This window comes from Eptesicus fuscus, chromosome 10 (assembly GCF_027574615.1).
Source record: "Eptesicus fuscus isolate TK198812 chromosome 10, DD_ASM_mEF_20220401, whole genome shotgun sequence".
In the NCBI taxonomy this organism is placed as follows: Eukaryota; Metazoa; Chordata; class Mammalia; order Chiroptera; family Vespertilionidae; genus Eptesicus; species Eptesicus fuscus.
The window spans coordinates 21,745,161-21,884,406 of record NC_072482.1 but is presented as its reverse complement, the minus strand read 5'-3'; the positions used below and the strand labels follow the sequence as shown (position 1 = coordinate 21,884,406).

Sequence of the window (139,246 nt, the reverse complement as noted above, 5' to 3'; positions counted from 1 at the left end):
CTTAAAATTATTAGATAAAACTTATACATAAATAAAATTAACTTTAAAAGTTAACCAATAGTATACAAGTAAATGTATCCAACAGGCAATTATAAGTTACTTCTAGGGCTAGCTCATATTTTGTTATTTATTGAGTGTCCACTAAATGCCACACACTGGGTCAGCCTTATTGGATGACAGGCAGTTATTAAGGAAAATATTACAACCATAGTACTATTTTTTTTTAATACAGAGAGAGGCTGATTTTTTCATCCTATAAAGGGTCACTTGAGTAACCCTCTGAGGTATTTATATGCAAGTCAAACAAGCAAATGAAATTCTATTATATGCAATGATGAATACTAGGAAGAAATTTCCTTAAGCACCCCAAAGTTCTCTGGGAGAAGAAGCACTCTGACCCAAATCTCTACTTTTCCAAACTTGAATTTAAGGATATGTTCCAGAGATTATGTTTACCTGCTGTAAAGCAAGGACACTCAAACCATTCAAGAAACCTGAGAGCCAATATCTTGGGTAAATTAGTTTAAAATTCAACAAACTTTATAATAAGAACCAAAGTCACCATCCTAAAATCTCTTTGGTTTATTGTTACTTTAAAATTAAAATTCTATCCTCCATTCCTTATTTTTTATCTGGAATGTTTAGCCTATTTACATTTTAAAAGATTTTCTTAAATTGATTTATAGAGAAAGGAAGGGGGAGTGAGAGACAGAAACATCTATAAGTATTTAATATAATCAATGATATGTTTGGGTTGAGTCTATTTTATAATTTGGTTTCTGTTTGTACCGTCTGATTTTTGTTCCTCTGTTCTACTTTTCACACCATATTTATCTGTTGGCTAGTTGTAGACATTGCTCTAGGGATTTAATGCTTCATCAAATTTTCAGTTAATTTAGAGTGAATACACCAATTCATTAAATTATCTATCTTCTTTGGTCCAAACTGTTATAGTTTTTACATATATTACATTTACATGTTTTATAAACTCCTCAACACAATTTTATAATTTTTAAAGTTATATATTTTTTACAGAAATAAGAGAAAAATAGTCTCATATTTACACAAATGTTTACTATTTGCAGTGTTCTTCATTCCTTCCTATCTGTAGTGTCTTTATTTCAACTTAATTCTGTAAGGACCTTTTCAGTGGATACAGAATTCTAGATTGACAATCTTTTATTTCAGTAATCTAAAAGTGATCCATTTTCTCCTAATACTCATTATTTCTTATGTAAAGTTAGCAATATTTCAAATTGGTGCTAATTCGTATATGTGTTATTTATTTTCCTTTGCTTTCAATATTTTCTCTTTATCTTTGGCTTTTAGCAACTTGATTAGTATATATCTTTTTATCTTGATTGGGGTTTACTAAATCTCGACCCTAAAAACATAACTTTCACCAAATTTAGAATATTTTATCCTTGATTTCTCAAATTTTTTTGCCCCATTATCTATCTCTCTCTCTCTCTTTTCCTACTCCAATTTTACAGATGTTAGAGTTTTTGATATTGTCTCATCTCTACTTGAGGCTCTGCTTTCCACCCCCCAGCATTGTTTTCTTCTCTGTTCTTCAGATTGGATAATATATTGATCTAGATTCAAGTTTACTAGTTCTTCTATCATCTGAGGCTACTATTAAGCTCATATAAAATACAATTTTAGAAAGTGTATTTTTTTAGTTATAGAATTTCCATTTGGTTCTTTTTTTATTGTTTCTATTTCTCTGTTGAGATTTCTTTGTTTATTCCTTGAGTATTACTTTACATACCTAACAGCTGCTTTAAACTCCTTATATGCTAATTCCAACACCAGGTCATTTCAGATTTAGTCCTCTTGAGTGCCTTTTCTTTTAACTGTGAGTCATATTTTCCTGTCTCTTCATAGTCCCAGTAATTTTGAATTGTATCCTGGATATCATGAATGATAGAATCTCTGGATTCTATTGCATTACTCCAAAGAGTATTAATTTTTTTGTTGTTTTGTTTTAGCACACAGTCAGCTTGGATAAAATCAAACTCTTATATCTTAATTCATTCAATCTGCTATAACAAAAATAGCATATACTGGGTGACTTAGAAATAACAGAAGTTTATTTCTTATAGATCTGAAGGTTGGGAAGTCCAAGATCAAGGAACCAGTAGATTTGGTGTCCGGTGAGGACCCTCTCCTGGTTGGTAGATGATCTGTTTTTCACTGTGACCTCACACATTAGAGGGGAGTGAGGAGCTCTCTGGGGTCTCTTTTATGAGGACACTAATCCCATTCATGAGGATTCTACCCTCATGACCTAATAATCATCTTCCAAAGGCCCTATATTCATAAAAGTCCTTTACTCAGAAAATTATAAGACATTGAAGAAAGAAATCAAAGAAGATACAAATAAATGGAAGCACATATTATGTGTATGGATAGGAATAATTAACAGTGTTAAAATGTTCATACTACCCAAAGCAATCTATAGATTCAATGCAATTCCCATCAAAATACCAATGGCATTTTTCACAAAACTAGAACAAATAATCCAAAAATTTACATGGAACCACAAAAGACCTTGAATAGCCACAGCAATCTTGAGAAAAAAGAACAATGTCTAGCCAGTGTGGCTCAGTGATTGAGCATTGACACATGAACCAAGAGGTTACGGGTTTGATTCCCAGTCACAGCACATGCCTAGGTTTCTGGCCTGATCCCCAGTAGGGGGCGTGCAGAGATAGCCAATCTACTATGTTTCTCCCTCATCGATGTTTCTATGTCTCTATCCCTCTCCCTTCCTCTCTAAAAGTCAATAAAAACATATTTTAAAAAAGAACGAAGTTGGAGATATCACACTACTTGACATCAAACTAAACTACAAGGCTATAGTAATCAAAATAGAATGATACTAGCATAAAATCAGACACAATCAATGGAACAGAATAGAGAGCTCAAAAATAAACCCATACCTGTATGGTCAATTAATATAAGACAAAAGAGGTAAGAACATAAAATGGGGTAAAGACAGTCAATTCAATAAATGGTGTTGGGAAAATTGGACAGATGCATGCAAAAAAAAAAAATAAAACTAGACCACCTTCTTACACCATATACAAGAATAAACTCAAAATGGGTTAAAGACTTAAATATTGGACTCAAAACCATAAATCTCCTAGAAGAAAATATAGGCAGTAAAATCTCTGACATTTCTCTTAGCAGTATTTTTCTGACATATTTCTTAGGGCACGGAAAACAACATAATAAACAAATAAGACTACATCAAACTAAAACGTTTTTATCAACAAAACAAAAGACAACCTATTGAATGGGAGAAGATATTTATCAATAATACAGATGATAAGGGGTTAATATCCAAAATGTATAAGGAACTCAAACAACTTAACACTAAAAAAATAAAAAAAAAAAATTCAATTTAAAAATGGGCAGAGCACCTGAGTAGACACTTCTCCAAAGAGGATATACAGATGGCCAATAGACATATGAAAAGATGCTCAATGTCACTAATTGTTAGAGAAATGTGAATTAAAATGACAATGAAATATCACCTCATACCTGTCAGAATGGCTATCATCAATAAATTCACAAACAACAAGTATTGGTGAGGATGTGGAGAAAAGGGAAACCCTCATGCATTTTTGGTGGGAGTGCAGATTGGTGCAGCCACCATGGAAAACAGTATGGAAGGTCTTCAAAAAATTAAAAATGGAACTGCTTTATAGCCCAGCAATTCCACTACTGGGTATATATCTGAAAACAATCCGGAAACACTAATTCAAAAGAATTTTCGTGTTCATTGCTGTGTTATTTACAGTAGCCATGCTACGGAGGCCATCTGAGTGCCCATCAATAGACAAGTGAATAATAGTGTGGTACATATATACAATGAAATACTCCTCAACCATAAAAAAAGAATTAAATTGTACTATTTGTGACAGGATGAACGGATCTAGAGAATATTATGCTAAGGGAAATAAACCAGACAAAGACAAATACCATATGATTTCACTTATATGTAGAATCTAAAGAATAATATAAACAAACAAACAAAATAGAAACAGATTCATAGATACAGAGAACAGACTGATGATTACCAGAGAGAAGGGATTTGGGGAACCTAATGAAAAGGTAAAGGGGTTAAGAAATACTTATTGGTAGTTACAAAATAGTAATGGGGATATAAAGTAAGCATAGGGAATATAGTCAATAATATTGTAATAACTATGTATGGTGCCAGGTGAATACTTGAAATATTGGGAGGAATACTTTGTAAAGTATATGATTGTCTAACCTCTCTGGTGTACACCTGACACTAATACAAAATACTGTTAAAAGTAAACTAGAATTGAAAAATAAAATTAAAACCACTAAGATAACTTCATATATGATGGATAAATATATAAATACTAGAGGCCTGGTGCACAAAATTCATGCACGGGTGTGTGTGTGGGGGGGGGGGGGGCCCTCAGCCCAGCCTGCACTCTCTCCAATCTGGGACCCCTTGAGGGATGTCTGACTGCAATTGGACATCCCTCTCACAATCCAGGACTGCTGGCTCCCAACTGCTCGCCTGCCTCTGCCTGATTGCTCCTAACCGCTTCTGCCTGTCAACCTGATCACCCTCTAACCACTCCACTGCCAGCCTGATCGACGCCTAACTGCTCCCTGGCTGGTCCGATTGTCCCTAACTGCTCTCCCCTGCCAGCCTGGTCACCCCTAACTGCTTTCCCCTGCCAGTCTGGTCACCCCTAACTGTCCTGCCCTGCAGGCCTGTCCCCCCCCCCAACTGCCCTCTCCTGCAGGCCTGGGTCCCCCCCAGCTGCCCTCCCCTGCTGGCCTGGTCCCTCCCAACTGCCCTCCCTTGCTGGCCTGGTCTCCCCCAACTGCCTTCCTCTGCTGGCCTGATCACCCACAACTGCCCTCCCCTGCCAGCCATCTTGTGTTGGCCATCTTGTGTCTACATGGGGGCGGCCATCTTGTGTCTTGGAGTGATGGTCAATTTGCATATTACTCTTTTATTAGATAGAATGTCAATTAAAACTTAATTTATAATTAAAATAAACGAAATCTTAGGCCTTGTACAGATGACAGTTAACTTTGAGAATGCAAGACATACCAAAGTCTACAAAATTTTTGTATTTAATATATTAACATTAGAGACTTGTGTGCTAATATTTTGATAGAGAACAAAACTATCTATAGACAATTCAGAGAAGTATAGCTTTGAGCATATAGAAATACAAATAGCCCTGGCTGGTGTGGCTCTGTTGGTTGGAGCACTGTCCCATACTCCAGAAAGTGGTGGGTTCCATTCCTGGCCAGGGCATCTCCCAGGTTTCCTGTTGGATCCCAGGTCAGGATGCATGCAGGAATCTCTCTCTCTCTCTCTCTCTCTCTCTCTCTCTCTCTCTCTCTCTCTCTCTCTCCATTAAGTTGTATCTGTTTGATGTAGTGGAAGAATAGTAGCATGTCAAAGCCATAAAAACAGAAAACTCACCCACTGTTATTTCTTCCTTCCAAGCTTAGACTCCCTCCAGTTTCTGCCTCCTTTTGGTCACCCTCCAACACCTTCAGACAGTTTTTTTAAAATATTTTTCCCAGCATTATAATTGTTATCTGTGGGAAGATTTGGTTGATTGTAACCTGAGTCATTACTGAAAGAAAAAAAAAAAAACACTTTCCTGCTTTCTGTTATAACTGTTGATTTACTCAGCTATACAGACTGCAATGGCATGTGAACAATCCAAAATTTCACATTACAAAGATTTTAATCTACTCCTCTATTCAGAGAAGTTACAAATGAGCAATGTGAGTTTCATCTGCTTTTCTGTTTTTCTCAATCTCCTAATAAATGTGTGAATGATGAGTCAAATATTGAACATTTTGCCTTGGTGGAAATGGGCCAAACACTCTCTCTCATGTGGGGGTAGGAGTGGTGTAAAAAAAAAAATTCATATTTTACATAGAATTTTTGCCTCTGATGCTTCTAGGGATGAGATCTTGGGTGAATCATATTAATGCCAAAATTCATTTTCTTTATTTCTACAAAAGAGATGAAAAATGTCAAGCTTGAAAAGCTGTTGAAAATATTGTGGATTAATGTTGTGGAAAGATCTTTCTGTACTGCAGAAAACTACACATTAGGCATTAGTCATTGTCATACTCCTTTCTCAGTCACCAGCCGAAAGGAAGTCTGCTCTGTTTGGATAAACAATATATAAATAATTGGATTGATAGAAATGAAACTGTACAGTATTTGAACATATAAAAAAGATTAACCAGAGAGGCCCAATCAAAACTAGCACCTATGCCCTGGCCTGTTGCTCGGTGGTTAGAGCATTGGCCTGAGGACCAAAGGATTGTGGGTTTAATTCCTGGTCCAGGGCACATACCTGGGTTGCAGGTTCCATCTCTGGCCCTCGTCAGGACTCATGCAAGAGGCAATCAATCAATGTGTCTCTCTCACATGGATGTTTCTCTCTCTTTCTCTACCCCCTCCTCCCACCCTCCCACTCTATCAATAGATGGGGAAAATATTCTCGGATGAGGATTAACAACAACAACAAATCTAGCATCTGTTTCCCTCGCCGATTGGCTCAGTTGTTTGGGGGGTGCCCAGTGCATTAAAAAGGTTGCGGTTCAATTCCCGTTCTAGGCACATGCCCGGATTGTGAGCTTGATCCCCAGTGGTGGGTGTGCAGGAGGCAGCTGATGGCGGGAGGGGGGGTGCAGGAGGCAGCTGAAACACACATCAGTGTTTCTCTCCCTCTCCCTTTCTAAAAATCTATAGAAATATTTTTAAATATATTTTATTGATTTTTTTACAGAGAGGAAGGGAGAGGGAGAGTTAGAAACATAGATGAGAGAGAAATATCTATCAGCTGCCTCCTGCACACTCCCTACTGGGAATGTGCCCACAACCAAGGTACATGGCCTTGACCAGAATCGAACCTGGGACCCTTGAGTCCACAGGCCGACGCTCTATCCACTGAGCCAAACCAGTTAGGGCTATACAAATATTTTTTAAAAACTAGCACCTGCCACTCATTCCACCATTTTCGAGGCCTCTGTCTCTGCTTTATAGTGTCCTTCCCCAATAACCTAGAAACATGTGGGGTGACGCCAGGGGAGGTTCACAAGCAGCCGTTCTCGGGTTGGGGCACGGCTTTACATTTGCATAATGATTTCTAGTTCAAAACAACCATTAGCAGACCTCATCTCAATTGACCAAAACGTGTTTTTCAGTCATTTAAGTCCAGACAGATGCTTCATTTTCCACCTTGATCCACAAAGGATTTAAGATCCTATTGACCAGCTTTTTCTTATAACACTTTTATTTTATAGTTGTGGTTCCTATGATATAAATTACATCAATATGGACACTTGGTCTTCACTGAAGGCCAAGACCTACTTCATAAAAACAAAAATAAAAAGATATCAATAAGCGAAACTGTGCTCCTGGGAATGAGCAGAGCTATCTAGACAATGAAATACCACTTAGTACTAGTATGTTAGTCAGTTAAATAAAATAAACCCAAAAGATGTCATATTTCTCCATTCCAGTTTGCACCATCTTTGAAATTGGTGCAACCATGATTGTGAAATAACAGCTTTTAAGCCCTGTCAGAATAAAATATTGTGAAGTTATTTAAAAAGCTTTTTTAAAAATTTTTTCAGCTTTATTGAGGCATAATGGACATATAAAATTATAAGGTGTTTAAAGTGTACATTTTGGTGATTAATATATTGTGAAAGGATGCCTCCATCTAGTTAATTAATGCATATTTCTCTTCACATCTTCATCTTTTTTATTTTTGGTGAGAACATTTAGGTTCTACTCAGCACATTTCAGTTATGTAACACAATGTTATCAAGTATAGTCACCATGTTTTACACTAGATCTTTAGAACTTACTCCTCTTATAGCTGAAAGTTTGAACCCTTTTACCAGCCTTTTCCTATTCGTTCCCCCTCCCACCTGCTCTAGCCCCTGGAAACCACCTCTCTACTCTCTGTTTCTATGAGTTTGAGTTTGAACTGTTTTTAAAGTCCACATATAAGTGTTACCATGCAGTATTTGTCTTTCTCTGTCTGTCTTAGTTCACGTAGCATAATGCCCTCAAGGTCTACCCATGTTGTTGCAAATGGCAGGATTTCTTTTCTTTTCTTTCTCATAACTGAATAATATTCTATTGCATGCATACACCACATCTTCTTTATCCATTATCCACTGTCACATTGTTGCCATGTTTCGGCTATTGTAAATAATACTACAATGAACATGGGAATACGGATATGGCTTCAAGACCCTCTTTTCATTTCCTTTGAATATACACTCAGAAGCAGACTTGCTGGATCATATGGCAGTTTTCTTTAAATTTCTTCAGGAACCCCAGACTGTTTCCCATAGTGTCTGTGCCAAAGTGCAGTCCCGCCAGCAGTTTACAAGGCCTCCCTTTTCTGTACATCCTTGCCAACACTGGTTATTTATTTTTTCTGATTGCCTTTCTAACAGTTGCATTTTGGACTGTGGTTTTGATTTGAATTTCTCTGGTGATTAGTTATTTTAAGACCTTTTCATGTATTTATTATAGATTTGGATGTATTCTTTAGAAAAATGTCTATTTCGTTCCCCTGCCCATTTTTAAATTGGATGGTTTCCTATTTTGCTGTTGAGTTGTATGAGTTCTTTATATATTTTGGATATTAACTCTTAATCATATATATGATTTGCAAATATTTTCTTCCATTCCATAGGTTGCCTTTTCATTTTGTTGATCGTCTTTTGCTTTGCAGAAACTTTTTAGTTTGATGTGTCCCACTTGCTTATTTTTGCTTTGTTGCCTTTTCTTTTTGGTGCCAAATCAAAAAATCCAATGTCAAGAAGCTTATGTTTTGTTCTAGGACTGTTATGACTTCAGGTAATAAATTTAAGTATTTAATCCATTTGAGTTGATTTTTATGTATAGAGTTAGATAGGGGTCCAATTTTCTTTTTCATGTGGCTGTCCAGCTTTTCTAACACAATTTATTAGTCTATCCTTTCCTATGGTATATTTTAGCCACCTTTGTCATAAATTAATTGACCATATATGCATGTGTTTATTTTAGGGCTTTTTATTCTGATCCATTGATCTCTGTGTCTGTTTTTATGCCAATACCATACTGTTTTGATTACTATAGCTTTGTAATATGGTCTGAAATTAGGAAGCTTGATACCTCCAGCCTTGTTCTTTTTTCTCAAGATTGCTATTCAGCACACCTGCCAGAATGGCTATCATCAGCAAACGACAAGTGTTGGCGAGAATGGGGAGAAAAGGGAACCCTCATACAGTGCTGGTGGGAATGCAGACTGGTGCAGCCTCTGTGAAAACAGTATGGAGCTTCCACAAAAAAATTAAAGCCGAAACCGGTTTGGCTCAGTGGATAGAGCGTTGGCCTACGGACTGAAGGGTCCCGGGTTCGATTCCGGTCAGGGGCATGTACCTTGGTTGCGGGCACATCCCCTGTAGGGGGTGTGCAAGAGGCAGCTCATCGATGTTTCTCTCTCATCGATGTTTCTAACTCTCTCTCCCTCTCTCTTCCTCACTGTAAAAAATCAATAAAATATATATTTAAAAAAAAAATTAAAAATGGAACTCCCATTTGACACAGTAATCCCACTTCTAGGAATATATCCCAAGAAATCAGGAACACCAATCAGAAAAAGGATATATGCATCCCTATGTTCATAGCAGCACAATTTACAATAGCTAAGGTTTGGAAGCAGCCTAAGTGCCCATCACCAGATGAGTGGATTAAAAAAACTGTGGTACATCTACACAATGGAATACTACACAGCTGTAAAAAAGAAAGAACTCTTACCATTTGCAACAGCATGGATGGACCTAGAGAGCATTATGCTAAGTCAAATAAGCCAGTCAGTGAAAGGTAAGTATCACATGGTATCACTCATAGGTTGAATATAATAAACAACATAAACTGGTGAACAAAAATAAATCCAGAGACATAGAAGCATTGAACAAACTGTCAAACCTCAGAGGGAAGGAAGGGGAGGGTTGGTGGGTGGGAAGAGAGCAACCAGTGAACTTGCTTGCATATACTAGTATGCATAACCCATGGTCACAGACAATAGGGGGGTGAAGACCTGTATGAGGAGTGAAGGCCGGCTGGAAGAGGTCAGTGGGGGAAAGGGGAGACATATGTAATACTTTCAACAATAAAGATTTTTTTTTAAAGTCAGTGGCTTCCATCTTGGATGCTCTCTGGCTCTCTCTTGGATTGCTTGCTCCGGGGAAATCAGCTGCCATGGGCTGTGACAGCCTGTGGAGAGACCCACAGGAGTGAGCTTGGGAGCAGCCTCCTAGAGCATGGCACCAGCCACATGAGTGACCCTGGAGCAGGTTCTCCCGGCGTTGAGCCTTGGGGTGACCACAGCTCCAGCTGACATCCTGGCTGCAGTCTCAGGAGGGACTGAACCAGAACCAGCCAGCGAAGCTTCCTGGATCCTTGAACCACAGATGAACCACAGACACTTTGAGATAATAAATGTTTGTCCTTTCAAGCTGCTAAGCTTAGGGCAATTTGTTGTACAGTAACAGATAACTAATGCAGACCTTAACAGGTAACACTTAACAGCTGGAATGCTATATAAGGTGGAGCAGAAGAGTCAGAATCAAGGTAGTCAGGGGGCTGAACAGGAGAGAGGTGAAGAGAAGAATGCTCACTGAGCACCTGTGTTGTGCTAGGCACTGTGCCAGCACCTCACAGACACATTTCACATTCATTCTCATTACAGGGTAACACTGGCCTCATTATTCCCACGTTACATTTGCGTAACCTAAGGTTCAGAAGGGTTAAATAATGTGCCCTACTTTATACCGCTAATAAGTGGCCAACACCAGATTTTTGAACTCTGTATTTATTCTCCTGCTTCTGATGCCACCCTAATTGCAATGAGAAAGGAGAGTACATGCTTCCTAACACGGGTAATGAGTGAACATGTGCCCAACTAACCCTTTCAGACACACACCGGGCACTTTATGTGGTCAGAGCAGAAGGAGGGGATGAGCACAGAGCTGTGGGAGCATGCAGAGAACCACTGCTGGTAGTGTGGGAAGGGATGGGGGAAACCCCACGGCGGGGTTACCTGAGCCATGAACAGCGGTCTTCCTGCTCCCCCTGGTAGAGCCTGAACAGACTGATGTGGGTTCGGACCAGGTATTGTCTCTGTGACCTGGACAAGTTACTTCTTGCTGCCAGAGTTTCATTATCTGAACTGATTGAATGAGGAAGTGCATATAAATTGCTTGGCAGAGAGTGAGGTATATGATAAACACTTGATAAATGTTCACAATCAATAACATTATTTTTGTTTTCCCTTCAAAATTGACTTTCTCTTAATGTTTAGTTACCAATACTACTTTTTATGCTCATCCATCAGTGTTTTTATAAAGGAGGAAAAAATAGTTCCCTGCCGAAACCGGTTTGGCTCAGTGGGTAGAGCGTCGGTCTGCGGACTGAAGGGTCCCAGGTTCGATTCCGGTCAAGGGCATGTACATTGGTTGCGGGCACATCCCCAGTGGGGGGTGTGCAGGAGGCAGCTGGTTGATGTTTCTCTCTCATCGATGTTTCTGGCTTTCTATCCCTCTCCCTTCCTCTCTGTAAAAAATTAATAAAATATATTTTTAAAAAAAAATAGTTCCCTATAAGACTTGGGTAAGAGTTGAAGGAAGAAGAGAGAGAAGGAAGGGGGATAGAGACAATAGGTGTGTGCTTGTGAGATAATGATTGTGTGAGGCAAATGAGCCCCGCTGGGAGCAGAGGCAGGGAGGAGGGAGAGAGGGTGGCATGTGGACTCTCTCTCTGTAGGGGGCAAAGGCTGCATTTTATTCATCTTTGTGTTGTCATCACAGCATCAGGTCCACAGTCATTCAATAAATGAGTGAAGCCGTTCACTCTTCCATTCAGCAAACACTAACTGAAATCAATTGTGTGCCATCATTTTTCTGGGAGGAAACCAAGGTACAGGCCCTTGACTGGAATCGAACCCGTGATCCTTCAGTCCTGGGGCCAATGCTCTATCCACTGAGCCAAACCAGCAAGGGCAGTCTTGAGGGTTTTAGAGGCTGGGAGTTTAGGGGAGATCTCAGCTCAGGATCTCAATAGAATAGTCATGAGTTTTTCCGGGTGTGTTCTTTCAGGGTCATGTTCTCTACTGATTGGTCAGCACCAAAGCAAGGGGTCATCACTCATTGCCCTGGTCCTGGCATCACCCTCCTGGTTTTGCTGCTTTTCTGGGCCTGGAGCTGAAATACAACTGAGGCCTAGATGTTCTCTCTAGGGAGGAAAGGTCAGGAGATCTAAATTGCACAACCAGCGATATGCCAGGGGAGGACAGGCCACACTAGGGGTGAGGTCCAGCACCAGTTCTTCCCATTGCTAGACACCCGGGGCTTTGTGCCTTGGTGACCTTCTATATCTGGATGTAAATTACAAGTCCTTTTTTTTTTTCAGCTGTCTCAGTTTCCCCATTCCACTTGCCAAGGAATTTTCCAGCTTCTTACTAACCTGCCTCCCTAGGACCACTGAATTGTAAAATTTCAGCCTCTGATGACCACTGATATCTTCACCAGGGCTCTTTCTTCATGCTTTCGCAAATTGAGCTTCACACAACTCTGAAGGGGAAGGGGGAAAGCTTGACAGAGCACTCCAGGGCCCCCCTCTTCCAGATCCCGGGCCCAGCGGTGCCGTCTGCTCCCTTCACATCCACCAGGACATGGAATGCAACGCAGCAAATGCTCACATATTCGACTTCCATTCATATAAACTGTTAATACATCTCCTTCACTGAAGATCTTATGGGAGAAACAACAGAGGCAGTTGGCATCACACAGCTTCATTTTTAAAATTACCCTTTAGACATTTCTCTTTTCCTGAAGACACTCTTCAAGTGTGGGCACTATTTTTCTCTCTGAGGAACACTGACTGGCTTCCCGTCTTTTTTAAATTTTGAATTCTCTGCACCATTGTGGCAAAGCATAGGAAAAGGACGCAAACAGCCTCAAGCCACCACAGAAAGTCTTTTTACATCAAGGAGTAACAGCTGGGTGTTTGTAGGTTTTCAAGGATAAAATGCAGATGCCAGCAAAACAAACCAAAAGGAGAAACTGTTTAGATAGGTAAGTTGTGTATATCTATGAATATCAAATGGCTCAGGTTACACATTGGGACGTTGTTATGAGTCCTGTGCTGAACTGATAAACACAGTGCAGTCCTCAGTACTTCTCCGTTGTCTGAAACCCTCAGCAGCTCATAAGATGCTCCAAACAGCGTATGTGAGACCTGAGCACCCCCAGCAGGAAACCTGGGGTTGCGCTGGCAGAACCTTTTTATGGGCTGAGAGCTTTAGGATCAATCTTTAGGCAAGTGCAGTTTGTGCCTGAGGTCAACTGGGGGTGCGGATCCATGAGGCAAGATCACTGATTTCCCAGCCCTGGGTCCTGATAGAGATCTACTCCTCATGCTTCCTGCTTCCCAGGCCATTTCTGTTAAAAGCGAATGATGGGCCGGGAGGGCAAGGCCCCAGGCTGAGGAGGGCCCCTTTTTTTTTACTGAAACTTGAACTACACTCCATTATATAACATTAGGCACTTGTTTCTCTGACCAAGTTACTTAGTGCAAAATAGAAAAGGCTGGTCAAACATACTACCTTGCTCTGGTTAAGCCCTGATCCAGTAATCAGTGCAAATCTGCAGAAATAGCTTATTAGGCTCTGTAGTTACCCACAGGCCAATTCTAGCTGTGTGTGCACTCAGATAAGCCTCTCTTGCTCTCTCTAACTGTGTTCATATAACAAGACACCATGCATGGCAGGCAGCGGAGTTGCTATAAGCTTGCCTAAAGCAGGAAGAAGTCGTGGGGTGACAAAGCTCTCCTACTCCCTTCCAAAATGAACCCACATAGCTTCAGTGCACAGTTGGACACACTGACTTACAAAACATTAGAGATCTCGGACCAGGAGAGCTGAGCTCTTTGTGTTTGCATGCAATTTGCAGGCCCTCAGGAATCCTGCATTTCCTTCCAGAGATGCTGGCCATGTCCTTAGGCTGTGTCCTTTAGTGCCCTGGGTTCTAGTCCTTGCTTCCTAAATCTGTATTTTTCTCTCCTGCTCCATGGGTTACTGAAGAACTTTCATTTTTGGCCAGCATGGCATACAATGCAGTCAAGATGATAGATAATGTTGTTAGGTACAAATAGCAGGAAATAAGCTTTTTTTCTGATTATATAAGTAATAGCAGCTCATTAATGAGCATTGAGAAGATGCAAAAGAATATTTTTAAAGGTGCCTATATTTTCACCAACCTGAGATAAGTCAATTCAATCTTTTCTCTTTTGGAATTTGTAATTAAGATACAAGCAATTGTCTCTGGCCAGTGTGGCTCTTTGGTTAGAGCTTAGGCCTTTGCACCAAAGGGTAAAGGGTTCGATTCCAGATCAAGGTCATGTGCCTGGGTTGCAGGTGTCATCCCCCACCCTGGAGGGGGCGTGTCCAGGAGGCAACCAATCAATGTGTCTCTCTCACATCCATGCTTTCCTTTCTCTCTCTCCCCCTCTCTCCCTCCCTTCTACTCTCTCTAAAAATCAATGGAAAAATATCCTTGGGTGAGGCTTAACAACAACAGGAAGATACAAGTGATTGGAAGTGTGACAGAAGCTACAGAGACAGAGAACTATGATGTCGGTAGAGCCCCAAGCGGGAATAAAGTAACTCTCGCAGCTGAGGACATTTAGATCCTCTCAACTCAAAGTCTGGTCTGTAGGCCAGTAGCGTTGGCATCCCAGGAGCTTGTTGGAAATGGGGGGAGTTAATCTGTGGAATGGGATGCTGTCTTCAGGTAGGTAGTGTCAGATTTGAGTTGAATTGTGGGACACTCAGCTGAGTGTTCAAGAATTGCTTGTTGGTGTAGGGATCCGCCCCCCATGTATACACATATTGGAAATTGGGTCCAGAACCCATTTTTAGGATGCTACATATTTTAGTAGGTTCAGAGGCATGGATGCATGGAACAGACTGACAGATCTCAGAGAGGAGGGGGGATGGAGGGGTCAGCAAGAGATTAACCAAAGAACTTATAGGCATAACCCATGGGCAGAGACAATAGTGTGGTGAGTGCCTGGGGCAGGGCAAGGGATGGGTGTAGGAGGACAACGGGGGGGTGGGGACATCTGTAATACTGTCAACAATAATGTGTGTGTGTGTGTGTGTGTGTGTATGTGTGTGTGTGTGTGTAAAGTAATTATGATAGGGCTTGGCACATGAGTGCTGCCTGAATGCTATATGCCATTGTTACTTGAACCCTGTGACTAAGATAGCCTTTGCTTTAGAGCAGTGGTTGTCAAACTTATTAGTCAACAGAGCCAAATATCAACAGTACAATGATTGAAATTTCTTTTGAGAGCCAAATTTTTTAAACTTAAACTATATAGGTAGGTACATTGTTATTAACTTAATTAGGGTTAAGTTAAGGGGCCAAAAAGCCCTTAACTGCGGCTCGGGAGCCACATGTGGCTCTTTGGCCCCTTAAGTGTGGCTCTTCCACAAAATACCACGACCTGGGCGAGTCTATTTTGAAGAAGTGGCGTTAGAAGTTTAAAAAATTGGGCTCTTAAAAGAAATTTCAATCGTTGTACAGTTGATATTTGGCTCTGTTGACTAATGAGTTTACTGACCACTGCTTTAGAGAGATATGAACTGTCGACTCCATAGAGCTGAGGAAAAGTGAGCTTTTTGGGTAACCCTGGAAACTGATTCTTTCCTGTTCTTCACCCATTTCATGCCTTAGATGGTTAGTGCTAGTATTTACCTTTAATATCAAATCTGATGGACAAATTCCTATCTTCACTGTGGATCTATGACACCTAAGTTTTTATTTAATGTTGGCATGCTACTTGTTCTTTTGTCATGAATTGGCAATGGAAATGGGAAGGGAGCGAAGAGAAGGACAGAAAGCAAGGACAGTGGGAGAGGAAAAGGCCAGGCCTAAGACCCTCAGGAAAATCTAGGCAGTGAGCTTCAAAAAGTCTTTGCAGGGTTAAAATAAACACGTGAAAATGAATAGTACAATAAGGAGTGGATTTTTTTTCTTCCTGCTCTTCTATATTTATTAAATTTTCTATAATGAATAGGTATTGCTTTTATAATGAGAAAAAATAAAGTATTTTTTTAGTTAATGTAATATGTCATTGGAAAACAACCAATGGGAGAAAGGAATTCAGATTAACAGTAAGCAAATCTAGAGTGGAAAAGAGAAAGCTGTGACAGGGTAAAATTGTCTGCTTATTCACACATAAAAGACCACCAAGAATCTCAAATGTAAAATTCGGGAAAAGCATTAGCATCAAACAACTTTCTCACAGCTCTTTGGAGCAGGTGGAGTGAACTTTGCTTGGAAAGTAGAGATTATCACATGGAGATAGTAATGAGTGGGGGGAGGGGGCATTGAGCCTGGGTCGGAGAGCACAGACCTTCCAAGGCCCACCTCCTAGTCTGACAGCACAGCAGGCTCTGACCAGCAGTGGTCAGTTTCCTGGGGAAGTGTGACGTGTGGAGTGAATCCTGAGCCCAGGGCGAGTGGTGAGCAGCTGCACCCAGGAATCAGAGGAGCCATAGTGCTGCACCCCCACTGTGAGGGCCGAGCTCCTCTTTACTTATAACATTGTCACGTCCTGAAACGTGGTATTGTTTGACCTCCCAAACCTACACGTCTATTGTTTCATAGGATTCCAGGCTCCTTTGGGGTTTCAAAGACCTTTTGCATCTTTTTCTCATTTAAATCTGGTTTAGATATTTTTTTTTTTTATTCTTCACCTTCAAAGGAAGGATTATTGAAATCTTCCTACCAGCTTCTGAACGATGTATTAAACCCTCCCGCTATGATTTGAGTTTGCCAGTCTCTATGTGTGGCATCCACTTTTTTCCTTCATAAATATTTCATGTCTCTGTTGCTAGGTACATATCAGTACATGTTTGTCAGAGTTTCCTGGATTATTCCTTTAGTGATGACCATGTCTCCCTCTTTATTCCTTCTCTCTTTCACTGAGGTGCAAGCCCAGGACAGTTCAGGAGAGGAAGTGAGGGGGTGAGATAAGGGGAAATGCCAGGCTGTGAAGCACAGTTGCCCTGCTGCCAGCACTTGCCCAGCAACGCAGAGAGCACAGCACTCTGCTGAGCGTGGTTCTGTTCTCGGGCACAAGGACTTTCTCCGAAAAGGTTGCAAGAAAAGGTTGAGTTTATCTGCCTGATTCCCTCCTCGCTCCCACTTACCCTTAATTGAGTTTCCTGTGATGGGGACCTAATTACCCCACATGTCAGTATTGTCTCATCTGCTCTTCAGACGCACCCAGAAAGCAAGTCCAATGTCCTGATATGTGACTGGAGGGGAGTGGAATGAAAGTGTGTGTGTGTGTGTGTGTGTGTGTGTGTGTGTGTGTGTGTGTGTATGAGGCAGTGGAGGAGAGAGTCTGAGAAGGAAGACAAGCTTTGTACCTGGTCTGTAATAACTAATGTTCTTGCTTAATACTCTGGAGTCAATTCAATAAAAACTGACACCCTCAGAGAAAGAGCCACAAACTCAAAATCAATTGAATACGTATGTATACAGCACTCACCATATGCAAGTTACCGCGCAGGGTGCCCTGAAGGGAAAACAATGGATAAGCCATGATTCTGGGCCTCCTGAGAGACAGGCCATCTCTGGAGGAAGATTTTGGATTTAGACAGATTTGGATGTGAATTTCTGCTGTGTCTTGCGATTTGTAAATATGAAGAAAAAACAACACAAAAAAACGTTGAACTTTCTAAGCTTTGGTTTCCTGGAGGCGATAATAGTTCTTGCCACACAGGACAGTAATAGGATTGAAATGAAATAACAATTGTAAGGTAGCCAATGTGTTTGATTAACATTAAGTGTCATTTCCTTCTTATGGGCTCAAATCAAAGAGTCTAGACAAATAGCTGCAAAAATAACCATTAGAGGCAAGGGATCAGCAAAGAACCCTGAAGTCCAGACTAGTTCAGTGGAGGACATTCTGGGAGACTTCCAGGCTGCAGGGAAGGAGAAAGAATTCCTTCCCCCTCCTGGTGCACGGAGGGCCCTTAGTAAATACTCTCATATTGGCAAATTTGGTCTCTGCACCCATCTTTATGTGTGCAACTCCCTGCCTCCTATTCTGGCCCCTCACTACGCTTTTCAATCATAGGATCTCCTCTCTAGCCCCCACTTTTTTCCTCGACATTTTCTTTGTTGTTTTTTTTCTTAGTATATATTTTTTACAATAAATACAGCATCCACATATCAAGTTTTTGGTTCAGGGGAGTCTGAAAAAGCAGCAAAGTTTTTAATTTCCTGTTTGAAAAGAAGTCGTATTATTCATACAAGAAGCATGTGAAAGCAAACTCCTTTTCTAATCAGATAAGAGGGGTGAGGCTTATCAAGAGCTATGACACACGCTTCTCCTCCAGTTAGTCATTTCTCCCGTGTTCCCATCTAGACTGAGCTTCTGCTCACTGAGTCGGGCATGAAGAAGGCCTGGCTTCCTATTCTTTCACCTGACATTTCCAGAAGTCGGGCATGAGAAGGCAATCCACACACGTCCTAGCTGGCACGTCTTTCCGTTTAACCTGACAAGGTCTTCCAGAAAGGCCCCAACCGGTTGCTATTGCCGAATGACCTTCCTCCCCGCTTCTAGGTGGCCGTGGCAGGTTGAGGAATGAGCAGAGGCAATGCTAGAATCCAAGCAACTGGATTGGCCTCAGGGCGAGGCATTCGCCACACCCCCTGTTAGCTGTCTCACAGGACCAGTTACTTAGTCCCGCGAGGCCTCCTGTCCTCATGTGTACAATGTCAGTGGCAAACCACACCTCCTGAAATCAACAGTACATGAGACCATGTGACTCATGAAACATTTGTCTCCTGTGTGCTAAGTCACAGGACACAGATTTGAGCAAGATAAAACCCCTGCCCTCCAATGGACCAGAATCCACCAGGAAAGGCAAGTGTGTGAGCAGGTGCATCCAGTGTGACAGATGGTTCACGAGATGGAGGGTACATCAGACACACACAGGGTAGGTTACACACGCCACCCCTTGGGGGGGGGGGGGGCAGGGTACACTCTCAAGGATTTTCACGTGTTTAAAACTACTGCCCCACATGTAGCAAGGGCAGGCTTATCTTTTACATCAACTCCCTGACATTTTTCAAGTAGGGAAACTCCGGGGTAACTCCTTCCTACCACAGCCCCACAGAACCCCTGCTCTATACAATGTCCTTGGGTAACATAACTCATAACCTTCAACTTCCACTTGCTTGCTAATCTGAAATCTGTATCTTCAGTCCAGATGGCTCTGCTGAGCTCCTGAACTGTCCACTGATTGACACTCATCTTCTGATTGATCCAAGGGTTCCTTGATTGCAATAAAAGCAACTCGGAACCCAGGGCCCTTCCCCTACCACTGAACCTAATCCTCCCATATCCCCTATTGTCTTGAAGGACACACTGTTTTCCTGAACTAACTGCCTTAGCGTTGTCCTAGACTTCTCCCATCCTCTGTGCCATTTTAAGTCAGCCACCAAATCCTATAATTGCCATCTGACATATGTAATATATATCCCCAACTCTCCATTCCCACTGCCCTGATCTCACTTAATACCTGTAGTCATCTGCCATCATTTTTTCTGGACTATCACAATGACCTTCTTGTCTACTTGAAAATGTTATTCCCTCCAAACTATAATGTTTCTTTCCCATGGGTAGTCCTCATGATGTCATCCCAGCCAAACTTCTTTGGATGGTCCTGCCTCCATCTCTTAACCCATCACAACTATGTCTTACTCCTCTTGCTGCCTGATCAGTTCTGGGCCAGGTCACCTGGTGTATTCTAGGGAAGGAAGGTCCCTCAGTAAAGAATTATAGAAGAGATGTCCTCCAGGGAGGGAATTCCTATTTGGGAAGCACGGGAGAAGTCAAATAGCATAAAGGTTATTTGGTGGTCTCTTACAGAATACCTGGGGTGTGTCTGTCAGGCACCCAGCAAGTTGCTTAGCTGCGGTGATTAAAATGGATGGTTCGGGCACTTGAGTTGGGAGAAGACAACATAATGAGTTTGTGCCATTATATGCACATACAGAACTGCCAGAGCATGGAGCTTGAGCCATGACTTGAAGGTTGAGTAGGAACTTGCCAGGCAACAGTGGGCTGCGTGGGGAGATAAAGCAGCCAGAAGTTACAGCAAGAGGAGGCATGCATGATGCCTGGGAAATAGCCAGCAGTTCATGGTGGCAGGAGCATGGGGTGCTCAAGGGAGCATGAGAGTGAAGCGTTCATTCATTTATGTGTTCGTCAACAAATACTTCGTTAACATCCTTTCCAGAGCCCCCTGGTAGTTCTATGGGCCCCAGAGAGCTGTGCCTGCCTTGCGGCTTAATTCAACACCCTGAGCATCGCCTGTGAGCAGATAGATCCTAAGTGAAGCCACCTTGGTCTATTGCTAACCTCTTCCCAACTTCCACCCTCCGTCCCCATAACATTTAAATCCTTAAATAATTTATATAGTATCTACCCATAGATTAGCGATGTCATCCTTTCAGTGACTGAGATCAAACAAACACATTTAAAGAGAAAGAGCTTCAACCGCTGTATAGAAACCTCTTTGCTACTATAAATATTTCGGACACAGGCACATGGTGTAAGTCAAGTCCCTGCCACATTCACTGTGCCGTTTCCATGCCTTAAACTATCATCGCTCCAACTATCAGTGTTCACTCATTGCTCCTGTATTGACAGTCTCTTGTGTGAGTTTCTCCCTATTAAGTAAGCCTGTCATTTGAAAGAATTCTTAGGGCAATGACTATAATTACAACCCAAGGCTGAGCTGGAAAGAGCAGTGATGTGACAGCTTTGTGATAGGAAGGGTGGAGAGAGGATGGAAGCTTATAATTTTCTGAGAGCTGTCTTGAAGTCTGACAGTAGACCTATCCTCGTGATGTAAATGTGCAGCAACGTGGAGATTCGGGGGAGAATAAGCGACAGACAGGCCCGCCAAGGCACTGTTGCTTTGACTACCAGTCAACAAGGAAGAAAGCCTCACGCGGTGCTGAATTCTCCAAGCATCTTTAAAAGGAATGGTCTACAACAGTAGTTCCCAGCATTTTGGAACAAGTAGGACTCTTTTGAATGTCAAAACGCTTCATTCCTCATATGAAATGACTTGTTCTTTTTGAAGACATTTTTTGAGGAAATACATAATAACAAGCAACTGCACATTTGTTACTTTAAAATGCACTTTTTATTTCATTATCCACAATAACTTTTATGGATAGCTGAAAAATACGATGTATTCAGCCAACCAACACAGCTTGGCCCTTATGTATTTAATGATGTTTGCAGCAGCCCATTCATTGTGATTTCCTCCTGCCCCTCACTGCCCCTACTTCAAGGTCATGGACCTGGAATAGTGTGTTCCTTGTATTCATTTCTTTGTTTATTTAATTATTTCTTTTCACTAAAAACAAAAATGTATTAGGAGCCTACTATATTCTGAGCATCATGCTAGAAGTCATAGATATAAAGTCAACAAACACCTGGTGTCTGCCCTCAAGGAGTTTAAGTCCAATTAGGGAGATAGACATCAAAGGAGGATGTGGTCAGCTCTATGGGGGAGAGGTGTATCAGTCAGCTATTGCCACAGTGATGCTATGCAATAAATTGCTCAAAGTCACACTGACTTAAAGAGTCATCTGCAGGCTCATGGTCTGCAAGATGATGGCCAATTCCCTGGCTGTGCTCGGCTGCAGGCTTTGAGCTCCAGGCTCCATGCTGCACATTGGGTTCCGGTTTGCTTCTCACAGCTCTCATCCTCCTCAGGTCAGATTATGTTCCCATAGATCAGTGATGGGCAACCTTTTGAGCTTGGTGTGTCAAACTTTGCCAAAAAAAAAAAACTGAGCATAACTTGGGTAGTGTGTCACTTTGAGGAAAAAACTAACTCCAAGACTCTAGTCGCAAATGTTTCATCCTCGGCATGCGGCCTCCTCAGCGGCCGCGTGCCATCAGAAATGGCTACGCGTGTCAGTACTGACACACGTGTCATAGGTTCGCCATCACTGCCATAGATCAAGGTTGGGGAACGTCCGGCCCAAGGGCCAGAATTATTTGGTCTGACACTGCCAAAGCTTTAGGGGTGAGTACATTAAATGCTTGGCCAAACATAGCAGGTTAATTGTGTATGGCCCAAGAATGATGTTACAAATACCCAAATGGCCCTTGGCATAAAAAAGGTCCCCACCCTGTCATAGATAGAGGTCAGTCAAGAGCCAGAGTGCCCAATTGTGCAAAAATTGTTCAAGTCTTTGTTCTGGCTGCAGTCACTCAATGCCATTGACCAAAGCAAGTAGCACGCCAAGCCCAGAGTCAATGGACCGGGGGGGGTGTATACTCTGCCTTCCCATGAGGTAGCTGTGGATGCTACTACAGAAAAGTGAGGAACTACGACCCAAACTTTAATTTGCCACAGGAGAGAGCCTTCCATCTATATCCTGAGAGATGCTTGCAAGCTTACCGAGTGGATCCAAACATCTGAAATATGGATTAGGAGGAATTAAGGACTATTGGTGCACAGTATTTGGCCTAAAAGAAAGGAGGGAGAGGAGTTGGCACTGTTGGGAGGCATACATGCTCAGTGTCCGTCATGGGATATACGGGGGCCATTGGCGTGTAGAGATGGGCACGGCCTTTGCATGCCAGAGCCAGATGGATCTAGAGCTTTAATGAAAGGCCTCATCCTCCTGGTAGACCATGACGGGGTCCTTTTCAGTCAGTGTCTCCGTTTTGATGACAGTGACACTTAAAAGCAGAAAAGCAGGACTCACATTCTGGGCTGTCTTCTGCAGTCACCCGTCCTTCATGCTGCTGTCTTCCGAGGACTGAGGCTGGGTTTGTGTTAGTTTCCTGTTGCCACTGTTACCAAATTACCTCCAACTTAAATGTCTTAAACACAACCCACATGTATTGTTTTACAGTTCTGGAGGTTAGAAATCTGAAATGGGTCTAAGAGCTAAAATTGAACCTGTGCAGAGTGGCTACAGCGTTGGGACAGGTTCAAGCCTCGGACTAATGATAGGGCATGGTCCTCTTGTGGCAAAGCCACGTGCAAGTCCCAGCTTGGAAGACAAACCCCTCTGAGCACAGTTATAACCAAAGGCTATAGTTGTAAGCTTGACCTTATGGTCCGAATCTGTGGTCTCAGGTGACTAAGTGATATAGGCTTTGGGAGGTGCAGCTAGTGCTGCCAAAACAAAGCTTGATAGAGTTCAGGTGCATGTAATTGAGTAGATTCAAAACCTGCGAGAACATGTAAACATCTTGAGCACGCTCTTACTCTGCCTCATAAAATCTGGCTTTAAAATAAAGACTCTGCTTGCAGGCTGTGGCACTGTCTCTCCATCTGAGAGTAGTGTTCCACCTACCTCCAGCTTTATTCTCTTGTGTGTCTTCTTTCATCCTGCATCCCTGGCGGTGCTAGGCATGGCTCACAAACCTATTCTGGAGACTCTAGGACAGATCTGTTTCCTTGTCTTTGCCAGCTTCTTGAGCCCAACTGCAATCCGTTGGTTTGTGGTTCCTTTCTCGGTATTCAAGGCCAGCAGTGAGCATCTTCAAAATTTTCTCTGACCCTGAACTTCTGCCTCCCTCTTCCACATTTAAAGGACACGTGTATCCATACTGGGCTCACCCAGACTGACCTTATTTTCAGGACAGGTGGTGAGCCACAAAATTCCTCTTGGCCATGTAACATGGGCCTTAGTCTCTCTACCACGTGGTTCTTGGGTGAGGCATGTGGGAGGGCAAACTGAGCAATGCCTCCTAATTAGTACAATGCTTTATGACAGGCCAAACACTTTCATTTTTTATGCTCTCACTTTTGAATGCGTAGATGGTAAGCAGACAACCATTCTATAAGGGAATGCATTGAAATCCGGATTTGCTAAATGGCCACATAGCATGGTAGTTACCTGCTGCTTTTTCAATGACCTCAGAGTACTCAGAATGTGTCCAGATTGGTCCCTGTCTCACTCTATTGCAATTATTGGTTCCCCATCTGCCTCACCACCTCCAGGCAAGCATAGAGTCTCTTATGCCCTGTGCCTGGGTGGTTAAGGATGGTGAAAGAAAATAACATTTTTAAGGCACTCTTTGGTCTATCATGTGCTTGGGACGCTATATGTGTAATATATTCTTCCCGCTACTTGGGGGTAAGCAAACGTGGGCCCAGGGTCACACAGGTCACAGCCAAGGCCAAGGCTGGAATTCACACCGAGACCTGCTGATTCACAGCCAGGGCTCTTTCCCGGCTTCCTATGGGCCAGAGATTTTCAAGCCAATTTCCAAGCAGCAGCCGTGTGGGCTACATGGAGTTCAAACTGAGACCTGAAGAAGCACGGAGCAGTTTCCATACCCTGGTTTTTGTTTGTTGCTTCACAATGATCGTGACTCTACTGATGGAGAAGATGTCTAACGCTAGGCGTCTCAGGAACAATCTGTGAGGCCTTGGTCGATTCCCTGCATCTGTGGGCTGGCTTCCTTCATGAAGAGGGCTTAGAGGAGGTGGCCTGCTTCCCTCTGTAATTGGAGACGTTGATATTCCCATTAGCACAGGAAGAGCTGGGGCTGAGACACAGATATTCAATGTTTAGAAGGGAGCAGCTTTTCCCATTGAATCTTGGATAATTCCAGTTTTAAGACAGAACTTTGGAATGAAAACTGCATAATTAATACATTTGTGCAAATCATAGAATGAACAATACTAAGAGTGAACCCTAGTTTAAACTATGGACTTGGAATGATGGGTCAGTGTAGGTTCATCAGTTGTGACTGAGATACCACTTTGGAGGTGGGGGTTAGGGGGCAGGGGGTCATAATGGGGGATGGGAGAGGGCTATTAGCATGTAGGGGTGAGGCATATATGGATATCTCCATACCTTCCCCTCAATTGTTCTGTGATCCTAATATCTAAATGAAGTCTATGTCTCTAAAGCTACATGTGTTTTGCCCAAATAAACTTGGACACTCACAACTGTTCCAGTTTTTCAAAGACATACTGCATTTCCTTGAACTGCTTTCATTGCCTTTTTAAATTAAAAATCATGAAGCAATTCAAACATTTTTAAAAGGGAAATAACATGGCACCCATGTACCTAATGCCTAGATTTAGGAAATATTTATATTATACTCTATCTGTTTCAGTGTTTTATAGAAATACGACCTTACAGATAAAATCCGAGTTCCCTAGTGTCCCATTCTTTCTCACTCTCCTAGAGCAAAATCACTAACCTGAAGGTGGTGTGTGATCTCCCGCTCCTTCATATCCATCAGACCTTTAGCTAATGTCACTTTGACTATTTTTGAAATTTAAATAAATGGCATTATCTAAGAAATATTCTTTCCACAATATTTTTTCACTCAATGTTTTGGTTTCAAGATATATCCATGTTAATATGTGTAAATCCAGCCCATTCATTTTCATTGTTGTGTTGTATTTCATTGTCTGAGTATAATGCTCATTTTCCCCTATGAGAGTGAATTTTAAAATTTTTATATATAAAATAGTGTTGCAAAGCATATATATAACATAGTGTTGCAGCGCACACCCTTCCTTCAGTGCGTCTCCTCGTTGCTGTGGGCTGGCGTGGCCTGGGCCGTGCTCCTCACACTGGGGACAGCGCACTCCCTCCGGCCCAGGCCCAGGTGAGGGCAGACTCCGAGAGCAGCATCTGGAAACTGTGAAAGCAGCTCAGCTGAGTCCTTTTGTGTCTATTGGGGCTGAGAATGTAAACTATTCAGGCTTCTAACTTATGTCTGTCTTTACATTTTTTGTTTTATTCATTTTTATTGTATTTTATAAAAATATTGAGCCTCAACAGGTTGGAATTTAAAAAAAAAAAACCTCTTTGGATTTTATCGTAGACAGCGTGAGAATCTCTGCACAGTTTCTACTTCAAAGTGGCATTTCTGTCCTGATGGTCAGGTGCCTCTTTGGCTCGACAAGCTATTACCCAGTCGCACTCCAGAACGGTCAAGTCAGTGTCCCAGCTCATCTGCAGCGTAAGGGTTTCCTTTTCGTCATCGTCACATTATCAGACATTATGTCTTCGCCTCTCGATAGCTGTGAAACATTGGCTTTTCATTAGCATTTCTCTGATTGATAGTGGTTTGTTGGGTTCCCATTTGTTAAATCCACTAACAAGGTGGGTTTTCTCAGTCTGCAGTTGTGGGGAAGTATGTCTTTAGCAATCCAGCTACAGGAGGTAAAGTGTGATTTCAGGCATCACTGGTTTGATGAGGAACAGCCTCAGGAGAGCTAGTTCTGACTCCATGGAGGACAGGAAAAGCAGGTTGTCGCAGATTAATGCACAGGCAGTCCTTCAGGGTTGCTTTTTTCCCTGATATTTCAGTTTGGGGACAGTTGTTTCTGAATTGCCTGTTTACATCTTTTCCCCGTTTTTTCTAAGTAAAACAAAACCCGAAATGCAATGTGGATACACGAGAAAGCTTTTCAGTCTGTGTTCTAACTTGTCCTGAGTGCGTCTTATAGGGTTTGACAGGACGGGCCGGAGGTGACAGCACTGAGGCAACACTGGTGCTGAGGAAAGTCACATGACCGATGCCAGCAGTGCAGGGAGCCGCTGGGTTTGCGGCCCTGATGCAAAGACTACACCAAGGCCGCCCCTGGGGAAACATAACTGCCAGGGGCGCCTCCCACTGACCGTTTCCACGTCGAAGCGGGATGGTTTAACACTCATCTCTAGGTCTGTTTTCAGCTGCTACACAACGTGTAATGAAAATGATTCCATCTACTGTGAGCAATGTCTCAGAAATATATCCCATCCTATAGTTCATAGAAACCCAACTTGGTATAGAAAGGCCTGCAAAAATTGAGAAATACAAGTATATGTGTCTAAGTATTAAAAATGGAAATTTTAATTTTGCTATTGTAGTCAATGATGAATCTTGGTCAATGAATGTTTATTTTAAAAGAAAACTCAAGTATTATGCTAAGCGAAGCCAGTTAGAGAAAGACAAATATCACATGATCTCACTTATAAGTGGAATCTAATAAACAAAATAAACTGGTGAACAAAATAGGCCAAGAGGTATGGATACCTGAAACAGAAGGGGTTTTAGAGGACTTGGGGGGGAGGGAAAGAAAGAGATTAACCAAAGAACATATATGTATATTTACATAACCCATGGACATAGACAGTAGCATCAGGAAGACCTGGGGTGGTCTGGGGGTTGGTGGACGGAGGCAAAGAGGGATCCTGGATTGGAGCGGGTACAGATTGGGCTGAGGAACCCAGCCGCCTGTGCACGAATTTTGTGCACTGGGCCTCTAGTTTAAAATATTGAATTAATGCAAATTAAGCTTTAAATGTTGATGTTCATTTTGTGCAGGAATGGACTGCACTTTTTACCCATCTTCATTTCTCAGCAGTATTTTCTGTTGAGACCTCATGGACAAATCAGACCCTTTTGGACTCAGTTTTTAAATCATTGTAAAAGAAGGGAAATAATACTCCCTGCGTCACATGATTATGATAAAGATAAAGTGAAATCAAGTAAATAATTTTAAAACTATTAAGAGTATACCATTATTAATCAGTAATATTATAAGAGAAGGAAGACTCAATAAAATTCCATTTTTTCTTTTAATGCTCATAGAAACACTTACGCTTCTAAGTGCATGCATTAGTTCTTGTTATTACTTGAAGCAGAACTGTGTAAACCTGTACATAACAAAAGAGCAACGGAATTTTTACAATTAAAGCTAAAGATTTTTCTGTCAACATTTCAAGCACTTTCTTTGTTTTCTGAAACTATAATAACACACTTTATATTTATTAAACCAGAACATAATTAGTGGTTATTCGAGTGAACACGGACAGAATCCTATAGAACAACAGGAGTGAGAACACAGATCAGTAATTGCACAGGCTCTGAGTATTTGGAGCAGGAGGGGCCCAAACACCCCAGCACAGGCATCTTCTCGTGGCCCATGCGGGCACCTAGAATTACGTGATGTGGCAGATGACAGCTGCTTAAAGACCAGACTGCACAGGACAGCTGCAGAAGGACTAAAGGGCCCTACCTGGTGTGGTTCAGTGGATAGAGCATGGCCCGCCGACTGAAGGGTCCCAGGTTTGATTCTGGTCAAGGGCACGTACCTCGGTTGTGGGTTCCCCCGCCCTGGTTGGGATGCGTGCAGGAGGCAACCAATCGATGTCTCTCACATCGATGTTTCTCTTTGTCTCTCCCTCTCCTTTCCACTCTCTATAAAAATCAGTGGGAAAATATCCTTGAGTAAGGGTTAAAAAAAAAAAGAAGACGGAGAATAAGGAATAAAGGTACGTGAAAGGCCAAAAGCTAAAAAGTGAAGGCAGATACCAAATACCTATTTCACAATTTCGCTCAGGGCCAGCTCTGTTCAGAATTTTATCCTCAATGACCCACATTTTAAAATGGAAAATAACCGTATTTGACCTTCCCCTATCTCACAACAAGATTAAAGAGTAGGCAGGAGGTGGAAGATCTCTTGAGATTCTTTGATGGCCTTCAGACAACTCAATGCATTAGACAGGGGTCCTCAGACTTTTTAAACAGGGGTCCAGGTCACTGTCCCTCAGACGGTTGGAGGGCCGGACTATAGTTTAAAAAAAAAAACTATGAACAAATTCCTATGCACACTGCACATATCTTATTTTGAAGTAAAAAAACAAAATGGCAAAAACACCCGCATGTGGCCCGCGGGCCATAGTTTGAGGACGCCTGCATTAGAACCTCCCAAACTCCCAAGCTGTGGCAAAAGGATTCAAGTTCTTAAATAGAGCCTGTTCCCCTCACTTAGACAACCGATCCCTTCTATCCTTAACTGGCCTCCCACATAAAGAAACACATTTACAAATGTACAGTGCAGCTACTGCTGGCTGAAAGGGGCTAGCATATTTTCCAATTTATGAACTCAATGAACTATTAAAAGACAACCCATTTCTACATTGGAGTCATCTCTGAAGTGGTTTCTTTACAATTGTACATAAACTGTTTTACTATAAAATTGAGTTAATGTATTAAATTAATGCTCTATGTCATAATAAAGGTATTAGTGCTTTAAAAACAAAAACATCATAAAGGAAACATATTCTGCTGGGAACACTAAAAGAGGAGAGAAAGAGAGAGAGAGAGAGAGAGAGAGAGAGAGAGAGAGAGAGAGAGATCAATGTGTTATAAAGAATAGACTGAGGATGTTACCTCAAATTTTTAACTTAAAAAAAAGAGTGGCCTGAGTCATTTGGGCGGCAGGAATAGGTAGCATTTCTGCCACACTGGAGCGACTAAGGCTAATTTTCTCCTTCAGCCTTCAACTTTTATGAGCAAGAGAAAGTCCCCTTTTCCCATTAATATATCTCCTTTGACACTTTTCCCAGGACTGTGGAGTTCTACTGAAAAGGGACGTCACACCTGTCAGAACATTTCATCTCCCTGGGGCTGGGCAGGGGGAACCCTGAGGCCCCGAGGCGATGTTTGTCACCATCAGCATTTCAGCCAGAGCCTGAGCCCTGCAGAGAGCCAGCGGAGGGGGGCAGCGCCCGGGCAGCCTGTCCTGGCCGGGCCCTGGGCTCTGGTGGTGAATGTAGAGCTCTCTCTGGGCCTGGCTGTGTCCTCGTTCCAAGTGCCTGGTCCAGTACTTTCACCCGCGCCTGTGCACCCACTTCCAGGCCTCGCTGCGCACACTGGGCGGGAAAATCTATTTTCTCCCAAGTGGGTTTCAGGTGAGAACCAGGTGATGGGCACACGTCTCATCAGACTGCATTAGGGCCTGGATGGCCACCCTCCTAGCCTGATGTGCTAGAGAGGCCGCTGATACATGTTGCTGTGGAATCGCTTTACTGTCTGCGTGGACAACAGACACTTGGCATGAGTGAATCAGCCACCCGTTCATTAGAACTCAGACTTGCAGCCTATCCTCAGCTCGTAGAATAACACTGTTTTCCTTCGACCTAATTACAAGATGTTCTTAAACATCATCATTTTGTAAAAGAGACCATAACAACAAATTGCCTCCTCAACCACATTGTCGGGACTCAAAAATGTGCCTGCCATTTGGAGAGTTTGCAACTTGCTGATAAAATGCAGTCAGTAGGAGCCAGTGCTGTTCACAGGCAGTGAGTATACTCTCTTTGCAGATGCTCTGTCCGTTCCTCTTCTGTCCTTCATCTTCTATATAACTCCAACTAAAGAAGAAGAAGAAGAAGCAGAAGCAGAAGCAGAAGCAGAAGCAGAAGAAGAAGAAGAAGAAGAAGAAGAAGAAGAAGAAGGTCCAATCAGAATCAGAATGCCCTTTCCCCTATCGCCAGACTCTATGTGGTCATTTCCATCAAGCTGCTGGCTTCAGTGATATCTAGACCTCCTCCTCAAAGCCCCAATAACAGCTTTCTTATTTAAAAACAAAAAATAAATCCACTCTAGCTGGATTGGCTCAGTGGATAGAGAGTTGGTCTTTGGACTGAAAGGTCCCAGGTTCATTTCCTGTCAAGGGCACATGCCTGGGTTGTGGGCTCAATGCCCAGTAGGGGGCCTGCAAGAGGCAGCCAGTCAAGGATTCTCTCTCATCATTGATGTTTCTATCTCTTTCTCTCTCCCTCCCTTCCTCTCTGAAATCAATAAAAATACATTTTTAAAATAAAAAACTTACCACAACACCGCCACTGTCAATAAGAACAAAACTCAGAAACAAAAGTAACTTTCTTTAGCTTGATGAGACTTGATGAAACACCTGCACTGCATACTGGGTAAATTGATTTGGGCTACATTACATTGTTATTGTGAAATATTATGTGAATACTAGAGGCCCGGTGCATGAAATTCATACACCTCAGCCCGGCTTACACCTCTTGCAGTCCAGGATCCCTCTCGCAGTCTGGGGCTCTCACAGTCCGGGACCCCTCACTCCTTATTACCCGACTGCAGCGGTGGCAAGAGAGGCTCCCTCCACCACCGCTGCACTTGCCAGCACTGAGCCTGGCTTCTGGGCTTCTGGCTGAGCGAAGCTTCCCCTGTGGGAGCACACTGACCACCAGGGGGCAGCCCCTGCATTGAGCGTCTGTCCCCTGGTGGTCAGTGGGCATCATAGCAACTGGTTGTTCTGTTCTTTGGTCAATTTGCATGTTAGGCTTTTATTATATAGGATTTACCCTGAGGGACTTTAATACCCAGAGCCCTGCCAAGCTTTCTCTGCACAGGTGTCCTATATATAAGGGGAAACATCGGGGGTACCAGAGGCAGAAAACATCTAGAGTGGCCTACAGGGTGCGGCTGGCACCCTAACATTTAGTGTGGCGAGCAATCTGTTCTTAAACACACTGACTCCCTTCCTGGGAAGCCCTCCTGCTGAATATGATCGCAGACCCTTGTCATAAAGGTTCACAAACCTGTCCTAGAAAGCAGCAGAAGAAGGCTGAGAAAACAACTGGGTGTGTAGAGCTCAGGTTATTTTACAGGCTGGCCTCCAGCACCATTCTGGAGAGCTTTTACATGGTAATTCCCTCTTTGAAGGTGTTCTGCAACCTGACCACCACTAGAGGGCGGAGCAGACCACATCAGTTTTCAAGCACTTTCTGCAGAGGTGAGGTGGAAAGAAAGTTGTAAGGACTAATGCTGGGCAGACCTGTACACTTAGATATCTCTCCACCCATGACATCAGCCCACGGTGTGCTGGAGTGCTACGTGCTGACACAGGGGTTCTCCATCCTGGCTACACCCTCACTGGGGGAGCTTCTGAAAAACACAAATGCCCAGCCCCACCACCCCTCCTTCATTCTGGTTTCAAGTTTGAAAATGCTCTTTGTTCTAACGTGAAGTCAGGGCGGAAGCCTTTGGAGTAACAGTTATGGGACCTGGTCATATTTCATAGGGGAAACAAAAAATTCCCTTTAGAATATGGGCATCAGCACTTTCTTCTCTTGAGCCCCAGGAATGTATTGAAACTTCTATGTAGCTTTGCCTTTCACCTTCAATACCTGGAGTGTTTTGTAGGAAAAATCTATTATCACAAATAGTATGACATTAAAAGGGGGTTGGGGATGCTGCACAATATGTATTTTTACTGTTCTCATGAGTCACTGTTTCATTTCTAGAGCTCCCCCTCAGCTGGACATCGGTCAGGTCCTCCCTCAGGATGCTCTGTGCACTGCTCTGCCCTCCCCTGGGGGGTCCCAGCCTCGCCTCTGAACAGCAGGGGGAGATGCTCAGCCTCCCAAGTTCCCTCTGGCTTCATCCTGGACTGTGGGAGGCAGAGCCGCTGTGCTTTCTTCTAGGGAACATGTGGTGACAGCAATTGGGAATTCTTCATCTTAGAGCATCTGCAAGACTTTCTTTTGCTACCAGTTACCTCCTCTCATTATTAGGCTAACACACTTGCCTTTGTCATGTTACTTAGTCTTTCAAATAACGTTCCCCTGTGCTGGTTAACTTGGTATGCCAACTTGGCTGGGCCATGGGACGCCCAAGTAATCTGGTGAAACGCTCTTTCTGGGTGTCTGTGACGATGTTTCCAGGAGAGATAAGCATTTGGCTTGGTGGACTGGGCAAAGCAGATGGCCCTGCCCGGGTGGGTGGGCACCATCCAACCCGCTGAGAGTCTGAATAGAGCAGAAAGGCCGAGGAAGGTTGAATTCCTCTCTCTCTCTCTCTCTCTCTCTCTCTCTCTCTCTCTCGTTCTTTCTCCTTCTCTGACTGATACATTTCCCATCAGGACACAGTGTGAGAGGAGGATGGAGACAGAGGCGGTGGTGAAGATGGGGATCTGGCCCTGCCACACCTCTCCCATACCCAGCAATCCCTCCTCCAGTGTGCTGAAGGGGAGGCTCATGGCAAGGGGCCGGTCCCATAACTGTTACTCCAAAGTGGCGTGTTCTGTGCAGCAGGATGTGCTACATTGACTTAAACTAGGGCCCAAGACGGCTGCTGTCCATTAAAGTTGTCCTCTTCTGGCAAGAAAGCTGCATCAAGCAAGAAGTCTAGCAGAGCCCTACTGAGAAATCCCCAGGGCTGAGCCTTTCCTCACTGGGAGCCTCTGCAGCTGAAAGGCAGAGCAGCCGCTGCTCTGGCACGTCTCTGCCACTAGAGGGCGGGGCAGAGCCGCAGCTCCAGCCCTGGATGCTGGGAGCTCCTTGTTGGGGCAGCTGAAGCAGTGAGGGTCTGGAGCTCCTCATGGAACAGACAGAGAATAAAGTATCCACTGAGGAAGGTGTGAGGGTTTGGCCAGTGATGTGGGCTGTGGAAGAACTCACAACTGAGAGAAGAGAGAGAGGCGGGAGGAACTTTAGTTTCTTTTCCAAGGGAGGAAAGGGCCTGTGTATTGCTAGTCAATACAGGCAGGAAATAAAGCAGAGGCTTTTTGCTAAGCGACAGTGAAGGGAGGGGAATTCTATTGAGGATGAGCAGATATCTGGGGTTGTCTTGGAAAAGTTACATTTTGTTTGCTTCCCAGCAGACAGTCTGGCAGATGTCCTAAGTGGGTGTCTCATCAGTATTTTGCCCCAAGCCTCTACAGCTTAGAGCAAAGGTTATGAAGAGTTCAAGTGAGGCTTGTTTGAAGGGGACATAGGAAGGGAATTTTCTAACTAGAGACTCCTTGGTGCTAATTTTCCGAGTTGTGAAAACAGTAGGTAGATGGAGGAGGGGTGTGCAAGAATGTAGCCTGGAGAGTAGCTTATCTTGGTCCTGCTGAGCTGTTTGAATCAGAGGAGCTAAAAACTTTGGGTTTAATTACCAGGTGCTTCTCATAAGTTGTGGAAGGCCACCTCAAAGAAAAAGAAGGCCTTTTTCCTGTCCTTACAGCAGGTACCTTTGCAATTTCACCAGGAGAAGAGTAGAAACTAAAGGGAAAAGGTGACATTTGCTTTGAACAACTTTGAGTAATGAGACTTCCTGCATGAACATGACAGCAGGCTCCGGTAGAGATGAGGAGAGAAGGGAATTTGAGGTCGTTTGTAAAAGTGGTTTCCCTCATAGGCACATGGCACATGTCCCCTTGAGGAATATAAAGTTAGCTGCTCAGGGCCACACTGGCCTCCCTGGGTCCCGTGAAACACTCCCAGTCATTCCTCACACTTGCCCCAAGGTCATGCAGCAAACCTAAGGGAACCATAGACATAGGGTTGTTTCACACTGGGACTACCCCATCCTTTACCGGACATCTCTTCCCTGAGCACAGCACTTGGTAAGAGAATTAAAGCAAGCAGATGTGTGCTCTTGCTCTCTGAGAGTTTCCACAGAGCCCTGGACAAGCTGGAAAGAGTTTGGGGCAGGGTCCCCACAGGAAGCAGGTGGGGTGCCCAAGTTAGGGTAATTCACAGAGGGATTCTTTACTAGTGTGTGGGGGAGGTGTAGGGACCCAGCAGAGAGCACGCAGGAAGTAACCCAGAGCTTTAGCAGCAGAGCAGTTACTGCCCCTGAATCTGGGACAGAGGGAGGAAGCAGTAATGGGGACGCTGCAGGAGAGAGTCCTGGAGAGAAGGCCTCCTTGTGAGGAACTGGCACCTCAGGGTGCAGCCAGCCCCAGGGGACCCCACAGGGAGCCCAGGGGAACACCGTCCGGAGAAACATGTCGCTTGTCAGTTTCCTCCACATCGCAGAGGGCACTTACACAAACCGAGATGGTAAAGCAACTGCACACCTAGGCCGTATGGTGGAGCCTACGGCTCCTAGGCTACATACTGTACAACATGTCACTACACAAAACAGCACAGGATTAAATCAAGCACAAGAGAGAATGATGCCATCAAGGGAGACAATAGCCATGAGACGTATGAGGCTGCTGCCTGCATAACATTCTACAGCAAACGTTTTTTCATAAGTAGAAAGAGTAGACTCTAAAATAACAGTGACAGTGGGAAGGTGGGGGTGGGGGGATGATGGGGAGTGATTATCGGGGAACTTATATGCATATATGCATAGCCCATGGACTCAGACAATAGAGTGGTGAAGGCCTGGGAGGGGTGGGTTCTGGGTAGAGGAGGTCAATTGGAAAAGAAAACAAGGGGAACATCTGTAATACTTTCAACAATAAAAGTAATTTTAGTAAAATAACAATGAAATATGTAGTGCAGTAAATACATAAACCAGTAGTATAGTCATTCATTATCAAGTATCTTGTACTGTATGTAATGGCATGTACCATACTTTAATTCCTCTGGCAGCACAGGAGGTTGTTTCCACCAGCATCCCCCCCACGCCCCCAAACACATGAGTAACATGTGGTCCTATGACCCGATGGCAGCTACAACGTCCCTAGGCAATAGGAATGTTTCAGCTCCATTGTAAGCTATGGGACCTCCTTTGTATATGTGGTCCCTGATTGACAGATTCATCATTATGTAGCCTGTGACTCTATCAATGCTGACCTTACTCTCTTCCCTCCCTCCCTCCAGGTCCCTTTGGGGTCCTCATTGGCCAAGCCTAAGGGAAAACCAGAGGGCAAGGGATTGGGATGGTAGAATCCTTTAGGTCAGACTTCTGGGAAGACATCCAGCTGGACATGATCTCGCTCACCTGAGATAAGCCACTTGCATCTCATCCCTGTGGTGTGTGCAGAGGCTCACTGCAGGCCGGTCTGGTCAGTCCCCAGAGAACAATGAGGGCGGCTGGCTGGTCTGTGGGAACTGTTTCTTCCAAGGAATCACGATGTGGAGCAGTTGTTCTCAGTCTGTGTAGTTCTTTGCAGGTAATCTGTCTTTTCTCTTGCTATTTTTAAGAGCGACTCTTTATGTTTGATAATGTGAAATTTTATTATGATGTGTCTTGGTGAGGATTTCTTTTTATTTATTTTACTAGAGGCCTGGTGCATGAAATTCGTGCACGGAGGGGGGCATGTCCCTCAGCCCAGCCTGCACCCTCTCCAATCTGGGACCCCTCGAGGGATGTCCGACTGCTGGCTCCCAACTGCTCGCCTGCCTGCCTTCCTGATTGCCCCTAACCGCTTCTGCCTGCCAGCCTGATCACCCCCTAACCACTCCGCTGCCAGCCTGATTGATGCCTATCTGCTCTCCTGCCAGCCTGTTTGCCCCCAACTTCCCTCCTCTGCTGGCCTGGTCACCCCTAACTGCCCTCCCCTGCAGGGTTGATTGCCTCCAACTGCCCTCCCTTGCAGGCCTGGTGCCTCCCAAATGTCCTCCCCTGCTGGCCATCTTGTGGTGGCCATCTTGTGTCCACATGGGGGCAGGATCTTTGACCACATGGGGGCAGCCATATTGTGTATTAGAGTGATGGTCAATCTGCATATTACTCTTTTATTAGATAGGATAGAGGCCTGGTGCATGGGTGGGGGCCAGCTGGTTTGCCCTGAAGGGTGTCCTGGATCAGGATGGAGGTTCCCTTGGGGTGTGGGGCGGCCTGAGCGAGGGGCCTGTGTTGGTTTGCAGGCCAGCCACACTCCCCGGTGACCCAAGCGGAGGCTCTGGTATCTGGAATTTATTTACCTTCTACAATTGAAACTTTGTAGCCTGGAGTGGAGCCAAGCCTCCTGCTCTGGCAGGCAGCCATTTCTGTTGGGGTAAATTCACCTTCTATAATTGAAACTTTGTAGCTTTAAGCGGAGGCCTGGGCTGGCCAGGGCAGGTGGAAAGCTTGGCCTCCTCCGTTGCCTGGGGTAACACTGGCCTGCTCTCTCCAGTTCAGTGGCTGGCACCATTTCTGTTTGGATTTGTTTACCTTCTATAATTGAAACTTTGTAGCTTGAGTGGAGGCTTAGGCCAGCAAGGGCAGGTGGAAAGCTTGGCTTCCTCCGTTACCTGGGAAACCTTGCTCTCTGTGGCTGTAGCCATTTTGGTTGGGTTTATTTGCATACTCGCTCTGATTGGCTGGCTGGTGGGCGTGGCTGGTGGGTGTAGCAAAGGTACGGTCAATTTGCATATTACTCTTTTATTAGGTAGGATTTGAGGCTCATGGGGCTTCCAGAATCCCTGTAATATCACATCAGATCAGGTCACTTTTGGAAAATTCTTCGCGAATACCTTCTACCTCATTCCCTTTTCCTCCTTCTGGAACTTCAATGTTGGATCTTTGCATTTTGTTTTGTTAACCTGTCTGTGATATTTCCTATTTATTTGTCTCTCAGGAGTGCAGTCTGTGTAGTTCTTCAGCCCCTTCCAGTACACCAGTGCTCTGCCTGACCCACCCTGCTGCTCAAAGCATTCACTGAATATGATTTTCATTGTTTCATGTGTGTTCAGTGAGTGGGTGTGCAATACGCTTCTGTTTAAATCTACCATGTCAGTGGATGGTCTCTTCTTTAGGCATAATTCTGATTTGCTAATTTCTTTCTTCAAAAATGTAAAACATGCATGTTCTAGAAACACTAACTTCAATTTCTGAAACCTCTGTAGGCCTGACTCCTCAGCAGGTTATCTCAGCTAGCTCTTACTTGTTGGGCCTGGTTTCCTTTTTATTTTTAAAAATAATTATTTGGATTGTGACTTCGGAGTTTTTGGAACGTCATTTGTAGGAATGCTCTGACGCCTGGGTTGTTGGTGGTTTCTCTAAAAGGGTTTATGTTTGCCTCGGTGGGTACATGGGGGATGGGCTACTACCAGCCTGGTGCGACTTCAACTTCTTGGCTTGGGATTTGGGGGCCATGCAGATAGGGTGAGTTTGAGCTGCAAACTGGTGTGGGAGATGGCTTCTATTACACACTCTTAAGGAGTTATTTTGTTGTTTCTCATTTTATTTAGAGGAAAGGTAGAGACCAGCAAGGTGCCCTACTTTTCCTCTCGGTGGGGCATCCCTTTGGGACTCTGGCTTCAATGGGGGCACCCAAACACTCACCTGCCTGTTTGTACCCTGTCCTCCATGGAGCCCAGCCTCCCAGCGTGCTATTCAATCAAATGTCCAGGTCCCAGCGGATGCCTTTGGAGCAGCCAGTGGCTTCGGTGCTCAGTTTGCTCTGCGTTTTCACTCTGTCTGTCTGCGTGCGTGGGTTTTCCTCAGTCCCCTCTCAGTGGTTTTCTTTTTAATCCTCACCCAAGGGTATGTTTTTATTGATTTTTGAGACAGATGGAGAGAGAGAGAAACATCCACGTGAGAGAGAAACTTTGATCCGGTACAAGCCCCAACCAGGGAGGGAACCTGCAACCCAGGCATGTGCCTAACCAGGAAACAAACCTGCAGCCTTTTGGTGCATGGGACAATGCTCCAACAAACTGGCCAGGAATTCCTTATCACTTTTAACTCTTCATTTTGAAAGATCTCCTAATAATATTTTTATCTAGCATTCAGAGGTTAAGCACATGTTTTTAAATTATTTTCTGTAATATGCCCAGAAACTTTCAAATCTGAAAAAAGAAATGTGATAGCAGTTTTTGTTTTCAACGTTGTGCCAGGCACCATCTAAATACTAAATGAATTATGTTACTTAATCCTAAAACAATCATATGAGGAAGACATGATCAATTTCACACTTTATAGAGAGGCAATGAGGCTCGGAGAGAATAAATAAGAATAAAGAAGGATGACATGGCTATTAATTGATGAAGCCAGTTTGTCTGATGGCCAAGTTCATGCTTTCCTCCACAGTAGACACAGCTGTCTGTCTTAAAGCGTTGGAGACTCTAGTAAATGGTAGCAGATCTCTTCATCCCTAAGCACTTAATCAAGTTGTTTGTTTGTTTGTTTTTCTTATCCAAAGTCAAACCTAAAGTGGCAAGTCTCCATCAGAGTTCAAACAGGAAAACAGCCATTACAAGCCTTACAGGGATGTGGGGGTACTACTGACCTGAGAGCTGACAGAATGGGAGGGGAGTTGGGAGGTGAGGAAGGTGTGGATGTAGAGCTGGAGGACCAGAGAGACAGCCACCCACGGGCTACAGCACCGGCTGGGCCCACGCCTGTGGGGGCATGTGAGGAACTGCTTGTGCTGGCTGCTGAGATGCGACTGTGGCAACTTTCACCACCATCGGCTCCCAGTCCTGTGGGCTTCAGCCAGGGGCCGGCTGCTGTTGGTCGGTCAGACCGGCAGCTGGGAAGACAGGCTAGACAAGGAGCAGGGGACAGCCTGGAGGAGCTGGCCTCCTGTCTGCGGGTCACAGTGTCCTAGCACCACAGCCCTCCCAGAGTAAAGGCCTCCTGCCCACCTGATTTCCTAGTCGTCATGTGCAAGCTTTTCTCTACTTTTTACCTTGATGGGTGCGTCTCCAAGCAATACGGATTATCTTGAGTTTTACGTAAATTTTGAATATTTCATACAAATAAAAGCATGCTACATACACACTTTTGAGGCTGTTTTATTTATTAAATATATTTCTATTGATTTAAGAGAAGAAGGGAGAGGGAGAGAGATAGAAACCTCAATGATGAGAGAGAATCATTGATCTGCTGCCTCCTGCATGCTCCCTACTGGGGATCGATCCCACAACCCGGGCATGTGCCCTTGATCAGAATCAAACCTGGGACCCTTCTGCAGGCCGACGCTGTATCCACTGAGACAAACCAGCTAGGGCTTGAGGCTGTGTTTTCGCTCAGCAGTATGCTTGACAAGTCATTATATGGATCTGAAGTGCTAGTCTGTGTTGTTGTGTAACATAACATTGAATAAGTGACTCACACTTTATATTATTCCTTCCCCTTGTCGTGGTCACTTGGTTTCTTTTCAGGGTGTGGAAATGATAAACAATGCTGATGTAAGTGCTCTTCTACATGTATGCTGGTGCACTAAGCATACATCTCTCAAAGTTATCTGTCTAGGAGTGCTCTGTGCCCTGGGAGGTGGCTCTCTCCCTATTACTTTATGGTATGAACTGTGTACCCCAGTGCTCCCCTGCCTTCTGGCAAATTGGAAGCATTAGAGATATTAAGTAGTCTGTCTTGCACTCATGGATTTGAGCAATTTTCGTATATTCTGTGAATTAGCCTTTGGTTGAGGATATGTGTGCCACATCTGTCCTCCTACTCTGTGTCTTCCCTTTTCACTTTTTATGATGCAACTTGATGACCAGCAGTTATTAATTTTAAGGCAGTAACAAGTGTCAAATTGTAGGTGGGTGTGGGGGACTCACAGGGACAAACTCAGGGCTGGGGAACACAGGTCACTTCACAATGCAAGTCCCCAGTCACACACATACTGTGTGGGAAGGAGAACTGAGGAGCTTTGTAACTCTGGCTGCAGGGCTGTTTGTACACTTTGCATATGAAGCCTCTGAAATCACTCATTTTACAGATTAGCTTCCTGACGTTCAACACCCCCCACCCCCTCCCAGCCCTTCACTGGTCTTTTCAGGCCCAACTCCTCCAGGATTACAGAGGAAACCCTGTCCCTCCGCCTCCTTTCACAGGGAGCTCACTCTCTGGCATCAAGTTCCCAGGGTGAGTTTCCCTCTAGAAGTGTCCAGGGCAGAGGTGAGGGTGGAGGCAGAGTCCATTCCAGGGAGAGGGGTTCCAGGAGGAGAAGGGGAGGAAAGGGCTGGTCCCAGCCTGGGGTGTCTCCCTGGTTCTCACACACCCCTGGGCAGGACTGAGGGAGACGGTGTGACAGGAGCTCTCCGTGCAGGGGGAGGGGTCAGGGCAACGTCCCAGGTCCCAGGCCTGGTCTCTGGGTCCCAGCCCCAGGGCGGAGGCTGAAGCAGGAAGCTCTGTGTTGGGGAGTCCCCACCTCCCTGCAGTTTCACTTCTCCCTCTCACAACCTGTGTGGGGCTCTCCTTCCTGGATACTCGTGACGGGTCCCCAGTTCTCACTCCCATTGGGTGTCAGGGGCTAGAGAAGCCAATCAGGGTCACCTCTGTCCCCAGTTATAAGTCTCTGAGGACTCACAGACTCCCCAGACCTGGAGGATGCTGCTCATGGGGTCCCCAACACCCCTCCTGCTGCTCTGGGGGGCCCTGGCCCTGACCGAGACCTGGGCGGGTGAGTGCGGGGTCCAGAGGGAATGGCCTCTGGGGAGGAGGAGCGAGGGGACCGGCGGGGGCGCAGGACCCGGGAAAGGGCGTCTCCACACACCCACCCCCGCCCACACCCCAGACCCCACCCGTCCTGACCCCTCTCTTCTCCCTCCTGCTGCCCCTGTTTTGTCTCCGGGGCCCCTTCTCCTCTCCTGCCCCTCCGGCCCCGGACCCCGAACCCACGCCGGGAGGAGGGTCGCGGTGTCAGCCCTCCGCTCCGGCCCCCAGGCCCCCACTCCCTGAGGTATTTCTACACCGCCGTGTCCCGGCCCGGCGGCGGGGAGGCCCGGTACCTGGAAGTCGGCTACTTGGACGACACGCAGCTCGAGCGGTTCGACAGCGACTCGGAGAGTCAGAGGGCGGAGCCGCGGGCGCCCTGGATGGAGCGGGAGGAGCCGGGCTATTGGGACCTGAGCACGCGGACCGCCAAGAGAGACGCACAGATTTTCCGAGTGAGCCTGCACAACCTGCGCGGCTACTACAACCAGAGCGAGGACGGTGAGCCCACGGGCCGGGCGGTCCCGACCCCCATCCCCACGGACCGGCCGGGGTCGCCCCGAGTGTCCCAGTGAGAGTTTCACCCCAACACCCCCCCCCCCCCCTACACACACCCGGGAGGAGCCCGCGGGGACTTGGACCCGGTTTTACTTTCAGTTTCTGTTTAATCCCCGCGGGTGGGGGGGACGGGGCTCAGTGGGCGACACTGACCTCGGGGCGGGTCAGGGTCTCACACGCTCCAGGGGATGTGGGGCTGTGACATGGGGCCGGACGGGCGCCTCCTCCGCGGTTATTTCCAGTCCGCCTACGATGGCACCGACTACATCGCCCTGAACGAGGACCTGCGCTCCTGGACCGCGGCCGACACCGCAGCTCAGATCACCCAGCGCAAGTGGGAGGCGGCCGGTGTGGCTGAGCGATTAAGGAACCTCCTGGAGGAGGACTGCCTGGAGTGGCTGCGCAGATTCCTGGAGAAAGGGAAGGAGGAGCTGCAGCGCGCAGGTACCAGGGTCCAGGGGCCTCCCTCATCCCCCCTGGGGCTGGGGCTCACCAAGGAGACAGGACACAGGATCAGTGTCAGAACACCCCTCCTTGGGGCCAGGAGACTGAGTCCGCTGGCTTTTCCGATCCAGTGACGCCCACCCTTCTCTCAGGGACAATTAGGGGTGCAGAACTGAGGGACAATTAGAGGGGAGGCCAAGCCTGAAATAACTGGTCAGCGGTTCCCATTGACCCTGCAGTGGCTCTGGGACCCATGGGGGACTTGCTCTCTCAGGCCCTGTTCCCTCCCCTCACCCAGTGTATTTGAGGTCTGACAGGGACTTTTCTGAGTCATTTGGCCTCTACCCAGGACAGGACCAGAAATCCGTTTCTCCCCCGAAGGCCTGCCTCCCACCCTGGGCTGTGTCCCTCTGACTAGAACTTTCTAAAGACTAGAGATCATCCCCAGATGCTGTGTCCAGGCTGGTGGCTGCTTGTGTGCTCCCGTGCTCTCCCCAAGTGTCCTGTCCACTCTCAGGTGGTCACATGAGGGCTGCTGGAGGGTCCCCTGACAATGCCACGTTCCTGAATTTCCTCACCCTTCTCCTCAGACCCTCCAAAGACACACGTGACCCACCACCCCATCTCTGACCGCGAGGTCACCCTGAGGTGCTGGGCCCGGGGCTTCTACCCTGCGGACATCAGCCTGACCTGGCAGCGTGATGGGGAGGAGCAGACCCAGGACATGGAGCTTGTGGAGACCCGGCCCGCGGGGGATGGGACCTTCCAGAAGTGGGCGGCCCTGGTGGTGCCCCGTGGAGAGGAGCAGAGATACACGTGCCATGTGCAGCACGAGGGGCTGCCCGAGCCCCTGACCCTGAGATGGGGTGAGGAGGGGCGTGGGCACAGAGCCTGGTCTCAGGGAAGCAGGGGCCTGTGGAGGACTTCAGTGGGGTCGGGGCTGAGGCCTGGGGGTCAGGGCCCTCACCTCCCCTTCCCTTCCCAGAGCCGTCTCCTTGGGCCACCATCTCCCTACTGGGCCTCGTTGTGGGCCTGGTCATCCTTGGAGCTGTGGTCGCTGTGGTCGCTGGATTGATGTGGAGGAGGAGGAGGAAGCTCTCAGGTAGGGAAGGGGTGGGGCTGAGTATCTTGTCTCACTGGGGGTTGAAAGCCCAGGTAGAAGTGTGTTCTGCTTCATTAATGGCAAGTACCATCCCCACACGTGTGGTTGCCCAGTGTGGGGCCCTATTTGCTGACACTCACTCTTTAGTAAGACACGATAAACATGAGGGACAGATTCATCACCTTGCTGATTCTAGTGAGGGGGCCTGGTGCCCAGCACTCCCAGCTCAGGGTGGAAGGTCCCTGCTGAGGACAGACCTCCGGGAGGGTGGCTGGTCCACACCCCACACGTGTAGTTTCCTCAGGTTTCCTGATCCTGCCCTGGGTCTGTAGTCTCAGTTCTGGAAACTTCTCTGGGCTCCAGGACTAGGAGTTCCTTTGGGACCTCATGGCCCTGCCTCCTCCCTGTCTTCTCACAGGATGTTTTCTTCCCACAGGTGGACAAGGAGGGAGATATTCTCAAGCTGCCAGTGAGTATGGAGGGTGACCCCTGAGATCATGTGATAGTACAGACTGGATCCCATGGGGGACCTCACCCCCATAGTTCCTCCCTTAGTCTCCTCCCTGGGGGCTCTGACCCAGTCCTGTTTTCTTCTACCCCAGGCAGCGATAGTGCCCAGGGCTCTGATGTATCTCTCATGGCTTCTAAAGGTGAGACTCTGACGACAGCAGGGGTTGGGGCAAAAGGGAGAGGACCGGGTGATGGGGATTCTTTGGGACATAGTGAGCCTGCGGTGGGCTGTTGAGAATGTCACTGCTTACAGCTACTGAACTGCATTTGTTCTTCATCATTTTCTTCCACAGCGTGAGGCACTTGTCCGGGACTGAGTGATGGGAGATTTGTTCACGCTTCCACTTTGTGATTCTAGAACCTCTGATTTCTTTCTACCAAAGGTTTCTGAATATATGTGTTCCTATCAGCAGAATGTGCGGAGGTGGGAGGCTGGCCCACCCCTGTCCGCCACACCCCCTCCCCAGCCTTCCTGTCCAGCAGAGGAGGGGCTGGCCCTCCCCATTCCTGTGTGTACTTCCTGGTGCGCTCAGCTGCAGCTTCTTACTGCCTGATTGAAATAAGGCTGGATATGCATTCTTCTTCTCTACTTGCCATGAAGGGGTGATGGGTTCATTAAAGGAGAACAGCCCGGCTGGTGTGCCTCCGTGGCTGAGTGTCCACCCAGGAACCAGGAAGTGCTGATTGGATTCTCTTTCAGGGCATATGCCCAGATTTCAGCTCAGTTCTCACCCGGGTCATGCAAGTGGCAGCCTATGGATGATTCTCTCTCATCATTGATGTTTCAATCTGTCCCTCTTCTTTCCTCTCTCGGAAAATCAATAAAAACATATTTTTAAAAAATTAAAGGATAAGATCCTAAAATTTGAGAGGAAATAAATGGAAGCACCGAGAACTTGTCCGGTCCTGTGTGTTTGCTGTGCTGAGGCTGTTGCAGGGGGGACAGGAGAGGCTGTGAGGACCGAGTGTGGTCAGGGCTGTGCCCAGTTGGTTCCTGGTCTCTCTTCAGCTGGGTCACCTCTCTGCTCCTTTGTCCTTCTCCCTTCAGTAGGACCTTGTCCCACCAGGACTTTCCATCACAGGGACTCCAACATCACCAGGCTTTGTAAACTGTCCTCATGAGGAACATCTCCAAAACCGTGGGCAGCAAGGCCTTCCTGTGTGCGGGTCAGCCTAGGCTCAGGCCTGGGTCCTGCCCTCAGCCCTCATCTTCTGGGATTTACTTGTTGTTTCTCTGTTTGTGTAGAGGACTATGCCTGTTTGTGTTCTTGTTGTGAGTGTTGGTCTCTTTCTTCTTTTGAGTGTCCCCTGTCCAACATCAGCCAGAGGTGAGTTGTCTGTCATTGTGCCCACAAGGCCCAGGGGTCCCTGCACACAAGAGTCCGTGGTCTGGAGTGTCGGGAGCGACCTCAGTTGACAAAGTCCTGAGAGGGCAGGTTTCACAAAGTGGCCTGCCTGTTCCCAAGGTTAGTCATACATCCTGCCCCCCTCTTAGGCTTAGAGACCCCTAAGCACAATAGTTAGTAATCACACATTCAGCCCCCTAAAGCTTAGTTAACCTTTAAGCACAGTTAATGTATAAGCGTAATTACCCTTCAGCAAGAAGCATGGCTAGACTATATGATGGTAAGGAATTTAGGTGGCGTCGGGGGTGTATGCATAGGTATAGCCGTTAGGATCTTAGACAAGATAAGGAGCTTTTTGTAAAGGTCAGTAGGAAACCTTAAACAAAGGGGTATAATCACGCTTACATTATAGGAATGATGTAATGTATGGAATGTAACTGACCCTGTATAAAAGTGTGGAGAAAAATAAACTCAGGATGGCAAGAGGGAAGTGCTTCCATCCTCCCGATCCCATCCTGTTCTCTGTCATTTCTCATCCTCACCCCCCTTGCAGGTACTGTTCGACTGATGCCGGCAGGCTCCGGCACTAAAGAGATGAATTTTCATTCTCATCCTGCTCTTGGCTCCTTCCAGGAATTGATTGTTCTTTCCATCTTTTCCTAAACTCTCCAAGCAACTAGGTTCTGGAATTAGCAGGGAGAAGGGGTCATGTAATTGGTCATCGCAGATAAGCTCCTGTTAGCCCACCCTCTCTCCCTGCCCTGCCCTCTAGCGCTGGCTGCAGTGGGAACCCTGGGATTTCTGAAGCAGAGTCTCCTGTAGATTCAGGGAGAGCCGCTCTGTGGGAAGAGCAGGTGCACGGATGTCCATGTGAGAGCCTGCTGTGCTGTAGCTGCCACCGGACAGCTGTGGTCTGAGGCCACATTAATGAAGACGTGTCTCTAGCACAGGGAGGTGCTCTGCACTGATCATTCATGAACCAATATTGGTTGTGTGTAACATGTGTGACAGTGTTTCTGCATGTGGAGAACATTGAAGGAAAATCAGAAAAGCTGCTGTCCTGTGGGACATACGTTGTGTGGGAAGAAGCAGAGTGAATGAAAAAGCAGAGCAAACAAGGAAGGCGTCTGTGTGACAAGGGGTAAGTGTTCTGGGAAAAAACGCCGAGGGGAAGGCAATCCCAAGTGTGGCTGTGGAGGACACGGACCATGGGTGTTTATTTTTGTTTGTTTGTTTATACACACACACACACACACACACACACACATACACTAGTGGTCCAGTTCATGAAATTCGTGCACATTTAAAGGGGATTAATTAGAGGAAATAATTTAATATTGCTATTTGCTCTTTCTCTATAATAGAGGTGTCAGAGATGAAAGAAAATTAGCAAAATGTATATGAAAACCTTTCTCCTGTCAGAGTCTGGGTCACACCACGGGACCCAGAGTCAAGTCCCCCCCACCCACTTGTGCCTCAAAATCGCATGAGACCCAGACATGGCCGGCCCTCCTTCCGATTGGGCTAGATCCAGATTCTGCCAGTCCCACCCTTGTCAAGCCCGCCAGGCAGGGGCACAGCCTCAGGTCCCCCGGCCCAGCACTGGGAGGGGGGCACAGCCTCATATCCCCCATCAAGCCCCACCGGCAGGGGGGCACAGCCTCAGGTTCCCATCAAGCCCTGCTGGGCAGGGGGTGCGGCCTGAGTTCCCCAACCCAGAACTGGGAGTGCACCTTGAGGTCCCCAGTTAAGCCCTGCTGGGTGGGGGCATGACCTGAGGTATCCTGTTAAGCCCCACCAGGTGGGGGTTTCGGTCTGAGGTCCCCAGGCCTGGTGTCAGGGTGGGGGTCACGGCCTGAGGTCCCCTGTCAAACTCCACCAGGTGAGGGGCACAGCCTGAGGTCCCCCAGCCTGGTGCTGGGGTGGGGGAAGCAGCCTGAGGTCCCCTAGCCCAGCACCGGATGGGAAGCGCACCTTGAGGTCCCCTGCCAAGTCCTGCCAGGTGGGGGGGTGCAGCCTGAGATCCCCCAACCCAGCACTGGGGGTGTACCTTGAGGTTCCTATCAAGCCCTGCTGGGTAGGCGGTGTGGCCTGAGGTCCCCTATCAAGCCCTATGGGGGCGGGGGAGGGCGTTGCCTCAGATCCCTGCTGATTGCTCATTAAGGCTCCTTATGGGAACTTGGCCTCAGCTGTGGTTGCAGCATCTTTGTGACAGAGTGATGGTCAATTAGCATATTCTTTCTTTATTAGATAGGATATCTTATTGATGTCAGAGAGAAAGGGAGAGGGAGAGAGAGATAAAAACATCAAAGATGGGAGTAAGTAATTGATTGGCTGCCTCCTGCACGTCCCCTGCTGTGGATGGAGCCTGCAACCCAGGCATGTGAGGTTGACCAGAATCCAACCAGGGACTCTTCAGTCCACAGGCTGACTCTCTATCTACTGAGCTACACCAGCTAGGGCGTGTCTGTTTGATTTGGGTGGCCAGTCAGTGGGGGCCTCACTGGGAAGGGAGCTTGAGGAAAGCATTGAAGCACAGGAGGAATTATCCCTGAGGATGTCAGAAGGAAATCCTTTCCAGCAGTGGCACCTCCAGTGCGAATGGCCTGGGGCAGGAGTGTGTCTGGTTTAAGAGGGAGGAGGCCAGTGTGGGAATGCAGCAGAGAGTAATGGAGATGAGATAAAGACAAGGCCAGACCTCCTGGGCCTGGAGGACGGAAGAAGGGCAGGGACTGTGCTCTGAGTGAGGAGGGAGCCACAGGAGAGTTTAGAGCAGGAGAGGCCTGGCCTGATACCCCTTTAAAGGATCACTGCGGCTGCTGAGCTGAGAACAGTGGGAGGTGAGGGGCTGTGGGGAGGCAGGAGGAGGCTGGGAGGGGCTCCAGGCTGGAGAGGTGGAAAGAGTGGGTGTGCTGGGATTCTGGTTCCTTCTGAAGATGGACTTCAGAGCGTGCCTAATGGTTACTCTGGGGCATGTGAGAGAGGAGTCAAGGTCACCAAAAATCTCAGAGGATCCAAGTAGAGAGACAGAGTTCCCATTAGCAGAGATGGGAAGACTGTGAAGCAGCCCATTTGAGGGTCATCACAGGCCTTCATTTTAAGAGATGCTGGAGCGGAGTGTCTGTTAGCAACACACGGGAGTCGTCGGATTGGCAGTTGGACATATGAGTCTGGAGATCAGGAGAGATGTTGGTTGGAGAAACAGACTTGGGAGGCGGCACAGCTAAATGACATTTAAAGCCCTGAGAATGGACGAGGTCACCAAGCAACTGATGGCTAGAGGAAACAAAGAAAGAAGGACTGAACCCAGGACCCAGTGCTGAGCCATCTGGTCAGACCACACACCAGAGCCGACTGCACTGTCTGTCTCCGGGTCTAGCAGGCACAGGGACCACGGAGCCCCCGACGTTCCTGTGCGCAGGACCCACCTGGACCTCTTGTTAGGTCAGGACGTCCGGAGCAGAGTGTGAGAGTCCGGCTCTGTCCCAAGGTGCTGATGCTGCTGGTCTTCAGATCCCACAGTGAGCAGCGAGAACCCAGACCAGGACTCCCCGTGTCGTGTGTCAGCCTCGCCTGCAGGGCTGTTACACACGTGGTTCTGGTCTGTGCCTGATTCTCTGGGTCTTGGGTCTGAGAGAGGTTGGGGTTATGTAAGAAGCTCACAAGCAATCCTGGGGCTCAGCCAGCCTGGGAACCACTGAGGCCAGTGCCACAGCTCAGGGTGGGGAGGGGTTTTAAATCCATATTTAAACCTTTTAATTTTTCCTAAGAAACAGAAGGGAGGGCATTTATCACCAGTTATGAGATATAATGTTGGGAGTTACAAGTCATTCTCTCTGCATGGGGTAGAGTCAGGTGGAAGAGATAGGACATGGGCCCTGAGTCCCAATAATAGCATCTCTGAAGGCTTGCTCTCTGAAGCTGTTCCCTAGATATATTTCTTGGAGCAAGCAATGGAATCCCATGCTATTCTAATCTACACTAATAAAAGAGAAAAATGCTAATTAGACCAGACATCTTCCAGACGTCCTTCCTGATAAAAGCTGGGCCCGGGTGTAGCCGCCCGTGGTCCTGGGCACCTATGACTGTGGCCAGCCTAGGCGAAGCCGCCCACGGTCCCGGGTGCCTGCAGTGGGTCTGGGTGATGCTGCCTGCATTTCTGGGTGCCTCTGGCTGCGGCCAGCCAGGGCAAAGCTGCCCTCAGTCCTGGGTGCCTGTGGTCGGCCCTGGCGAAGCTGCCTGTGGTCCCAGTTGCCTGCTGCTGGCCAAAAGGAAGGAAGTTTGGGTCCCAAGTGCAGGGGCTGAGTCAGAGGCGATTAGGGACGATCAGGCCGACAGGGGAGCAGTTAGGGGCAATCAGGCCAGCAGGGGAGCAGGTAGGGGCGATCTGGCTGTCAGGGGAGCAGTTAGGGGTGATCAGGCCAGCAGGGGAGCAGTTAGGGGCCATCAGGCTGGCAGGGGAGCAGTTAGGAGCGATCAGGCTAGTAGGGGAGCAGTTAGGGGCGATCAGGCAGGTAGGCAGAGGTTGTTAGGGGTGATCAGGCAGGCAGAGATGGTTAAGGGCTATCAGGTAGGCTGGCAGAGGGGTTAGGAGTGATCAGGCAGGCAGGTGAATGGTTAGGAGCCAGCAGTCCCAGATTGCATGAGGGATGTTCCAGAAATCCCCGGAGGGTTCCCAGATTAGAGAGGGTGCAGGCCAGGCTGAGACCCTCCGCACACACACACAATGCCATGCCTGAATTTTGTGAACCAGGCCTCTAGTTTAGATATAAAGTAGTATATCTATGATACTGGGGTCTAATAGTATTTAGGGGAAAACCACAGGCTTCAGGTCACACAGCCAGAAACTGATCCACATTCAGCCCAGGTGGGGTCCTACACAGGAGCCACTGCCCTGGTGCTGGGCACAGATGTCACTGTTCACACCACTGACCCTGATGCTGAACCCTGGCCCTGTGGCTGGGATGGCTACCTCTGCTGCTGCTCCTGACACCTGCACTGTCACTGCCACTCCCACCACCCTTGCCAAATGCAGCCTGCACAGTCCCAGCCTCTCTGTGTTACCTGGTCCTGAGTCACAGTCCGGCGTGTGGTTACATGTCCAGATGCATGAATGTTGGGGGACATGGGTTTTCCTCTCTTATGGAAGGAATGATATCTGGCTCTCACCAAGGCTCTTTATGTGTGGAATTCTTCTGTCAGAAGAGTTCAGTTGCTGGGGTGAGGGATGGATAAGGATGACAAGTCTAAAATGGAGTAAGAACTGAGACTGGGACTTTGGCACTTTGCAGGCACTCAGATTGGGCTAGAAATCAAGTGACCAATAAAGGACATCCCATCTGGAGGGCTACTCACTGGCTCTTTGTGGGATGGTGAGGAATTGTTGCTGCAAAAAATTGGTATTACAAGAAATGTTAAAGGAACTTCTCTTTAAAAAAAATGAGGGAAAAAAGACATAAATCTTAATAATAAAATGGTAAAAACTACATACCTATTGATATTCACTTTAAATGTAAGTGCATTAAATGCTCCAATCAAAAGCCATAGGGTAGCTGAATGGATGCGAAAACAAGACACTTATATACGCTGTCTACAAGAGACTGACTTCAGATTAAAAACACAGACCAAAAGTAAAGAGATATTTCATGCAAATAGGAACAAACAAACTAAAAGCTGGGGCAGCAATACTACTACCAGATAAAGTAGATTTTAAAACAAAGGTTCTAATAAAAGACCAAGAAGAACATTTCATAATGATAACAGGATCAATCCAACCAGAGGATACAACCCTTGCAAACATTAATGCACCCAACACAGGAGCACCTAAATGCACATGTAAAGCAAATATTAATGGATATAAAAGGAGAGATTGACAGTAATATAGTCATAGAAGATCTATAATGGAATATTACTCAGCCATAAAAAGAATGAAATCTTATCACTTGTGGCAACATGGATGGATTTAGTGAGTATTCTGCTAAGTGAAAGAAGTCACTTATATGTGAAATTTAAACATCAAAATAAATGAATAAACAAAATAGAAACAGACCTAGATACAGAGAAAAGACTGGTGTTTGCTAGAGAGGAGGGGGTTTGCATTGGAGGAAAAAGGTGAAGAGATAAAGAATTTCAAATTTGCTATCTTGTAGAGACTGACAGAAAAATATATGACAAACTCACCAATCAGGCCCCCAGTGACTGCAGCCCAATCCCGTGGGACATGGAGCAGAAGAACTGCCTGCTGAGCCCAGTCACCAGAGAATGGGAGAGAATTAAAAGGTCGTTTTACTGTGAAATTGTTTGTTACCCAGGCGTCGATAGCAGGAACACAGACCATAGAATTCACTGCTGTTCCTATGTTCTCATTATTGTCTGTCTCTCCTGTCAGACTGTCAGCATCAGGAGAGCGGGCGTCTGACTGTTTTCATGAAATGTTTACCAGGCCTAAGGTGAAGCCTGGCACAGAGGCCCTCCGACATCGTAGTGGGTGAAGGAGTGAGTAAGTGCTGACCAGGCTCCTTACAGCTGATCTGAGACGGGAAGGGAGGGTCACTGTGTTTGGTTTGGAGCCTGTCTCAGTCCGATGGGGCTGCCATAACCAAACACCCGTGACGGGGTGGCTGAAACACTACAAGTTTATTTTTCCCAGTTCTGGAGGCTTCAAGTCCAAGATCAAAGTGCCAGGCAGTGTGGTTTCTGGTTGAGGGCCCTCTTCCTGGCTTGTAGGTGGCTGTCTTCTCCCCATGTCCTACCAGGGCCTTTCCTCTGTGTGTGCAGGGAGGGGGGTGTAGGTATCTGATATCTTTCTCTTATAACCACCCGTCCTGTCCCATTAGAGCCCCAACCCATGACCTCATCTAACCTTGATGATCTCCTTAAAGGCTCTGTCTCTAAATGCAGTCACATTGGAGGATTGATGTCTCAACATGTGAATTTGGGGGGACACAACTCAGTCCATAACATGCTTTTCCTCTGATGTGTGATTTTGTTACCTGCCAACTGCTCTCCATTTCCTGAGTCCCTCCTCAAGCCTGATGCTCAGTGCCCCCAGACTCTGGTCTCCCACAGAGCTGGGCACCTGCCCACCACCTGCCTCTGATGTCCTTTGGGTTTGGGGTCCGGGTAGGTTTCAGGGTCAGGATGACTGATGCTCAGAGGCAGCCATAGCTCAGCTGCCACACATGGGGCTCTGGGGAGCCCTCCCCTGGCGGACCCCCTGCCTGTTCAGCAGCTTAAACAGGACCATAGCCTGGCTTATGACTGACAGAGCTTATTTCTCCCAGTTCTAGAGGCTGAGAAGTTCCAGTCAAGGTGCCAGCAGATTCAGTGTCTGGTGAGGGCCACGCCTGGCTCATAGATGCCCGTCCCCTCACTGTGTCCCCCCATGTGGGCAAGGCCAGGCAGCTCTGGAGTCTCTGTTATCAGGGCTCCACCCTCATTTGCCAATCGCCTTCCAAAGGCCTCACCTCCAAATACCATCACATTGGGGTTAGGTTTCCACCTGTGAATCCTGAGGGGAAACATACATTCAGCCTATAGCACCCCCAGAGTCCTGGCTCAGCTGTCAGGGAGGAATGAGGCTTAGGGCTGAGGCTGCCGAGTTCCTATGTTCAGGGCTGGGGGGAGCAGAGAGCAGGGTGGGGAGGGTCCTGTCTGAGGAGGCGGGTGGGTGGGTCCCCACAGAGGAAAGAGATGGGACCCCAGAGTCCTCTGGCCACACGCAGTGGAGGTGAGGGGACCGCTGCTGGGCAATGGGCAGCCTGGGTCCTCGCTGAGGTCCTTGTCGCCCAGCGCGGTGCCCAGCCCACACCCAGGTTCAGCGCCTGGTCCTCAGGGCCCTGGCCTGTTCTGAGGCCTGTCCTGTCCCAGGGGAGGAAGGGACCCCTGAGGGCCAGGACGGCCTGCTGCTCGGGGCTGGGCTCAGACTTGGCAGGGGCACTGGCCCAGCTAGTGGGACCCTGGACACCCCAGGACTTGGGACCAGGGCTCACCCCTACAGGGGCAGCCCAGCCCTTTGCTGTCTGTGACCCAGAGGACCCCACCCAAACACCAGCAGGTGTCCCCATGGCACACCTCCCCTGCTGCTCTCCTCCCTGAAGCCTCTACCCCTCTGCGTGCTGACTGCCCCATCCTGACCTCCTCAGGGGCATCCTTGCCTTCCCAGGCCTGACACCCCAGCCCCACCCCCATCCTAAGCTCTGAGACAAGTGGCACTTGTTCCCAGGAGGAAGGTCTCTAGCTCCAGAGGCAGCAGCAGGGACAGATAACAGGTTCTTGGGTGTCCAAGGTCCCATCCGGGAGACTAAGGATCCTAGTTTGATTGTGGGGTGCAGCTGGACCTGGGAGCCAGCGGTTATGGCCCAGGAGACCTGGCTCTTTCCTGAGGCAGCGTCCACGGTGACTCAATGGGGAGGAAGCAATCAACATCAGTGTGCATTTGGAGAAACACTTTGCACCCCGAATTTGGCCTCCCTCCTGCATTCAAAGCCCTGTTCTGGTGCTGGGACAGAGGGAGACCCTGGGAGGTCCTGGCTGAGCAACAGAAAGGGGAGCAGGCTCTTCTGTCCTCAGCCCTGTGACCACACGGGGGCGCCGCCGCGCTGCTCCCTGCTGCCTGCACCCTGGCAGGGGCTGTGCTGTGTGTGGGTCAGAGGGGGCTGACTTGAAGGCGGGGCTTCAGCGGGGGATGAAGAAGCTTTGGTGAGTCCTGGGCTCCACAGTGTCAAGGTCAGGACAGGACAGGGATTGACTAAGAAGATGCTCAGGAGCCAGGAGACATCTCTGAGGTTCCCATCTCCTCACTGCCACCCCTCTCTCCAATCCCTTGAGGACAACACCATGGAAACCTGAAAAGTAGAAACATTTTCTTCTACTCCCTATTTCTGTGTGTGTGTGTGTGTGTGTGTGTGTGTGTGTGTGTGTGTGTGTTTTCCTCAAACTCAGTTTTTGAAATAAAATTGTCTCTTATTTGGGAACAACATCTCAATGTCGACACAACCTTCCACGGTGGGGAGATGCACATTGGGACTATTGGGGCTAAAGCACCGCTCCCAGGGCCTTCTGTCCCCCAGAAGGACAGCAGAGGGGCCCCAGTACCAGGGGTCACACCTGGCGCCCCAGAGGTCACAGCTCCAACCCCAAGCTATCCCTGAGACCTCCTGTGAGCACAGCCCCCCTCTCAGGGTCCAGAGTGAGCCCAACCACATCCTCTAAGACCCTCCTCTCCCTCAGGCATCCACCCCCTGATCCGGAAAGGCTCCACACACTGCCATGAAGACCCGACCACCCGAAACCTCCTCATCTCCATCCTCACAGCCCCAGTGACAGCCCCAAACTGTGCTCCTCCCACCTCCTCTCTCACACACTCACCACCACCATCAGCCCTGAATCCACCAGGACTAACCTCATTCCGTCCTATCGCTGTTTGTCTCGGTCACTCAGTCTCCCAAACATCCTACGGGCTCTTCTCCACAAGCACCCCCTCACACACACTGTATCCTCACACCTCACCTCCCACTGCCCTTCCCAGGGTTCTCAGCCCAGGACCAGCCCACTGTGCACCTCCCTCCCCAGGATGCTCCTGCACCTCGCAGCTCTGAGGGAAACTGGGTCTCCCTGGGACACGGCTCCCTCTGAAGTATCTTCCTATGGGGTGTCTCCCCTCCCCAGACCTGGTACCCCATGTCCCTCACTCATCCCTGAACATTTTCTCCTATGAATCTTCTGCCATCAGATTGGAGTCCAAGTCCCCTCCTTGTAGGTATTCGCTGTGGGCCCCGAGGCCATTCCTGATTTCTTTCAGCTCCTGGCTCACTGTCACCCTCCCCAGAGCGCTCCCTCTTTGATCCTCGATGATTTCAATAAAATCAGATGCGGAAGGCTGGACAGTGGTCCCCAGAGAAGTTCCACTGGAATCCATGGAGCCTGCGAGCAGGTTTCCTGACCTGGCAAAGGGACCTGGGCGAGGTAGTGAAGGGTAAGGACCTTGGATGGGGACACTGTCCTGGGTGATCTGGGTGGGCCAATCAAGGCACATAGACCCTGAAAGCAGAGAAGTTTCTCTGGCTGGAGGCAGGGGTGCGGCAGGAGAGATGAGGTGGAGGGGAGTCAGCGAGGCTCCACGTGGGGAAGGACTGGCTGTGCTATAGGGGCCACGGTCCAGGGCCACAGTCCGGGGCCACAGGTGTCCTCTGGGAGCTCAGAGGGCTCTCAGTCCTGCATTTGCTGGAATCTGCCTTCACACAACCAAGTGGATGAGCCTGGCAGGACTCAGTGGGGAGCAGAGACCTGGCCACACAGGTACTTAGTGCGGAGAGGACATGTGGGATGTGGGACTGACACAACCATGACATAGTAAACGGATGTTGTTCACAGGAACTCGGTTTGTGCTCATTGTCCAGCAGGGACAGGCATGGGGCATATATGGGATATCTCCATACCTTCCCCTCAATTGTTCTGTGAACCTAAAATCTAAATGAAGTCTATGTCTCTAAAGCTACATGTGTTCTGCCCAAATAAACTTGGACACTCACAACTATTCCAGTTTTTCAAAGATATACTGCATTTCCTTGACCTGCTGTCATTGCCTTTTTAAATTAAAAATCATGAAGCAATTCAAACATTTTTAAAAGGGAAATAACATGGCACCCATGTACCTAATGCCTAGATTTAGCAAATATTTATATTATACGCTAACTGTTTCAGTGTTTTATAGAAATACGACCTTACAGATAAAATCCGAGTTCCCTAGTGTCCCATTCTTTCTCACTCTCCTAGAGGAAAATCACTAACCGGAAAGTGGTGTGTGATCTCCCGCTCCTGAATATCCATCAGACCTTTATCTAATGTCACTTTGACTATTTTTGAAATTTATATAAATGGCATTATCCAAGAAATATTCTCTTGAAAATATTTTTTTTCACTCAATGTTTTGGTTTCAAGATATATCCATGCTAATATGTGTAAATCCAGTTCATTCATTTTCATTGTTGTGTTGTATTTCATTGTCTGAGTATAATGCTCCTTTTCCCCTATGAGAGTGAATTTTAAAATTTTTATATATAAAGTAGTGTTGCAAAACATATATATAACATAGTGTTGTAAAGCATATATATAACACAGTGTTGTAAAGCATATATATAACATAGTGTTGTAAAGCATATATATAACACAGTGTTGTAAAGCATATATATAACATAGTGTTGTAAAGCATATATATAACATAGTGTTGTAAAGCATATATATAACAGTGTTGTAAAGCATATATATAACACAGTGTTGTAAAGCATATATATAACATAGTGTTGTAAAGCATATATATAACACAGTGTTGTAAAGCATATATATAACATAGTGTTGTAAAGCATATATATAACATAGTGTTGTAAAGCATATATATAACAGTGTTGTAAAGCATATATATAACACAGTGTTGTAAAGCATATATATAACATAGTGTTGCAGCGCACACCCTTCCTTCAGTGCGTCTCCTCGTTGCTGTGGGCTGGCGTGGCCTGGGCCGTGCTCCTCACACTGGGGACAGCGCACTCCCTCCGGCCCAGGCCCAGGTGAGGGCAGACTCCGAGAGCAGCATCTGGAAACTGTGAAAGCAGCTCAGCTGAGTCCTTTTGTGTCTATTGGGGCTGAGAATGTAAACTACTCAGGCTTCTAACTTATGTCTGTCTTTACATTTTTTGTTTTATTCATTTTTATTGTATTTTATAAAAATATTGAGCCTCAACAGGTTGGAATCTTTTTTAAAAACTTTGGATTTTATCGTAGACAGCGTGAGAATCTCTGCACAGTTTCTACTTCAAAGTGGCATTTCTGTCCTGATGGTCAGGTGCCTCTTTGGCTCGACAAGCTATTACCCAGTCGCACTCCGGAGCGGTCAAGTCAGTGTCCCAGCTCATCTGCAGCGTAAGGGTTTCCTTATCGTCATCGTCACATTATCAGACATTATGTCTTCGCCTCTCGATAGCTGTGAAACATTGGCTTTTCATTAGCATTTCTCTGATTGATAGTGGTTTGTTGGGTTCCCATTTGTTAAATCCACTAACAAGGTGGGTTTTCTCAGTCTGCAGTTGTGGGGAAGTATGTCTTTAGCAATCCAGCTACAGGAGGTAAAGTGTGATTTCAGGCATCACTGGTTTGATGAGGAACAGCCTCAGGAGAGCTAGTTCTGACTCCATGGAGGACAGGAAAAGCAGGTTGTCGCAGATTAATGCACAGGCAGTCCTTCAGGGTTGCTTTTTTCCCTGATATTTCAGTTTGGGGACAGTTGTTTCTGAATTGCCTGTTTACATCTTCTCCCCATTTTTTCTAAGCAAAACAAAACCCGAAATGCAATGTGGATACACGAGAAAGCTTTTCAGTCTGTGTTCTAACTTGTCCTGAGTGCGTGTTACCTGGTTTGACAGGACGGGCTGGAGGTGACAGCACTGAGGCAACACTGGTGCTGAGGAAAGTCACATGACCGATGCCAGCAGTGCAGGGAGCCGCTGGGTTTGCGGCCCTGATGCAAAGATTACACCAAGACGGCCCCTGGGGAAACATAACTGCCAGGGGCGCCTCCCACTGACCGTTTCCAAGTCGAAGCTGGATGGCTTAACACTCATCTCTAGGTCTGTTTTCAGCTATTACACAAAGTTTAATAAAAATAACTCCATCAACTCTGAGCAATGTCTCAGAAATATATCCCATCCTATAGTTGATAGAAAACCCCAACTTGGTATAGAAAGGCCTGAAAAGATCCTATATAATAAGGAGGTAGTATGCAAATTGACCATCACTCCAACACACAAGGTGGCTGCCCACATGTGGACACAAGATGGCTGCCACAAGATGGCCAGCAGGGGAGGGCAGTTGTGGGTATCAGACCAGCAGGGGAGGGCAGTTGTGGGCAATCAGGGTAGCAGGGGAGGGCAGTTGGGGGCAACCAGGCCTGGAGGGGAGGACAGTTGCAGGGGACCCAGGACTGCAGGGGAGGGCAGTTGGGGGGAACTAGCCTGCAGGGGAGGGCAGTTGGGGGCAACCAGGCCTACAGGGGAGGACAGTTAGAGGTGACTGGGCCTGCAGGGGAGGGTAGTTAGGGGCAATTGCCTGGCAGGGGAGCAGTTAGGCATCAATCAGGCTGGCAGGGACGTGGTTAGGGGGTGATCAGGCTGGCAGGCAGAAGTGCTTAGGGGCAATCAGGCAGGCGAGCGGTTGGGATCCAGCAGTTCTGGATTGTGAGAGGGATGTCCAACTGCCCGGCAGCCATACATCCCCCAAGGGGTCCCAGATTGGAGACGGTGCAGGCTGGGCTGAGGGATCCTCCCCTCCCCCCAAACCCTCTGCCCGGGCACAAATGTGGTATACTGGGCCTCTAGTTAGAGAAATAAAAGTATATGTGTCTAAGTATTAAAAATGGAAATTTTAATTTTGCTATTGAGGTCAATGATGAGTCTTTTTTTAAAAATAATATATTTTATTGATTTTTACAGAGAGGAAAGGAAAGGGATAGAGAGTTAGAAACATCGATGAGAGAGAAACATTGACCAGCTGCGTCCTGCACACCTCCTACTGGGGATGTGCCCCCAACCAAGGTACACGCCCTTGACCAGAATCGAACCTGGGACCTTTCTTTTTTTTTTTTTATGTAATATTTTATTTTATTTTTAATTTCTTTATTGATTAAGGTGTCACATATTTGTCCTCATCCCCCCATTCCCATCCCACACCCCTCCCCATGGATGCCCCAACCCCCCGTTGAACTCAACCGTTGGATAGGCTCATATGCATGCACACAAGTCCCTTGGTTGATCTCTCCCCCCTCCCCCCAACCTCCCCTATCCTCCCTCCGAGGCCCGATAGTCCGATCGATGCCTCCTTGTTTCTGGTTCTGTTCCTGTTCATCAGTCTATGCCGTTCATCATTTCCCCTAGATGAGCGAGATCATGTGTCACCAGAGATATACTCATAAGAACCGAATGTGAGACGAGCAATAATAGTTATGCTGACAGGCAGACGAATCAGTCTGTAGTGAGTTTCTTTCTGGACCAACAGTTCTTTAGAGACCCAATTTCAATGTCCACCAGTTCCTTATGTGTACATGTCAGCACTGACCCCTCAGCTCTGGATGGTGGACAAATGGTGGTAACGGAGGTCCGACTCCCTCTGGTTTGGTCTCGGCTGGACCCAGGGGCATGGCTTCACCAGGACTCAGGTGCACGTGGCCTCACCCAGATCCAGGGGCGCGTGGCCTCTCCCAGACCCAGAGGCGCGTGGCCTCACCCGGACCTAGGTGCACGAGGCCTCACCCGGATCCAGGGACACATGGCCTCACCCGGACCCAGGGCGAACCTGGGACCTTTCAGTCTGCAGACCGACACTCTATCCATTGAGCCAAACCAGTCAGGGCTCAATGATGAATCTTGGTCAATGAATGTTTATTTTAAAAGAAAACCCATGTATTCTACTAAGCGAAGCCAGTTAGAGAAAGACAAATATCACATGATCTCACTTATAAGTGGAATCTAACGAACAAAATAAACTGGTGAATAAATAGGGCCAGAGGTATGAATACATGGAACATAAGGGGTTTTAGAGGACTTGGAGCAGGGGGAGGGAAAGAAAGAGATTAACCAAAGAACTTATATGCATATTTGCATAACCCATGGACATAGACAGTAGCATCAGGAAGACCTGGGATGGTCTGGGGGTTGGTGGAGTGGGGCAAAGAGGGATCCCAGATTAGAGAGGGTACGGGCTGGGCTGAGGGACCCCACCCCCTGTGCACGAATTTCGTGCCCCAGGCCTCTAGTTTAAAATATTGAATTAATGCAAATTAAGCTTTAAATGTTGATGTTGTTCATTTTGTGCAGAAATGGACTGCACATTTTACCCATCTTCATTTCTCAGCAATATTTTCTGCTGAGACCTCATGGACAAATCAGACCCTTTTGGACTCAGTTTTTAAATCATTGTAAAAGAAGAGAAATAATACTCCCTACATCACATGATTATTATAAAGATAAAGTGAAATCAAGTAAATAATTTTAAAACTATTAAGAGTATACCGTTATTGCCCTAACTGGTTTGGCTCAGTGGGTAGAACATTGGCCTGCAGACTGAAGGGTTCCAGTTTTTATTCTGATCAAGGGCACGTACCTCGGTTGTGAGTTCCCTAGCCCTGGTTGGGATGCCTGCAGGAGGCAACCAATCAATGTGTCTCTCACATCAATGTTTCTCTCTGTCTCTCCCTCGCCTTTCCACTCTCTATAAAAATCAGTGGGAAAATATCCTTGAGTGAGTGTTAACAACAAAAAAGAAAAAAGAAAAGAAAAGAAGAAGTAGAAGAAAGAATAAAGGTACGTGAAAGGCCAAAGCTAAAATGTGAAGGCAGACACCAAATACCTATTTCACAATTTCCCTCAGGGCCAGCTCTGTTCAGAATTTTATCCTCAATGACCCACATTTTAAAATGGAAAATAACCGTATTTGACCTTCCCCTATCTCACAACGAAATTAAAGAGTAGCCAGGAGGTGGAAGGTCTCTTGAGATTCTTAAATGGGCTTCAGACAACTCAATGTATTAGAACCTCCCAAACTCCCAAGCTGTGGCAAAAGAATTCAAGTTCTTAAATGCAGCCTGTTCCCCTCACTTAGACAACCGATCCTTTCTATCCTTAACCGGCCTCCCACATAAAGAAACACATTTACAAATGTACAGTGCAGCTACTGCTTGGTTGAAAGGGGCTAACATATTTTCCAATTTATGAACTCAATGAAATTTTAAAAGACAACCTATTTTTACAGTGGAGTCATCTGTGCAGTGGTTTCTTTACAATTGTACATAAAATATTTGTTACTATAAAATTGAGTTAATGTATTAAATTGAGTAATGTCTTAAATTAATGCTCTATGTCATAATAAAGGTATTAGTGCTTTAAAAACAAAAAACATCATAAAGGAAACATACTCTGCTGGAAAGACTAAAAGAGGAGAGAGAGAGAGTTTAATGTGTTATGAAGAATAGACTGAGGATTTAAAAATTTAAATAAAAAAGAGTGGACTCAGTCATTTGGGCGGCAGGAATACGTAGCATTTCTGCCACACTGGAGCGACTAAGGCTAATTTTCTCCTTCAGCCTTCAACTTTTATGAGCAAGAGAAAGTCCCCTTTTCCCATTAATATATCTCCTTTGACACTTTTCCCAGGACTGTGGAGTTCTACTGAAAAGGGACGTCACACCTGTCAGAACATTTCATCTCCCTGGGGCCGGGCAGGGGGAACCCTGAGGCCCCGAGGCGATGTGTGTCACCATCAGCATTTCAGCCAGAGCCTGAGCCCTGCAGAGAGCCAGCGGAGGGTGGCAGCGCCCGGGCAGCCTGTCCTGGCCGGGCCCTGGGCTCTGGTGGTGAACGCAGAGCTCTCCCTGGGCCTGGCTGTGTCCACGTACCAAGTGCCTGGTCCAGTGCTTTCACCCGCGCCCGCGCACCCACTTCCAGGCCTCGCTGCGCACACTGGGCGGGAAAATCTCTATTTTCTCCCAAGTGGGTTTCAGGTGAGAAGCCAGGTGATGGGCACACGTCTCATCAGACTGCATTCGGGCCTGGATGGCCACCCTCCTGGCCTGATGTACTAGCGAGGCCGCTGATACATGTTGCTGTGGAATCGCTTTACTGTCTGCGTGGACAACAGACACTTGGCCTGAGTGAATCAGCCACCGGGTTCATTAGAACTCAGACTTGCAGCCTATCGTCAGCTCGTAGAATAACACTGTTTTCCTTCGACCGAGTTACAAGATGTTCTTAAACATCATCATTTTGTAAAAGAGACCGTGATGACAAATTGCCTCCTCACCCACATTGTCGGGACTCAAAAATGTGCCTGCCATTTGGAGAGTTTGCAACTTGCTGATAAAATGCAGTCTATAGGAACCAGCATGGTTCGCAGGCAGGGAGCATACTCTCTTTACAGATGCTCTGTCCATTTCCCTTCTGTCCTTCATCTTCTATATAACTCCTACCTAAAAGAAAAAAAGGAAGTCCAATCAGAATCAGAATGCCCTTTCCCTTATCGCCAGACTCTATGTGGTCATTTCCATCAAGCTGCTGGCTTCAGTGATATCTAGACCTCCTCCTCAAAGCCCAGCAACAGCTTTCTTATTTAAAAAAAAAAATCCACTCTAGCTGGTTTGGCTCAGTGGATAGTGTTGGTCTGTGGACTGAAAGGTCCCAGGTTCATTTCCTGTCAAGGGCACATGCCTGGGTTGTGGGCTCAATACCGAATAGGGGGGTGCAGGAGGCAGCCAGTCAATGATTCTCTCTCATCATTGATGATTCTCCCTCCCTTCCTCTCTAAAATCAATAAAAATACATTTTTAAAAAATCAAAAAGTTACCACACCACCACCACTGTCAGCAACAACAAAACTCAGAAACAAAAGTAACTTTCTTTAGATTGATGAGGCTTGATGAAACACCTCCTGGGTCAGTTGAATTGGGCCACGTTGCATTGTTATTGTGGAATTTTATTTGAATACTAGAGGCCCGGTGCATGAAATTCATACACCTCAGACCGGCCTGCACCTCTTGCAGTCCAGGATCCCACTCACAGTACGAAGTTCTCACAGTCCGGGATCCCTCACTCCTTACCACCCGTGGGCTATGGAGGCAAGAGAGGCTCCTGCCACAGCCTCTGCACTTGCCAGCTGTGAGCCCTGCTTCTGGCTGAGCGGTGCTCCCTCTGTGGGAGCACACTGACCACCAGGAGGCAGCTCCTGTATTGAGCATCTTCCCCCTGGTAGTCAGTGTGCATCATAGCGACCAGTTTTTCCACCAGATGTTCTTCTCTTAGGTCAATTTGCATGTTAGGCTTTTATTATATAGGATTTACCCTGAGGGACTTTAATACCCAGAGCCTTGCCAAGCTTGCTCTGCACAGGTGTCCCATACATATGGGCAAACACTTGGGATACCAGAGGCAGAAAACATCTAGAGTGGCCTACGGGGTGCTGCTGGCACCCTAACATTTAGTGTGGCGAGCAATCTGTTCTTAAACACACTGACTCCCTTCCTGGGAAGCCCTCCTGCTGAATGTGACTACAGACCCTTGTCATAAAGGTTCACAAACCTGTCCTAGAAAGCAGCAGAAGAAGGCTGAGAAAACAACTGGGTGTGTAGAGCTCAGGTTATTTTACAGGCTGGCCTCCAGCACCATTCTGGAGAGCTTTTCCCTAGTAATTCCCTCTTTGAAGGTGTTCTGCAACCTGACCACCACTAGAGGGCGGAGCAGACCACATCAGTTTTCAAGCACTTTCTCCAGAGGTGAGGTGGAAAGAAAGTTGTAAGGACTACATGCTGGGCAGACCTGTACACTTAGATATCTCTCCACCCGTGATTTCATCCCACGATGGCTGGAGTGCTACGTGCTGACACAGGGGTTCTCCATCCTGGCTACACCCTCACTGGGGGAGCTTCTGAAAAACTCAAATGCCCAGCCCCACCACCCCTCCTTCATTCTGGTTTCATGTTTGAAAATGCTCTTTGTTCTAACGTGAAGTCAGGGCAGAAGCCTTTGGAGTAACAGCTATGGGACCTGGTCATATTTCAAAGGGGAAACAAAAAATTCCCTTTAGAATATGGGCATCACCACTTTCTGCTCTTGAGCCCCAGGAATGAATTGAAACTTCCAGGTAGCTTTTCCTTCCACCTTCAGTGTTTTGTAGGTAAAATCTGTCATCACAAATAGTATGACATTAAAATAAAAATGAATAGAGTTGGGGATGCTGCACAATATTTATATTTACTGTTCTCATAAGTCACCTTTTCATTCCTAGAACTCCCCCTCAGCTGGGCATCGGTCAGGTCCTCCCCTCAGGATGCTCTGTGCACTGCTCTGCCCTCCCCTGGGGGGTCCCAGCCTCGCCTCCGAACAGCAGGGGGAGAGATGCTCAGCCTCCCAAGCTCCCTCTGGCTTCATCCTGGACTGTGGGTGGCAGCTTTCTTCTAGGGAACATGTGGGGACAGCAATTGGGAATTCTTCATCTTAGAGCATCTGCAAGACTTTCTTTTGCTACCAGTTACCTCCTCTCATTATTAGGCTAACATGTTATTTGCCTTTGCCCTGTTACTTAGTCTTTTAAATAACTTTCCCCAGTACTGGTTAACTTGGTATGTCAACTTGCCTGGGCCATGGGACGCCCAAGTAATCTGGTGAAACGTTCTTTCTGGGTGTCTGTGGGGATGTTTCCAGGAGAGACAAGCATTTGGCTTGGTGGACTGAGCAAAGCAGATGGCCCTGCCTGGCTGGGTGGGCACCATCCAACCCGCTGAGAGCCTGAATAGAGCAGAAAGGCCAAGGAAGGTTGAATTCCTCTCTCTCTCTCTCTCTCTCTCTCTCTCTCTCTCTCTCTCTCTCTCTCTCCCTCTCATTTTTTCTCCTTCTCTGACTGATACATTTCCCATCAGGACACAGTGTGAGAGGAGGATAGAGACAGAGGCGGTGGTGAAGATGGGGATCTGGCCCTGCCACACCTCTCCCATACCCAGCAATCCCTCCTCCAGTGTGCTGAAGGGGAGGCTCATGGCAAGGGGCCGGTCCCATAACTGTTACTCCAACGTGGCGTGTTCTGTGCAGCAGGATGTGCTACATTGAATTAAACGAGGGTCCAAGACGGCTGCTGCCCATTAAAGTTGTCCTCTTCTGGCAAGAAAGCTGCATCAAGCAAGAAGTCTAGCAGAGCCCTACTGGGAAATCCCCAGGGCTGAGCCTTTCCTCACTGGGAGCCTCTGCAGCTGAAAGGCAGAGCAGCCGCTGCTCTGGCACGTCTCTGCCACTAGAGGGCGGGGCAGAGCCGCAGCTCCAGCCCTGGATGCTGGGAGCTCCTTGTTGGGGCAGCTGCAGCAGTCAGGGACTGGAGCTCCTCATGGAACAGGCACAGAATAAAGTATCCACTGAGGAAGGTGTGAGGGTTTGGCCAGTGATGTGGGCTGTGGAAGAATTCACAATTGAGAGAAGAGAGAGGCCGGGAGGAAATTTAGTTTACTTTCCAAGGGAGGAAAGGGCCTGTGTATTGCTAGTCAACACAGGCAGGAAATAAAGGATTGCCTGCTCTTATAAAGCAGAGGCTTTTTGCTAAGCGACAGTGAAGGGAGGGGAATTCTATTGAGGATGAGCAGATATCTGGGGTTGTCTTGAAAAGTTATTTTGTTTGCTTCCCAGGAGACAGTCTGGCAGATGTCCTAAGGGGGTGTCTCATCAGTATTTTGCCCCAAGCCTCTACAGCTTAGAGCAAAGGTTATGAAGAGTTCAAGTGAGGCTTGTTTGAAGGGGACAGGGGAAGGGAATTTTCTAACTAGAGACTCCTTGGTGCTAATTTTCCCTGAGTTGTGACAACAGTAGGTAGATGGAGGAGGGGCGTGCAAGAATGGAGCCTGGAGAGTAGCTTATCTTGGTCCTGCTGAGCTGTTTGAATCAGAGGAGCTAAAAACTTGGGGTTTAATTACCAGGTGCTTCTCATAAGTTGTGGAAGGCCACCTCAAAGAAAAAGAAGGCCTTTTTCCTGTCCTTACAGCAGGTACCTTTGCAATTTCACCAGGAGAAGAGTAGAAACTAAAGGGAAAAGGTGACATTTGCTTTGAACAACTTTGAGTAATGAGACTTCCTGCATGAACATGACAGCAGGCTCCGGTAGAGATGAGGAGAGAAGGGAATTTGAGGTCGTTTGTAAAAGTGGTTTCCCTCATAGGCACATGGCACATGTCCCCTTGAGGGATATAAAGTTAGCTGCTCAGGGCCACCCTGGCCTCCCTGGGTCCCGTGAAACACTCCCAGTCGTTCCTCACACTTGCCCCAAGGTCATGCAGCAAACCTAAGGGAACCATAGACATAGGGTTGTTTCACACTGGGACTACCCCATCCTTTACCGGACATCTCTCCCCTGAGCACAGCCTTGGTAAGAGAATTAAAGCAAGCAGATGTGTGCTCTTGCTCTCTGAGAATTCCCACAGAGCCCTGGACAAGCTGGAAAGAGTTTGGGGCAGGGTCCCCACAGGAAGCAGGTGGGGTGCCCAAGTTAGGGTAATTCACAGAGGGGTTCTTTACTAACGTGTGGGGGAGGTGTAGGGACCCAGCAGAGAGCACGCAGGAAGTAACCCAGAGCTTTAGCAGCAGAGCAGTTACTGCCCCTGAATCGGGGACAGAGGGAGGAAGTAGTAATGGGGACGCTGCAGGAGAGAGTCCTGGAGAGAAGGCCTCCTTGTGAGGAACTGGCACCTCAGGGTGCAGCCAGCCCCAGGTGACCCCACAGGGAGCCCAGGGGAACACCGTCCTGAGAAACGTGTCGCTTGTCAGTTTCCTCCACATCGCAGAGGGCACTTACACAAACCGAGATGGTAAAGCAACTGCACACCTAGGCCGTATGGTGGAGCCTTTGGCTCCTAGGCTACATACTGTACCACATGTTACTGCACAAAAACAACACAGGATTAAATCAAGCACAAGAGAGAATGATGCCATCAAGGGAGACAATAGCCATGAGATGTATGAGGCTGCTGCCAGCATAACATTCTACAGCAAACGTTTTTTCATGAGTAGAAAGAGTAGACTCTAAAAAAACAGTGACAGTGGGAAGGTGGGGGTGGGGGGATGATAGGGAGTGATTATGGGGGAACTTATATGCATAGCCCATGGACTCAGACTATAGAGTGGTGAAGGCCTGGGAGGGTCGGGTTCAGGGAAGAGGAGGTCAATTGGAAAAGAAAACAAGGGGAACATCTGTAATACTTTCAACAATAAAAGTAATTTAAGTAAAATAACAGTGAAATATGTAGTACAATAAATACATAAACCAGTAGTATAGTCATCCATTGTCAAGTACTATGTACTGTATGTAATGGCATGTACCATACTTTTATGCCTCTGGCAGCCCAGGAGGTTGTTTCCACCAGCATCCCCCCCCCCCCAAACACATGAGTAACATGTGGTCCTATGACCCGATGGCAGCTACAACGTCCCTAGGCAATAGGAATGTTTCAGCTCCATTGTAAGCTATGGGACCTCCTTTGTATATGAGGTCCCTGATTGACAGATACGTCATTATGTAGCCTATGACTCTATCAATGCTGACCTTACTCTCTTCCCTCCCTCCCTCCAGGTCCTTGTGGGGTCCTCATTGGCCAAGCCTAAGGGAAAGCCAGAGGGCAAGGGATTGGGATGGTAGAATCCTTTAGGTCAGACTTCTGGGAAGACATCCAGCTGGACATGATCTCGCTCACCTGAGATAAGCCATTTGCATGTCATCCCTGTGGTGTGTGCAGAGGCTCACCTGGGCTCACTGCAGGCCAGTCTGGTCGGTCGCCAGAGAAGAATGAGGGCGGCTGGCTGGTCTGTGGGAACTGTTTCTTCCCAGGAATCATGATGTGGAGCAGTTGTTCTCAGTCTGTGTAGTTCTTTGCAGGTAATCTATCTTTTCTCTTGCTGTTTTTAAGAGCGACTCTTTATGTTTGATAATGTGAAATTTTATTATGATGTGTCTTGGTGAGGATTTCTTTGTATTTATTTTACTAGAGGCCTGGTGCACGAAATTCGTGCACGGAGGGGGCATGTCCCTCAGCCCAGCCTGCACCCTCTCCAATTTGGGACCCCTCGAGGGATGTCCGACTACTGGCTCCCAACTGCTCGCCTGCCTGCCTTCCTGATTGCCCCCAACCGCTTCTGCCTGCCAGCCTGATCACCCCCTAACCACTCCACTGCCAGCCTGATTGATGCCTATCTGCTCTCCTGCCAGCCTGTTTGCCCCCAACTTCCCTCCTCTGCCAGCCTGGTCACCCCTAACTGCCCTCCCCTGCAGGGTTGATTGCCTCCAACTTCCCTCCCTTGCAGGCCTGGTGCCTCCCAAATGTCTGCCCCTGCTGGCCATCTTGTGGTGGCCATCTTGTGTCCACATGGGGGCAGGATCTTTGACCACATGGGGGCAGCCATATTGTGTATTAGAGTGATGGTCAATCTGCATATTACTCTTTTATTAGATAGGATAGAGGCCTGGTGCATGGGTGGGGGCCAGCTGGTTTGCTCTGAAGGGTGTCCTGGATCAGGATGGAGGTTCCCTTGGGGTGTGGGGCGGCCTGAGCGAGGGGCCTGTGGTGGTTTGCAGGCCAGCCACGCTCCCCGGCGACCCAAGCAGAGGCTCTGGTATCTGGAATTTATTTACCTTCTACAATTGAAACTTTGTAGCCTGGAGTGGAGCCAAGCCTCCTGCTCTGGCAGGCAGCCATTTCTGTTGGGGTAAATTCACCTTCTATAATTGAAACTTTGTAGCCTTAAGTGGAGGCCTGGGCCAGCAAGGGCAGGCAGAAAGCTTGGCTTCCTCCGTTACCTGGGAAACCTTGCTCTCTGTGCTGTAGCCATCTTGGTTGGGTTTATTTGCATACTCGCTCTGATGGGCTGGTGGGCATGGCTGGTGGGCGTGGCTGGTGGGTGTAGCGAAGGTATGGTCAATTTGCATATTACCCTTTTATTAGGTAGGATTTGATGCTCATCGGGCTTCCGGGATCCCTGGAATATCACATCAGATCAGGTCACTTTTGGAAAATTCTTAGCGAATACCTTCTACCTCATTCCCTTTTCCTCCTTCTGGAACTTCAATGTTGGATCTTTCCGTTTTGTTTTGTTAACCTGTCTGTGATATTTCCTATTTATTTGTCTCTCAGGAGTGCAGTCTGTGTAGTTCTTCAGCTGCTTCCAGTACACCAGTGCTCTGCTTGACCCAACCTGCTGCTCAAAACATTCACTGAATATGATTTTCATTGTTTCATGTGTGTTCAGTGAGTGGGTGTACAATACGCTTCTTTTTATAAGTACCGCGCGCTAACCGATTGCGCTACTGGAGCTCCACAATACGCTTCTGTTTAAATCTACCATGTCAGTGGATGGTCTCTTCTTTAGGCATAATTCTGATTTGCTAATTTCTTTCTTCAAAAATGTAAAACATGCATGTTCTAGAAACACTAACTTCAATTTCTGAAACCTCTGCAGGCCTGACTCCTCAGCAGGTTATCTCAGCTAGCTCTTACTTGTTGGGCCTGGTTTCCTTTTTATTTTTAAAAATATTTGGATTGGGAATCCAGAGTTCTTGGAACATCATCTGTAGGAATGCTCTGACGCCTAGATTGTTGGTGGTTTCTCTAAAAGGGTTTATGTTTGCCTTGGTGGGTACATGGGGGATGGGCTCCTACCAGCCTGGTGGGACTTCACCTTCTTGGCTTGGGATTTGGGGGCCATGCAGATAGGGTGAGTTTGATCTCCAAACTGGTGTGGGAGCTGGCTTCTATTACACACTCTTAAGGAGTTATTTTGTTGTTTCTCATTTTATTTAGGGGAAAGGTAGAGACCAGCAAGGTGCCCTACTTTTCCTCTCTGTGGGCATCCCTTTGGGACTCTGGCTTCAATGGGGGCACCCAAATACTCACCTGCCTGTTTGCACCCCATCCTCCATGGAGCCCTGCCTCCCAGCATGCTATTCAATCACATTTCCAGGTCCCAGCCAGTGGCTTCGGTGCTCAGTTTGCTCTGCGTTTTCACTCTGTCTCTCTGTCTGCATGGGTTTTCCTCAGTCCCCTCTCAGTAGTTTTTTTTAATCCTCACCCAATGATATGATTACTGAAACAGAGGGAGAGAAAGAGAGAAACATCCACGTGAAGGAGAAACTTCGATCCGGTACAAGCCCAACCAGGGAGGGAACCTGCAACCCAGGCATGTGCCTAACCAGGAAACAAACCTGCAGCCTTTTGGTGCACGGGACGATGCTGCAACAAACTGAGCCTCCTGGCCAGGAATTCCCGTATCAGTGTTCACTCTTCATTTTTAAAGATCTTCTAGTAATTTTTTAATCTAGCATTCATAGGTTAAGCATAGATTTTTAAATTATTTTTGTAATATGCCCAGAAACTTTCAGATCTGACAAAAGAAATCTGATAGTAGTTTTTGTTTTCAACGTTGTGCCAGGCACCATCTAAATACTAAATGAATTATGTTACTTAATCCTAAAACAATCATATGAGGAAGGCATGATCAATTTCACACTTTATAGAGAGGCAATGAGGCTCTGAGAGAATAAATAAGAATAAAGAAGGATGACATGGCTATTAATTGATGAAGCCAGTTTGTCTGATGGCCAAGTTCATAATTTCCTCCACAGTAGACACAGCTGTCTGTCTTAAAGCGTTGGAGCCTCTAGTAAATGGTAGCAGATCTCTTCATCCCTAAGCACTTAATCAAGTTGTTTGTTTGTTTGTTTTTCTTATCCAAAGTCAAACCTAAAGTGGCAAGTCTCCATCAGAGTTCAAACAGGAAAACAGCCATTACAAGCCTTACAGGGATGTGGGGGTACTACTGACCTGAGAGCTGACAGAATGGGAGGGGAGTTGGGGAGGTGAGGAAGGTGTGGATGTAGAGCTGGAGGACCAGAGAGACAGCCACCCACGGGCTACAGCACCGGCTGGGCCCACGCCTGTGGGGGCATGTGAGGAACTGCTTGTGCTGGCTGCTGAGATGCGACTGTGGGAACTTTCACCACCATCGGCTCCCAGTCCTGTGGGCTTCAGCCAGGGGCCGGCTGCTGTTGGTCGGTCAGACCAGCAGCTGGGAAGACAGGCTAGACAAGGAGCAGGGGACAGCCTGGAGGAGCTGGCCTCCTGTCTGCGGGTCACAGTGTCCTAGCACCACAGCCCTCCCAGAGTAAAGGCCTCCTGCCCACCTGATTTCCTAGTCGTCATGTGCAAGCTTTTCTCTACTTTTTACCTTGATGGGTGCGTCTCCAAGCAATACGGATTATCTTGAGTTTTACGTAAATTTTGAATGTCTCATACCAATAAAAGGACGCTACATACACACTTTTGGGGCTGTGTTTTATTTATTTTTTAAACATATTTCTATTGATTTCAGAGAAGAAGGGAGAGGGAGAGAGACAGAAACCTCAATGATGAGAGAGAATCATTGATCTGCTGCCTCCTGCACGCTCCCTACTGGGGACCGATCCTACAACCCGGGCATGTGCCCTTGATTGGAGTCGCACCCGGGACCCTTCTGCGGGCCGACGCTGTATCCACTGAGTGAAACCAGCTAGGGCTTGAGGCTGTGTTTTCGCTCAGCAGTATGCTTGACAAGTCATTATATGGATCTGAAGCGCTAGTCTGTGTTGTTGTGTAACACAACATTGAATAAGTGACTCACACTTTATATTATTCCTTCCCCTTGTCGTGGTCACTTGGTTTCTTTTCAGGGTGTGGAAATGATAAACAATGCTGCTGTAAGTGCTCTTCTACATGTATGCTGGTGCACTAAGCATCCATCTCTCAAAGTGTTTGTCTAGGAGTGCTCTGTGCCCTGGGGGGTGGCTCTCTCCCTATTACTTTATGGTATGAACTGTGTACCCCAGTGCTCCCCTGCCTTCTGGCAAATTGGAAGCATTAGAACTATTAAGTAGTCTGTCTTGCACTCATGGATTTGAGCAATTTTCGTATATTCTGTAAATTAGCCTTGGTTGAGGATGTGTGTGCCACATCTGTCCTCCGACTCTGTGTCTTCCCTTTTCACTTTTTATGATGCAACTTGATGACCAGCAGTTATTAATTTTAAGGCAGTAACAAGTGTCAAATTGTAGGTGGGTGTGGGGGACTCACAGGGACAAACTCAGGGCTGGGGAACACAGGTCACTTCACAATGCAAGTCCCCAGTCACACACATACCGTGTGGGAAGGAGAATTGAGGAGCTCTGTAACTCTGGCTGCAGGGCTGTTTGTACACTTTGCATATGAAGCCTCTGAAATCACTCATTTTACAGATTAGCTTCCTGACATTCAACACCCCCCACCCCCTCCCAGCCCTTCACTGGCCTTTTCAGGCCCAACTCCTCCAGGATTACAGAGGAAACCCTGTCCCTCCGCCTCCTTTCACAGGGAGCTCACTGGCATCAAGTTCCCAGGGTGAGTTTTCCTCTAGAAGTGCTCAGGGCAGAGGTGAGGGTGGGAGGCAGAGTCCATTCCAGGGAGAGGGGTTCCAGGAGGAGAAGGGGAGGAAAGGGCTGGTCCCAGCCTGGGGTGTCTCCCTGGTTCTCACACACCCCTGGGCAGGACTGAGGGAGACGGTGTGACAGGAGCTCTCCGTGCAAGGGGAGGGGTCAGGGCAAGGTCCCAGGTCCCAGGCCTGGTCTCTGGGTCCCAGCCCCAGGGCGGAGGCCAAAGCAGGAAGCTCTGTGTTGGGGAGTCCCCACCTCCCTGCAGTTTCACTTCCTCTCACAACCTGTGTGGGGCCCTCCTTCCTGGATACTCATGACGGGTCCCCAGTTCTCACTCCCATTGGGTGTCAGGGGCTAGAGAATCCAATCAGGGTCACCTCGGTTCCCAGTTATAAGTCTCTGCGGACTCAGACTCTCCAGACCTGGAGGGTGCTGCTCATGGGGTCCCCAACCTGCCTCCTGCTGCTCTGGGGGGCCCTGGCCCTGACCGAGACCTGGGCGGGTGAGTGCGGGGTCCAGAGGGAATGGCCTCTGGGGAGGAGGAGCGAGAGGACCCGGCGGGGGCGCAGGACCCGGGAAAGGGCGTCTCCACCGCCCCCCTCCGCCCACACCCCAGACCCCACCCGTCCTGACCCCTCTCTTCTCCCTCCCGCTGCCCCTGTTTCCTCTCCCGGGCCCCTTCCCCTCTCCTGCCCCTCCGGCCCCGAACCCGAACCCGCGCCGGGAGGAGGGTCGCGGTGTCAGCCCTCCGCTCCGGCCCCCAGGCCCCCACTCCCTGAGATTTTTCTCCACCGCCGTGTCCCGGCCCGGCGGCGGGGAGGCCCGGTACCTGGAAGTCAGCTACGTGGACGACACGCAGTTCGAGCGGTTCGACAGCGACTCGGAGAGTCAGAGGGCGGAGCCGCGGGCGCCCTGGATGGAGCGGGAGGACCCGGGCATTTGGGACCTGAGCACCCGGAACTCCAAGGCCAAGGCACAGAATTTCCGAGTGAATCTGCAGACCGCCCTGGAGTACTACAACCAGAGCGAGGACGGTGAGCCCACGGGCCGGGCGGTCCCGACCCCCGTCCCCACGGACCGGCCGGGGTCGCCCCGAGTGTCCGAGTGAGAGTTTCACCCCAACACCCTCCCCCGCCCCCATACACACACCCGGGAGGAGCCCGCGGGGACTTGGACCCGGTTTTACTTTCAGTTTCTGTTTAATCCCCGCGGGCGGGGAGGGGGCGGGGCTCAGTGGGCGGCACTGACCTCGGGGCGGGTCAGGGTCTCACACGCTCCAGGAGATGTATGGCTGTGACATGGGGCCGGACGGGCGCCTCCTCCGCGGTTATCGCCAGTTCGCCTACGATGGCACCGACTACCTCGCCCTGAACGAGGACCTGCGCTCCTGGACCGCGGCCGACACCGCGGCTCAGATCACCCGGCGCAAGTGGGAGGCGGCCGGTGAGGCTGAGCGAGTAAGGAACCTCCTGGAGGGGGAGTGCCTGGAGTGGCTGCGCAGACTCCTGGAGAAAGGGAAGGAGGAGCTGCAGCGCGCAGGTACCAGGGGCCTTTGGGCCTCCCTCTTCTTCTCTGGGACTGGGGCTCATCAAAGAGACAGGACACAGGATCAGTGTCAGAACACCCCTCCTTGGGGCCAGGAGACTGAGTCCGCTGGCTTTTCCGATCCAGTGACGCCCACCCTTCTCTCATGGACACTTAGGGGTGCAGAACTGAGGGACAATTAGAGGGGAGGCCAAGCCTGAAATAACTGGTCAGCGGTTCCCATTGACCCTGCAGTGGCTCTGGGACCCATGGGGGACTTGCTCTCTCAGGCCCTGTTCCCTCCCCTCACCCAGTGTATTTGAGGTCTGACAGGGACTTTTCTGAGTCATTTGGCCTCCACCCAGGACAGGACCAGAAATCCGTTTCTCCCCCGAAGGCCTGCCTCCCACCCTGGGCTGTGTCCCTCTGACTAGAACTTTCTAAAGACTAGAGATCATCCCCAGATGCTGTGTCCAGGCTGGTGGCTGCTTGTGTGCTCCCTCGCCCTCCCCAGGCGCCCTGTCCACTCTCAGGTGGTCACATGAGGGCTGCTGGAGGGTCCCCTGACAATGCCACGTTCCTGAATTTCCTCACCCTTCTCCTCAGACCCTCCAAAGACACACGTGACCCACCACCCCATCTCTGACCGCGAGGTCACCCTGAGGTGCTGGGCCCGGGGCTTCTACCCTGCGGACATCAGCCTGACCTGGCAGCGTGATGGGGAGGAGCAGACCCAGGACATGGAGCTTGTGGAGACCCGGCCCGCGGGGGATGGGACCTTCCAGAAGTGGGCGGCCCTGGTGGTGCCCCCTGGAGAGGAGCAGAGATACACGTGCCATGTGCAGCACGAGGGGCTGGCCGAGCCCCTGACCCTGAGATGGGGTGAGGAGGGGCGTGGGCACAGAGCCTGGTCTCAGGGAAGCAGGGGCCTGTGGAGGACTTCAGTGGGGTCGGGGCTGAGGCCTGGGGGGCAGGGCCCTCACCTCCCCTTCCCTTCCCAGAGCCATCTTCTTGGGCCACCATCCCCCTACTGGGCCTCATTGTGGGCCTGGTCATCCTTGGAGCTGTGGTCACTGGAGCTGTGATGTGGAGGAGGAGGAAGCTCTCAGGTAGGGAAGGGGTGGGGCTGAGTGGCTTGTCTCACTGGGGGTTGCAAGCCCAGGTAGAAGTGTGTTCTGCTTCATTAATGGCAAGTACCATCCCCACACGTGTGGTTGCCCAGTGTGGGGCCCTATTTGCTGACACTCACTCTTCAGTAAGACACATGTGAACATGAGGGACAGATTCATCACCTTGCTGATTCTAGTGAGGGGGCCTGGTGCCCAGCACTCCCAGCTCAGGGTGGAAGGTCCCTGCTGAGGACAGACCTCCGGGAGGATGGCTGGTACACTCCCCTCATGTGTAGTTTCCTCAGGTTTCCTGATCCTGCCCTGGGTCTGTAGTCACAGTTCTGGAAACTTCTCTGGGCTCCAGGACTAGGAGTTCCTTTAGGACCTCATGGCCCTGCCTCCTCCCTGTCTTCTCACAGGATGTTTTCTTCCCACAGGTGGACAAGGAGGGAGCTATTCTCAAGCTGCCAGTGAGTATGGAGGGTGACCCCTGAGATCCTGTGATAGTACAGACTGGATCCCATGGGGGACCTCACCCCCATAGTTCCTCCCTTAGTCTCCTCCCTGGGGGCTGTGACCCTGTCCTGTTTTCTTCTACCCAAGGCAGCGATAGTGCCCAGGGCTCTGATGTATCTCTCATGGCTTCTAAAGGTGAGACTCTGACGACAGCAGGGGTTGGGGCAAAAGGGAGAGGACCGGGTGATGGGGATTCTTTGGGACATAGTGAGCCTGCATGGGCTGTTGAGAATGTCACTGCTTACAGCTACTGAACTGCATTTGTTCTTCATCATTTTCTTCCACAGCGTGAGACACTTGTCGGGGACTGAGTGATGGGAGATTTGTTCACGCTCCCACTTTGTGATTCAAGAACCTCTGATTTCTTTCTGCCAAAGGTTTCTGAATGTGTGTGTTCCTATCAGCAGAATGTGAGGAGGTGGGAGGCTGGCCCACCCCTGTCCGCCACACCCCCTCCCCAGCCTTCCTGTCCAGCAGAGGAGGGGCTGGCCCTCCCCATTCCTGTGTGTACTTCCTGGTGCGCTCAGCTGCAGCTTCTTACTGCCTGATTGAAATAAGGCTGGATATGCATTCTTCTTCTCTACTTGCCATGAAGGGGTGATGGGTTCATTAAAGGAGAACAGCTCAGCTGGTGTGCCTCCGTGGCTGAGTGTCCACCCAGGAACCAGGAAGTGCTGATTGGATTCTCTTTCAGGGCATATGCCCAGATTTCAGCTCAGTTCTCACCCGGGTCATGCAAGTGGCAGCCTATGGATGATTCTCTCTCATCATTGATGTTTCAATCTGTCCCTCTTCTTTCCTATCTTGGAAAATCAATAAAAACATATTTTTAAAAAATTAAAAAAGAAGATCCTAAAATTTGAGAGGAAATAAATGGAAGCACCGAGAACTTGTCCGGTCCTGTGTGTTTGCTGTGCTGAGGCTGTTGCAGGGGGGACAGGAGAGGCTGTGAGGACCGAGTGTGGTCAGGGCTGTGCCCAGTTGGTTCCTGGTCTCTCTTCAGCTGGGTCACCTCTCTGCTCCTTTGTCCTTCTCCCTTCAGTAGGACCTTGTCCCACCAGGACTTTCCATCACAGGGACTCCAACATCACCGGGCTTTGTAAACTGTCCTCATGAGGAACATCTCCAAAACCGTGGGCAGCAAGGCCTTCCTGTGTGCGGGTCAGCCTAGGCTCAGGCCTGGGTCCTGCCCTCAGCCCTCATCTTCTGGGATGTATTTGTTGTTTCTCTGTTTGTGTAGAGGACTATGCCTGTTTGTGTTCTTGTTGTGAGTGTTGGTCTCTTTCTTCTTTTGAGTGTCCCCTGTCCAACATCAGCCAGAGGTGAGTTGTCTGTCATTGTGCCCACAAGGCCCAGGGGTCCCTGCACACAAGAGTCCGTGGTCTGGAGTGTCGGGAGCGACCTCAGTTGACAAAGTCCTGAGAGGGCAGGTTTCACAAAGTGGCCTGCCTGTTCCCAAGGTTAGTCATACATCCTGCCCCCCTCTTAGGCTTAGAGACCCCTAAGCACAATAGTTAGTAATCACACATTCAGCCCCCTAAAGCTTAGTTAACCTTTAAGCACAGTTAATGTATAAGCGTAATTACCCTTCAGCAAGAAGCATGGCTAGACTATATGATGGTAAGGACTTTAGGTGGCGTCGGGGGTGTATGCATAGGTATAGCCGTTAGGATCTTAGACAAGATAAGGAGCTTTTTGTAAAGGTCAGTAGGAAACCTTAAACAAAGGGGTATAATCACGCTTACATTATAGGAATGATATAATGTATGGAATGTAACTGACCCTGAATAAAAGTGTGGAGAAAAATAAACTCAGGATGGCAAGCGGGAAGTGCTTCCATCCTCCCGATCCCATCCTGTTCTCTGTCATTTCTCATCCTCACGCCCCTTGCAGGTACTGTTCGACTGATGCCGGCAGGCTCCGGCACTGGAGAGATGAATTTTCATTCTCATCCTGCTCTTGGTTCCTTCCAGGAATTGATTGTTCTTTCCATCTTTTCCTAAACTCTCCAAGCAACTAGGTTCTGGAATTAGCAGGGAGAAGGGGTCATGTAATTGGTCATCGTAGATAAGCTCCTGTTAGCCCACCCTCTCTCCCTGCCCTGCCCTCTAGCGCTGGCTGCAGTTCGAACCCTGGGATTTCTGAAGCAGAGTCTCCTGTAGATTCAGGGAGAGCTGCTCTGTGGGAAGAGCAGGTGCACGGATGTCCATGTGAGAGCCTGCTGTGCTGTAGCTGCCACCGGACAGCTGTGGTCTGAGGCCACGTTAATGAAGACGTGTCTCTAGCACAGGGAGGTGCTCTGCACTGATCATTCATGAACCAATATTGGTTGTGAGTAACATGTGTGACAGTGTTTCTGCATGTGGAGAACATTGAAGGAAAATCAGAAAAGCTGCTTTCCTGTGGGACATATGTTGTGTGGGAAGAAACAGCGTGAATGAAAAATTAGAGCAAACAAGGAAGGCGTCTGTGTGACAAGGGGTAACTGTTCTGGGAAAAAACGCCGTGGGGAAGGCAATCTCAAGTGTGGCTGTGGAGGACACGGACCATGGGTGTTTATTTTTGTTTGTTTGTTTATACACACACACACACACACACACACACACACACACACATACACTAGTGGTCCAGTTCATGAAATTCGTGCACATTTAAAGGGGATTAATTAGAGGAAATAATTTAATATTGCTATTTGCTCTTTCTCTATAATAGAGGTGTCAGAGATGAAAGAAAATTAGCAAAATGTATATGAAAACCTTTCTCCTGTCAGAGTCTGGGTCATACCACGGGACCCAGAGTCAAGTCCCCCACCCACTAGTGCCTCAAAATCGCATGAGACACAGACGTGGCCGGCCCTCCTTCCAATTGGGCTAGATCCAGACTCTGCCAGTCCCACCCTTGTCAAGCCCGCCAGGCAGGGGCACAGCCTCAGGTCCCCCGGCCCAGCACTGGGAGGGGGGCACAGCCTCATATCCCCCATCAAGCCCCACCGGCAGGGGGGCACAGCCTCAGGTTCCCATCAAGCCCTGCTGGGCAGGGGGTTCGGCCTGAGTTTCCCCAACCCAGCACTGGGAGTGCACCTTGAGGTCCCCAGTTAAGCCCTGCTGGGTGGGGGGCATGACCTGAGGTATCCTGTCAAGCCCCACCAGGTGGAGGTTGCGGTCTGAGGTCCCCCGGCCTGGTGTCAGGGTGGGGGTCACGGCCTGAGGTCCCCTGTCAAACTCCACCAGGTGAGGGGCACAGCCTGAGGTCCCCCAGCCTGGTGCTGGGGTGGGGGAAGCAGCCTGAGGTCCCCTAGCCCAGCACCAGATGGGAAGCGCACCTTGAGGTCCTCTGCCAAGTCCTGCCAGGTGGGGGGGTGCAGCCTGAGATCCCCCAACTCAGCACTGGGTGTGTACCTTGAGGTTCCTATCAAGCCCTGCTGGGTAGGCGGTGTGGCCTGAGGTCCCCTATCAAGCCCTATGGGGGCGGGGGAGGGCGTTGCCTCAGATCCCTGCTGATTGCTCATTAAGGCTCCTTATGGGAACTTGGCTTCAGCTGTGGGTGCAGCATCTTTGTGACAGAGTGATGGTCAATTAGCATATTCTCTCTTTATTAGAGAGGATATCTTATTGATGTCAGAGAGAAAGGGAGAGGGAGAGAGAGAGATAAAAACATCAAAGATGGGAGTAAGTAATTGATTGGCTGCCTCCTGCACGTCCCCTGCTGTGGATGGAGCCTGCAACCCAGGCATGTGAGGTTGACCAGAATCCAACCAGGGACTCTTCAGTCCACAGGCTGACTATCTACTGAGCTACACCAGCTAGGCCGTGTCTGTTTGATTTGGGTGGCCAGTCAGTGGGGGCCTCACTGGGAAGGGAGCTTGAGGAAAGCATCGAAGCACAGGAGGAATTATCCCTGAGGATGTTGGAAGGAAGTCCTTTCCAGCAGTGGCACCTCCAGTGGGAATGGCCTGGCGCAGGAGTGTGTCTGGTTTAAGAGGGAGGAGGCCAGTGTGGGAATGCAGCAGAGAGTAATGGAGATGAGATAAAGACAAGGCCAGACCTCCTGGGCCTGGAGGATGGAAGAAGGGCAGGGACAGTGCTCTGAGTGAGGAGGGAGCCACAGGAGAGTTTAGAGCAGGAGAGGCCCGGCCTGATACCCCTTTAAAGGATCACTGCGGCTGCTGAGCTGAGAACAGTGGGAGGTGAGGGGCTGTGGGGAGGCAGGAGGAGGCTGGGAGGGGCTCCAGGCTGGAGAGGTGGAAAGAGTGGGTGTGCTGGGATTCTGGTTCCTCTGAAGATGGACTTCAGAGTGTGACTAATGGTTACTCTGGGGCATGTGAGAGAGGAGTCAAGGTCACCAAAAATCTCAGAGGATCCAAGTAGAGAGACAGAGTTCCCATTAGCAGAGATGGGAAGACTCTGGAGCAGCCTATGAGGGGCATCACAGGCCTTCATTTTAAGAGATGCTGGAGCGGAGTGTCTGTTAGCAACACACGGGAGTCGTCGGATTGGCAGTTGAACAGACGAATCTGGAGATCAGGAGAGATGTTGGTTGGAGAAACAGACTTGGGAGGCGACACAGGTAAATGACATTTAAAGCCCTGAGAACGGACGAGGTCACCAAGGAACTGATGGCTACAAGGAGACCAAGGAAGAAGGACTGAACCCAGGACCCAGTGCTGAGCCATCTGGTCAGATCACACACCAGAGCCGACTGCACTGTCTGTCTCCGGGTCTAGCAGGCGCAGGGACCACGGAGCCCCCGACGTTCCTGTGCGCAGGACCCACCTGGACCTCTTGTTAGGTCAGGACGTCCGGAGCAGAGTGTGAGAGTCCGGCTCTGTCCCAAGGTGCTGATGCTGCTGGTCTTCAGATCCCACATTGAGCAGCGAGAACCCAGACCAGGACTCCCCGTGTCGTGTGTCAGCCTCGCCTGCAGGGCTGTTACACAGGTGGTTCTGGTCTGTGCCTGATTCTCTGGGTCTTGGGTCTGAGAGAGGTTGGGGGTTTTGTAAGAAGCTCACAAGCAATCCTGGGGCTCAGCCAGCCTGGGAAGCACTGAGGCCAGTGCCACAGCTCAGGGTGGGGAGGGGTTTTAAATCCATATTTAAACCTTTTAATTTTTCCTGAGAAACAGAAGGGAGGGCATTTATCACCAGTTATGAGATATAATGTTGGGAGTTACAAGTCATTCTCTCTGCCATGGGGTAGAGTCAGGTGGAAGAGATAGGACATGGGCCCTGAGTCCCAATAATAGCATCTCTGAAGGCTTGCTCTCTGAAGCTGTTCCCTACATATATTTCTTGGAACAAACAATGGAATCCCAAGCTATTCTAATCTACACTAATAAAAGAGAAAAATGCTAATTAGACCAGACATCTTCCAGACGTCCTTCCTGATAAAAGCTGGGCCTGGGTATAGCCACTCAGGGTCCTGGGCACCTGTGACTGTGGCCAGCCCAGGTGAAGCCGCCCACGGTCTCAGGTGCCTGCAGGAGGTCTGGGCGAAGCTGCCTGAATTTCTGGGTGCCTCTGGCTGCGGCCAGCCAGGGCAAAGCTGCCCTCAGTCCTGGGTGCCTGTGGTCGGCCCTGGCGAAGCTGCCTGTGGTCCCAGTTGCCTGCCGCTGGCCAAAGGGAGGGAAGTTTGCCTGCCGCTGACTCCCAAGTGCAGGGGCTGAGTCAGAGGCGATTAGGGGTGATCAGGCCTCCAGGGGAGCAGTTAGGGGCAATCAGGCCAGCAGGGGAGCAGTTAGGGGCCATCAGGCTGGCAGGGGAGCAGTTAGGAGCGATCAGGCTAGTAGGGGAGCAGTTAGAGGCAATCAGGCAGGTAGGTAGAGGTTGTTAGAGGTGTTCAGGCAGGCAGAGATTGTTAGGGGCTATCAGGTGGGCTGGCAGAGGGGTTAAGAGTGATCAGGCAGGCAAGCAGGTGAATGTTTAGGAGCCAGCAGTTCCAGATTGCAAGGGATGTTCCATAAATCCCCAGAGGGTTCCCAGATTAGAGAGGGTGCAGGCCTGGCTGAGACCCTCCCCCCCCCCCCCCCCCCACACAATGCCATGCCCAAATTTTGTGCACCAGGCCTCTAGTTTATATATAAAGTAGTATATCTATGATACTGGGGTCTAATAGTATTTAGGGGAAAACCACAGGCTTCAGGTCACACAGCCAGAAACTGATCCACATTCAGCCCAGGTGGGGTCCTACACAGGAGCCACTGCCCTGATGCTGGGCACAGATGTAACTGCTCACACCACTGACCCTGATGCTGAACCCTAGCCCTGTGGCTAGGATGGCTACCTCTGCTGCTCCTGACACCTGCACTATCACTGCCACTCCCACCACCCTTGCCAAATGCAGCATGCACAGTCCCAGCCTCTCTGCGTTACCTGGTCCTGAGTCAGAGTCCGGCATGTGGTTACGTGTCCAGATGCATGAATGTTGGGGGACATGGGTTTTCCTCTCTTATGGAAGGAACTAGAGGCCTGGTGCACGAAATTCGTGCACTGGGGGGGGGGTGCCCCTCAGACCAATCTGCACCCTCTTCAATCTGGGACCCCTCAGGGGATATCCAACTTCCAGCAGTCGGACATCCCTCTCACAATCCGGAACCACTGGCTCCTAACTACTCACCTCCCTGCCTGCCTGATTGCCCGTAACCCCACTGCCTGCCTGCCTGCCTGCTCGCCCCTACCTTGATCTCCTGCCAGCCTGATTGCCCCTACCTTGCCCTCCCCTATCAGCCTGATCACCCCAAACTGCCTGTGCCTTGGCCCCAGTCTGGCCTCCCTCTGGAGGCACCACCCCCATAACCCCAATGCTGCTGCCACTGCTGGCCTGAGCCTCAACGCTTCGCAGCTGGTAATGGCTGCCTGAGCCTCGGCCCTTGTAGGCACTTCGGCTTTGTCTGGAAGGATGTCTGGAAGACAACCACTCTAATTAGCATATTACCCTTTTATTAATATAGATTTGGGGACCATTACAACCACGCAGAACTTGAAGAAAACACATGGCCCTGGTTAGTTTGGCTTAATGGCCTGTGGACTGAAGAGTCCAGGTTTGATTCTGGTCAGGGGCACACATGCCTGGGTTTTGGGCTCAATCCCCAGTAGGGGGCCTGTGGGCGGCAACTGATCAGTGATTTTTTAAAAATACATATTTTATTGATTTTTCACAGAGAGGAAGGGAGAGGGATAGAGAGCTAGAAACATCGATGAGAGAGAGACATTGACCAGCTGCCTCCTCCACACCGCCCACCGCGGAATGTGCCCGCAACCAATGTACATGCCCTTGACCGGAATCGAACCTGGGACCTTCCAGTCCGCCAGACCGACACTCTATCCACTGAGCCAAACCGGTTTCGGCTGATCAGTGATTCTTATCATTGATGTTTCTATCTCTCTCTCCCTCTCCCTTTCTGAAATTTAAAAAATATATATTTTTTAAAGAAAACACATGATCTTCATTTTGGGCTTTGTCATCTTACAATATCCTTTGTGCAGTGTTTTAACTTCCCTCAACTTTCCTTTACCCACCCTTAAAATGCAATCTATTTTGGGGAAGATGATCAGGAAAGTGATTCCAGTGGGTAGAAGTTTTTTTTGGAGGGGATGGGTCATGAAGATATTTAAAAATTGAGCATGGTGATGGTTGTACCACTCTGAATTTACTTAAAAAAACCAGTTCATTGTACACTTTAGGTGACATGTACAGTATGTGGGTTATATCTCAAAAAAGCTGTTCTTTTATTTCTTTTTAAATAAAGACCAGTCTTATAATCAATTGCAGATGTTTTCAGAGGCCCCTCAAGATTTGATTACCATGTCCCAAATCACGACTGTGATTCCCAGTTGCCTCCAGTCCTGGTGGATCTGGATGGTGTGGTTTGCAAAGGAGAAGGTGGCAAGAAGCTTATGGAATTTCTGCAACCCCATTCCCCTGGTCTCCTCATAGGGCACCAGGGCCATTCCCACTGTGCCAGCTCTGCTCCCTTTAACCTGTTGGGCAAAAGAATCCTGCATGCTCTGGCCAGAAACTGCATTCTCTCTTAGGTGGCCCGAATGCTTTTTTTAAGGTCGTTTTATGGATTCAAAAGAATAAACAGAGATGTGGAAAGCTTTTGTCAAATTCCTTTTACATGGTTCTTCCAGTCTCATGGGAAATGAGATGTGGCTCTGAATTCATCCCAAAGTGTGTCTTTGGGCAAAAGCACCCAGAACGGCACAACTCCTGCAGAATGCCCCACACACTTTGCTGTCAGGACTCAGGGGGGCTTGAGGGTGAGCGAGGCGGCGGTGCCAGCACAGGACCTGGGAGAAGGTAGCGCTTTCTACACTGCCCAGGCCATGTGGACTGCAGCTGCACCCGCCCAGGTGTACAGGGTATTTCTGCTGTTTTGTTTTGGTCTGGCCTCCACCCCGTCAGCCACGGACCGTGTCTGCACTGAGACTGAATGGTTTGATGGCCCTACTTTTTGGTGGACAGTGGACACACTCCCACCTCCCCGAGACTGGCAGTTAGGTTCTGGCAGCTTCTGAGTCCCTTGCAGAAAGAGCCCGGCCCTAGGTCAAGAACAGACTCGGGCGTCCTCGGCCAGGAGGCCTCCTTGGGCTAGGGGCCACCACAGTTTGAAGGCCGGCCATGACCCCAATCCTGGCAGGGGTCTCCTCTGGGGCGCTGGCAGGCCTGGGTTAGGGTCACTGGCGGTTTGGAGGCCGGTCATGCCCCCGATCCTGGCGGGGTCTCCTCAGGGGTGCTGGCAGGCCTGGACTAATGGCCTCCCGTGGTTTGGAGACTGGTCACGCCCCCGATCCTGGTGGGGGTCTCCTCTGGGGCGCTAGCAGGCCTGGGCTCTGGCGCTGCAAAGGGAGAGGTTCCTGAACCTGCTTCCCACACACCTAGGCTAGGATACATCTTGTAGGAGGCGGCTTCAATGCCGGGCATCGGTGACCAGGTCCTCCAGAGCCTCGCCTTCTGGGCTGCAGTTCCACATCTCCCAGTGCCCAGCCTCGGATGCACCCCCGCAGTTGCCCCCACCACCAGCCACCTCAGTGCAGGCCACAGCAGCTGAAGCCAGCCTCTTGGAAGCCAGGCCACCACACCCACCACCGCTAGTAGCTCTCTGCTGCTCCCTTGCTGCCTAGCCCTGTCCACTGGGGTGGGGGAGTGCTCCCAGCACAGAGGCCCTGCCTCCCTCCGCAGCCTGGGGTGGCAAGCTGGCCTCGTTGCTGGGGCTACGATGCCGGCATCCCAACACAGCCACTATGGGTGCGACGCGGACCCCACGGAGGCCAACCTGGAGAACGCGGACCCCGAGCTCTGCATCCAGCTGCTGCAGATGCCCTTGGTGGTCAACTACCACCTGCTCCTTCCCCTGGCCCCATAGGTCCCTCCTCAATGCCAGCCATTTAGGCCTGCGGGAGGAGCGGGGGGCGGGGACTCGTATGTCCCCGCCCCCCTCTCCTCCCGCCCGCCAATCGGCCACCCTGAGTCCCGCCCTCCGTGCCTCCAGCCGGCCCAATCATGGGTGTAGCAGAGTGATGTAATTTGCATATTACCTTTTTATTATGTAGGATGATATCTGGCTCTCACCAAGGCTCTTTATGTGTGGAATTCTTCTGTCAGAAGAGTTCAGTTGCTGGGGTGAGGGATGGATAAGGATGACAAGTCTCAAATGGAGCAAAGAACTGAGACTGGGACTTTGGCACTTTGCAGGCACTCAGGTTTGGCTGGAAATCAAGTGACCGATAAAGGACATCCCATCTGGAGGGCTACTCGCTGGCTCTTTGTACGATGGTGAGGAATTTTTGCCTGCAAAAAATTAGTATTACAAAAAATGTTAAAGGAACTTCTCTTTAAAAAAAAAATGAGGGAAAAAGACATAAATCTTAATAATAAAATGGTAAAAACTACATACCTATTGATATTCACTTTAAATGTAAGTGCATGAAATGCTCCAATCAAAAGCCATAGGGTGGCTGAATGGATGAGGAAACAAGACCCTTATATACGCTGTCTACAAGAGACTGACTTCAGATTGAAAAACACAGACCAAAAGTAAAGAGATCAAAGAGATATTTCATGCAAATGTGAACAAACAAACTAAAAGCTGGGGCAGCAATACTACCACCAGATAAAGTAGATTTTAAAACAAAGGTTCTAATAAAAGGCAAATAAGACATTTCATAATGATAACAGGATCAATCCAACCAGAGGATATAACCCTTGTAAACATTAATGCACCCAACACAGGAGCACCTAAATGCACATGTAAAGCAAACATTAATGGATATAAAAGGAGAGATTGACAGTAATATAGTCATAGAAGATCTATAATGGAATATTACTCAGCCATAAAAAGAATGAAATCTTATTACTTGTGGCAACATGGATGGATTTAGTGAGTATTCTGCTAAGTGAAAGAAGTCACTTATATGTGAAATTTAAACATCAAAATAAATGAATAAACAAAATAGAAACAGACCTAGATACAGAGAAAAGACTGGTGTTTGCTAGAGAGGAGGGGGTTTGCATTGGAGGAAAAAGGTGAAGAGATAAAGAATTTCAAATTTTCCATCTTGTAGAGACTGACAGAAAAATATATGACAAATTCACCAATCAGGCCCCCCGTGACTGCAGCCCAATCCAGTGGGACATGGAGCAGAAGAACTGCCTGCTGAGCCCAGTCATCCAGAGAATGGGAGAGAATTAAAAGGTCGTTTTACTGTGAAATTGTTTGTTACACAGGGATCGATAACAGGAACACAGACCGTAGAATTCTCTGCTGTTCCTATGTTCTCATTATTGTCTGTCTGTCCTGTCAGACTGTCAGCATCAGGACAGCGGGCGTCTGACTGTTTTCATGAAATGTTTACCAGGCCTAAGGTGAAGCCTGGCACAGAGGCCCTCCGACATCGTAGTGGGTGAAGGAATGAGTAAGTGCTGACCAGGCTCCTTACAGCTGATCTGAGACGGGAAGGGAGGGTCACTGTGTTTGGTTTGGAGCCTGTCTCAGTCCGATGGGGCTGCCATAACCAAACACCACTGACGGGGTGGCTGAAACACTACAAGTTTATTTTCTCCCAGTTCTGGGGGCTTTCAAGTCCAAGATCAAAGTGACAGGCAATGTAGTTGCTGGTTGAGGGCCCCCTTGCTGGCTTGTAGGTGGCTGTCTTCTCCCCCTGTAGTACCAGGGCCTTTCCTCTGTGTGTGCAGGGAGGGGGTTGTAGGTATCTGATATCTTTCTCTTATAACCACCTGTCCTGTCCCATTAGAGCCCCAACCCATGACCTCATCTAACCTTGATGATCTCCTTAAAGGCTCTGTCTCTAAATGCAGTCACATTGGAGAGCTGATGCCTCAGCATGTGAATTTGGGGGACACAACTCAGTCCATAACATGCTTTTCCTCTGATGTGTGATTTTGTTACCTGCCAACTGGTCTCCATTGCCTGAGCCCCTCCTCAAGCCTGATGCTCAGTGCCCCCAGACTCTGGTCTCCCACACACGGGGCTCACTACCACACATGGGGATCTGGGGAGTCCTCCCCTGCCTGTTCAGCAACTTAAACAGGACCATAGTCTGGCGTATGAATGACAGAGCTTATTCCTCCCAGTTCTAGAGGCTGAGAAGTTCCAGTCAAGGTGCCAGCAGATTCAGTGTCTGGTGAGGGCCACTCCTGGCTCATATACGCCCGTCTACTCACAGTGTCCCCACATGTGGGCAAGGCCAGGCAGCTCTGGAGTCTCTGTTATCAGGGCTCCACCCTCATTTGCCAATCGCCTTCCAAAGGCCTTGCCTCAAAATACCATCACATTGGGGTTAGATTTCCACCTGTGAATCTTGAGGGGACACACACATTCAGCCTATAGCACCACCAGAGTCCTGGCTCAGCTGTCATGGAGGAATGAGGCTTAGGGCTCAGGCTGCGGAGTTCCTATGTTCAGGGCGGGGGGGAGTAGAGAGCAGGGTGAGGAGGGTCCTGTCTGAGGAGGCGGGTGGGTGGGTCCCCACAGAGGAAAGAGATGGGACCCCAGAGTCCTCTGGCCACACGCAGTGGAGGTGAGGGGACCGCTGCTGGGCAGTGGGCAGCCTGGGTCCTCGCTGAGGTCCTCGTTGCCCAGCGCGGTGCCCAGCCCACACCCAGGTTCAGCGCCTGGTCCTCAGGGCCCCAGGCCTGTTCTGAGGCCTGTCCTGTCCCAGGGGAGGAAGGGACCCCTGAGGGCCAGGACGGCCTGCTGCTCAGGGCTGGGCTCAGACTTGGCAGGGCCACTGGCCCAGCTAGTGGGAACCTGGACACCCCAGGACTTGGGACCAGGGCTCACCCCTATAGGGGCAGCCCAGCCCTTTGCTGTTTGTGACCCAAAGGACCCCTTCCAAACACCAGCAGGTGTCCCCATGGCACACCTCCCCTGCTGCTCTCCTCCCTGAAGCCTCTACCCCTCTGCGTGCTGACTGCCCCATCCTGACCTCCTCAGGGGCATCCTTGCCTTCCCAGGCCTGACACCCCAGCCCCATCCCCATCCTAAGCTCTGAGACAAGTGGCACTTGTTCCCAGGAGGAAGGTGCTGTAGCTCCAGAGGCAGCAGCGGGGACAGGGGACAGGTTCTTGGGTGTCCAAGATCCCATCCGGGAGACTAAGGATCCTAGTTTGATTGTGGGGTGCAGCTGGATCTGGGAGCCAGCGGTTATGGCCCAGGAGACCTGGCTCTTTCCTGAGGCAGCGTCCACAGTGACTCAATGGGGAGGAAGCGTCAACATCAGTGTGCATTTGGAGAAACACTTTGCACCCCGAATTTGACATAGGACAGGGCCCCGCTGCTGTGCTCAAAGCCCTGTTCTGGTGCTGAGAGCAGAGGGAGACCCTGAGAAGTCCTGGCTGAACAGCAGAAAGGGGAGCAGGCTCTTCTGTGCTCAGCCCTGTGCTGTAAGTGGGCCCCAGGGAGCTGACTTGAATGCAGGGCTAATTAGGGGGATGAAGAAGCTTTGGAGAGTCCTGGGTTCCACAGTGTCAAGGTCAGGACACAACAGGGATTGACTAAGAAGAGTGTTCAGGAGCCAGGAGCCATCTCTGAGGTTCCCATCTCCTCACTGCCACCCCTTTCTCCAATCCCTTGAGGACAGCACCATGGAAACCTGAAAAGTAGAAACATTTTCTTCTACTCCCTATTTCTTGTTGTTGTTGTTGTTGTTTTTCAAACTCAGTTTTCAAAATAAAGTCATCTCTTATTTGGGAACAACTTATCAATGTCTACACAATCTTCCACAGTGTGGAGATGCACATTGGGACTATTGGGGCTAAAGCACCGCTCCCCAGGGCCTTCCCCAGGACAGTGGAGGGGCCAGAGTGAAGTAGCCTGGGTCCCGGGTGCCGGAGGGAAGCAGGTGCCGGCATCTGGGGGAAGGAGGGCCTACTCTTGCATGAATTTTCCTGCATCGGGCCTCTAGTTTCATCATATGTTGTAATGCAATATCAGTAAACCATTCATCACAAATGTGCCTGTTTCCCAGGCCTGAGTCCTCCCTGTGGTACATCAACTCCCACAATCCTTTGAGCCCATTGGGATCTGAGCTTATTATCCTGTCACCTATTTACTGTCCCTCACCCTCCATGTCCTCTCCTCCCTCCTCACTCATCTTAAATTCCATGATTCACCATTTCAACCCCGCCCTTGGCTCTCCCTTGCTGTGTCACTCTTGCTTGTGAACTCTACCTCTGCCTACCGTGCACCTGGCCACATGAAGCTACTGGAGGCTGGAGAAAAATACAGCCACGTGACACTGTCATGTTGAGGTCATTACTCAGACCACAAAGGTATCCACTCCGCTGCCCACAATCATCCTGTCCCTGCACGGCTCCCTCAGTCCCCCATCCTCTGCTCAAACAGCCGCCCTCCTTCCCCATCTGTTACTGCTAGGGCCCTGTTTCCTGCTTCACTGAGAACACTGAACACATTAGAGGACAATTACAGGTTTCCAACGCCATCTGCTTCAAATCCGCTACCACAGGTCAGCTGTCCACCCCACCTCATCACTTCTATAGTGGCTTATTGTTTTGAGCCACTGAAGTTTGGGGTAGTTTGTTGCTCAGCAGCGGATAAGTAATAAAGCTCTCTTCAGTTTCTCTTAGTCTACACCTTGCTTTCCTTGCACTTGGAAAATGTTACCTGCACTCGCTGTTTCCAGTTCTCCTATTCTCTCCTATATTTTCCGTCTTTCCTCCCTTCTCCCTTCTGTCTTTCCTTTTCTCCTTCCTTTGTGCTTGTCATCAGATCTCCCAATCATATAAAATAATGCTGTGTGGTCATGCCAAGGGAAGCATTACGTGGGTCTATATGTTAAAAGTATAAATACAAGGGCTATGGAATAAAAGTAAAGGAAATAATGAATAGTCCGAAAAGAAAATGTCTCGGTGATTCTGCAATGCAAGGAACGAAAGAACTGACTTTCAACTCTTAATGCTTCTACTTAATCTGTGTTTTGGTTTATTTTCAGAACAACAAGGTCAGCAACATAAAGTCTTCCACATTCCTGGTAAAAGTTTAAATAGGCACAGGCACTTTGAAATCACATGAGCATCATCGAGTCTGGTTAAAGTACAGGCCCCACAGGGCCCAGCATTCCTACCGCTGACCATCCCCTCTGGGGAGTTTCTTGTCTTGTGCTCCAGGAGACATGTACACTAATGTTTGCAGCAAAAACTGGAACAACCACATATACATCAATGGGAAAATAGCAAGATTTCAGGATAATCATAAAATGTAAGACTCAGCACTCAAAATGGAAGGACAGCCTCACAGGTGGGAGATGACCCTTAGGTAACGCTGAGTCTCCGCGTGTCCATGCAGGACCAGACCTCTGTGCAGGCAAATGTAAAAGTGGCAACACTAAGATTTGGTTTGCAGATGTGTATATACTTAGTGAAAATCTTTAGAGTATCTCAAGGTATAAGAAGCACAGGAATCAGGTTAGAGGTTACATCTGGGGCACGGGACTGTGTCCACTGATGGTTGTTGGCACCAAGTCAACATGAACAGGAATGCCCCATTCGAGATGCCCAGTCTTTAAACTCTTGGATCTAGCTAGTGTATGTTCTCAACTTTGTCTCCACTCACTGTAGTGAACATTGTTATTAATGGCATTACCAAGAAAATCTTACAAATACTGCTGTATCTCCTTTCTCTAGCTCAAACTTTTCTAAAACTGAAATTTAGAGCATCGAAGAAACTAATCAATTAAAGCAAGCAATATTTTCTTTGGTATAATCCCTATCCAATGTTTTCAGGCACATCTCCTCCAGGATTAAAGAGAAAACCCTCCTCCCCCTTTCCCAGGGCGAGCTCACTCTCTGGCATCAAGTTCCCAGGGTGAGTTTTCTTCTAGAAGTGTCTGTTAGGTTGGATGGAGCAATTGAATTGTTACCCCTCCCCGGGGAACTGACTTTTCAGGCCATTTCCCTATGGACATTCCCTGAGACCACACTTTACTTGTTGAGACCACATTCCGTTATCTCTCCCCTCCAGACCTGCACAGAGAATTCTCCGCCCAGAAAAGCCTGCCAGAAGTCCTTTGAAAACAGCGGACTCCTGTCACTGGGTGCTGGAGCCATCTGGGGCTCAGCCATCTGATGTGCGGATGATCTATTAAATTCGTAATCCTTCACCATTCTGGCCTCCTGGGTTCCTCCTTCAGCGACCTAACAATGTCCAGGGGCAGAGGTGAGGGTGGAGGCAGAGTCCATTTCAGGGAGAGGGGTTCCAGGAAGAGAAGGAGAGGAAAGTGTTGGTCCTGGCATGGGGTGTCTCCCCGGTTCTCACACACCCCTGGGCAGGACTGAGGGAGATGGTGTGACAGGAGCTCTCCGTGCAGAGGGAGGGTCAGGGCAACGTTCCAGGTCCCAGGACTGGTCTCAGGTTCTCAGCCTCAGCCAGAAACTCAGTGTTGGAGAGTCACTATCTCCCTGCAGTTTCACTTCCCCTCTCACAACCTGTGTGGGGCTCTCCTTCCTGGATACTCGTGACGCGGCCAGAGTTCTCACTCCCATTGGGTGTCAGGTGCTAGAGAAGCCAATCAGCGTCACCTCCGTTCCCAGTTATAAGTCTCTGCGGACTCACAGACTCCGCAGACCTGGAGGATGCTGCTCTTGGGGTCCCCAGCCCTCCTCCTGCTGCTCTGGGGGCCCCTGGCCCTGACAGAGGCCTGGGCGCGTGAGTGCGGGGTCGGGAGGGAACGGCTTCTGCGGGGATGAGCGAGGGAAACCTGCGGGGGCGCAGGACCCCGAGTTGGGCGCGTCTCCACCACCCCCCGCGCAGACCCCAAAACCCGGACCCCATCCTGTCCTACAGACCTGGGACCCGAACCCGCGCCGGGAGGAGGGTCGCGGGTGGTCAGCCCCTCCTCTCCGGCCCCCAGGCTCCCACTCCCTGAGACACTTCCTCACCGCTGAGTCCCGGCCCGGATATCGTAAGCCCAGCTTCGTGGTCGTCGGCTACGTGGACGACACGCAGTTCGTGCGGTTCGACAGCGACTCCGCGAGCCGGAGGATGGAGCCGCGGGCACCGTGGATGGAGCAGGAGGAGCCGGGCTATTGGGACCTGAACACGCGGAATGCCGAGGTCGCGGCACAGAGTTTCCGACTGAACCTGGACATCCTGCGCGGCTACTACAACCAGAGCCAGGACGGTGAGCCACGCGGGCCTGGGGCCAGCGACCCGGTCATGATCCCCATCCCCACGGACGGACCGGGGTCGCCCTGAGTGTCCGGGTCCAAGCTTCACACTGAGGCCGTGAGACCCTCCTGGCCCACCACCCGGGAGGACCTGGTTGCACTTTCAGTTTAGGTTTAATCCCTGAAGGTTGGATGGGGTCCGGTCTGGGTGGGGCGGAGCCTGACCGCGAGGCGTGGGGGCGGGTCAGGGTCTCACACGCTCCAGTGGATGTTTGGCTGCGAAATGGGACCGGACGGGCGCCTCCTCCGCGGTTATGACCAGGCCGCCTACGATGGCACCGACTACCTCACCCTGAACGAGGACATGCGCTCCTGGACAGCATCCAACACCCCTGCTCAGATCACCCGGCGCAAGTGGGAGGCAGAAGGTGTAGCTGAGGAAAGGAGACATTACCTGCAGGGGGAGTGCCTGGAGTGGCTGCACAGATACCTGGAGAAAGGGAAGGAGGAGCTGCAGCGCACAGGTACCAGGGTCCAGGGGCCTCCCTCTTCTCCCCTGGGGCTGGGGCTCAACTAGGAGACAGGACACAGGATCAGTGTCAGAACACCCCTCCTTGGGGCCAGGAGACTGAGTCCGCTGGCTTTGCCAATCCAGTTCCCAAACTTGACGCCCACCCTTCTCTCTGTCCCAAGAGGGACACTTTGGGGTGCAGCCTCTCAGGGATAATTAGAGGGGAGACCAAGCCTTAAATAACTGATCAGGGTTCCCATTGACCCTGCAGTGGCTCTGGGACCCATGGGGGACTTGCTCTCTCAAGCCCTGTTCCCTCCCCTCACCCAGTGTATTTGAGGTCTGACAGGGACTTTTCTGAGTCATTTGCCTTCACCCAGGACAGGACCAGAAATCCGTTTCTGCCCCTGAGGCCTGCCTCCCACCCTGGGCTGTGTCCCTCTGACTAGAACTTTCTAAAGACTAGAGATCATCCCCAGATGCTGTGTCCAGGCTGGTGGCTGCTTGTGTGCTCCCGCGCTCTCCCCAAGTGTCCTGTCCACTCTCAGGTGGTCACATGGGTGCTGCTGGAGGGTCCCCAGACAATGCCACGTTCCTGAATTTCCTCACCCTTCTCCTCAGACCCTCCAAAGACACACGTGACCCACCACCCCATCTCTGACCGCGAGGTCACCCTGAGGTGCTGGGCCCGGGGCTTCTACCCTGCGGACATCAGCCTGACCTGGCAGCGTGATGGGGAGGAGCAGACCCAGGACATGGAGCTTGTGGAGACCCGGCCCGCGGGGGATGGGACCTTCCAGAAGTGGGCGGCCCTGGTGGTGCCCCCTGGAGAGGAGCAGAGATACACGTGCCATGTGCAGCACGAGGGGCTGGCCGAGCCCCTGACCCTGAGATGGGGTGAGGAGGGGCGTGGGCACAGAGCCTGGTCTCAGGGAAGCAGGGGCCTGTGGAGGACTTCAGTGGGGTCGGGGCTGAGGCCTGGGGGTCAGGGCCCTCACCTCCCCTTCCCTTCCCAGAGCCGCCTCCTTGGGCCACCATGGCCCCTGTGGGCCTTGTTATGGGCCTGGTCATCCTTGGAGCTGTGGTCACTGGAGCTGTGGTCGCTGTGTTCACTGGATTGATGTGGAGGAGGAGGAATCGCTCAGGTAGGGAAGGGGTGGGGCTGAGTGGCTTGTCTCACTGGGGGTTGCCAGCTCAGGTAGAAGTCTGTTCTGCTTCATTAATGGCAAGTACCATCCCCACACGTGTGGTTGCCCAGTGTGGGTCCTATTTGCTGACACTCACTCTTCAGTAAGACACGATGAACATGAGGGACAGATTTATCACCTTGCTGATTCTAGTGAGGGGGCCTGGTGCCCAGCACTCCCAGCTCAGGTTGGAAGGTCCCTGCTGAGGACAGACTCTGGGACGGTGGCTGGTCCAGTTCCCACACATGTAGTTTTCTCAGGTTTCCTGATCCTGCTCTGAGTCTGTAGTCACAGTTCTGGAAATTTCTCTGGGCTCCAGGACAAGGAGTTCCTTTGGGACCTCATGTCCCTGCCTCCTCCCTGTCTTCTCATGGGATGTTTTCTTCTCACAGGTGGACAAGGATGGAGCTATTCTCAGGCTGCCAGTGAGTATAGAGGGTGACCCCTGAGACCTTATGACAGTGAAGATGGGAGCCCATGGGGGACCTCACCTCCCATAGTTCCTGCTTTAGTCTCCTCTCCTCGGGGCTCTGACCACTTCCTGTTTTGTTCTACCCCAGGCAGCGATAGTGCCCAGGGCCCTGATGTATCTTTCTTGGCTTTTAAAGGTAAAATCCTGATGTAACCAGAGGACAGGACCGGGTGATGGGGATTCTTGGGACAGAGTGAGCCTGCATGGACTGTTGAGAATGTCACCACTTACAGCCACAGAGTTGAATATTTCATGATCATTTTTTTCCACAGCGTGTGGCATGTGCCTTGTGGGGGGAGAAGTGATGGGAGATTTGTTCTGTTCGTGCTCCCACTTTGTCATTCAAGAACCTCTGATTTCTTTCTGCCAATGGCATCTGAATGTGTGTGTTCCTATCAGCATAACATGAGGAGGTGGGAGGCTGGCCCAACGCTCCCACCACTGGCCCTTCTCACACTTTCCTGTCCATCAGAGCCTGGCTGGGCCCTCCCCATCCCTGTCTTTACTTGGTGGTGCTCAGTGTGGGACTGAGTCATGGGAGATTTATCCACACTCCCACTTTGTGACTCAAGTGAAAGGTTAGCCTGGTGATATGCGGGCAGGCTACATAGCCATTTGAATGCAAATAAAGAAAAATGGAATTTATTTAAGGAAAGAGAATGGGGATGTGATACCAAAGGGAAGGGCTGCACAGCACTGAGCCTAGGGGAGGTTGGGTGGATGATGGCAACACCCACAATTTTGAGTTTCATCCTTAGACACAGTCACTGGCCGGAAACTCTGTGAGTGGGTCTGGGAGCTAAATAGTTGGCTTGAAAGGGGATGGAATGCAGGTGTGGGATCAGGTGCCTTTTGGAAAATTTCAGTTGCTTATATGGTCTCACTCCTGGTGTCTGGCAAGTTTTTCCTGCTCTTGCTCCCCTGTGGTGGGAAGCTTACAAATGGCCTTTAAGGGTTATATTGTCCGATAGCCCTAACATCAAGAACCTCTGATTTAAAAAAATAAATTAAGATTGTTAATTCTCAAAAACATATAATTACTATCTGGCAATAATACTCTAGGGAAGTAGTTTTCCAGGTTATAACTTTCTGTAGAATATATTCATTACATTCCCTCATTTGCCTGTAAGTTAACATGGCTCCAAAATTTAAAGGCCTGGTTCCCAAATGAATGTGGAAGTGTTAAAATACGTGTGATTATGCACACATTTTATTCTCTGCACTGCTGTTTTGTTTTAAATATTTCATTTAAAATTTTTATTAACATTACTTGCTTGTTCAATGCTTTTGTGATGGATCAATTAAAATTATTTTCAATATAAAAACTAAAAATAAAGAACTTCTGATTTCTTTCTGCAAAGGGCATCGGAATGTTTTGTGCCTTCCTATCAGCATAACTTAAGGAAGTGGGAGGCTGGCCCCTCCACCCTCCTCCCGCTTCCCTGTCCAGCACCGCCCGGGCTGGCCCCGCCCCATCCCTGTGTTTACTTCGTGGTGCACTGAGAGGCACCTTCTTACTGCCTGATTGAAATAAGACTCTGGATGTGAATTTGTTTTCCTGCTTCTTGCCAGGAAGGCCTGATGGGTAAGTAGAGAAGAAGATTCTAAAATTAGAGAGGGAATAATTGGAATCACTGAGAACTTTCTAGAACCCATGTGTTTGTTGTGCTGAGTCTGTGGCCGGTGGGAACAGGAGGGGCTGTGAGCACGGAGTGTGGTCAGCGGCTGTGTCAAGTTCCCAGGGCGAGCTTTCCTCTGGAAGTGTCCAGGGCAGAGGTGAGGGTGGAGGCAGAGTCCATTCCAGGGAGAGGGGTTCCAGGAGGAGAAGGGGTTCCAGGAGGAGAAGGGGAGGAAAGGGCTGGTCCCATCCTGGGGTGTCTCCCTGGTTCTCACACACCCCTGGGCAGGACTGAGGGAGACGGTGTGACAGGAGCTCTCCGTGCAGGGGAGGGGTCGGCAACGTCCCAGGTCCCAGGCCTGGTCTCTGTGTCCCAGCCCCAGGGCGGAGGCTGAAGCGGGAAGCTCTGTGTTGGGGAGTCCCCACCTCCCTGCAGTTTCACTTCCTCTCACAGCCTGTGTGGGGCCCTCCTTCCTGCATACTCATGACGGGTCCCCAGTTCTCACTCCCATTGGGTGTCAGGCGCTAGAGAAGCCAATCAGCGTCGCCTGCGTTCCCAGAACTAGGTCTCCACTGATTCACCAAGACTCAGACTTTCTACACCCGGAAAATGCTCGTTTTGGGGTCCCCAACTCTCCTCCTGCTGCTCTGGAGCCCCCCGGCCCTGACCGAGACCTGGGCAGGTGAGTGTGGGGTCGGGTGGGAACGGCCTCTGCGGGGGACGAGCGAGGGGGCGGGGGCACAGGACCCCGGAAAGGAGTGTCTCCACAACCTTCGTCCTTAGCCTCCTTCTTTCTGTCTCTGGGTCTCCTTCACCCCTGGGGGGGGGGGGGGGGGGACGACCTGGGAGCCGCACTCTTTGCTGGAGGAGGGTTGCCCGGTGTCAGCCCCACTCCTTCGGCCCCCAGGCCCCCACTCCCTGAGATATTTCTACACCTCCGCGTCCCGGCCGGGCCAGCCGAGGCCCCGCTTCGTCATTGTTGGCTTCGTGGACGACACGCAGTTCGAGCGGTTCGACAGCGACTCGGAGAGTCAGAGGGCGGAGCCGCGGGCGCCGTGGATGGAGCGGGAGGAGCCGGGCTATTGGGACCTGAGCACCGGGAACGCCAAGGCCACAGCACAGACTTTCCGAGGGAACCTGCACACCCTGCGCGGCTACTACAACCAGAGCGAGGACGGTGAGCCCCGCGGGCCCCGGGACCCAGCCAAGAACTCCAACCCCACGAACGAACCGGGGTCACCCCTCAATCCCGAGGCTGCGGGACCCCCGCGACCCCCGACCCGGGAGGAGCCCTCAGGGACTTAGAGCCGATTTCAATTTGGGTTTCACTTATATCCTTGCTGGTGGGACTGGCCTCCGGGCGGGGCTGACCTTGGGGCGGAGCTGGTGGGCGGGGCTGCCATCGGGGCGGGGCTCAATGGGCGACACTGACCTCGGGGCGGGTCAGGGTCTCACACTTTCCAGTGGATGTTCGGCTGTGACATGGGGCCGGACGGGCGCCTCCTCCGCGGTTATCACCAGTTCGCCTACGATGGCACCGACTACCTCGCCCTGAATGAGGACCTGCGCTCCTGGACCGCGGCCGACACCGCGGCTCAGATCACCCGGCGCCAGTGGGAGGCGGCCGGTGAGGCAGAGGAATGGAGACACTACCTGGAGGAGGACTGCCTGGAGTGGCTGCACAGATACCTGGAGAAAGGGAAGGAGGAGCTGCAGCGCACAGGTACCAGGGTCCAGGGGCCTCCCTCTTCTCCCCTGGGGCTGGGGCTCACCAAGGAGACAGGACACAGGATCAGTGTCAGAACACCCCTCCGTGGGGCCAGGAGACTGAGTCCGCTGGCTTTTCCGATCCAGTGACGCCCACCCTTCTCTCAGGGACACTTTGGGGTGCAGTCTCTCAGCGACAATTAGAGGGGAGGCCAAGCCTGAAATAACTGATCAGTGGTTCCCATTGACCCTGCAGTGGCTCTGGGACCCATGGGGGACTTGCTCTCTCAGGCCCTGTTCCCTCCCCTCACCCGGTGTATTTGAGGTCTGACACGGACTTTTCTGAGTCATTTGGCCTCCACCCAGGACAGGACCATAAATCCCTTTCTCCCCCTGAGGCCTGCCTCCCACCCTGGGCTGTGTCCCTCTGACTAGAACTTTCTAAAGACTAGAGATCATCCCCAGATGCTGTGTCCAGGCTGGTGGCTGCTTGTGTGCTCCCTCGCCCTCCCCAGGCGTCCTGTCCACTCTCAGGTGGTCACATGAGGGCTGCTGGAGGGTCCCCTGACAATGCCAAGTTCCTGAATTTCCTCACCCTTCTCCTCAGACCCTCCAAAGACACACGTGACCCACCACCCCATCTCTGACCGCGAGGTCACCCTGAGGTGCTGGGCCCGGGGCTTCTACCCTGCGGACATCAGCCTGACCTGGCAGCGTGATGGGGAGGAGCAGACCCAGGACATGGAGCTTGTGGAGACCCGGCCCGCGGGGGATGGGACCTTCCAGAAGTGGGCGGCCCTGGTGGTGCCCCGTGGAGAGGAGCAGAGATACACGTGCCATGTGCAGCACGAGGGGCTGCCCGAGCCCCTGACCCTGAGATGGGGTGAGGAGGGGCGTGGGCACAGAGCCTGGTCTCAGGGAAGCAGGGGCCTGTGGAGGACTTCAGTGGGGTCGGGGCTGAGGCCTGGGGGTCAGGGCCCTCACCTCCCCTTCCCTTCCCAGAGCCGGCTCCTTGGGCCACCATCGCCCCTGTGGGCCTTGTTATGGGCCTGGTCATCCTTGGAGCTGTGGTCGCTGTGGTCGCTGGATTGATGTGGAGGAGGAGGAAGCTCTCAGGTAGGGAAGGGGTGGGGCTGAGTGTCTTGTCTCACTGGGGGTTGCAAGCCCAGGTAGAAGTGTGTTCTGCTTCATTAATGGCAAGTACCATCCCCACACGTGTGGTTGCCCAGTGTGGGGCCCTATTTGCTGACACTCACTCTTTAGTAAGACACGGGTGAACATGAGGGACAGATTCATCACCTTGATGATTCTAGTGAGGGGGCCTGGTTCCCAGCACTCCCAGCTCAGGGTGGAAGGTCCCTGCTGAGGACAGACCTCAGGGAGGATGGTTGGTCTAGTCCCCACACATGTAGTTTCCTCAGGTTTCCTGATCCTGCCCTGGGTCTGTAGCCACAGTTCTGGAAACTTCTCTGGGAGTTCCTTTGGTACCTCATGGCCCTGCCTCCTCCCTGTCTTCTCACAGGATGTTTTCTTCCCACAGGTGGACAAGGATGGAGCTATGCTCAGGCTGCCAGTGAGTATGGAGGGCGACCCCTGAGATCCTTGATAGTACAGACTGGATACCATGGGGGACCGCACCTCCCATAGTTTCTGCTTTAGTCTCCTCTCCTCGGGGCTCTGACCACTTCCTGTTTTGTTCTACCCCAGGCAGCAATAGTGCCCATGGCTCTGATATATCTTTCCTGGCTTTTAAAGGTAAAATCCTGATGTAACCAGAGGACAGGACCGGGTGATGGGGATTCTTGGGACAGAGTGAGCCTGCATGGACTGTTGAGAATGTCACCACTTACAGCCACAGAGTTGAATATTTCATGATCATTTTCTTCCACAGCGTGTGTCATGTGCTTTGTGGGGGGAGGAGTGATGGGAGATTTGTTCTGTTCGTGCTCCCACTTTGTCATTCAAGAACCTCTGATTTCTTTCTGTCAATGGCATCTGAATGTGTGCGTTTTATCAGCATAACATGAGGAGGTGGGAGGCTGGCCCAACGCTCCCACCACTGGCCCTTCTCACACTTTCCTGTCCATCAGAGCCCGGCTGGGCCCTCCCCATCCCTGTCTTTACTTGTGGTGCTCAGTGTGGGACTAAGTCAGGCGAGATTTATCCACACTCCCACTTTGTGACTCAAGTGAAAGGTTAGCCTGGTGATATGCGGGCAGGCTACATAGCCATTTGAATGGAAATAAAGAAAAATGAAATTTATTCAAGAGGATGGGGATGCGATACCAAAGGGAAGGGCTGCACAGCACCGAGCCAAGGGGAGGTTGGGTGGATGATGGCAACACCCACAATTTTGGGTTTCATCCTTAGATGCAGTCACTGGCAGCAAACTCTGTGGCCAGTGGGTCTGGGAGCTAAATAGTTGGCTTGAAAGGGGATGGAATGCAGGTGTGGGATCAGGTGCCTTTTGGAAAATTTCAGTTGCTTATATGGTCTCACTCCTGGTGTCTGGCAAGTTTTTCCTGCTCTTGCTCCCCTGTGGTGGGAAGCTTACAAATGGCCCTTAAGGGTTATATTGTCCAATAGCCCGAACATCAAGAACCTCTGATTTAAAAAAATAAATTAAGATTGTTAATTCTCAAAAACATATAATTACTATCTGGCAATAATACTCTAGGGAAGTAGTTTTCCAGGTTATAACTTTTTGTAGAATATGTTCATTACATTCCTTCATTTGCCTGTAAGTTAACATGGTTCCAAAATTTAAAGTCCTGGTTCCCAAATGAATGTGGAAGTGTTAAAATATGTGTGATTATGCACACATTTTATTCTCTGCACTGCTGTTAAGTTTTAAATATTTCATTTAAAAATTTTTATTAACATTACTTGCTTGTTCAATGCTTTTGTGATGGATCAATTAAAATTATTTTCAATATCTAATCTAATAATAGACAAATATGCAAATTGACCGCACCTTCGCCACACCTAAGCCACGCCCATCAGCCGATCAGGACGAGTATGCAAATTACTCCAACAAAGATGGCGGCTAATTTGCATATCAAGACAGCGTCGAAAGAGGCCAAGAGCTGCAGAAAGGAGTAAAGCAAGCCGGGGTGGGGGGGAGGAGAAGGGAGGAGCGAAGTCAGGGCCGGGGCGAAGGGAAAAGCAGGCGGGCTGGAGGAGAAGGGGGGGGCCACAAGGGCGGAGAGGAGGCGGGGTAGAGTGCAGCAGGAAATCCTATTGCAGGATTTTTCCTGCAACAGGAACGCTAGTAAAAAATAAAAATAGCCCTAACCGGTTTGGCTCAGTGGATAGAGCGTTGGCCTGCGGACTGGGGGGTCCCAGGTTCGATTCTGGTCAAGGGCATGTACCTGGGTTGCAGGCACAACCCCAGTGGGGGGTGTGCAGGAGGCACCTGATCAATGTTTCTAACTCTCTATCCCTCTCCCTTCCTCTCTGTGAAAAATCAATAAAATATATTTTAAAAAATAAAATAAAAATAAATACAGAACCTCTGATTTCTTTCTGCAAAGGGCATCGGAATGTTTTGTGCCTTCTTATCAGCATAACTTAAGGAGGTAAGAGGCTCGCCCCTTCCACCCCACTTTCCTGTCCAGCACAGGCAGGGCGGGGGCCCTCCCCATCCCTGTGTTTACTTCGTGGTGCACTGAGAGGCACCTTCTTACTGCCTGATTGAAATAAGACTCTGGATGTGAATTTGTTTTCCTGCTTCTTGCCAGGAAGGCCTGATGGGTTAAGAAGAGAAGAAGATTCTAAAATTAGAGAGGGAATAATTGGAATCACTGAGAACTTTCTAGAACCCATGTGTTTGTTGTGCTGAGTCTGTAGCCGGTGGGACAGGAGGGGCTGTCAAGTTCCCAGGGTGAGCTTTCCTCTGGAAGTGTCCAGGGGCAGAGGTGAGGGTGGGAGGCAGAGTCCATTCCAGGGAGAGGGGTTCCAGGAGAGGAAGGGAGGAGAGGGCTGGTCCCAGCATGGGGTGTCTCCCTGGTTCTCACACACCCCTGGGCAGGACTGAGGGAGACGGTGACAGGAGCTCTCCGTGCAGGGGGAGGGGTCAGGGCAAGGTCCCAGGTCCCAGGCTTGGTCTCAGGGTCCCAGCCCCAGGGCAAGGCTGAAGCCGGATGCTCTGTGTTGGGGAGTCCCCACCTCCCTGCAGATTCACTTCCTCTCACAGCCTGTGTGGGGCCCTCCTTCCTGGATACTCGTGACGCGCGAGCCGAGTTCTCACTCCCATTGGCGTGCTGTTTCTAGAGAAGCCAATCAGCGTCACCGCTGCTCCTGGTGCAATGCTTCCAGGGCCTCATCGGGGCTCAGACTGCAGAGAGCGAGGGTGCGGTCTTGGGGTCCCCAGCCCTCCTCCTGCTGCTCTGGGGGCCCCTGGCCCTGACAGAGACCTGGGCGCGCGAGTGTGGAGTCGGGAGGGAACGGCTTTTGCGGGGATGAGCGAGGGAAACCTGCGGGGGCGCAGGACCCCGAGTTGGGCGCGTCTCCACCACCCCCGCCCAGACCCCAGACTCCTACCGTGTCCTAAGCCTTCTCTTCTGTGTCCGGCTGCCCGTTTCGTCTCCCGGGCCCCTTCCCCTTTCCTGTCCCTCGGATCCCAGACCACGAACACGCGCCAGGAGGAGGGTCGCGGGTGTCAGCCCCTCCGTTGCGGCCCCCCGGCCCCCCATTCCCTGAGACATTTCTAAGTCAGCTACTTGGATGATAAGCAGTTCCTGCGGTACGAAAGCGACTCGGAGAGTCAGAGGGCGGAGCTGCGGGCGCCGTGGATGGAGCAGGAGGAGCCTGGCTATTGGGACCTGAGCACGCCGAATGCCAGGGGCAACGCACAGACTTTCCGAGTGAACCTGCACACCCTGCGCGGCTACTACAACCAGAGCGAGGACGGTGAGCCACGCGGGCCGGGGTCGCCCCGAGTGTCCGAGTGCAAGTTTCAACACACACCCGGGAGGAGCCTGCGAGGACTTGGACCCGGTTTTTACTTTCAGTTTCTGTTTAATCCCCGCGGGTGGGGCGGGGGCGCGGCTTAGTGGGCGACACTGATCTCGGGGCGAGTCAGGGTCTCACTCGCTCCAGGAGATGTTTGGCTATGAAATGGGACGGGCGCCTCCTCCGCGGTTATTTCCAGTTCGCCTACTACATCGCCCTGAACGAGGACCTGCGCCTCTGGACCGCGGCTGACACAGATCACCCAGCAAAAGTGGGAGGTGGCCAGTGTGGCTGAGCGATTCAGGAACCTCCTGGAGGGGGAGGGCCTGGAGTGGCTGCACAGATTGCTAGAGAAAGGGAAGGAGGTGCTGCAGCGCGCAGGTACCAGGGGCCTCTGGGCCTCCCTCTTCTTCTCTGGGACTGGGGCTCACCAAGGAGACAGGACACAGGATCAGTGTCAGAACACCCCTCCTTGGGGCCAGGAGACTGAGTCCGCTGGCTTTTCCGATCCAGTGACGCCCACCCTTCTCTCAGGGACAATTAGAGGGGAGGCCAAGACTGAAATAACTGATCAGGGTTCCCATTGACCCTGCAGTGGCTCTGGGACCCATGGGGGACTTGCTCTCTCAGGCCCTGTTCCCTCCCCTCACCCAGTGTATTTGAGGTCTGACAGGGACTTTTCTGAGTCATTTGCCTCCACCCAGGACAGGACCAGAAATCCGTTTCTCCTCGTGAGGCCTGCCTCCCACCCTGGGCTGTGTCCCTCTGACTAGAACTTTCTAAAGACTAGAGATCATCCCCAGATGCTGTGTCCAGGCTGGTGGCTGCTTGTGTGCTCCCTCGCCCTCCCCAGGTGCCCTGTCCACTCTCAGGTGGTCACATGAGGGCTGCTGGAGGGTCCCCTGACAGTGCCAAGTTCCTGAATTTCCTCACCCTTCTCCTCAGACCCTCCAAAGACACGTGACCCACCACCCCATCTCTGACCGCGAGGTCACCCTGAGGTGCTGGGCCCGGGGCTTCTACCCTGCGGACATCAGCCTGACCTGGCAGCGTGATGGGGAGGAGCAGACCCAGGACATGGAGCTTGTGGAGACCCGGCCTGCGGGGGATGGGACCTTCCAGAAGTGGGCGGCCCTGGTGGTGCCCCGTGGAGAGGAGCAGAGATACACGTGCCATGTGCAGCACGAGGGGCTGCCCGAGCCCCTGACCCTGAGATGGGGTGAGGAGGGGCGTGGGCACAGAGCCTGGTCTCAGGGAAGCAGGGGCCTGTGGAGGACTTCAGTGGGGTCAGGGCTGAGGCCTGGGGGTCAGGGCCCTCACCTCCCCTTCCCTTCCCAGAGCCGTCCTTGGGCCACCATTCCCCGAGTGGCCCTGGTTGCGGGCCTGGTCATCCTTGGAGCTGTGGTCGCTGTGGTCACTGGATTGATGTGGAGGAGGAGGAAGCTCTCAGGTAGGGAAGGGGTGGGGCTGAGTGGCTTGTCTCACTGGGGGTTGCCAGCTCAGGTAGAAGTGTGTTCTGCTTCATTAATGGCAAGTACCATCCCCACACGTGTGGTTGCCCAGTGTGGGGCCCTATTTGCTGACACTCACTCTTTAGTAAGACACGGGTGAACATGAGGGACAAATTCATCACCTTGCTGATTCTAGTGAGGGGGCCTGGTGCCCAGCACTCCCAGCTCAGGTTGGAAGGTCCCTGCTGAGGACAGACCTCTGGGAGGGTGGCTGGTCCAGACCCCACACGTGTAGTTTCCTCAGGTTTCCTGATCCTGCCCTGGGTCTGTAGTCTCAGTTCTGGAAACTTCTCTGGTCTCCAGGTCTAGGAGTTCCTTTAGGACTTCATAGACCTGCCTCCTCCCTGTCTTCTCACAGGATGTTTTCTTCCCACAGGTGGACTAGGAGGGAGCTATTCTCAGGCTGCCAGTGAGTATGGAGGGTGACCCCTGAGATCCTGTGATAGTACAGACTGGATCCCATGGGGGACCTCACCCCCATAGTTCCTCCCTTAGCCTCCTCTCCTGGGGGCTCTGACCCCGTCCTGTTTTGTTCTACCCCAGGCAGCGATAGTGCCCAGGGCTCTGATGCATCTCTCACGGCTTCTAAAGGTGAGACTCTGACGACAGCAGGGGTTGGGGCAAAAGGGAGAGGACCGGGTGATGGGGATTCTTTGGGACATAGTGAGCCTGCATGGGCTGTTGAGAATGTCACTGCTTACAGCCACTGAACTGCATTTGTTCATCATTTTCTTCCACAGCGTGAGGCACTTGTCGGGGACTGAGTGATGGGAGATTTGTTCACGCTCCCACTTTGTGATTTAAGAACCTCTGATTTCTTTCTGCCAACGGCATCTGAATGTGTGTGTTCCTATCAGCAAATGTGAGGAGGTGGGAGGCTGGCCCACCCCTGTCCGCCACACCCCCTCCCCAGCCTTCCTGTCCAGCAGAGGAGGGGCTGGCCCTCCCCATTCCTGTGTGTACTTCCTGGTGCGCTCAGCTGCAGCTTCTTTCTGCCTGATTGAAATGAGTCTGGATATGCATTCTTCTTCACTTCTTGCCATGAAGGGGTGATGGGTTCATTAAAGGAGAACAGCCCGGCTGGTGTGCCTCCGTGGCTGAGTGTCCACCCAGGAACCAGGAAGTGCTGATTGGATTCTCTTTCAGGGCATATGCCCAGATTTCAGCTCAGTTCTCACCCGGGTCATGCAAGTGGTACAAATGGATGATTCTCTCTCATCACTGATGTTTCAATCTGTCTCCCTCTTCTTTCCTCTCTCGGAAAATCAATAAAAACATATTTTTAAGAAAAATTAAAGGATAAGATCCTAACATTTGAGAGGAAATAAAGGGAAGCACCGAGAACTTGTCCGGTCCTGTGTGTTTGCTGTACTGAGGCTGTTGCAGGGGGGACAGGAGAGGCTGTGAGGACCGAGTGTGGTCAGGGCTGTGCCCAGTTGGTTCCTGGTCTCTCTTCAGCTGGGTCGTCTCTCTGCTCCTTTGTCCTTCTCCCTTCAGTAGGACCTTGTCCCACCAGGACTTTCCATCACAGGGACTCCAACATCACCGGGCTTTGTAAACTGTCCTCATGAGGAACATCTCCAAAACCGTGGGCAGCAAGGCCTTCCTGTGTGCGGGTCAGCCTAGGCTCAGGCCTGGGTCCTGCCCTCAGCCCTCATCTTCTGGGATGTATTTGTTGTTTCTCTGTTTGTGTAGAGGACTATGCCTGTCTGTGTTCTTGTTATATGGTTTGGTCTCTTTCTTCTTTAGAGTGTCCCCTATCCAGCACCAGCCAGAGGTGATTTAGTTTTCTGTCATTTTGCCCACAAGGCTCAGGGTTCCCTGCACTCAAGAGTCCGTGGTATGGAGAGATGAATTTTCATTCTCATCCTGCTCTTGGCTCCTTCCAGGAATTGATTGTTCTTTCCATCTTTTCCTAAACTCTCCAAGCAACCAGGTCCTGGAATTAGCAGAGAGGAGAGATCCTGTAATAGGTCATCTTAGATAAGTTCCTGTTCGAATTCTGCTCTGTTCGCTCACCCTCTCTCCCTGCCCTGCCCTGCCCTCTAGTGCTGGCTGCAGTGGGAACCCTGGGATTTCTGAAGCAGAGTCTCCTGTAGATTCAGGGAGAGCCGCTCTGTGGGAAGAGCAGGTGCACTGATGTCAATGTGAGAGCTCGCTGTGCTGTAGCTGCCACCGGACAGCTGTGGTCTGAGGCCACATTAATGAAGACGTGTCTCTAGCACAGGGAGGTGCTCTGCACTGATCATTCATGAACCAATATTGGTTGTGTGCCATGTGTGTGACAGTGTTTCTGCATCTGGGGAACATTGAAGGAAAATCAGAAGAGCTGCTGTCCTGTGGGACATACGTTGTGTGGGAAGAAACAGCGTGAATGAAAAAGCACAGTAAACAAGGAAGGCAGATGCGTGTGACAAGGGGTAAGTGTTCTGGGAAAAAACGCCGAGGGGAAGGCAATCCCAAGTGTAGCTGTCGGGGACACTGACCGTGGCAGATTTTTTTTTTTTGCTTAGTTTTTAATACACACACACACACACACACACACACAGACACACACACACACACACACACACACACACACACACATTCTCACACACTGAGTGGCCAGATTATTATGATCTCTGAACGCATAATAATCTGGCCACTCAGTGTATATCCTATATAATAAAAGGCTAATATGCACATTGTCCCCTCTACCAGGAATTTGACCAGCAGGCAAGCTGACCAACCACCCATATCCCCTCCCCCTAGCCAGGCTGGCCAGACTCCACTCATGCACAAATTCATGCACTGGTCCTCTAATACACATACACACACACACACACACACACACATGCACAAACTGAGTATATATACTAGTGGCTCGGTCCATGAAATTTGTGCATGGGAGGCAGGGGTCCCTCTGCTCAGCCTGTACCCTCTTCAATTCGGGACCCCTTGGGGGATGTCCGACTGCCAGTTTAGGTTGAATTGGGCTTAAACCTGCAGTCGGACATCCCTCTCGCAATCCAAGACTGCTGGCTCCTAACCGCTTGGCTTCCTTCCTGATCACCCCTAACCACTCTGCCTGCCTGCCTGATCGCCCCTAACCACCCTCTCCTGTCAGCCTAATTGCCCCTAACTGCCCTCCCCTGCTAGCCTGATCACCCCTAACTTCCCTCCGCTGCTGGCCTGATTACCCTTAACTGCTCCCCTGCCGGCCTGATCGCCCCTAATCGCCTCTGCCTCAGCCCCGTCACTGTGGCTTTGTCTGGAAGGAGGACCAGACGACTGGAAGATGTATGGTCGACCTGGTCTAATTAGCATATGACCCTTTTATTAGTATAGATTTTATTTATTTCAGAGAGAAAGGGAGAGGGAGAGAGAGATAGAAACATTAACGATGGGAGAAAATCTTTGATTGGCTGCCTCCTGCACGTCCCCAGCTGGGGATGGAGCCCACAACCCAAGCATGTACCCTTGACCAGAATCCAACCCGGGACTCTTCAGTCCCCAGGTCGACACACTATCCACTGAGCTAAACCACTAGGGCTTGTCTGTTTGATTTGGGTGGCCAGTCAGTGGGGGCCTCACTGGGAAGGGAGCTTGAGGAAAGCATTGAAGGACATGAGGAATTATCCCTGAGGATGTCGGAAGGAAGTCCTTTCCAGCAGTGGCACCTCCAGTGCGAATGGCCTGGAGCAGGAGTGTGTCTGGATTTAGAGGGAGGAGGCCAGTGTGGGAATGCAGCAGGGAGTAATGGAGATGAGATAAAGACAAGGCCAGACCTCCTGGGCCTGGAGGAAGGAAGAAGGGCAGGGACAGTGCTCTGAGTGAGGAGGGACCCACAGGAGAGTTTAGAGCAGGAGAGGCCTGGCCTGATACCCCTTTAAAGGATCACTGCGGCTGCTGAGCTGAGAACAGTGGGAGGTGAGGGGCTGTGGGGAGGCAGGAGGAGTCTGTGAGGGGCTCCAGGCTGGAGAGGTGGAAAGAGTGGGTGTGCTGGGGTTCTGGTTCCTGCTGAAGATGGACTTTAGAGCGTGCCTAGTGGTTACTCTGGGGCTTGTGAGAGAGGGGTCAAGGTCACCAAAAATCTCAGAGGACACAAGTAGAGAGACAGAGTTCCCATTAGCAGAGATGGGGAGACTCTGGAGCAGCCCATTTGAGGGGCATCACAGGCCTTCATTTTAAGAGATGCTGGAGCGGAGTGTCTGTTAGCAACACACGGGAGTCGTCGGATTGGCAGTTGGACATATGAGTCTGGAGATCAGGAGAGATGTTGGTTGGAGAAACAGACTTGGGAGGCGACACAGCTAAATGACATTTAAAGCCCTGAGAATGGACGAGGTCACCAAGCAACTGATGGCTACAGGAGACCAAGGAAGAAGGACTGAACCCAGGACCCAGTGCTGAGCCATCTGGTCAGACCACACACCAGAGCCGACTGCACTGTCTGTCTCCGGGTCTAGCAGGCACAGGGACCACGGAGCCCCCGACGTTCCTGTGCGCAGGACCCACCTGGACCTCTTGTTAGGTCAGGACGTCCGGGGCAGAGTGTGAGAGTCCGGCTCTGTCCCAAGGTGCTGATGCTGCTGGTCTTCAGATCCCACATTGAGCAGCGAGAACCCAGACCAGGACTCCCCGTGTCGTGTGTCAGCCTCGCCTGCAGGGCTGTTACACACGTGGTTCTGGTCTGTGCCTGATTCTCTGGGTCTTGGGTCTGAGAGAGGTTGGGGGTTTTGTAAGAAGCTCACAAGCAATCCTGGGGCTCAGCCAGCCTGGGAACCACTGAGGCCAGTGCCACAGCTCAGGGTGGGGAGGGGTTTTACATCCACATTTAAAGGTTTTCATTTTTCCTCAGAAAGAAAATGGAGGACATTTATCACCAGTTATGAGATATAATGTTGGGAGTTACAAGTCATTCTCTCTGCCATGGGGTAGAGACAGGTGGAAGAGTTAGGACATGGGCCCTGGGTCCCAATAATAACATCTCTGAGGCTTGCTCTCTGAAACTGTTCCCCAGGTATATTTCTTGGAGCAAACAATGGAATCCCAATGTATTCTAATTTTGACATAAAGTAGTAAGTATATGATATTGGACTCTAATAGTATTTTGGGGAAAACCACAGGCTTCAGGTCACACAGCCAGAAACTGATCCACATTCAGCCCAGGTCAGGCCTCACACAGGAGCCACTGCCTTGCTGCTGGGCACCGATGCTCATACCATCACTGACCCCTGATGCTGGTCCCTGGGCCCTGTGCTAGGACTGCCACCTCTGCTCTCCTGGCACCTGACACTGTTACTGCCACTCCCGTCACCCTTACCAAATGCAGCCTGCACAGTCCCAGCCTCTCTGTGTCACCACGTCCTGAGTCAGGACAGATGGAGCCTCATGCCGTGTCCAGATGCACGAATGTTGGGGGATGTGAGTTTCCCTCTTTTATGGAAGGACGTGGTCTCTGCTTCCCATCAAGTCTCTTTATGTGTCGAATTCTCCTCATGTAGGAAGAGAATTCAGGTGCTGGGGTGAGGGATGGATAAGGATGAGAATTTTCAAACTTGGAGCAAAGATCTAAGCCTGGGAGGTTGGTACCTTGTAGGCAGTTAGATTTGGCTGGGAGAACAAGTGTCCAATAGATGACATCCCATCTGGTGAGCTACTTGCTTGCTCTGACTCTGATTTTCTTTGTAGGATGGTGAGAGATTTTTTTTCACTGAGTTCTCTCATTCTGGGATACCGACTATTTCCGACAATTTAACTCAATTCTGAGGAAAACAGTCATAGACTGCAGCATCTCCAGTGACAAGTTTGAATATCTTTTCAAATTTGACAGCACCTTTGAGATCCATGATGACATCGAAGTGCTGAAGCAGATGGGAATGTCGTTTGGCCTAGAGCAGTGGTCGGCAAACTCATTAGTCAACAGAGCCAAATATCAACAGTACAATGATTGAAATTTCTTCTGAGAGCCAGATTTTTTAAACTTAAACTTCTTCTAACGCCACTTCTTCAAAGTAGACTCGCCCAGGCCGTGGTATTTTGTGGAAGAGCCACACTCAAGGGGTCAAAGAGCTGCATGTGGCTCCCGAACCGCAGTTTGCGGACCACGGGCCTAGAGTCAGGCAAATGTTCTCTGGAGGATCTGAAACGTGCTAAGTCACTGGTGCCAAAGGCGTTAGAGGTTATATCACAGAGATCTCCACAGGACCGTCATGGTTAAATCAGGGACTGCTTTTGAACTCTACCCAATCCGTTTCCAGTTTAGACCTGACCACTGGTGCCACCTTGTCCCAATCAAGCATAATCCAGGGGTTCTGCTTGGATGCTGAAGTGACCTTAGCAATTGGGCAGATCCTTGCCCCCAACAGTCACTAGTCCAGCAGTGCGGCCTCTCACTGCTCCGAGTCCCGCCCTGCTCGCTCAATGATGAAGACGAGGAGGAGGACTCTTCCTCCCCAGAATAAAGACAGGACGAACCCCCCCAAAAAACCCTATCTTCTAGAAGTTTCTCTTGAAGGTTTTTCTGCAAATAGCCTTTTGATAGACAGAAAAGGTAAAGAGGGTGAAAAGGATTTCATGCGTAAGTCTCCCTACTCCAGGCTTCCAATCAAGTGTCATTTAAATGAATAATTCCACATATCAGCCTCCCCCTTAAAAATCACTGAACGCTTCCAGATTACCCAAACAAGGATCTTTGTTTTTGAGACAAACCCATTTGTAGTTGGAGGCCAAGTCAACTTGCCTTGAAGATTCAGAGGCGATTGGTTACAGTTCTTCAGCACCGAGGAGTAGCATGACCCTGGCAGTTCTGTGTCAGCCGTGCCGCTCCGTGCTTTGTGCATGTGAAAGAGAGACTCCTGGGCCCCGTTTTCTTAACATTGGCCTTGCAACTTTATGAAGGTGTTTCGCCTGAATACTTCATTCCGGCTAAGTTTCCATAGGAATTTTAAAAATTTGAAAATCGAGTACTTCATACAAAAAATAATGTTTTCTTGATTAAACCAACAACAGTATAAAACCCTTATTACTCAGTAATGAGACATTTCACTAACCCACACCAGACAATAAGTTTCACTTGTATGAAGTCCTATTATATATGTCCTGGATATTTTCTAATAGCCATTCTGAATATTTCAAGTTTTTATCAATCAAAGGGTATAATTCTCAGGAGTTCCCTTGAGTAGCAAGTAGAAGTCAGATGTTGAACAATAAAACAAACACAAACCCTATCAAAGGTTCACTACACTTCCCCTGGAAGGGACGTTTTCTCTGAGCCCTGCAGGATGAGAAAATCCAGGTGAGGGAGGGAGAGGTGGGAAGTGATTCGGGCAGACAGAACGCCATGCCTGAAGTCCCTAGCCAGGAATAGAGCGGCTGTCCCAGAAACTGAAAGAAAACCATGGAGCACTGCTGGCTGAAGGGCCGGTGGCTCCTGGAGAAGCCCGTTAGGCGAGGCACTGCAGGCCGTACAAACTATCGTGGTCTCTCTGCAGAGACTGATAGAAACCACTGAAAGGTTTCCAGTGTCCCTGGGAAGGTTCAAACTGTATAAAGTCATTGGCCTCGTTTTGTCGATTTGAAAGGAGGGCTTTCCCCATGCTTGTTGAGTCGTGTCCTCCCCCGGTTGTGAAAAATTCTCCGCTGCCCTCTTCAGGTGTTTCCTCTTCCCCGTTCTAACTTTCTCCTCCTCCTCAGGAACCCCAATGAGACGCGTTGGATCTCCCTACTCTAGCCTACTCTCTTAACCTCTCTACCAGGTTTTTTTTCACCTCTTTTTCTCTCTGTGCCGCATTCTGCAAAATTTGAGAGTGTACTAATTCCATATTCAGCCTAGGAGTTTTTCTTTCTTTCTTTTTTATTTCTAGAAGTTCCATTTACTTTTATTACAAATATATAACACATGGCTCATATTTTCTAGTGTTTTCTTAAATGTTATTAACCTTTTTATTTTGTGATCACTGTGGAATCACATGCACTTGTAAGGAGTAATCCGGAGAGATCTCGTGTATCCTTGACCCAGTTTCCTCCAATGGTAACCTCTTGCAAAACCGTAGCACAGTCATACCAGGACCTTCATTTTTTAAAATTTATTCATTTTTTATTTTATTTTAAAACCTGTATGGTTTTATGAACCAGTGTCTCCCCAATAATTTCAATGAGAGAGAGAGAGAGAGAGAGAGAGAGAGAGAGAGAGAGAGAGAGAGAGAGAGAGATGTCCTCTGGGGAGGGAAGGAGGGTGGCGGCCCGGGACGCGATCGGCCCCCCGGGGCGGTGGGACGCCACCTGGCGGCCGCTTTAATGCAGTTTCTTCCTTGCGAAGCCCCCTGGGGAGGGGAAGCGGCCGGTGCCGGAGGCCACCTTCCAGGAGGCCAGCGGTGCCGGTGGCCGGTGCCAGGCCCGTTCTCCCGAGATTGGACCTGCAGGACAGCTGAGGGAGTGAGTGGCTGTCGCGGGGGTTGGGGGAGTGGGCTGCCCGGGACGGGTCGACCAGCACTCGCTGTTGCCCCTCTGCGGGGACCCACCGTGGCCACCGCCAGTCCTGCCCACGGCCGGGACTTTGTGCCTTGCCCCGCCCCGCACCCCGCACCCCGCACCCCCTTGCCCCCGCACCCAGCTTTTGTTGACTTTGGCCGGGCGCGTGCCAGCGGGAGGTGCGGACCCGCCGGTGCCCTACGTCCGCCTCCGCTCCGGGGTCCGGTCGTCAGAGGGGCCTCCGGGAATTTTTCCAGGTCCCGGTCCGGAGGCGGCGCGCGCCCGCCAGGGTCTCCCCGGGGCGCGGGCGGGCGTGTGCCCCTGTGTGCCCGGTCCCCGGACTGACTGGCTCGCCGTTTCCGAGTCGCGGAGTTCGGAGGTGGGGCCGGTGGGGCCGGTGGGGCGGTGCGTGGAGGACGGCGGAGGGCCAGGCGGGTCGGTCCGGGCGCGCGCGTGGGTCCCGGCCGTCGGACGCGGTTCTTCGCAGTGAGTTCTGCGGGCGCGCCTTCCCGGGGCGCGGTGGTCAAAGGCGCCCCGCGGAATTTTTTCAAAGTCCCGTGCTTCTGACCGGCCCGGCCCGCGCCGGCGGAATGGTGAGGGAGGCCGTGGAGGCACATTTTAAAAAATATATATATTTTAATGATTTTTTACAGAGAGGAAGGGAGATGGATAGAGAGTTAGAAACATCAACCAGCTGCCTCCTGCACACCTCCCACTGGGGATGTGCCCGCAACCAAGGTACATGCCCTTGACCGGAATCAAACCTGGGACCTTTCAGTCCGCAGGCCGACGCTCCATCCACTGAGCCAAACCGGTCAGGGCACGAGGCACACACTTAACGGGCTTTGGGGGGTGGACCAGATAGCCCCGTCCCTTTCTCTCGCTCCCCTCCTGCCCCCCGCCCTTCTTTGGTGGCATTGGTGTCCTGTGGGGTCTCTGGTGGCCGTGACTCGCTCCTGGAAGGCCGGTGTGATCTGTAGACAGACGCCAGGACCTTCGTTTTAAAAAAATACATTACATTGCTTTTTAATAGGCTGTGTCGGATAAAGCTAATAATAGAAGTGTTTGTATGTCGTTAATACTGCCTGTCTCTGTTGTTTTCTTGCTCATAGTGACTTGCTTTCTTTTGTGTTTCACGATTGTGACTGTGAACTGTTTTAATCTGGAACGCTAAGCAGGGGGATTGATTTGGCCCTTGGACTGGAGCTGGATTCCACCACAGAGAGCTTGTCTTTACTTCAGACTGGTTCTCTGTGGCACCACCAGCCCAGCTCTCCTTTATACCAAACGGCTGGCTGCAGGTATGTTGGGTTTACCCAGGTGGTAGGAATTTCAGTTGCAAACCCTCACGAAGGCTGGGTTGTGGATGTGTTCAGGGTAGCCTGCTGGAGCTGTGGGAGTCAGCCTTGCATCTAGGCTGCCCTTCCACAAAGGGCTGCACAGGGCAATGAGCTCAGAAGAGTCTTTACTTGGTTTATTGCTCTGCCATCGCCATCTTGAAATTCTTAATAATTTTGAGCAAGGAACCCCTCATTTTCCTTTTCTACTGGGGCCCGCATATTATATAGCTGGTCCTAGAAGGAGTATAGCTCTTTAGGGACCCCAGCTTTATAGGGCGATGCCTCCCATTTTATGGGGCTTTTTTCCTTGTAGCCTGTAACTGGCAAGTCTCTTAAAACTCAAAGCTCAGGTTTACTTGTTTGATAAGAGCAGCTTCTGTGTACTTATCCCTCTATGTTCCTATTGTACTTTTTGTCTTGGGTATATTTTACTTTCTTCCAGGGAATCAATGCTTCTAAGAAGATTGTTTAAAACATGCATTTTCTTTTCAGTGGGAGGTTCAATCCAGGTTCTTGGTCTCAAATCCTGCTGGAGCAGAAGCCTGGGCAGTATCCCAAAGGCAACCCCATTTCCTCTCTGCAAAGTCCCTCCTGGTGCTCTTCTCTTCTTGTGGGGTCACCAACCTTCTTCCAGATCACAGTCCATCCAAGCCTCCCCCCCGCCCCCACCTCCACATCTGGACAATCCTGACATGGTCTGCAGGGCCGGGCCAACTATTCCTCTCCTCCGTACTGTTCAGGCACAGCCCCGATCCCCTGGCTCCTTCAGGGATTACTTCTTTGGGTTCTCAAAAGCATTTCTTTTCTCAAAAATTCTCTGCTTTTGCAGATCCAAAGATCTGTCTTTCACAACCTCTGTGATGAGATTTTCAAACATATTTAGACATTGAAAATATCAACACCAATTGCTTCTTTCTCTTTGCAGTCTTCCTGTAACATTCCTGATCCTTTCCTGGGGAAAGGCTACCTCGGACTCGGTGAGAGTGCTGAGTGTGAGAGAAAGGGAACCACCAATGGAGCCCTAGAAGGTCCTGGGTTCGCTTCCGGTCAAGAGCACATACCTTGGTTGCAGGCTCCTCCCCTGCCCTGGTGCATGCAAGAGGCAACCTATCAATGTGTTTCTCTCACATCAGTGTTTCTCTCTGTCTTTCCCTTTCTTTTCCAGTCTCTCTGGAAGTCAGTGGGAAAATGTCCTCGGGTGAGGATTAAGAAAACACAAAGCGAATCTGACTTTATAACTCCCCTTATCCTACTGCACATTACTTGAGTGCTGGGAGTCTTTGAGACCCGTTCCAGAGCTGACTTCTTAGTTGCAGAAGCAAATAAACTCAAACTTTGGATGTCAGCCAGTTTGAGTTGAATTTCTGACCTTACATTATAAGGACTCTCGACTCATCTAACGGTTACTAGATGTTGGACAGTTCCCAAAACCCTCTCTCAAAACATCAGGAGTGGGCTCCCAATGAGCTGCCACACCTATTTATTTGGTGGAGAATAGTAACAGGCAGCCAGCTGGAATGCTTAAAATATGGTTGTAGATTTGAGCTTTTGTTTCAAAAGACAGGAAATTTCCAAAGGTTAAGCACTGGAAATGCAAAAGTCAGTTATACTTAACCGGACAGCAGAGCAAGAATGAACAGGGTCCACCAGTTGGTGGCAGCCTTGCTCTTTTTCAGGTATTTCAGGCTGTGTCTGGGATGCAGTAAAATCTTGGGCATATCTCATAGCAATATATATATATATTTCTGATATATCGCCATGGGCAATGGAAACAAAATAAACAAATGGGACTACATCAAACTGAAAAGCTTTTGCATAACAAAGGAAACCACCAACAAAATGAAAAGACAACCCACTGTACAGGAGAACATATTTACCAGGGATACCTCTGATAAGGGGTTAATATCCAAAATTTATCAAGAACCTATAAAACACAACACTATAAAAACAATCCAATCAAAAAATGGGCCAGGGAGACCTGAATAGACAGTTCTCCAAAGAGGACATACAGATGGCAAATAGACATATGAAAAGATGCTCAATGTCACTAATCATCAGGGGAATGCAAGTTACAATCACAATGAGATATCACCTCACACCTGTCAGGACGGTTACCATCAATAAATCCACAAACAACAAGTGCTAGCGAGGATGTGGAGAAAAGGGAACTCTCATGTTGGTGGGAATGCAGACTGGTGGAAAGGAGTATGGTGTTACTTCAAAAAATTAAAAATGGAACTTCCTTTTGAGCCAGTGATTCCACTTCTGGAAATATGTCCTCAGAACCTCGAAACATCAATTCGAATGAATATATGCATCCCTCTGTTCATAGCAGTGTTATTTACAATAGTCAAGATCTGGAAGCAGCCCAAGTGCCCATCAGTAGATGACTGGATAAAAAAGCTGTGATACATTTACACAATGGAATACTACATGGCTGTAAAAAAAAGAAGGAAATCTCATCTTTTGCAACAGCATGGATGGACCAGGAAAATATCATGCTAAGTGAAATAAGCCAGTCAGAGGAAGACAAGTACCTTATGATTTCACTTATGTGTGGAATCTAATGAACAAAATAGACTAACAAACAAAATAGAAACAGACTCATAGATAAAGAGAACAGAGGTAAGGATGGCTGGGAGAAAAAGGTGAAGGGATTAAGAAAAACACACACACACACACACAACAAACAAAAAAAAACCCCAATAACTCATTGACACAGATAGCAGTATGGTGATTACCAGAAGGAAAAGGGGATGGGGGAAGTACAAGAGAGTAAATGAGGCATAAATGTGATAGAAGGAGACTTGAGTTGGGGTGGTGAATACACAATACAATATACAGATGATGTATTATAGAATTGTACTCCTGAAACCTATATAATTTTATTAACCAATGTCACCCCAATAAATTCAATTTAAAAAAAGCCAACATCTGCAGGAATTCAAAGAGTGGAAATACAAAGAGGAAGAGATATTCATTCCCTCTGCTTCTTTCCTGTGTAGCCATGGCTCTACATCCTATAGTCAGCGCTCCAAGCAGTCTTCCAAGATTCCAAGCTCTCTGTGGACTCAGCAACAGTCTCCTCCCTCTACCCCTTAACTCTTTGTACGTCATAAGCATCTATAGACTCAATTAAATTCAAAGTATCGTGGCATGAGGGGATGGTTTCCGTTTTGGACGCATGGCAGTTAACTGGTTAAGCACTAGGACTGTAAAGGCTTCTCTCTATTGCTAGTCCCTGGGGGCTTCACCTTCCCTTAACTTTGCTCCGCACCCCCATTAAACTCTTCTCAGTTAACTCCCCCCCCGGGGGGGGGATTTCTTCTTTCCCTGTTGGCATCCAGACTGATATATAGATGTTCCCAAAGATTTCTTTGGACTCCAGATGGTCCAGGCATTTCTGCTTCTTACTTTTACAGATCTAAACAAGAAACAGCCTCTTTCCTGATTTCTAAACACAGCAAAATTACAAAAAAAATAAATAAAATAAGTCATTCATGGGTATAGTACAGTTTGCTGGAAAGTTGGGGGTAATCAGAAGTGGTCATATCCCATATAGTCGACAACTTAAAAATCTTTATTAAACACAATCTGTATAGCCAAGCGTTTTAGACCATGGATGCTAGAATCAACTCAATGAGCCGAACCCCAGCTCTACCACTTCCTGGTTACTGTGTGACCTTGGCTAAGTTGCCTAATTTTTATTTTTCTGGGCCTCAGTTCCTCCCTTCCCCCCTCCTCCCTCGCTCCCTTCCTTTCTTCTCTCTTTTCCTCTCCCCTTTTTCTTTTGTCAGTTGGGGTTGTCATAGCTGCTACCCGCTAGGGTTGTGAGCATTAAACAAGTATATATGCAGAATTCCTAAATGCCTGGCCATGATAAGGATATTGTTTATTAGCTATCATTTATTATATATTATTATTACTAGACATTCTCCCAAATCCTTCTCAGCTGGATTTCTTGGTTTCTCTCAGGTCCTTTGTCAACAGGGTATCCTATTTTTTGCAGTTCTTCCAAGTCTCTTTCCTCTCACTCATCTTCTCCAGCGCCACTCCTAGGGCAGATGGGTGTGTGGGTGGAGGAGGACAAATATTTCTTTGCCAGGCTCTTGTTTATATAAGCAACTTGAATCATTCAGAATTAGTGTGTCAGCCCCATACTGGCTACCCAACCTCATGCAATGCTATGTAATAAATTCTGTGCTGAACAGTGGAGATGATCCATTTGCCAACCTTCCTTTCTGGAACTAGGGCCGGGTCCCAAGGTCCCCTTAGGCATGAAGTCCCCCAAGCTCCTCAGGCATCTGGTCAACCAGTCTAGAGGATTGGGGAGTGTTCCAAAGGGAGAAATAGGGACCGGGGCTCACAGGGAACCTGGGGCTCCATACAATTCCTAGTCTGGGCTCAGGGTGTCCACCTAGAAGATTCCACCAACCTCATCAGTCCCAGGCAATAAAGGATGACTTAGAAGATATTGAGAATGCCACCCGAGTGTGGGACCCTCTCAATGCTGGGCTGGATTTCTCATCTACTTCCTTCTGGATTTCCCTGGAGTCTTCCCACTTTAGAGAGCAGAGTAATTGAATATTCCACATGCTCCCTCCCAGGCTTCCATGGGCCCATCAGTCAAGGTGTTGTATAGACAAAGAGGCCTTCTAATCGGCAGGACCTACTCTCTTCATGAGGCATTTACAATGACAAACTTCTAATAATAACAAGTGAGGGGAAAAAAGAGAAAAATTACCTTTAATTCTACTATCAAGAGATACCATATGGCCTGGCCATATTTAGGCATGTGGAACACTGCCAACTTAAACAAATGGAGGGACAACTAAATGCAGATATAGGCAGATGTTTGTAATATGCAAGACAGGACTCAGAGTTAAAATTGAATGTCAGATCAACAGTGAGTCACTTTTTAGTATAAGTATGTCTCGTGTAATATTTGAGACATATTTACACACACACACATAAGTGTTGTTTATCTGAAACTCTCATTTAACCAGGAATCCTGTACTTTTTTTTTAAAGATATATTTTATTGACTTTTTACAGAGGAAGTGAGAGGGATAGAGAGTTAGAAACATTGATGAGAGAGAAACATCGATCAGCTGCCTCCTGCACATCCCCCACTCGGGATGTGCCCGCAACCAAAGTACATGCCCTTGACCGGAATCGAACCTGGGACCCTTCAGTCCATGGGCCGACGCTCTATCCACTGAGCCAAACCTGTTATGGCATCCTGTACTTTTTTATTTGCTAAATTAGACAATCCAAGGTACATTGTTATGTGAAAAAGAGCAAGTTGCCAAACCTTATGTTTAGATTGACCCACTTATGTAAATAAAAATTATTCTATACAGAACATGCTTACATAGACAGAGAAACACACACTCTTATAGATAAAAAGCTCTAGAAGAATATACACAGACTAATGCCTCTTGGGTGTTGGATATAGAAGGAAGGGGAAGTTTTACATTTTAAATTACATATTTCTATGTGATTTTCATCTTTATACATGAGCATATTTTGTGACAAAGTAATTTGGAAGATGAAATGAATATAATATGGGTAAAAATACTTAAGAAATAAGTGAAAAAGCAAAAAGTATAAATAACTATGTACAGTATAATTAACTCTATAATTATTAAAAACCTTATGTAAGAACATAAATTTACTTTATTTTATTTATTTTATCCTCACCCACGGGTATGTTTATTGATTTGAGAGAGAGGGAGAGAGAGAATCATAGATTGGTTGCCTTCTGTACGAATCAATCCTACAACCCTTTTGGTATGGGATGATGCTCCAACCAACTGAGCCACACTGGCCAGGGCAAAAACATGCATTTAAAAAGTTAACAAGGGCTCCAGACACAGTAGTAGGGGCTTCTATGTATGACATCAGTCCACTCAAATGGTATGTATTTCATCCTCCTGTTTGATTTGCTCTACTTCTCCACCAATTTACTGAGAGAGATGGGAAATTGGAAGCCCACACAAATGAGAGGGACTACTAGAAGGCTTTAGGCTGTGAGCTCATGGATGAAGTCCAGGGTAGCATTATACATTTGGCTACAACTCTGCTTGTTGCACCACAGTAATACCAGAAGTCCCTGGGAGGAAAGGGACCTAATTGCTCTCTGAAGAGTTAAAAAACTTACAGCCCCCTAATACCATTTTAAAGGCCTATAGCCTGTACTTTACTCTAAAAACTTAAAAGTGTGTCCCTAAGATACCAGGGATTTTGCAGTATATCAGAAGCATCATGTAAAACTTAAAACATTAGGTTGTATCTCATATTGACAATTTTATGTGTTTAAACTAATATCTCCAGGTGTAACATACCCCTGAACTTGGCCAATTGAGCCTCTTTGTTAAAGTCACACCCAAAACTTCTCCAGACTCCATATGCTTCTCATTACACTTGATAACAAACTTTCACTATTGAATCCTCCAACCTGCCCCTCAGAATAGTCTATCAGACAGTCCATTTGTTGTTCCCTTTGATTCTATTTTTAGGGTGGCTTCCCTTTGGGCAGGGCCATGAGAGCAGCTGCAAGAGTTGACGTCTGTTCTTCTGTGACTAAAAAACCTTACAAGTGAGGGAACGCCAGGCCCTCCCCGAGCCACTCCAAATGCAGCTCTACAGCTGAGCCCTGCTGGCTGAGAGATGGAGGGTCCCCTGTCCCGAATCAGCTGGTGCTGGATTGGGGGACAGTCATTAAAAATATGTAGGCATAACCAAGGCAGAGGACTAATTTATAGCAGTTAATATTAGGATTGGCTTCTTTAGGATATGTCATCAGATAGTATTAAAGGCTTAATAGAAGTAAAGAATAATTTATGCCTTGTGCTGGGTTGTAATCAAGGAGGATTCAAATGTATGTTGTGCTTTCAAGGAGTTAATACAATGAGACACAGTGACAAGTGATGAATTTTATATATGACGCTTCGTACTTTACCTAATCTGCTGTCACTGTACTAAGCAATTGAGCCCATGTTAGCCCACCTTCCCAACCTCCCTGTGAAGTGGGTTGCTGCAAAAACAGTAGAACCAGCAGTTAGCAGTAGATTCAGTGACCTTTACATGTGTGAAGTTGTGTTTCTTCGTTTCGTTTCGAAGTCATAGACCATGTAAACCAATTTTAAATACAAGTTAAATGGAAACTCGGGAGAAAGGAGGAAATGTGCTGCACTTGCTGGGTGTTTGGTAACCTACCCTGCTTCTCTCCCCTGCCCACAGACCCCCTGCGCCTCTGCAGGCTACCCATAGGATCCGAGAACATTCGGGGCACTTCCCTCGCTCGCTTGCTCACTCGCTTGCTTGGCTTGCTCACTCGCTTGCTTGGCCAAGACCAGCAGTGTGGGTGGGAGTTTCTGAGATGAGCAACAGAAGAAAAGGGCCAGTCGAGTCAGAAAGGCGGGTAGTCACTGACACTTGCTCCCAGCTCAAAATCCGTGGCAAGCTATTTTTACCCTGGCTGCCTTAAAGGAACCTTATTTCTTTCCAGAGAATAACCCAGGCCTGGAGAATCTCACTCATATAATGTGACTCAAATTATATTAAAGTACTTTCAAGTCATGAATGGCTTTAAGGCAGAGAGTTGTCATAGGTTGGACCCATCCATATGCCTCCTTGCTGCGGACGGTGATGTTTAGATTGCATAAGCTTGAGCAATAGAATAGAGGCAGAGGCTCTGCCCACAGTCCTTGGTATCCCCCAAAGCACATGGCAGCGCCAGGGCATGCAGTGCCAATTTAATACAATAATGCATCTTGGCTGAATTTATCGAGTCATAAGCATTAATTCATCATGGTGTGTCCTAATGTCAAGAGGGGAAGCAAAGATACCAGGGTAGAGGATGTATTCTATTTTCCCAGTTGGCAGAGAGTGATAATTTCCATTTATACCCTCCCTTCATACTCTCCCCTCCCCCAATGCCTGCCATCTGTTCTGGAATATCATCATTCATGCAGGGTTACCCCTCACCTTGTTAGACAGTGTTTGGTCATGAACTATAAGTAGCAATGATCTAAAAGAGAGATTAGAGATAAATTTACTCCTCATCCCCTCCCTCCTACCTGAGCACAATACTTACATAGCTGAAGAAAACCCCAAAGAATTGCTTGTTCGAAAGTGTTGTGTGAGTACATCCTTAACATGAGCTTACAGCACTCTTTCAACCATCGTTAGGTCTTCACTCACCAACAAAAGCCATACACGTCATTTGTGAAGTGTTTATTGAGCCTCTGTGGGCAAGGAATGGTGGGAGTAAAACACAGACATTTCCCCAGAGCACTTAGAAAACAACATGGGAAATAAACATGCAATTATAATACAAGCAGGAAGTAATAAAATGCAGAAAGAAAGATACATATGCAGTGATATGTGAGTTCTTGCAAGAGAATAATTTCCTGTGCTTAGGAGTGGGCAGTGGGGGGTGGGGATGCCTTGAAGGCATTTGAGCAAAAGGTAGCATGTAGTCAGGTACAGTCAGGCCCTGGCAGGGAAGGGCAGAAGCAGAGGTACAAAGGTAGGGAATTGCATGGGCAAGTTCAGGAAATAGCGAGTGAGTAATTTGGTTCCATCAGCATGAGGACACATCAAGAGGAACAAGAAGAGATAAAGCTTACATGCCTGTCGGATCAGGAACCCTGTTAAATTAGCGGCTATACATACACACTTCCTCCACAGGCAAGTTTTTGTGCTCAGACATCAGGGCTGTGTTTGAAGAAGTCTGAACCAATGTGTGACCTCCCAGGAGTCACTGTGAACTGACCCCTGGGTGCTCCCCATGTGGAAACAGAGGGCAAGAGTGCTTATTGATGCCTTTGAGGGCACAGTACAGGGTGGGGAAGGGTGGAGTGACATCCGATGGAGCGCATAGAAGATGTCCAGCACAGCAGATACTGCAGATGAGCAAACTGAGGCAGAGAGAGACAATGTTGTGTACGTTCTTATAAGCTGTTAGGATTTGAATCCAGGTCCATCTGACTGCAAAGCTGGTGCTCTCAAATAGTATTGGCCACATAATCATTGTAGAAGTGTTAATGTTCCATTTGACCACATAGACATTCAGTTTAATTATCATGGCATCCATTTCAGCAGCTAACCTTTGGGGTCATGGTGGCAGATTCCAGAGTTTTGGAAGATGTTACTGTAAAATCACAGCCTGAGCACCAGGTTTGGTAAGGAGGAAAGAGAATCCAGACGATGCCGAGCATCTATAAAAATGGTGAGGGGTCTAGGTAATGGAAGATAAATAAAAAAATACCAGTGTGAATAATAACAGTTAGCATTTTAATAAGTACCAATCAGTGGTGAAATGCTTTACTTGAATTGTCTCCTTTCACAGCAGCTGGAAGAGGTGGATGGAATTCGTATCACCCATGGCACAGAGTGGTTAATTAACTTGCCTAAGGTCACAAAGCGAAGAGAAAGGCAGAGTCAGGACACAAATCCAGGCATTTCCAACCTCCAGGGTCTGGGCACAAACCTCCACAAACTGTTCATTTGAAAGATGTCAAGTAACCACAGGGAAAAGACAGACCCTCTAATACAGTAGTCTCCCCATATCTGTGGCTTCACTTTCCATAGCTTCAGTTACCCAAGGTCAACCATGGTCCAAAATATTAAATGGGAAATTCTAGTAATGAAAAAATCCATCAATTTTAAATTGCATGCCATTCTGAGTAGCGTGATGAAATCTCGTGCCATCCCTTCCGAGAGGTGAATCATCTCTTTGTCCAGAGTCCCCATACTGTATACGGTCACCCACACCTGAGTCACGTAGTAGCCCTCTCACTTAGCAGATCAACTGTCCTGGTATCACAATGCTTGTGTTCAAGTAACCCTATTTTATTTAATAATGGCCCCAAGATGCAAGAGTAGTGAGGCTGGTCATTTGAATATGCCAAAGAGAAGCCATAAAGTGCTTGTTACATATCACCAGGAGGTCAATAGTAGCCTAACACTATGTCACAAGGCCTACGGCATTCACGCATTCACCTCATCCCATCAGGAGGATGGTTTATCGCACAACAGCACTAGAAGGGTGAGTACAGTACAATAAGTTATTTTGAGAGATAGAGACCACATTCACCTAACTTTTATTACAGTATGTTGTTATAATTATTTTATTAGTAATTATAGTCGTTAATCTCTTACTGTGCCTAATTTATAAGTTAAATTTATCATAGGTATGTATGTATAGAAAAAACATGGTATAATAGGGTTGGGTACTGTGATTTCAGGCATTTATTGTGGGTTTTAGACTATATCCCTGTAAGGAGGGACTACTGTTCAGAAGAAGACTCTTTATTTTATATGTGTGTGTGTATGTGTGTGTGTGTGTGTGTGTGTGTGTGTGTGTGTGTGTGTGTGTGTGTTTACTTCAGAGAGGAAGGAAGAGGAAGAGATAGAAACATCAGTAGTAAGAGAAAATCATTGATCAGCTGCCTCCTGCATGCCCCAACCTGGGGATCGAGCCTGAAACCCAGGCATATGCCCTAACCAGGATTTGAACATTGGCTGGGCCAGAAGACTCTTTAGGGTTTTGGAGGCTTGTGTTACTGGAAAGTCATGGAGCCCGGGGCTATCTAGAGATGACTTCTTCCGAGATAAGCATTAATTATTTCTGTAGTCAACGTTTGCTTCCTTTAAATTTGCCTTCACAAAGTCCCCATGGCCCCTGTACCAGGACAGTACTGTTAGTACCGGCCACTTCTTACACCGCCATGCCTTCCATGGCTTGTTGCTTCCTCTCATGCCTGGAAAAATTCTGCTTCTGTCACTTTTTGGCTAGCAACAAAAAGATTGGGTTGCTTGAAGCAGGAATTTCCAGTGTGCACTTAGATATGTCTCTCTATTCTTAAATAACAACGCTTTCTCCCAGTGAATCCAAGACTTATTTTAATTTAGAAAAATTCATCTCACATGGCATCTCTCCATTGTGGATAGGGACAGTTCACATTGTTTGGGACCTACTGTGTATTAGCTCATTTAATTCCCATAAATAACCTGATGGGAGCATACTATTATTGTCACCAACTTGCAAATAAGGAAACAGGTTCAGAGAAGTTAATTTATCTCTTGCTGGTTAGGCATATGTTGGAAGCAGGCAGAATCCACAGTCTTGAATCCTAGGGTTGAGTTAGGGCTCATTTACGGTTTGCTAGAGCCCGGTGGAGACCCATAATGCTGAGGATTAACCTGGATTATCTGCTCTAAGGTGAGGGTTGGTAGCCCTAGTCCTTGACAACATTCCACAAGCATGGAGCCCCATTTAAATCACGTTTAAAAAGCCGCATGTGTAGACCTGGAGGCTTATAACCCATCTGCCAGAGGCACCATGTCATATGCGGCAGGAAAACTGATCCATGTCACTTGCTGGCATAAGCAGCACCGTGGCCAAGCTGCCATGTTGCAAAATCACATTACTTAACACAGTTGCCATGGACAGGCGGTGAATTGTGACTCCCGGACAGCGCCTTAAATAGCAAGACCCACCGAGACAAGCGGTTTGGATTAACTTACTTATTTAAAAGTCTATACATTCTTAACAAATGCCCTTATCATTTTTGGCATCAAGTAACATATTGACCAAACTGACAATGTTTTTATTTGTGGTGAGGAGCAAGCCCATCGAGCCACAGCTCCCCAAGGAAACCAAATGATTGCCTTCCCACTGGCATTAATTGACGTGATTCGTTTGAAGAGAAGGGAATATGCCATCCTCACCCGGCCCCCCGCCCCCGAAAATACTGTGAGACGCCGATATTTTGTTATGGACCTGGGCAGGAAAGATACATCTATTCAAATAAACACATTAAGTTGCAGACTCGGAAAGAAAAATTAAGAGGAGATTCTTCAGGAATACCTGACTAGAGAAAACTAGTCTTCAGAAGAAAAAAACAACAAGGTAGTTAATCATTCACCCCCAATGAGGACATTCTCTTTAAAATGAAAGATGTGTTCTTACCCTCTTTCCCTTTCAGGAAAGAGACTTCCTCCAAGTCCCACATCAAACTTCCACTGCCGTCTCATTGGCCAGAACTTAGTCACGTGGCCAAGGGAACTTGGAAGTAATCTTTCAGCTAGAAAGGAAAAAGAAAGGAAGAAAGATGAAGAGATATTAGAAAATGTCTAGAAATATCTATTACAACCGGCAACAATCACCTAGATAAAGTAATGGAAAAATCGATAATTTGGGTTTTTTTTAAAAGCTAATGAAAATAACACCCCCAGGAGATGCATATTAGGGTATAAAAAATTAAGAAATGTTATTGAAAGACAGAAATGAGACTTAAATTAAGGCATTGGATGACTCAGAATTCAAAGATTTCAATACTGTCCAAATTGAGCAATAAAGTAAATATAATGCCAATCACATTTGCAAGAGAATTATGAAAATTCTCAAAATTATTAATATGTTCATATGGAGGATCAAGTTCATAGTATGGAAGATAAAATTCACAAGAATAGATTAAGAAATGTTGTTAGAGAAAAACAGTGAAGGAACAATTGCCGTCCCAGATATCAAACATACTCTGAAGCTGTTACAATGAAAACTGTGTAGTATTTGACTTAGAATAGATATGTAGACCAATAGAACATTGTATTTATGAGAATCTATTTATGTTCATTTAATATTTGTTAATAAGAAAGCATTTCTTTTATGTGGCAAAAGCTGACTTTTTAGCAAATAAATTGAAACAATTGGAAAACAATCAGGCTGGACCTGTATGTTTTCTTATTTAATTCTCAACTTTACCAGTTATGTTTTACATTAAAATGGGGCATTTAACTAAGGAATGACAGAGGCAGAGAGAGAGATACACTGCATAGTTCTGCTGACACATTCAATTATATTGTCTGTGGCAACCTTTCAGACATACGATTTTTGTGTGATCCCCTCCACTAATGTTATGTATGTTATGCAAAATAGTTCAAACTTCATTCATTCATTCATTCTACAAATACTAATTAAGCATCTACCTTGTTAAGGCACTTCCAAGTGCTGGGAATAAATCAATGAACAAAATAAAGTTCCTTTTTCATGGAGCTTACTTTGATAAGAAACTGACAAATAAATAAATAAGAAAAGTATGAAATGTCAGAGAGGAATAAATGCAATGGGAACATGTTAAGCAGAATAAGGAAAATAGGGCAGTACCATCCTTGGACTCAGGCAAGAGAGAACCTGGGCCCCTACCTTATAAGGCTCTTGCTTTCCTCCAGCCATTCCCCTTCCCAAGCGGTTGGAAGTCTAGGGGCCAAAGGGTCATGCCCACATGGAGCCCACGCAGTCACATGTGTGTGCATGAAGCCCTGTTGGGCCTTTTAAATACTTAGACATACATGTGGGCCTCCATTCACACTCTTGCTCTGGCCCTGTATATGTTAGGGGCATGTCTGGCCAGGGGGATAGGATGGGGATTCCTATTTTATGTAAGCAAGCCAAGGAAATCCTCTTTGGTGAGGTGAATGAGTAGACAGCTGAAGGAATAGAAAAGCAATCCTTATAGGTAAGGAAATGAGCAAGTGAGTTAATCAGACTTAAAGCACTACAAAAGAAAAGACTAATCAGCTCTTCCAAACTCAACTGGAGACACAAGAGAAATGGTGTGGTTTTTGTTAATGTTTTTGGAAATCTCATTTATGTCGATTGTGATCTAGTCAGCATTTTAAATGGAATTATAAACTCCTAGCAACCTCCATGTCACCTGTGCTGTAAGAGTGATTCCAGCTGAGGCCCGGAATGGAATGGCTGAGTGTGCAGTGAGGTCAGCAGCTATGTGTGGTGCGAGGGACAGAGGGCTTCGTTACGCTGAACTATAGTCGGGTGGTATAAATGCCAGCTAGCCAGACTGGCAGCAAAAGAAGGGACTGAACTGAACTCAATAATGTCAGGAATGTCTGTTACATTAGCATTTCTGCCCATTAATGAGAAGCACAGGATTCCTTATCAAACATGTAAACCTCCAGCAAAATGGTTTTGGCATATTGAATGCATTTATTCTTTTAAAACATACACTCAGTTAATTATAATGTGTAGAAGATGCTATCCTATATAATAAAAAGCTAATATGCTAATTAGACCAAACAGCAGAACGACCTTCCAGACAAAGTCAGGGCTGTGAGGGCCGAGCCCCTTGCACCAATTTCGTGCATTGGGCCTCTAGTGTAAATATAAAAAGAATGAAAACAGATACAAGTAAAATGATAATAGTTGTCCTTAGTTGTTGGGGTCATTTTTTTCTACATTTAGAAATTTTTTCTATTGAATACTTACTAGTTTCATTGTTGAAAAAAAAAAAAGAAACTTTAAAATGCATTTTGTCAAATCAAAACTTTATAGCTCTATAGACAATCAATTAAATTGTTAGTCCTTCTGAGTCTGATAAGCTAGATAACTAGGAGATAAGTATATTTGTCAGTAGCTATTTCTAATATATATTGTTGTTAATCTACTAAATGATGAATTGGAAATATATATATATATGATCTATTTTCATGACAAAAATATAAAATATATATCAATAAATGAAGAGCTAACACCTTGTTTCTGCATAAGATACTCAATACTACAAAAATGTCAATTCTTCCCATATTAATGGACCATTAAAGTGAAATTACAGTAAAAATTTCAATGAGAACATGCTTTAGAACTTGAGATGGGAATTTCAAAATCCATCTGGGGGAAATAGTAGAGAACACAGTTGTTTTAAAAAAGAAGAAAAACTGCCCTAACCGGTTTGGCTCAATGGATAGAGCATTGGCCTGCACACTCAAGGGTCCCAGGTTCGATCTGGTCAAGGGCATGTACCTTGGTTGCGGGCACATACCCAGTAGGGAGTGCACAGGAGGCAGCTGATCAATGTTTCTCTCTCATCGATGTTTCTAACTCTCTATCCCTCTCCCTTTCTCTCTGTAAAAAAAAAATAAAATATATCTTTAAAAAAATAAAAAAAAAAGAAGAAAAACTAAATAATGAGAAACTTGTCTTTCCAGAAGTTCTGTAAAACTTCAGAAATTGTGACAGCTTTGAACAGTCACAGAAAAAAAAAAAAAAGACAAAGAGATCAAAGGAGACCAGCCTGTGTATGTATAATTGACTATCTAATAGAGGAGGCATTTCAAATCCCAGAATAATAATAATGTCTGTTCAATAAATCGTGCTGAGAATGGTGTATGGAAAGAAAAGAAACAACATAAGAGCTTTAGTTCAACTCATAAATAAAATATGCACTTCGCATATGGACTAGTGATCAGATGGATTAATGAATGTCAAATCTATGCAAGAAGTAAGTGGGAAAACCAGGGATACGTTTTATAATCTTTCTTAAGTGAGAAATTATGAATGAATATTGATAGACTAGACTCTATAAAAATTGAAAACTTCTGTTAAACAAATTGAAAAATGAATAGTAGGCTGGAAGGAAAATATTTGTAGCATATATAGTAGACAAAAATTAATATAAAAAGATAAGCAACCAAAAGTGGCAAAAGATATAGACAGGCAATCCATGAAAGAAGGCATACTTAAGTCTAATAGGTAGACCAGTCTTCCTGCCAGTCATCATGACATGCAAATTACAACATCAATGAACCATTTTTCATATGTGGGATTGGTGAATATTGAAAAGATTGACAATACCCAGTAGTTTCATAAGGCCCCCTGGTAGGAGAAAGAGGCTTTTTATATGTGACTAGAGGCCCGGTGCATGAAATTCAGCCTGCACCCTCAGCCCGGCCTGCACCTTCTCGCAATCCAGGACCCCTTGGGAGATGTCCGACTGCCGGTTTAGGCCCAATCCTTGCCTAAACTGGCAGTCGGACATCCCTCTCGCAATCCAGGAGTGCTGGCTCCTAACTGCTCGCCTGCCTGCCTGCCAGCCTCATCTCCCCTAACCACTCTGCCTGCCTGCCTGGTTGCCCCTAACCATTTGCCTGCCTGCCTGATTGTTCCTAACTGCTTGCCTGCCTGCCTGATCACCTCTAACTGCCTCTGCCTCGCCCCCTCCACTGTGGCTTCATCAGGAAGGATGTCCGGAATGATGTCTGGAAGGTTGTTCAGCTCTCCGGTCTAATTAACATATTAGATTTTTATTATTATAGATGGTAGGCGTGTAATTAATTTAGTGAGCCTTCTGAAGGGCAATCTGAGAATAGCTATTTAAATAACCCAACAATCCTACATCTAGAAGTCTATTCTATAGAATGACATGTGCGCATACCCATGGAGTGTGCACAAAACATTATTTGAAAAACCGAAAAATTAGAATTAACTGAATATCCACCTATGAGGGATTGGTGAGATAAATTATGCTATTCTGTGCTATGGAATACAATGCAGAGTCAATAAGGACAAAGTAGACCTGTATGTGCTGATGATGAAAGAGATTCTTGATACATCATTGAGCTAGCAAATAGTTGCATAAGTGTGTTTTAGTGTCACCGGACAATCCATAGGTCTGTGCTACCTGTCACTACTTGAGCCAATTAAGCAGAGACAGGGTTGAACCACAAATGTTTATTGCAATACTGCCGGCAATATGGGAGAGCAGCAGGTCATCCACAAAAATCTGCTCTGCACCCCACCATAAGCCAGCTGCTTATATTGGATAGGTCAAGGATTACATAGGGAAGTAACCCCATGTAAATGGGTTTGCCATATGGGAAGTTAACAGGTAAGCAGGCTGGAGATTTCCAAAGGCCTGCAGATATGCAAAAGGGCTGGGGATCTTCAAAGGGCTAGTGATATGCAAGGGCTGGGGTCTTCAAAGGGCTAGTGATAAGTAAGGGCTGGGGTCTTCAAAGGGCTGTCGGCTCTGGTTTCTGCACCAAAGTTGTTAATCTTTCCATGATAATCAGCACCAAATGGGGAGGATGAGCTGCATTTCCCGGTGAGCTCCCAGGTCCCCTGAGTTACTGCCAGCCAGGTTAGTATGTGCCTTCTTTAATCAGAACAAAACAATCATGGTTAACAGAGCAAGATTAATATCTTACAATTCTAGCTGATTCCCCAACATTCTATTTATGCCTCTATCACAAGGACAGCTTTATTTGATATTTTTTGTGTGTGTGATTTGATTTTTTAAAAATATGTTTTATTGATTTTTTACAGAGAGGAAGGGAGAGGGACAGAGTGTTAGAAATATGGATGAGAGAGAAACATCGATCAGCTGCCTCCTGCACACCCCCTACTGGGGATGTGCCTGCAACCAAGGTACATGCCCTTGACCAGTATCCAACCTGGGACCCTTCAGTCCACAGGCCGATGCTCTATCCACTGAGCCAAACCGGTTAGGGCGGATTTGATTTTTTTTTTAATCTTCATAAAATGTAAAGAATGAAAGATTTTTACCTTTTATTTTATAAATGTCTATATTGTTTTACTCTTGTCTTTTTCAAACATTTGTTTTAGCTTAAGTATTCAAAACTCAATGTCTCTGAATCAGCCCATTTCTTAACTTTCCTGCCCTCACTGGGGTCCAAGCTACCCACCACCTCGCCTCTGCTTATCAAAGATCCCTGGAGAGCTTTTAGGAAGGAGCGATGCCCGGGCTCCATCTCAGAACATGTAAGTCAGAATCTCAGGGGTCTGCAGAACAGCAGCATCAATAGCATCTGAGAGCTTATTACAAATGCAGAATCTCAGGTCCCACCCAGACCTATTCCATCAAAATATACATTTTAAATCATATCCCCCCCGGTGAGTCATTTGCATATTAGCGATTGAGAAGTACTGACTGTTTCACTTATGGGCCTAGAGTACACTCTACTTTGCTCAACTGTGAAATGGGAGCGGGGGAGGGGGATATCTGTGAAAGGTAACTGAGCTTATATGTGTGAAGTGCCCAGGGGCCCGCCTGGCACATAGTAGTTTCTCAATATGTGGTAGCTTTTTTATGCTGGCTACTTCAACCTTTGCACCTCAGAAGTAGAGGCTCACTCAGTTGACCTTCACTGGATAGTCCTGTGCTCTCCATTCCCTCTGAGAGACATACTCCCAATGCTCAGGATACTTAAAGGCTCATGGTAGTGGCTACTCTCAAGTATACCCATGGGCTTCTGCTCTCACAAGTTCAACTGTGTGTTTGGCCAGAGGCAGCTGGGTGTGTTCCCAAATCTGTTTATGCCAGTTGAACTTGTACTTGTTACTGAATCACATAATTTCATTAAATATTATATAAATCAATGAAATGTGAGCACACAAAAAAAAGTTGTTTCTATAAAATGGATGTGGGTGAGACAATTGTAAAACACAAGAAACAAAGAAATCATACACACTTATTACTATATTCAGGTTACTGTGCAAGTTTCTTAAAATTTTTACTCCAATGTAAGGAAACCAAAATTGGAACTCAGAGTTGATGTTTTGTGGGTGAATTTAAGAAAGATTCACTCATCGGTGCTCACACAGAAGGCCTTGACTCTACCCCAAAAGATTGGGGATGAGTGTACATTTCTATGTTTTAAGTCAAAATAAAAGGTATCAGGCATGGCTAGGTATTTCTACTACAGATTTCACATATGTTCTGGTTGCCGAAGGCATGGCTCTCAACAGGTACAAAGAGAAAGGTCATTGTCTTATTTCCAACCTCTCCTCCTTTGCGTCCATTGAATGGGCTGATTCATTCCCTGTCCCTATGTGAAATCTCACACAGCTCTCCCAGTCCCTCTTCGGTGTTAAATGTCCTGAGGTTACCTTGGTCTTAAGGAAGTCTTGTTTTAGTAATCAAAATGTTCAGTGTAATGTAATAAACAAACTCCAAATTTTTTCCCTTCTCTGAACTGAGATCTGCTTCAAGCCAAGAAGCCTGGGGTGGGGTCTTGGGAGTCAGAGCCACAAGGGCCATTAGAGCAGGTTGGCATCTTTCCTCTTCCAATACCTTCCCTCACTAGCTGTCTTTCCAACTCCTCTAGGGTTGGGCCCGAGCAAATGGGTTAGGACAAAGGACACAGTCTTGCATGGATGGTTCCTTTGTGATCTGATGTTGTTGTTCATTGGACTTGGTGGGTGCTCAGGTTTGATTCTCTTGGGAGAGACTTTTCACCATGGAGAGTCCCCACTTTAAGCTCCATTGGACAAGGGAGATAACTCCTCTGCCTGTCCACTTTCACTGCCAGGGCTCAATCCTCAGGCTTCTAGTTTGAGCAACCCTCTAGAGCAGTGGTTCTCAACCTTCCTAATGCCGCGACCCTTTAATACAGTTCCTCATGTTGTGGTGACTCCTAACCATAAAATTATTTTTGTTACTACTTCATAACTATAATTTTGCTACTGTTATGAATCGTAATGTAAATATCTGTGTTTTCCGATGGTCTTAGGCGACCCCTGTGAAAGGGGTCGTGAACCACAGGTTGAGAACTGCTGTTGAGAACTGCTGAAAACACAGATATTTACATTACTATTCATAACAGTAGCAAAATTACAGTTATGAAGTAGCAATGAAAATAATTTTATGATTGGGGTCACCACAACATGAGGAACTGTATTAAAGGGTCGCGGCATTAGGTAGGTTGAGAAGCACTGCTCTAGAAGGATCTTTTTTGGAGGAGAGGTGGGATCCTTCTTAAGAAGCCTCCAGGCCAGCTCCCCCTCACACACCCACACAACCAACCAGAAACTCTCAACTCCCTGTCCCATCGTTGGTGGAAATACAACTCCCCCCCCCTGCCCCCCATGCTATTGCATAACTGCACCTCTGGCCATAGTAGCTTGCCTCTTGGAGAGTCAGACACTTGACTTTCCCAGTACAGCTGTGCAGATTGTAAACATGGTTGTCGATGTGACTGGCACCCTCTAGAGCTGTGCAGTGCACAACCTGAACAGACATCCTCAGAGATCAGACACTAGTCCACTGACTTCCAGAGGGCCCAGATCAAGCTACTCAAGTGACTCCCTCAAAGACTTTTTCACATCGGTTGAGAAGGGAGGAAGCACACCTCTCTACCAATGAAAATAAAAGTGGGAAATGTCATGGCTCTCCAAGGACCTTCTCCATAAAATCCTGTCTCTTTGATCTCTAGCTTTCTTAGCAACCTCCTAGCTCCATTTTAAATTACTTCTAAGGGTCACAGAAAACAAGCAAACAGATTTTTGGCCACCTGATTTACATGGGACACTTCGGAATATGAGTTTATGTTTGTTCTTATACCTCCCTTCAAATGAGACAGAAACTACTCACGTTACACCTTGAAGTGACTTTTAAAATTAGCTGACCAAATGTGGACCCAGTTACTACTGAACATGGGAACACTATGTGTAGGAGGGTGAGCCATCAGAAGGAAGTCAGCCATGCAGAGATACTTCACTGAAATTCTATTTTCCATGATTACAGTTGAGATTAACCTTGAAACATCTGTCAGAACTAGCCTGGATAGATTGGTAAGGGAGCCAGGCTGATGGTCATATTATTGTAGAGATTGACTTTGAATGTCCGTATTCACTCAAATTATGTCATCATCTCTGTTAAAACTTGGTCTGGAAGACATCAAAAAGACATAAGAATGGAGTAGTCTTAGCATTTCTTACTGCTCTATCTTTAGAAAAATAGTTTAAGAAGTCTCTGGCCAAATATTTACTAATCTGTGTCATGCAATAGCTCTGGACTCTATCAAAGGATCATGACCCTTAAACCACCTAGGATGTGGCAAGAGCCATTTGTAATCTTATAACTCCTGTCTGTTCTCTTGCTTAAGTCATCACGTTGTTGATTGAAATCTGTGTCTTCCTCTTCAGGTGATCCTATACCATATTTAGAAAATGCTTTTGATAAGATATAAAACAAATAGTAACTTCTACATTCAGAGAAGGAAAAATAAAAGATGACAAATTACCTGCTCAACTATTATTTTTGCAAATCCCACACTGGACAAAATTTTGATGCTATACGTTTTGGGGATTGACTAGTTAATTTCCTTAGAAGCTTCATACTGGTTCTTGATTTAGCATATACATAGATAAAATGATCAGCACCATTTAATTTTTTTAAGAATTGAGTTTTTCTCTTCCCCTTAAATGACTGTCACACAATGCACTTAACTACAATAGAAAGTGCTGGGAAATAGAAACTTTATTCTAGGTGGCAGTGGGCCTAGCTAAAAATTGGATAATGCTGCTACTAAGGGAAAGCAGGAAAGCATGTTAAGGGAGGTAAGTATATGCCTTTGCTGCAATCCGTTTCTTTCTCTTTAGCCTTCTCTTCATCCAAACTCCCAGATTTTCCAAATCAAAAGGGTTTTAGCACTCATAAAGGCATCACTCCTACAAACTGGCAGAGAAAATGAGACATTCCAAAGTCTCCATTACCATCATTACATGGTCTTGGTCATATGACAACATGCTGCACCTCCTTGCTGGAGCCATGAGGAGATTGCTCTCCAGGTCCATACTCCCAAGCTCAGCAACATTTCCCAAGGCTGAGCACCGCACCAGCATGGCTGGATCCTGGTGGGTGTCAACCCCAATGCCACGCTTCTCCAGAGCCAGGCTCCCCCTGTATGATCTCAGGCCAGTGGCCAGACCACCTCTTCTTCCTGTTGAGTTCCCCTTGGGCCCTTGTTGTCCTGTTTGGTCAGCGTTTTATATTAAGGTTAGCACTGCAAGAAGCAAATTTCCTTCAAGCCTTTCCAACTGCAGTGAATCTATGTGGCCACTAAGTAGGTAACAAAGCTTTCCTTAATGGCTTGGAGATCCTAAGATACTAAGAGTAGGAATTGCAAACTCTCCTGTTTAGAAATACCTTGTACAACTGAAAACTATTTTAAGACAACACATAATTGACCTCAACTTGCATAAGCACAGGCTACTATGTTTTGTGATTTGCAGGCCTTCTTTATAAAAGAAAGGAATAAAAAATGATTGCTAAAACTTTTTTTTTTAAAGGTTCACATCTTTCCTTTGAGCTTCTATACATTTTTTATAATGACAATAGCTTTTGATTATGGTGACAAAGGAGAAATATTTTAATGCAGTCGAAGCTCAGACAAATAGCTGGGTGAGTGAAAAGGGAAAGTTGGCAGGCAACATAGAATGGGACCATCACTTGTCTAGGGCAACGAGGGAAAGCAAATTTTTAGTCTTTCAATTAACTTTTTAAGGTAATTGGACAATGCAACTAAGGAGAAAGATGAAAATCTAATCTTTAGGATCTTGTTTAATCTTGTATCAATCTTGTTTAATTCCAGAGTTAGTCATTAATGCAAGCAAATGGGTCATTCCTAGAGTGACAAGCTTTCTTGAGCACGGCCATATACCAGACACCATTTTTTAAATGGACACTACAAGAACCGTATTTTCCAGGATTTCATAGCCATGGAGGAGAAAGGCACATTATCATGTGTTAAGTGCCACAAGACACAGCTATACCCATGGCATTATAGGAACACTAGAGGCCAGATGCATGAAGATTCGTGCAATAGGCCTTCCTTCCCCTGGCTGCTGGTACTGGCTTCCCTCTGGCACCTAGGACCTGGGCCTTCGCTCCAGCCCTGCCGCCCTCCTGTAGCTCCCTCTACCCCTCGCCCTCCCCCTCATAGCAGGCATCCCACCCTGCCCTGGCCGCTCCGTGCCTGCACTCGCGTGCTGCCCAGAGGCCTGGAGCGGCCAGGGCAGGGCGGAACGCCTGTGTCGTCATGGCGACGACGCAAGTGTCCCAACCCGGCCGCCACCATATTTGTCATGTCAATTTGCATATTCCCTCCTTATTGGCTGTGGGTGCCGCCAGCTTTATTGCAGAGTGATGGTCAATTTGCATATTACCGTTTTATTAGATAGGATAAGCACCTAATATAGTCTGGGAGGTAGGTCAGAAAGGGGAGGAGGGAGGTTAGGAAAAGAGTCTATGAGAAGCAGATAATTGATGGAGAAGATGCACCATTCAAAACCTGTCAATAAAGAAAGTTATATTATTTTAACTCAGTATGGTCACAGGAGCCAGTCTCTAACATTTATTAAACCAACCACTTTGCAGGAAAGCAAGTTCTCCACATAACAGGCTTCTGCATTTTAGGAGGGTTGACTCTTCAATGGTGCCACAGCAAGTGAGAGTGAGTCCTCAGTTTCACATGTGGATTGTTCTTATTTGATACCTAACAGCAGCCCTCGGTGACTATACACTTACAACCCATTGGAGAACTGTGCTCTGTGTTTTGAAAACTACATCATACTTTTAGAAAGTATGATTGCAATGAGCCCAGCTGGTGTGGCTCAGTGGTTGAGTGTTGACCTATGAACCAGGAGGTCATGGTTCAATTCCTGGTCAGGGGACATGCCCAGGTTATGGGTTTGATCCCCAGTAGGAGGCTGTGCCTGTCAATGATTTTCTCTCATCATTGATGTTTCTCTCTCTCTCTCCCTCTCCTTTCCTTTCTGAAATCAATAAAAATATAGAGAAGCTTAAAAAAACACACAAAAACACAAGGCTTCTCAAGTTCCTCTATTTAAAAAAAAAAAAGAAGAAGCCCTAACCGGTTTGGCTCAGTGGATAGAGCGTCGGCCTGTGGACTGAAGGGTCCCAGGTTCGATTCCAGTCAAGGGCATGTACCTTGCATGCGGGCATGATATCTCTCTCTCATCAGTGTTTCTAACTCTTTATCCCTCTCTCTTCTTCTCTATAAAAAATCAATAAAATACATTTTTTAAATAAAAAAAAGAAATGCTTTCAATGAACATGTTTTCTTCTTTACAAGTGTGTCTTATCCAACAGTACTGCTACCTTTAAAATGTCACAACAGAGCATGTGGCTTGCAAGTATCCTCTTACGTCAAGAACCTCTTAACTATATTGAGCATGGCCCAAGCACAACTGGCATTTCTAGATGCTATTGGCATAGGCTGTCTGAATTCACTGAAATAACTGCAGTTTCCATGAAGGTTTTTACTTCATCGATTGACCTCATTGTTTATTTTCCAAAAGTAAGAGTTGAGTGGGACCTTTGAACATACCTGTGCTTTTGGGTTGGTCTTACCGTAATCAATACTTCCTGCTTAAAACCCATGTTTGAATAACAAAAACATATCTCCTTGTGTCACCCTGAAAAGGCAATGCTTCCAGCCTATTATCTAAAAATTCTTGGCATGAATTCTCCTAGCCCTGCCTGTCCCTGCATTTGTTTTGTGGAGTCACTAAGAGCTCCTCTTGCAGGCAAAGATTACTACTCCCCCAGTAAAGATGGAAACAGCATCTGTTGTTCCCTGTGACCGATCCCTGAGCCAGTCCTTCTGAGTGAAGACAAATAGATTAATATTGGTGTGACCCAGAAGTCAGCTGAGGTCTCCACGCCTTTTTTGATATTTAAAGAAAAGTGGCTTGACCTTTCTAAGTCATAGCCATTGGGAAGTTCCATGCCCTCACCAGGATTTTAGGGAATTGCCCAGGGCAATTACCTGTGACTCCAAGTTCCTGCTCTGTTGAACTCTTCCTCATAGCCCATCTCCACAGCTCTCCTGTCATCTCTACTCTGGGCCAACCTGGCTGACTTCATTGATTTCCACTCAAAATACCTATGCAGGGCACTTATGTGTAACAGACTTGACTGAAACTTTAGTGCCATGGGGAGGATTTGTAGTGCAGAAATGCAAGCGGGTGAATATGGATCATTAGGCACCTTTGTTGTTACAGGTCTTTCAGCCACCATGCCATCAGAAATTCCTCACTAGCTCCTCATTTTCCAGACTACAGCTTTGTGTCATGTAGCATAGCCCCCATCTCTCTCAAGAATCCCACCATCTCTATCCTTCCCTGTCTTCCAGGCTGCCTCCTCTCAGCTTCTCTCCCTCAGTTCCCCTTATTTTATTATGCAGAAGAGCTGAGCTCCTGAGCTAGTCTACTAACTAAAGAAGAAAGGAACCTTTTGAAAGCATACTGGCAGCTCACAGAACTAATGCTGGAAGGGAGTGAATGAAAAGCACCTGTAATTTTCAGTTGACTAGCATGCCTGGAGAACCCATACCACAAAATGAAAAGAAGCCTTTGAGACCAAAGAGGCACAGTCGTACTGAGAATACTTTATAAAATGTGCTTGCATAAACAACAGAAACGCTATTCATCATTCATTGAGCAATTTTCTAAGTGAAGTAATCAATTGATTAATCAGATATTAAGCACTACTATGTGCCAAACACTGTGTTGTTGATTGGGACTACAGCTATGAACTCAAAGTCACTGCCATCATGCAATTGAGTAATTTAGAGCACAGGCTCTGGAACCTGACAATGTGGGTGCAAATTTTGGCTCCATCTCGTATCAGCATGTGCTCTAGAATAAGTGAAAGCTGCTCCAGTTTTCTTGTAAAACAGGAATCCTGTCTGTTAAAGATGCTATGATGATTATATTAGTTGATACATGAAAAGCTCATAGAAGGGTACTGTATTAGTTACCTATTGCTGCATAACTTAACAGCTTAAAACAACATCCATTTACTATATCATAGTTTCTATGGGCCAGGGATCCAGGCAGAGCTTGACTAAGTCTCAGCTTTAGGGCCTTTCACAAGGCTGCAACCAAGATGCTGGCCACTGACGTCTCATCTGAAGGCTCATCTGAGGAAGGATCCACTTGCAAGTTAATATAGTGGTAGTTGGCAGGATTCAGATCTTTGGGGGATTTGAGACTAAGGGCTTCATTTTTTTTTTTAGCTGGCTGCTTCTGGCCTGGGCATCTCCAGCATGGCACTGGGCTTCATCAAAGCCAGCAAGAG

At 48.2% G+C, this 139,246-nt stretch overlaps 2 protein-coding genes and 1 pseudogene across 18 annotated transcripts; all 3 read left to right on the top strand.

The window, feature by feature from the left end:
* Window positions 1-40,876: 40,876 nt before the first annotated feature.
* LOC103283920 (patr class I histocompatibility antigen, A-126 alpha chain-like) lies at window positions 40,877-104,968 on the top strand. 12 transcript variants are annotated; one of them, XM_054722695.1, is made up of 9 exons: window positions 95,418-95,536; window positions 96,130-96,252; window positions 96,478-96,747; window positions 97,018-97,293; window positions 97,885-98,160; window positions 98,280-98,393; window positions 98,818-98,850; window positions 98,985-99,032; window positions 100,229-100,391. In XM_054722695.1, exons 2-9 carry the CDS (start codon window positions 96,180-96,182, stop codon window positions 100,243-100,245), a joined length of 1,107 nt encoding a protein of 368 aa, XP_054578670.1. In that variant the 5' UTR covers window positions 95,418-95,536; window positions 96,130-96,179; the 3' UTR covers window positions 100,246-100,391. The 12 variants fall into 12 exon arrangements, with proteins under 12 accessions (XP_054578668.1, XP_054578672.1, XP_054578671.1 ...); XM_054722698.1 differs by lacking the exons at window positions 98,985-99,032; window positions 100,229-100,391 and adding exons at window positions 104,285-104,332; window positions 104,482-104,967 and having other exon boundaries at window positions 95,419-95,536; XM_054722697.1 differs by lacking the exons at window positions 95,418-95,536; window positions 96,130-96,252; window positions 96,478-96,747; ... (4 more) ...; window positions 98,985-99,032; window positions 100,229-100,391 and adding exons at window positions 40,878-40,997; window positions 41,261-41,530; window positions 41,756-42,031; ... (3 more) ...; window positions 104,285-104,332; window positions 104,482-104,967.
* LOC129147051 (patr class I histocompatibility antigen, A-126 alpha chain-like) lies at window positions 91,205-95,314 on the top strand. 6 transcript variants are annotated; one of them, XM_054722709.1, is made up of 7 exons: window positions 91,205-91,320; window positions 91,526-91,795; window positions 92,030-92,209; window positions 92,914-93,189; window positions 93,309-93,437; window positions 93,872-93,904; window positions 94,040-95,314. In XM_054722709.1, the coding sequence occupies exons 1-7, from the start codon at window positions 91,248-91,250 to the stop codon at window positions 94,102-94,104; spliced, it is 1,026 nt and encodes a 341-aa protein (XP_054578684.1). In that variant the 5' UTR covers window positions 91,205-91,247; the 3' UTR covers window positions 94,105-95,314. The 6 variants fall into 6 exon arrangements, with proteins under 6 accessions (XP_054578684.1, XP_054578682.1, XP_054578681.1 ...); XM_054722707.1 differs by having other exon boundaries at window positions 91,206-91,320; window positions 91,526-91,786; window positions 92,030-92,305; XM_054722706.1 differs by having other exon boundaries at window positions 91,206-91,320; window positions 92,030-92,305.
* A 2,399-nt stretch (window positions 104,969-107,367) lies between the features above and the next one.
* On the top strand, window positions 107,368-110,187 carry LOC129150552 (transcription factor Dp-2-like; annotated as a pseudogene).
* The last annotated feature ends 29,059 nt before the right edge of the window (window positions 110,188-139,246 follow it).

What these genes read in the sequence shown, in the direction of transcription:
- LOC103283920 (XM_054722693.1), top strand. Translation starts at nt 40,925, where the DNA reads ATGCTGCTCATGGGGTCCCCAACACCCCTCCTGCTGCTCTGGGGGGCC. An exon ending in CCTGACCGAGACCTGGGCGG is followed by an intron (nt 40,998 to 41,260) that starts GTGAGTGCGGGG and finishes TCCGGCCCCCAG; the next exon opens with GCCCCCACTCCCTGAGGTAT. An exon ending in GCCCCTGACCCTGAGATGGG is followed by an intron (nt 42,898 to 43,016) that starts GTGAGGAGGGGC and finishes TTCCCTTCCCAG; the next exon opens with AGCCGTCTCCTTGGGCCACC.
- LOC129147051 (XM_054722706.1), top strand. Translation starts at nt 91,248, where the DNA reads ATGCTGCTCTTGGGGTCCCCAGCCCTCCTCCTGCTGCTCTGGGGGCCC. An exon ending in CCTGACAGAGGCCTGGGCGC is followed by an intron (nt 91,321 to 91,525) that starts GTGAGTGCGGGG and finishes TCCGGCCCCCAG; the next exon opens with GCTCCCACTCCCTGAGACAC. An exon ending in GCCCCTGACCCTGAGATGGG is followed by an intron (nt 93,190 to 93,308) that starts GTGAGGAGGGGC and finishes TTCCCTTCCCAG; the next exon opens with AGCCGCCTCCTTGGGCCACC.